Below are 144,179 nucleotides of genomic sequence, written 5' to 3' on the forward strand. Positions count from 1 at the left end.
CACACAACCACAAGGTGGCTTAGGTCCTGCAGCAAACGGGCTTTTGAAACAGTGGGATGGTATTGAGTATTTCTTTCTTAAAGATATACCTGTAAAAAGGTACGCTGCTACAGTCCAGTCAAAATCCTACAACGCTGTTATGAATTCTTTTTTTTTTAAATCTTACTTCATTATTTCAAGTGCAGAACTATTTAATACGATTCACAAATTCCGAACAGATACACAAAACATACTTAAAAGTTAACTTGTTTTTTGAAGGCTTCACTTTTGAGAAAAAAAATAAGAATATTTCTTAAGTTCTTCTTAATGAACTCTTTAAATTTGATAATCTGCTTTTCTTGAACAATTAGTTATTATAGTGGGCAAGTAACCAAAGAACTTAGCGAACTGGAAGAACATGACAAGTGGTAGTTATTGGAGAATGTCCAAAAACATTGCATCGCAGGTTACAGCCTTGTGATGGAAAAGAAGTGCAAACGCATAACTAAAAAGTTTTAGGTTTGTAAACCCCAATGAAAGAGTAAAGAGCAGAAGTTGCAATGACATCTTAAAGGTTGCGAAAATGATATTGCTCGATCTCCATGAGATATTCCATTTCGAAACACACATTAAGAGAGGACAAAGCAACAATGATCGAAAGATTTTCAAACAGTGTTTTAACTGTGAAGGATGCTTTGGGTCCCAATACCCCCGCTGCCTTTCTGTGCCCCTTGACTCACAGTTCGTTAGGTGTGGACAGCAAGCACATGCAAATTATATTGCTTATTAAGAAGAATGTAAAAAGAGACGAAAAATTCAATTGTAAGAAAAGAAAAAAGAAGAACAAAACCAAACCCATCTTGAAGAGATGATTAAGAAGTTGTATAATGTAAAAAGATCAACCGACGGCGGGACAGCTGCTCTGAAAGAAAATAAGAAAGAATACCAGCCATCTAAGGTCGTACGAGAAGGACTTATCTTTGCAGCTTCAGGTAAACTGAAGAAAGCACTGGAACAAAATAATTCAAAGGCAGAAGAAGTGACCCCAAGGTATGCATGAGGCTGAAAAAATCATGAAAGTAGAAGAAAGAGTGAGAGAATGGGAAGTCGAAGCCACTCAGAAAAATCTTGAGAAAAGAAAATGTAGTATGATTATTTCATTGTTTGCTACGGTTCCTAAGAAACAGGAGTCCAAATGTATTTTGTTGGTCTTTTTCCATTATTGATGCATAGAATATAATTAGTTATAAAAATGTGATGTAGATTTTGTTTCTGGATCACGATTACCAAAATCGAATTACCAATACTGAATTACAAATGTACCTGCATATATTAATAAATTTGTACAAAGGAAAAAATGGCCATACCCCCTCCAGGTGGATAATACGGTATTTACTAAGGTCTTAAAATTCCTTTTTGGTAAGAGATTATCAAACATGAAAACAATTCTTTTCTGCCATATCTGTGTATTGAAAAATTTGTCACCTTTAAATTACCTTTTTAATATATTTTATCACCTTTTAATCGCCTTTATTCAATTACTTTGTTAACTTTCCCATCTATTTCAGGGGCCACCATGGCTCCTTGTCCTGTTAAGATAAAAAAGGTTTAAAGCTGACAGAAAAGTTGATCTTAATTACGACACCACAGTGCTTTACTAAGCTTGGGCCTGTTGAAAGTGGTTTGCCTCTGACCTGTGAACTAACTCACCCAGCCAGTTAGAGTGGAGCCTACAGATTAATGTGGACTCCGAACCATGGTGCAATTCAGAATTGGCAGAGGTGAAAGAAGTGGTAAATGACAGATTAAAATGCTGAGACAGAACAGTGATTGAATCCAGACCTCTGGAGGACGTTATATATTTTATTGCCGTTTAACCATGTTAATAGAGGGTTTGGTTCTCCTTTGGTATATATTTGTCCGCAATATTTTCTTTTCCTGATTTGTGATGAGCTTTACTCATCTTCTCATTTTTTGTAGCAGTTCCACATATGATGACGACAAAAGATTTTTGAGTTTGGCTTTGTTAAAAGCAATTTACACCAAAGCATGAAAGCATGAATTTAGTAGTTTAAAGAACAGTCTCATACGTTATGCATAGGTAATCAGTGCCACTAAGATAATATGCGAAAGGGAAAAGTGACTTTCATAAACTCGTCGCTATCCTTCTGTCGAAATATTTTGTTGGCATAGGAAGAACGTCGTCAGCACATCACTGATCATGTCCTATGCTGATGTTTAACCGAACAGTTCTACGAGTGCTTGAAGTCCCTTGTATGTTCTCAAGTCCACTTTTTCCACAGCCAAAGGTTGTGCCTTCTCAAGAGTGACGTATCAGTAGCGCCGGTTTCATAACAGCAGGCCTATGTATCATGAAAAAGGCCGTGCTAATCTGATTCAGCATGCTAATGGCAAGACCCGGAGTTGCTTTCCAGAACGCAACGCAGCTATGGATTTTCGTTGGCCAAGGAAATCTACTGTATCCCAAAGCGTAACTAAGTTATACACGTTCGCAATAAGAAATTATGGCTTTCATAGAACTGGCTTAAATAGCTGCACCAGTGTAAAGGTAGAAACAGCAACATCGTATTCTTAATGATTAAACGCAATTTATGCTTTGTCCGACTCGTCTTGCCTTAATTTATTGAAGCACCTTCAATGGCCAGAAACACATACACAATGTCGATGAATTACAGCGCTTTTAACTTACATGTTGTGCCATTGTACTTAAAGGCTACAAACCATTCTGCCCCTTCCGCTTTCATGTTCAATGCATATGTTTTGTTATTTACAGTTTGTGCCACGGTTGGTAACAAAGATGCGTCAATAAATTAAAACAAAACAGGTCTTGCAAAACGTAAATTCAATTCCACATAGACATAAACTACAAATCATTAATATATCATTATTGCAAAATGAGAATTGAAACATCAGCAATTTTGAATATGTAACAACATCTGCAAGCAAATAGAAGCCAAACAAGTCCTTTATACAAAAGAAGCTCCCTACTGAGAGACTATAACGGAATTCCTCTTCTGTGCTTAAGAAATTATTGAAATTCCGCAAATACGAGGTACGACCGAAAATAACGATCATAAATCCATAAGTTAAGTGATATTCAAGACCCTCGGAAAGTATAGGAATATGCGGCAGTCTGCTGACAAAACTGTGGCGGAGCAACACGAAAACAAATGACGTACACACTAACAAAGAATTACTTGAGTGTGAGGTCGCAAGTTCAATCTTTAGTGAGATTCATTTTAAAATGTTGTGCTAAGAGCTATGGCAGGAAAAATATTAGCTGCTAATGACTCACCATGCGCATCAGGAATGCGACAGAAAATGAGTGTGCTGGAGGTGCAGAGATCAACCTTCTATGGGATGTACGTATTACACTTCACAAAATGGGCGTCTTCGACATTCAAGAAATGTTCAAAACAAACCATCAACTTGCGCGATGAGCTCCGAATAAAATTGGCGTACCACAGCGATCACCAAAGTTCTCATTATCAAGAGCGAAGGCGAACTCCTTAGGAGTTACAAACCAGGTACGACGTTCATCACCCTTGAGGAATGCATATAGCATCATATTGGTGTAACGGCGTGATGAGAACTGATCGAATGTGATGGCATGTAATCGATTGCTTAACTGTCTGTCGTGGAGCTTATCAAGAAAGAAACTAGCTATCCTTTAAGGCGTAGCTACAAATAGTGCGATAATATATTTTATAGGCAGAAAAAAACAACATCCAGAGGCTGAATTTGTCCAGTGGTTCCAGGTGGTCTTAACTGCAATGCCACTCACTTCTTAAGAGGTACAGTTTGCTCTAAAATAGTATGATTCTTATACGCAGACCAGAAATGAAGCAAAAGCAAGCTATTTTGACGAGCTATTCGCCAAAAGCAGTGCTCATACCGTAGTTGTAGCTCTCTTTCGCCCATTTTCTCATTCTTTCTTGCTGTGACGTAAAAGTGCCCTACTGCCCTTCCAAGATCACGCGCAAGAGAAAGAATCGTAGCGGATAGAGCACCTTCAACTTCCCGCAGTACAATAAATAACTTTCCAGCCAATTTACGATCCAGATTAACAGTCGACATATTTGTATACGAATGTGTTAAGGCGATGATGTTAGTTGGTCTTGTTACAACTCTCTTGGTACCTCTAATTTATAGGTGCCCTTTGATATGCATTTCCTTCTCAAAACCCGATTGGTCGGAGTTAAATAAACATGTCCCTTGCCGAACGATGGGATAAGTTCGTTTATCTCATCTACAAATTTTCGGACTGATTCCGCAGATTGCAGGGCATCGACAAGTTGACGCTTTGTTTGAAACTTCGTTATCCCACGTCTTCCTATTCTGTAGCACTGCTTGAAGTTATGCAACTATCCACTGCTTCCCTTGAAATCACTGTACGAGTAATCTATGTCACGCGCAGTTTGATGCGTATAACGCAGTAGATCACTATCATGCACATCCTGTAAATCGTATCGAGCATCCTTGAAACGCGCAAACTCCAGTTTTTGTAACAAGTGCGCCTTGTCCTTCCTTGGATGTTTGTAGTTTTTCCTATTCTTTACACGGTCATATTGCTGCGGACTTATTCGAAATCTATTCATACTTGTTTCTTTTTTAATACGCTGCGGATAATAATCCATGCACGTAATTATGTTTCGTACCCGCTCCTTGGACAACGACTGTCCTTTACTATGTTTCACTAGAGATGGGAATGTGGCTCACAGTCCGACAAGGCTGGTGGACTACATGGCTCGACACCTGTTTCACTATCACTTTCACTTGTTAAGCAGGTCTCATCATCATTGTACCGCTCATGTCCACAGTACATGAGTAGAGCTTATACACCACCCATTCTACAGACTCATCTCGCAGAAACGCCAATATTTCATTTGTAACCTTTGTCTCATTCTGCGAAATTCCTTGGATTCCTTTCTGCCAAACTGTCGACTTCGGCAACTGTTGTTATAGATATAATGCAATGTTCGCTTTGTTTCTCTGCTTTGCATCAACACCTCTAGCACTGTAGTACTGTAGCATTGTTGTGAGTTACACGTCGAGTAAGCGGTTCAGCTACGCTCCGTAGCCTCATGCTGTGATCAACAATGGATAGCTCCAGTCCTGTCCCCTGTTGCCATTAGTAGCCAATATTGTGGCTGCATGGTAGACACTATGTGGGGCATCGAATGCTGTAAACGTCATTGGCCTTCTGCGACGTAGCACTCAAGAGGTCCCTTGTAGGAGCGCAACTTATGGCCCTGCAATGGTTCGTGTGAGCGTAGCTCTTGTGTAATAAGCACTCGACCGCGTGTTGTGTGCACACGATATTCTAGTCGTTGAGAAGCAGGATGACATTGAGTTTATTTCCATGACATTACGAAAATGGTTCAAATGCCTCTGAGGACTCTGGGACTTAACATCTGAGGTCATCAGTCCCCTAGAACTTAGAACTACTAAACCTAACTAACCTAAGGACATCACACACATCCATGCCCGAGGCAGGATTCGAGCCTGCGACCGTAGCAGTCGCGCGGTTCCAGGCTGAAGGGCCTAGAACCGCTCTGCCACAACGGCCGGCTGCATGATATTACGCTAGGCCAGTTAGGTGACGGCAGCAGTCCATGTGAGATGGTTAGCAAGCTCGTTGTCATCCATGACGTCAGTCCAGGGCTGCGGAAAGGAGGAGAGAAGAAATATTCAAAGGCAGTAGACCAATCGAAGGAGTAATAGGACCCAGAGACAGGAAGATCTGTAGCGGATAGGCACTTGGTGCAGGGAGTGGCAACTTACCCTTAACATAGACAAATGTAATCTATTGCGAATACATAGAAAGAAGGATCCTTTATTGTATGATTATATGATAGCGGAACAATCACTGGTAGCAGTTACTTCTGTAAAATATCTGGGAGTATGCGTACGAAACGATCTGAAGTGGAATGATCTTATAAAATTAATTGTTGGTAAGGCGGGTGCCAGGTTGAGATTCATTGGGAGAGTCCTTAGAAAATGTAGTCCATCATCAAAGGAGGTGGCTTATAAAACACTCGTTCGACCTATACTGGAGTATTGCTCATCAGTGTGGGATCCGTACCAGGTCGGGTTGACAGAAGAGATAGAGAAGATCCGAAGAAGAGCTGCGCGTTTCGTCACAGGGTTATTTGGTAAACATGATAGCGTTACGAAGATGTTTAGCAAACTCGAGTGGCAGACTCTGCAATACAGGCGCTCTGCATCGCGGTGGAGCTCGCTGTCCAGGTTTCGAGAGGGTGCGTTTCTGGATGAGGTATCGAATATATTGCTTCCCCCTAGTTATACCTCCCGAGGAGATCACGAATGTAAAATTAGAGAGATTCGAGTTGGCACGGAGGATTTCCGGCAGTCGTTCTTCCCGCGAACCATCCGCGACTGGAACAGGAAAGGGAGGTAATGACAGTGGCACGTAAAGTGCCCTCCGCCACACACCGTTGGGTGGCTTGCAGAGTATAAATGTAGATGTAGATGTAGACTGTTATCTTTCTTTAAGTGTTCGAAGACATCCGACAAGTACATCACCAGCCCTGGCTAGGAGCTCTGTGTAGGCTCCCTGTCACAAATATCCCAGTGGCTTTGAGAGGCTGCCAATGTAGTGTCTCAGCCATCACGAAAGGAGTAGTGGGCAGTGTCCCGTTAACGGATAGGTCACGACTCATCTTGTAAAGCGATTCTTTCCGTCTGCTCATCCGTCTCGTCTCTCTTCAATTTCACAAGCATACAGGATGTAGTTGTTTGATACAGTAATTGATATCGCACATTTCGTAGGAAAGTATAAAAACTTTTACTGTACTGTAATGAAACATTTTTATTTAGAAAAGTAAACTCTAACTTTTATATATTTATATTACCTCAGAGTACCAAGGGTTCTGTGCTAACATGAAATCATGCCCGCAGAACGCAAGTGACCTAAGAGTGAGCTAGCATGAACCAAAGAGAATTCAACCAGAACCATTCTTTTATCACCTTAGTGTTGGAGGATTGACAGTAATCCCCTCCACAGTGTGTTGTTGCCAATAGAACTGCCAAACAGTAGGAGATGCCACCGCTGTTTCTTTCTACAGAACAGCGGGAGTGAGTCTGCTTTCTAAAGTTGTTAGACACATACAATAGGTCGGGCAAATGAGGTGGTGTAGTTTGTAAGAGAGCCTCTCGCTACTTGTTTTTAACAGAAATCGGTCAGCAAAACCCTCCGCGTCGTTGTACACTCCTGGAAATTGAAATAAGAACACCGTGAATTCATTGTCCCAGGAAGGGGAAACTTTATTGACACATTCCTGGGGTCAGATACATCACATGATCACACTGACAGAACCACAGGCACATAGACACAGGCAACAGAGCATGCACACTGTCGGCACTAGTACAGTGTATATCCACCTTTCGCAGCAATGCAGGCTGCTATTCTCCCATGGAGACGATCGTAGAGATGCTGGATGTAGTCCTGTGGAACGGCTTGCCATGCCATTTCCACCTGGCGCCTCAGTTGGACCAGCGTTCGTCCTGGACGTGCAGACCGCGTGAGACGACGCTTCATCCAGTCCCAAACATGCTCAATGGGGGACAGATCCGGAGATCTTGCTGGCCAGGGTAGTTGACTTACACCTTCTAAAGCACGTTGGGTGGCACGGGATACATGCGGACGTGCATTGTCCTGTTGGAACAGCAAGTTCCCTTGCCGGTCTAGGAATGGTAGAACGATGGGTTCGATGACGGTTTGGATGTACCGTGCACTATTCAGTGTCCCCTCGACGATCACCAGTGGTGTACGGCCAGTGTAGGAGATCGCTCCCCACACCATGATGCCGGGTGTTGGCCCTGTGTGCCTCGGTCGTATGCAGTCCTGATTGTGGCGCTCACCTGCACGGCGCCAAACACGCATACGACCATCAATGACACCAAGGCAAAAGCGACTCTCATCGCTGAAGACGACACGTCTCCATTCGTCCCTCCATTCACGCCTGTCGCGACACCACTGGAGGCGGGCTGCACGTTGTTGGGGCGTGAGCGGAAGACGGCCTAACGGTGTGCGGGACCGTAGCCCAGCTTCATGGAGACGGTTGCGAATGGTCCTCGCCGATACCCCAGGAGCAACAGTGTCCCTAATTTGCTGGGAAGTGGCGGTGCGGTCCCCTACGGCACTGCGTAGGATCCTACGGTCTTGGCGTGCATCCGTGCGTCGCTGCAGTCCGGTCCCAGGTCGACGGGCACGTGCACCTTCCGCCGACCACTGGCGACAACATCGATGTACTGTGGAGACCTCACGCCCCACGTGTTGAGCAATTCGGCGGTACGTCCACCCGGCCTCCCGCATGCCCACTATACGCCCTCGCTCAAAGTCCGTCAACTGCACATACGGTTCACGTCCACGCTGTCGCGGCATGCTACCAGTGTTAAAGACTGCGATGGAGCTCCGTATGCCACGGCAAACTGGCTGACACTGACGGCGGCGGTGCACAAATGCTGCGCAGCTAGCGCCATTCGACGGCCAACACCGCGGTTCCTGGTGTGTCCGCTGTGCCGTGCGTGTGATCATTGCTTGTACAGCCCTCTCCCAGTGTCCGGAGCAAGTATGGTGGGTCTGACACACCGGTGTCAATGTGTTCTTTTTTCCATTTCCAGGAGTGTATTTTAGGGAGTCTTCCGATATGGTTAAGAAATATAAGGCTTCTCCTTCTTATCCTACTTTTGCTGCTTCTTCTTCCTCTTCTTTGACTTTCCATGCTAGAGGTTAGTCATTTTCTCCTTCCATTAGTCTCGAGTAATTCAGTCGACAGCTGTTAAGCCCTATACATAATGCTTTAGTTCTTATCGGGACCCACATTAACGCCTTCCTGTGACACTTGTCATTGCTCATTTTTTTAACATGTCCAAACCACTGAAGATTTTTACTCTCCAGTTTGCTTTTGCTCGTTATGGACTGTGTCACTTCCATATTTCCCATATTTTTTTATGTTTTGACCTTATTTTCACGGATGATCTGCAGACATCTTCTCATGAAATCTAATTCCACTGTCTTGATCTTGTCTCATCTTTTATTCATACGTGGCTTCATTTCTGCACCATAACAATCTTTTTTGGTCCACTAATTAATACTATTATTCCAAATCCACGTAGAGACCTGTTCTCTCGTTTACCCATCGCTATTTTGGTCTCAATATCTTTGTCACAGGTGCCACATTGGACTTAATACAACCTAAAACTTAAAATTTTCACATTTCTAGATTTTTTTCATCTTCAGGTACTAACTCTTTTTTCTTGTTGACCAATAAGCATGTGCTCTATCTTGTGAAAATTAATTTTTAGACTCTATCTAGCGCATTAAATCTGCAGTTTATCCAGCTTGTGCTCCATGTTATCTCTTCCGTTTGCGAAAAATAATTGGTCATCTGCACAAAAACATTGAATGCTTTCTGGCCTACCCAACTAACATACCCTTCCTGAGCCTTTTTTGTACCATGCCTCATGCGCTTGGTCCGTGTATATGTTAAAGTAATTAAGATAGTCTGCAATCTTGCTTAAGGGCTTTCTCGGTTTTGAAGATTTCTGTTATTCTGTTGTCGGCCGGAGTGGCCGTGCGGTTCTAGGCGCTGCAGTCTGGAGCCGAGCGACCGCTACGGTCGCAAGTTCGAATCCTGCCTCGGGTATGGATGTGTGTGATGTCCTTAGGTTGGGTAGGTTTAATTAGTTGTACGTTCTGGGCGACTGATGACCTCAGAAGTTAATTAGCATAGTGCTCAGAGCCATTTGAACCATGTTATTCTGTTTCTCATGTTTACTCTTGGTGCTGTCTCTTTGTATATTCTCATAAGAATATTAACTCATTCATCATGTACTTTTAGTCCCTTGATGACAGGCGAAATCTCAGATCTTGGGATGCTGTCATACTCTTTTTCAGCATTCACAAATGTCATGTGTATTTCCTTCTTGCTAGCTCCGTTCTTTTCTACTGCTTGTCTAAGACGGTGGATGCTATCCATGTATTATCTACCGGTCCTAAAGCCGCTGTGCTCCTCTGAGAAATTTCTCATAATCTGCTCGTTCTTTTCCTTAAGAATACTAGAGAAAAGTTTTTCTACTTAAGTTGTTACACTAATTCCCCTGTAATTTGAAAAGCACTGTTTTAGTATAACTCTTAGTACTATATGGTCTCACAGCTCTGTTTTAAACATGGTACCTGCAGTAGAGTTTCATTTATGTGTTCTCTCACAGTAGATCGCATACTTTGAAGGGGTAAATGATATTCTCTGTTACCTTATGATGGCTAACTGCACATTCAAGTTGTCTAAATACCTATAATCTCTCACCGAGAATTTGTTGTTTCTGCGGACTATCATCAAGTCAGTGATAGATCTAATACCTCAAGTTATGTCCTCCCAAACGCACATGTTCATTTCCTTGTGCTGAATTCAGGTATTTGCAAATATGTATTCTTATTCCCAACATATTTGTATCATTCTGTGACCAATGTTATTTACTACTTAATCTCCACAGTGTCCTACCAAATGTGTGTCGTCGCAGCCAATCTTACTGTTTATTGAGTGAGGTGGCACGGTGATTAGCACACTGGACTCGCATTCGGGAGGTCGGCGGTTGAAACCCGCGTCCGGCCATACTGATTTAGGTTATCCGTGCTTTCCCTAAATCGCTTCAGGCAAATGCCGGAATGATTCCTTTGAAAGGGCACGGCCGACTTCCTTCACCATCCTTCCCTAGTCCGATGAGACGGGTGACCTCGCTGTTTGGTCTCATCCCCCGAATCAACCAACAAACCAACCTACTGTTTAAATCTCCAAATAGCATTACCTCGTTATGGGTAGGTATATTTTTCGAGACTTCATTAAATTTGGTAAAAAAATTCTGTCTGTCGCTGCAAACTTCATTCTCATTTACTTCATATATCAATACTGTAGTAGTAGATTGTCCATATAGTATGAGACCCAGTTTTAAAAATCAGTCACTTACATATTTTACTCTTGTCACTTTCTTGGCTCATTTCGATTTCATCACTTATATGGCGTTTCTTCTCTTTTTCCCTTTTCTTCATTTCATTGGATACAACAACATCCAGATCCATCCTTTCAATCTCATTTAGTACTGAACGATTTGGCTGAGTCGCTATCACACTGGACTGTAGTTCGGGAAGGCTATGGTTCAAATCCTTGTCAGGTCATTCAGATTTAGGTTTTCCGTGATTTTTCTAAATCGCTACAGGCAAGTGCCCGGATGTTTCCCTTACAAAACGGCACGAATGGTTTCCTTTCCCGTTCTTTCATAACCGAGCTTGTTGCCGAGCTTGAGGCCGAGCGGTTCTAGGCGCTTCAATCTAGAAGCTACGGTCGCAGGTTCGAATCCTGCCTCGGGGACGGATGTGTGTGATGTCCTTAGGTTAGTTAGGTTGAAGTAGTTCTAAGCTCTAGGGGACTGATGATCTCAGATATTAAGTCCCATAGTGCTGAGAGCCGTTCAAACCATTTAATTCCGTCTCTGTACTCCTCAAAGAAAGGAGCAACCATGTGAGAATCTCAACAATGTTGCCATCGTGTGTCTTACACAAGTTACAAAATATTTATATTAAAAATTTACGGGTGATGGATCACGTCATGAGGAACAACTTTCGTTGGAGACAAAATATTGGCTCTGAGCACTATGGGACTTAACTTCTGTGGTCATCAGTCCCCTAGAACTTAGAACTACTTAAACGTAACTAACCTAAGGCCATCACACACATCCATGCCCGAGGCAGGATTCGAGCCTGCGACCGTAGCAGTCGCTCGGTTCTAGACTGTAGCGGCTAGAACCGCTCGGCCATTCCGGCCGGCTACAAAATATTCGCTGACACTTCCCGACGAAGCTTTTTATCGAATTTGACATATAGGTCTATACTACATACCCCAGTAAAGTGACAGAGCGACTTTCAACAAGGAAAATTTAAGAATTAGTGTCTCTAAGTGGAGGGAGATAGTTTCGAAGCGAATCGGGAACTTTGACCTACGCCCTCCCACGCCGAAAATGTGAGTGGATTACAGGCAACACATACTGCAAATGGAGACTGTTGAGAACCTACGGCAAGCTGCTTCTCAGGCGCATAACCGATAGTGAAAGGCGGCTCGCCTCGCCGGGAAACGTCAGCGAACATGTTGTCTCTAACACAATAAAAGTTGTTCCCCATGACGTGGTCTGTCACGCCAGACGTTTAAGGCAACAGACTGAATATGCAGCAGCTCCCAGCCAGATGCTCGAAGTTTTAGCCTGTCTAGTTTGTATGGAGTTAATACGGTACGTGGCTTGACGAGCGTGGCGCGTGCATGCTGTGTGTGTGTGTGTGCAGGAGAGGCGTGATGCGGGCGTGGCGGCTGTGGCTGGTGGTGGCGGCGGCGCTGCTGCTGGCGGGCGCGTGCGCGGCGCGCTCTGTGCACGGCCACACGGGCGCCCACGGGCTGGCGGTCGGCTACCCGGTGCGCGGCGGGCGCGCCTCCTCCAACAGCTCGCAGCCCAGGGCGCAGCTGGCACACCGCGCGCTGCTCGCGCTGCCGCTCGTGCTCCTCCTCTAGGTGAGTGGCGCGGGCACAAGTCTAAGGCTGCGGGCTGCGTACTTAGGATACTGAGCTGCCACTGTTACAAGAGTGCTGTTTTTCGTTTTATTCTTGCTCATGTATGGAGTGTAGCCATGTATGGAAGTGAAACGTGGACGATAAATAGTTTAGACAAGAAGAGAATAGAAGCTTTCGAAATGTGGTGCTACAGAAGAATGCTGAAGATTACATGGGTAGATCACATAATTAATGAGGAGTTATTGAATAGAATTGGGGAGAAGAGGAGCTTGTGGCACAACTTGACAAGAAGAAGGGATCGCTTGGTGGGCGTATTCTGAGGCATCAAGGGACCACCAGTTCAGCTGGAGAGCAGCGTGGATGGTAAAAATTCTAGAGGGAGACCATGAGATGAATACACTAAGCAGATTCATAAGGATGTAGGCTGCAGCAGGTACTGGGAGATGAAGAAGCTTGCACAGGATAGAGTGGCATGGAGAGCTGCATCAAACCAGTCTCAGGACTGAAGACCACAACAGCAACATATGTCACGTCTGCCGTGACATTAAAAAAAAAAAAAAGAAATTGGTCAAACAAAAACTGGCTACAGGACAACATCGCTCATAGGTCCTGCAATCAAAAGGCAAACTATTTGTCTGTTTGTTTTTTCCTCGCAGCAACTTCTGTTTGTACGCTAACGGAGAATTGTGTTACTGATCATTCATTTCTGTAATGCTTTCGGAGAGTGTTACAAATTTATTTTATTAATTAGTTACCATTTAGAGAACACAGTTCATCGTCATGTATATTTAGTTGTACTGTCCTTACACATTTGGTAAAGGATCAAAGCTGAGAGTACGTTAACATAATTGTTGACATTCTCTGATTAGAGATAATATTAAAACAAATTTACTGCAGACTTAAAAAAAAATGTTGTCCATTTACATACATGTATAGATAGATACACACATATATTATGAATACACACATATACATGAACATACACACATATACACACACACTTAGACACGTATATATACACTATGTGATCAAAGGTATCTGAACACCTGGCTAAAAATGACTTACAAGTTCGTGGCGCCCTCCATCGGTTAATGCTGGAATTCAATATGATGCTGGCCTTGATGAGAGCTTCCACTCTTGCAGGCATACGTTCATCAGGAGCTAGAAGGTTTCTCGGCGAATGGCAGCCCATTCTTTACGAAGTGCTGCTCTGAGGAGAGGTATCGATGTCGGTCGGTGAGGCCTGCCACGAAGTCGGCGTTCCAAAACACCCCAAAGGTGTTCTATAGGTCAGGACAATGTGCATGCCAGTCCATTACAGGGATGTTATTGTCGTGTGACCACTCTGCCACAGGCCGTGCATTATGAACAGGTGCTCGATCGTCTTGAAAGGTGCAATCAACATCCCCGAATTGCTCTTCAACGGTGGGAAGCAAGAAGGTGCTTAAAACATCAATGTAGGCCTGTGCAAAACAATAAGAGGTGCAAACCCCCTCCGTGAAAACACGACCACACCATAACACTATCGCCTCAGAATTTTACTGTTGGCACTACACACGCTGGCAGATGACTTTCACCAGGCATCCGTCATACCCACACCCTGCCATCGGATCGCCACATTGTCTACCGTGATTCGTCACTCCACACTCCTGAGCTCAGCAAACAAAACGAACGGGCGACCAGGGCGGACGAGGCAGTTACACCGACGGCACCACAGACGCCGACGCCAGCCTCTCAGCGACCGCCGACGCGCGGCCGCGGGCGCGGACCGCGGAGAGAACGCCTCGCGGGGGAAGGGGATTTAGGACGGCCGCCCGCCCTCAGGAACTCAGTTCGTCAGCGCACCTGACGATGGTGAAATGTCTGATCGCCGAAATATTGTGCCCGTTGGACGCTATGGGCCGGCAGTACACCCGTGGACTGTTCGAGCAGGTACAATATTAATTTTGCAGTTGAGAGCCTGATCGCCTTTACTAGTCTTTTAAAAAAAAATCTCAATTTTGCCAGCACCTCACCTCGTTGCAAGATTCCGAGATCGTGTGGCGACGATGACGCACAATGTTGGTGGTATCTGACGATTCTGAGTCGAAAATAATGTCACCAGATCCGGTATACAGGTGCTGCAAGAAATCATGGGACTTCTGTACTTCCGCAGATGTCGTCGTGAGCCTGATGTCGTGGAACCGGAGTTCTGAAGTGTGCACAATTTGGAAATACACGATATTGACTTACTTACCGAATACATTCGTCTATTCCAGTGGTCAAACTGCTCCCGCGGGCCACATGTAGCGCGAATTGTGCAGCTCGCGGTTTTCAGCCGTATTTTATAATAACATGCACCTAACAACCAACAGCTTTATCCACAAATGTCAACTAACGTTAAGGCCTTCTTATGAGTGTAGTTTTCCAGCTCAGTATCGAACAAAAGTATTTAGAGACACAGTAATATTTTGAGACGTGTTTAATTTTAATTGAAACTGGTGAATTCTGACGTGAGCCTAGTTGGCCGTTGCCTGAGAGGCAGGTGGTAAGTAGCGTGGCCATTGACGGGTAGAGGATGTAGAAGTGTGAATGCTTTATTGCTTGCCTTCCAGTAATGAGAACTCATCGGCATAAGTGACTCTTGCCTATCAGGTGCTATAGTATAAATTTCGATACGGAATCAACCTGGATTTATGAATGTCATTATAGAAATGCTCATCTTCAAATGCGGTACCTACGGAGTCTTAGGGGCATGAGTGTAGATATTGAGGACAGTGTACTGAACAACATTAAGTATTTACTTAATTTACAGACTAATAATTATAGCTATTACGAGTTGTTTGTTAGGTTGGTTAGCTCCTCCAAGTGCATGTGGCAAAAACAAGCCATTTATGTTTATTTTCCGCTGGGCAGCATATCAGGTACCGAAGTAAAAATGCGTGGACGCAGAACAGATAGTCTATACTACAGGCATTGTATTGTATTGTGTGTTAACCGGGGACCTAGAAATGACGGTGAGGCTCCGTCCCCGCCGCAGCCGCAGTGGTCCACAACCCCACGACGACTACCGCAGTCCACTTCACCCCTCCGCCGCCCCTCACTGAACCACTCTTTCAGGGTTATTGTACGGTTCGGCCCCCGGGAACGTCTCACAACAGACTAGGGTAGCCCCTATGTCTGCGTGGTAGAGTAACGGTGGTGTACGCGTACGTGGAGAACTTGTTTGCGCAGCAATCGCCGTTATAGTGTAGCTGAGGCGGAATAAGGGGAACCAGCCCGCATTCGCCGAGGCAGATGGAAAACTGCCTAAAAACTATACACAGATTGACCGGTTCACCGGCCCTCGACACAAGTCCGCCGGGGACCAGGCGCTCCTTCCAATCTGGAAAGCCGTGCGTTAGGCCGCACGGCTAAATCTACAGGCATAGTCCACTTCATGGCGCAGTTAGGACCGTGCAGAAAACATCAGGTAGTAAATTGTGTGACGTGTTTCCGTGAAGACTATTAGGCGCAGAAAAAAATTTACACACTAAGTGGGTACATATTAAAGCACCATTTATCACAATTTCTGTACCTACATCCCAAACACCCAGTGTCTGTAGCAAGAAATATGAATTTCAACGAAGACTGTTGTAATATAAAGCAATGAATAGAAGAAAATTGACATTCAAAACGTGTAGAAAACGTTTCCCATATTGCATAATACATTTGAAAGTAAGTACATTTGCCATTATTCATAAATTAATCATCTGGTCATACAGACAACACAACCCTTTATCAGGTAATATTGCAGCGTCACACTGTGGGGACGATGAAGGTGGCAGCAAGCTGAAACAGAAAGCAGAGGACATGGAGTGTTCCGAATGGTGACGACTTTTAACGATCAGTGCTAATTGACTTCCTTAGTCGAAAGAGGCGTGTTAGGTTTTTTAAACTACGGCCAGTAGCAAGAACGTACAACACTGCCTATAGTTTACTTTTTGCAGTTATGGCCCCTGTTAGATAAGTATGAGTGTACTGGATTTTACGACACGGTTACTCCAATAGAAAATTGAGGCAACTTCCCACACTCTCGTTATTGTAAAGTATTCTTTTGTGGCTTCAGCTGCAAGTTCTATGAGAAGCGCATTGGACGCTCCACGTAGTTCTATTTTCCTCCAACATTCTCTTTCTCTTACAGTTTCAATCTACCACCTCTTTCAGTACAACCATCGATACAACATTTATAACTTGATTAGCGCTCGCTTTCCGAATCATGTTGCAGTGCACATTCGAAAACAGCCAACACTTGACTGTGAACCAAATCACTAGCGTTCGGGCACTTCCTTACATACCGTTTAGCCTTCAAGTAGATCTACTGAACTACTTGAAACTTGAAACTTCCTGGCAGATTAAAACTGTGTGCCGGACCGAGTCTCGAACTCGGGACCTTTGCCTTTCACGGGCAAGTGCTCTACCAACTGAGCTACCCAAGCACGACTCACGCCCCGTCGTCACAGCTTTACTTCTGCCAGTACCCCGTCCCGAGTTCGAGTCTCGGTCCGGCACAGTTTTAATCTGCCAGGAAGTTTCATATCAGCGCACACTCCGCTGTAGAGTGAAAATTTCATTCTAGATACTTGAAACTTGACTATATTATTGACCAAGTGCGAACCAGCCTAAATGAATGGCAGGCGCCCGGTTCATATTAGGCGACGTTTTGCCCCGCATATTTTCTCGGAAACGTTTACTAGCGAAACCGGACTAATTTCTGCACTGCTAGTCTAGTCTAAATAAGAATCGTTAGCCTAACTCCGACCCGCGGTATACGGTTAAAATAGTCAGTATTTCTATACCACTACTTGAAGCGTTGTAGCAATCCAATTACGTCAAAAAAATTTGCAGATCCAGTCACTAGACCTGACAACGCGTAAGCTGTAGGTGGTTTAAAGCAATTCCTGCCTGCACAATCAAAACAGGATAACAGTTCAAACGCAACAATGGAGCCGGCAAGACTGCTGCTGGACTCGCTGCAGTCAATTTCGTCGCTGTCGCTGTTGTACGTCGCAGACATGGCTGGACATGGCAAAGAGGGCGAACTAAGGGTTAGTCAAGATCTCGCCTTCTCGCCGTCCTACCGGAGTACCTGGCCGACGAAGTGCGAAGCGGAAAGAAGAGCGAGAAGAAGATGAAGATGCAGCAGAGCTACCAATGCCAACAGCTTGGCCACGTAGCAAAGTACTGCAGCAATACGGTCGTGTGCATGAAGTGTGCGAACGCACATGGTACACGCGACTGTAATAAGTGGCAAGATGGTGCTCAGAGCCGGCCTCGGTGGTCGAGCGGTTCTAGGCGCTTCAGTCCGGAACCGCGTGACTGCTACGGTTGCAGGTTCGAATCCTGCCTCGCGCATGGTTGTGTGTGATGTCCTTAGGTTAGCTAGGTTTAAGTAGTTATAAGTCTAGGGGACTGATGACAGATGTTAAGTCCCATACTGCACAGAGCCATTTGAACCATTTTTTGCTGCTGCGAAGTGCGTCAACTGCGGCGGCACACACGCTGCAAACGATCGTCGTTGTACCTTTATAAGGAATTTGGGCAAGCAGAAGCGGAATAAGAAGACTGAGGCTCCTAAACCTGAAGTGGCCCAACAAAACAAGACGGCCGCCCCCCCCCACCCCCCCCCCCCCATCCAAGAAGGGGAGGCGGGCCTCGCCACCGCAAAGAAGACGACTACGACAGTTCCCGCGAATCGCTACAGAAAGCCACGGACGAAGCCGTTGCCGCACTTAAATCCGCTATGGCGGAGGAGAGGGCGGAATTGGAAGAGGCACGCTGACCCTTGCGACTCGCAAAGAAGAGGCGCCGACCCCCATTAGGAAGGGGGTAGACGCAGAAACTCAGACGACTGCCTCTCTGGCCGACGCGGAAACGCAGGTTGCTGGAGAGGTTGTCAAGGAAATGGAGGAGGTGGTACAGCAGCCGGAAGAAGAGGATGGCGAAGAGGCAGCGCGCGACCGCTACGGTCGCAGGTTCGAATCCTGCCTCGGGCATGGATATGTGTAATGTCCTTGGGTTAGTTAGGTTTAAGTGGTTCTAAGTTCTAGGGGACTGATGACCTCAGATGTTAAGTCCCATTGTGCTCAGAGCCATTTTTGAAGAGACAGCACAAGTCACTGCTGTCACTGCTATGGTCCGAGAGGAGGCTGCCAAACACGGCAAACACGACCACCTGCCGCTGCCGGACAACCCGCGAGCAGCTAAGCAGGTGATGAACATGCTGGCGCAGTAGCTGCGAGATGGTACATATCCGTACCGCTACCATCCATACCTTTTTACCCCTCCCGATGTTCCCAAACCCCCTCTTCCCCGTCATGCGGGTCTAGGCGCTACAGTCTGTAGCCGAGCGACCGCTACGTTCGCAGGTTCGAATCCTGCCTCGGGCATGGATGTGTGTGATGTCCTTAGGTTAGTTAGGTTTAATTAGTTCTAAGTTGTAGGCGACTGCTGACCTCAGAAGTTAAGTCGCATAGTGCTCAGAGCCATTTGAACCAACCCCTCTTCCCCACCAACCATATGACTTTGGTTGGGTAGCTGCAAACCTGCACAACGTCATCTCTAAAAAAGACCTAGCACTGATTAATTCCCATCCGATCTTCACGCACCGGGATTGTCAATGCATCACAGATGTGGTGCCAAGAGCCACGACCAAGAAGAAACATCGCTAGATCTCATAGCACATACAACTTATTTTATCCTGCCTTGCTTGGGCAATTCCAGTTTTTCCCTTGTCCCAGTTACAACTACCAACCCATTATTTTGGAGTAAATGTCATAGGACAAAGACTCCTCTTTTTTTAGGCAACCTCTGGGAGGCTGTCATTCACAGTGAGCAAGGAGGAGGACGCAACAGCGTAACATCCGCCTCATACACGGTCCAGTCACATTAACGTGACCAGTGCCTACGTTCGACGTCAAAGTGCAGCATGAGCAGTAGAGGGTCTATACAGTGCGTCAGGGGTACACGGAAAACAGTGCAGTCGTTGCCGTAATCCGAAAACGGAGAGATTTGTCTGCTGGCCAAAAGGGCATGATCTTTGCTTTTCGAGCCAAGATGGACGTATTTCTGAAATGCTAAATTCGTAAATTGTTTCCGTGCCGCCGTAGTTAATGTATAGGATGCATGGTGAAACAGCGTTGTCTAAAAGCGTCACCGACTCAACTGTGGTGCACCACTGACCATAGTTGACAGGGGTCAACGACTGCTACGGGGATGTGTTCGAGGGGGGGACCCAAAAGAAACCGGATTGTTGTCATAAAAAATTTATTGACGAACCTTTTTACAAAATTATTTCAGTCACCTTCAATATACTCTCCATTACACGCAATGCAATTTTCAAGTATCTTTTCCCACTGTTGGAAGCATGTTTGGAACTCTTCAAGTTCGATATTGTCCAGTGCTCTTTGCGAAGATGTTTTCACCGCTTCCCCATCGTCGTAACGCTCCCCTTTTGGCTTTTTTTTCAATCGTGGAAATAGGAAAAAGTCGCACGGAGCTAGGTCCGGCGAATACGGAGCGTGGGGAACGACAGACCACCTCTGAGATGCCGAATAGTGGGTCACTAGTAAGGCCGTGTGTGCTGGTGGGTTGTCACCTGATCGCCAAAGTTCCGGGCGTTTCCTTCTCACATCCTCTCGCAGACGCCTTAAAACTTCCAAGTAAAAGTGCTGGTTAACAGCCTGGCCAGGTGGTACGAATTCCCGATGCACAATTCCACGAACATCGAAAAAGACAATGATCATCGACTTCACATTTTACCTCACTTGCCTTGCTTTTTTTGGTCTGGGAGAGTTGGGAGTCCTCCACTGGCTTCACGCTTGCTTGGTCATACCCGTAACACCAACACTCATCCCCTGTAATGAGTTTGTTCAACAAGTCTGGATCACGTGCAGTCTCTGTTTCCAAATCCTGACACACATTCATGCGGATGGTTTTTTGCTCCTGTGTGAGAAGGCGCGGAACAAATTTAGCAGCAACACGTCTCATGTGCAAATCCTCACTCAAAATCCGCTGGCACGAGCTCCAACTGATTCCTGTCTCTGCTGAAATTTGGTCGATCGTTTGGCGACGATCCTGGCTGATCTTTTGGCGGACCTTTTCAATGTTCTCCTCATTTCGCGATGTTGAAGGGCGTCCAGAACGAGCTTGGTCTTCAACACACATCTCACCACCTTTAAAGCGCTCAAACCACTCGAAAACCTGTGTGCGGCTCATAGCGTCCTCCTGGAAAGCTTCTTGAAGCATTTGGTGTGTCTCCGTGCAGTTTTTTAAAGCAGGAAACAAAATTTCACACACACTCTTTGTTCTTTTAAAGTTGCCATAACTACTTCGCAGAGGTAACCCGCCAACAGTCAGAGAAACACAATACCACACTTGCACGTTCAGCTTTACACTGACGCCGTCTGCACAGCTGTTTCATCATGGTCTCTACAAATACCGTCTAGCGTGAGAACCCTGCACTACGTCTGCGAGTGGAAGCGCCCTCGGAGTCCGGTTTCTTTTGGGTCCCCCCTCGTATGAGCGAATAGACGTTCAACTGCTGAGCAACTGAGAGCACGGATGAACCAAGGGGCTACCAGCAATATTTCCTCAAAGACCAATCAGCGAACTTGGCTGCGTGTGGGTCTCCGCAGCAGATGCCTAGTTCAGCCACCACACTGACTGCTGTTCACCGGCGAAGAAGCCTGGAATTTGCACACCAATAGCGCACGTAGCCCTATCGGGGGATCACGTTTTATGCTCCAACGGACAGATGGCTGTTGGTGTGTATGGCACGAAACGTCTGAAAGCAAACACTCTGCCTGAAACGTTGGTAGGATCGAGGCATTTTACTGATCAATGAAGATCACTCATTCCCGACTTTATACCCCTTCAGTTCCAAAATCTTCGAGAGTGAATTGCAAAAAGGTGTTCTACAAATCTACACCCACTTGAATAAACACCTGAACATTCGTACAACCGTGTGAAACTGTCAGAAAATACCTTCTTTAGGAGCCTGTTCAACTCGCGCGTCACATTGGCTTCTGTATCGGTTATGTCTTCAAATCGTTGACGCTTCACGTGAATTTCTGCACTTTGTCGTTTAGTGGTAGGTCCTGAAAAAACCAAGTCTTCTCAGCCATGATGATTTTTTCCGGAAAAGAAATTACGGCGTTTTGCATACAATCAAGTAGCGAAAGGCGTCCACGCGCCATTGTTTCCCTTCTGGAGTCGAGGTATGTGGCACTTTCTCTTCTTAAAAACATTCTGGAGTATATCTTGAACACTTGCTTCAGAGATGTTCTTCCGTTGCAACTTGTGACACACTACGGCCGTACATCCACTACTTAGGCCTAACACTGCCTGCTCACAACTGACTGGTATAACGCATGCCTGTTTTCCACAGCTGCTACCGTAGTTGCTACGTGACATCTTTTATATGCCAAGAATGAAATCAGTCTCAGAAATTTTTGGATACGTATTGTACACACAAGACTCTCCAAATATCACGACTTCATAGGGCTCACGACTTGCTCCCTACACCTGCGAGGGGTGTCATCCGAGTCCTCTAATGGGAGAGCTCCCAGACTCTCCACTGAATTTTTTTAACATCTATGCAATTCACAGAATCAACTTCAGGAGCAGAATGTAGGCACCTCTTGCAGCAATCAGGTGAGGCTGTGAGCGGCAGTCGGGAACTGAAATAAATCCAATTTAGATAATGGACAGGGGACAATACGTATGTAGTTTGTGACATACAGGAATTTGGGCTGGACGGGAAGCGTGCTCGGATTGCCGAAGTTGTGATGGCAATACCTCGCGATAAGTGGGAAATCTAGATCTAGTCGTCGCCCGGCACAAATTTCCATTTGTCAGCAATGGATTTACTTCAATTTCCGCTATGCAGCTGATGTCGGATTTCCTCTTTCGTCATATTCGTAGTATGTTTTCCATTCACGATTTTCTCCAGCCTTCGTGGAGCTGATGAACGACATAGAGAAGGCTTCTTGCTTAATACTATTTTTGCCGAACCTCTATTGGCTTACAGGCCCGCCGTTACTGGTGGTGTGGTTTATTGTTTAGCCCTAGGAGAATTTTTTACATTTTAACTTTAATTTTTTAGTTGGCATGTAGCCCTATACAGATCCGGCAAAAATAAAAATTAACAAACAACCTTGTCTATATACGCCTGCCTTCGTAGCTCAGGGATCAGCGTGCCTGTCTGCTATGTGGAGTGATGCCAACTGGGCAGCTACTTCACGGGGAAGAAGCGGTTCCAAGGTGAAGAAAGCCGAAAACGGGCGGGAGAGCGGTGTGCGACCCCAAGCCCCTCCATACCGCGTGCGATGACGTCATTGGCAGAGGATGACGTGGCAGTCGGTCCCATGCGATTGACTCATTAGGACCACAACGAGGAGTTTTCCTTTAGTGTGTCACATACAGGGTGTTAAAAAGGTATTTCATATTTTGTGAGGTGGCAGTATGGACCAAAGCAGAACAAAATATCCAGAATACAAGGACTCTAAAAGCAGCAGTTGTGCATCTTCGCTACTATGAAAATCATTTCTTAAGCCAAGTTTGATTCCATCGAAACAGTTGTGCGCAGCGACTGGGGTGTATTTCAAGGAAGGAAATGTGTTCAACAATCAGTCACAAATTCAATATGTATTTTATTGTAGATCTAGATTTCATCTATTGAACAGAGCGTTTAAACCGAGTCCCGTAGAGTCGTCAAGTTTGTGACAACACAGTCGATTTTTAAACTACATTCCAAGGTTCTGACACTCTGTATTTCAGCTATTGAATAGCTATCATCAGTATTAAAAAGACTTACAGTCTGGTTGTGTATGTGTTAAAGTCGTGTACTAACATACTTTGTATGTTGTCACGAAGTCGCCGAATCTGCGTGACTCTGTTTAAATACACTGAGATTAACTATTCAATAGGTGAAATCTACATCTGCAAAGAAATACAGATTGGCTTTGCGACTGATTACTGAAACCCCTGCCCTTTTTTGACGTCTCTTCTACTGAAAACTCGTTATTACGAACGACCTACAGAATCTAGTAAACAAGTGAGAACACATTCCTCTGTTATTGACCACTGATACATAGCACGCAGTAAACATTTGTTAGTGTTGAACAGTGAACCGTATTCACAGTTCTGGATAAATTCAACGCCTAGATTAGTTCGCCTGATAGACTAATAGGACCTTATATAGTTCCCATAAAAAACGTGTAATCAGAATAAAGATAGAATGCTAGATTGCATTGTGCCTCAGAATACTAATTGGTCACAGTTAGGAAGTCCGAGGCTCGTGGTCTTGCGGTTGCGTTCTCGCTTTCCGCGCACGGGGTCCCGGGTTCGATTCCCGGCGGGGTCAGGGATGTTCTCTGCCTCTAGATGACTGGATGTTGTGTGTCTTTCATCCTCATTCACTCGCAAGTCGCCGTAGTGGCGTTAAAGAACCTGTGAAGCGGCGGCCGAACCGCCCCGCGAGGGGTCTCCAGGCCACCGATGCCATACGCTCATTATTACAGGTAGGAAAATCACAAAGGCTGCAATTAAGATATGATTTGAACAAACTCCTCGCTGAAGCTATTCTGCCCATTTTTACCATTGTTTTTCTCCTTTATTATGAAACCAGACGCATAGATCGCAGCAGGAGAGAGGTGAGTGATCAATTTGGAGATCGTGACGGTGTTAAAATGTAGCACAATACGATGAAATAAGACGCAGTGCACAGCAGAAATAATGGGAGTTCGAATAACAAACAATTTAGACTGCAGGGTTTTAAGAGACTTATATATTATAGCACGCTGATGACGCTTAACTGAAATTACAGCGGAATTAAGCTGCTGAAACATGTAACCAACTTGCACAGACAATTAGCGATACTTAAGATACGTACTCAATAAATAGTAAGTCATTTAAATCATTACCAATACTATTATTCATAGTTAAGTTAAAATAAATTATAGCGTTCTGACATGCATCTAGACAGAATAAGGAGTGGGAAGTAAGTAGGACTCTAAGGAACTTCGTTGGTTCTATATAAAAGAAGAACGAAATTAATACATCTACTGTAATTCGTCGAGATGAAGGATATACATATGTCTCTGCACAGTGCTTAACGAAACGATGAAAATTCCTTTATTACAATATTACCAAACAAGGTGACTAGCGCAAGAAACCTTTAGTTCCTACCAAACGTCTTACCCTTCCTGCTAGAGGAAGTACCCTTCCAAAAACGACTGGAGTTGTTCATGCGTAATGGAGCACTAGCACTTTTTCTCCGAAATGTCCGGGAACACTTCACACTGACTTTTAATGGGCAATGGATGAATCAGCGATGTCCAGTACGTTCAATGACTGCCGGCGCATACGTGACCAACTGGCTGTTTTGCAGAGAGCGTGTGATTCCCTAAGACGTCGAACAGAAGTATGCCTTACTATGAATGGACACCGCTCTAAATACCTCCATTAGCGATGGCTCACAAGTGTAAGCTGTATGTAATACCAAGCAGATTACAATAGAAACTCCGCTGTTTCAATAACTGAATAATATTCCCTCGTTGCTGTATAAGAGATGCGTTTCACAGTAGGAAAGATAAATAAATGCTCATAGCTCTTAATGTACACTTTTACAGCCCATGTTTACTGGACATTTTTGTCTTGTATTGGTCCTTAATACCACCTCTCAAGATATGGAATACTTTTTTTAACACCCTTTATATTTAAATAATGTAGTTCATCAACGTAGTATGTTTGCTTTAATATCTTCACTCTACATAAGATGAAATCAGCAAGGAACTTAAAACAGCCCAATAAACTTTTACCGGTTGTTTAGTATTTACAACTTAATCAAAATCACCAGAATTGTATCAAATCCGTGCTGCATCTCACCTGCAATGCAACTTGCATACTCGTGGCACCAATACTTCTACCAGACTGCTTATGACATACCTTGGCTATCTTCCTTTACCAAAACCACTAATTTTGGCACGTAACTTTGTGTCTGTCAGTCGCCTACAGGAAAACACCATTTTCCATTTCTGGTGGTATATAATCTTCTTGCTTGACTCCGCATTTCAGTTCTGAATTTGACACTACCCACACATTGGTTCTGTTTACGCTATTTCAGCTACTAAATCAGTGTAAGAACATAATGCGAGGCTACTGCGGAAAACTGAACGAGTGTATGTCATTATGATAAGGCTCCGGTAAGGTTCCATATGAATAATGTTTTCTGATTTTCTCTTACGACCGAAAAAAAGTTACCCGCACGCGTTAGCAGTACAGTTCTCAAAAGCTTAAGTCCGCCACGAGACGCACGCAAGGTTTCTGGCCCTGGCGCTACGGCAGTTAAGAGAGCGCATCGTAAGGTTAATGTATTCGTGCATTCATTTAGCATCCATTCTGCCTAGATGTTCACCGGACTTCGGCTGTGAACTGTGCCGTCTGCACACTTCACAGACACTCTACACCTAATTTGCCTCACGCCATAATTTCGTTTTAACGTCTGAGGCATGGGCGATAAAAAATACTCATTATGAGCATGCGGTTTAACGTATTTCAACTCTAATGTCTTTTTTCACCCTATACCAACGGAACTGTTCTAGGAGCTCGCACGAAATGTTTCTGTAGATCACTGCAAAGCCGTTCCGCGCAATACGTCGGGACTCGAATTGAGTTTTCCGGAACAATAAGCTTTGTGCCTCATATTGCCTATTACATTCATCTGAGCAACATATAGATCGTCACCTGAGATCGTCGTGAGATGCATTCGTCGTTAAACTTCACGCAGAAAGTTACAGAATACACGAAAATCATTTCCAGCAGCAGTATGCGGACAACTACGATTTAAAAAGTTCGTATAATATCCCTCTAATTTTGAGTGACTTTGGAGATAGGGCAGATTTGTATAGTTCCGATGCGCAAACTTTACTCTGGAACAGATGAGTAGCACACGCTATCTTGATGTCTGCCTCAAACGGTAACGTAGGTCCAAATTTACTGGTTGCCACAGCAGAAGAATTTAAAATAACGATGCACATCGTTTCATATTTAAGATGTGCTGGCAGGACGTGTGCTTAAGGGTTTTATGACGAAAATTCCAACGCTGTTTGTGAAGAATATCACAGAAGGCTTGGTAAGTACTGAGTACAGGATAAGGCCGTGTGTGCTCAAATTATCATTGAAATTTACGGGATTACCACTTTGCACAGTATACTTTTTTCTACTGCATGGGCAACTGAAGAATATGTCGATGAAGTAGAGGGCGTTCTCAGCGCAAGCAATAAAGCCATGTGACAGCCGTACGACAAAATTCAACACAAATTCCTGCTCTTCATACAGAAATATACTTTACAATTTGAGTTTTTTTGACTGACAATAGCTACTCGCTGGTTGGTTTAACTTATACTGTTTCGTTGTAATACTACTTCCGGGTGTGATGGCATCAGTTACAACAGTAACTGACATCGGCGTTTTTATCATTGTTGTGAGATCGACTAACGGGTAACTGGGCTCGTCATGTCATCGAATCGTTTTACGGTGCTCTCGTACTGTGAAGTACTAACAAATTAGTCGACACTACTATTGGACGGCTTTCTTTGACAAAGAAAGAGGTCAAGTGTCCTGATGATGAAGTCGCTACAGTTTCTATCCACAAGATATAACAGATGTGTTGCTCCGTAGTATTAGACCAGTAAGATCACTGTTCTTAAGAACTGAGATTTTTCTTTGTGGAGACAGACAAAAAGCTAATATTATACACCGTTACTGACCAAAATGAATAACGTACATGTGCGCATTGCATCGTAATACACGAAGAGCTATAAACACTCCTGAGAAAAATATAAATACTGAAGCCGATGATTGAATTTCTTAAATCTACAAGAGCCTGCTGAAAAGTAATGCCTCCGAATTTTATATGTGAAAACTCTAAATGCTTTTAAATAAAGCAAACTTTATTAACGTTCTAAATCTTTATCCTTAAAGTCTACATATTTATTTCTCAACATAGTCGGCCTGCCGATGAACGCATTTCTATCAACGAGACACCAGTTTGATGATACCGTCACTGTAAAATGTTTGACTTTGCTGACGGAGCAACAATCTCACCTCTCCTTGTATCACTTCATCACTATCAAAATGAAGCCCACAAAAGTGCTCTTTAAGCATTGCAAACAGATGACAATTGGACGGGGCCAGATCGGGATTGTATGAAGGATGATCTACGACAGTGAACCCATGGAGTCGTACTGTTGCGAATGTCGCAGCGCTCGTGTGTGGTCTGGCGTTGTCATGCTGAAGGAGAGGATGTTCTGCGTGTGGACGAAGTTTTCTGCGGTTAGAAACTCGATTACAGCACGTCGTTTCTCACGCACCGACATCGTTATGTTACACACCGCCATGTTACCTGCTACAGTACTGAACCATCTAGAGGTAGAGGATTGCAACTTCCGTCAGAGAAGCGGAGAGTCGATCGAGCAATATGCATGACGTCTAATACCTCAAGCAATAGTGAGAACAGAATGAAAAGTTCGGAGGCATTACTTTTCAGCACGCACTCGTAAATTGAACTGTTGATTCGTGTTATTTCTGCCTCAACGAATTACTTCGGCAATTTATTTTTGCGCTATTGCTGATGATAGTCAGTCCTCATTTATGCTGTGGGTGCCCTAACATTGCACTGAGACGGCTAAATAGGTCCGGCATTGATTTGCTGAGCGACCAGCGTCGCTTGTTGCGCCTGTCCACCGTTACACCTCCAACATCATAACGGCGATCCTTTCATCGACGCGTTGTTGACCACCTCAGTTCATCAAGGTAGCTTAGTACTCCATGAAAAGAAAACAAACAGAGCCCTGTACATCAGTTCTCCACAAGCTATAAAATGAGCTAATATCTCGGTGTTGTTAATTCCTTTGCGCACTTGTCAATCGGAAGACCCGTGAAAGGATTGTCAAACTTATTATCATGTTTCATGCAGACATAGATCATTTGCGTATTAACGGAGTCACGGTTGTTAATGTGCCCCACGTCTTACCTGTCGATCTGGAAACACTATTTGTTTGTTTAAAGGAACTAATTCCCGTTATGAGGGGGCTTGCTTGTACACAGCGATAACACAGCCTCTTCACAGGGTAAAACAGGTTTATACAGCAATATGGAAAAATACGAACAAGAGGTGACTGGGACGTGTAACCAATGGCACCCCATACCATCACGCCGGGGGATACGCCAGTATGGCGATGACGAATACACGCTTCCAATGTGCGTTCACCGCAATGTCGCCAAACACGGATGCGACCATCATGATGCTGTAAACAGAACCTGGATTCATCCGAAAAAATGACGTTTTACCATTCGTGCACCCAGGTTCGTCGTTGAGTACACCATCGCAGACGCTCCTGTCTGTGATGCAGCGTCAAGGGTAACCGCAGCCATGGTCTCCGAGCTGATAGTCCATGCTGCTTTAAGCGTCATCGAACTGTTCGTGCAGGTGGTTGTTGTCTTGCAAATGTCCCCGTCTGTTGACTTAGGGATCGAGACGTGGCTGCACGATCCGTTACAACCATGCGGATAAGATGCCTGTCATCTCGACTGCTAGTGATTCGAGGCCGTTGGGATCCAGCACGACGTTCCGTATTACTCTCTTGATCCCACCGATTTCATATTCTGCTAACAGTCATTGGATCTCGACCAACGCGAGCAGTAATGTCTCGATACGATAAACCGCAATCGCGATAGCCTGCAATCCGACCTTTATCAAAATCGGAAACGTGATGGTACGCATTCCTCTTCCTTACATGAGGCATCACAACAACGTTTCACCAGGCAACGCCGGTCAACTGCTGTTTGTGTATGAGAAATCGATTGGAACTTTCCTCATGTCAGCACGTTGTAGGTGTCGCCACAGGCACCAATCTTGTGTGAATGCTCTGTAAAGGTAATCATTTGCATATCACAGCATCTTCTTCCTGTCGGTTAAGTTTCGCGTCTGTAGCACGACATATTCGTGGTGTAGCAATTTTAATAGCCAGTAGTGTAACTGTAGTATGGAGGTAGGGAGCGGCTGTAACTCCGTGTTCATTTGCTCTGATACATCTCTATTTCTGGCCTAGTCCTGAAAGCAGTGAACAGTAATCGTAGTCACTTGTAAAATATCTGGTTTGGCTGTTCTTGGCATCGTCTATATATGCATATGATCCTGATGCTCTCTTGAGGTACTGTTGATAGTCTACTGATACTGTGTGGATACTGTTGATATTGACTGAGTGGATCCAGACATCGAATTCTACCACCGTTTGGTGTGTGGATGTCACTTGAGCACTCTACGGCTGAAGCAGAAAATAGGCCTCATTGAGTGGTGCCCTCACTGGATGCTGGTCTTCACTCAATGCACCTCTGTACTGTGCAGCTTGGCGCACTTATCCGTGAGGCTGCGTGCCACATCTTCTGGAGAACATAGCAACTATATTTCCAGAAAGTAGACTTTATCACCACGCTTCCTAAAATAAGTTTCTTCTACAGATGATAAAATCTCTTATTACAGTTCCATACGTCGTCATCATCAACACTTTTTGAGTCACATTTAACGCTTAAACTTTATGTAACAGATTTCCGAGAATCTTTTCAGCGCCTTTGTGCCTGTGGGAACAAGATATACAATTATGTAGCCAGAAACAGGCCTCGGAGTTCTCACTGAAAGAGTAAGGCTGTGCACATCATTTGATTTGGTCAAATAACGGAAATCTCCATCCATCGATTTTTATGCTCTACCAGCTCCCATGTTTACAAGCTACGTTGAGGGAATTGGGTTTCACCTGTTTATTCAAACCATAAAACATCTTATATCCTCCTTTCAAGACACCTTCCACTTCTTTCAACTGCTCTTCCAGGTCCTTTGCTGTCTCTGACAGAATTACAATGTCATCGGCGAACCTCAAAGATTTAATTTCTTCTACATGGATTTTAACTGCTACTCTGAATTTTTCTTTTGTTTCCTTTACTGCTTGCTCAATATACAGATTGAATAACATCGGGGATAGGTTACAAACCTGCCTCACTCTTTTCCCAACCACTGCTTCCCTTTCGTGCCCCTCGACTCTTATAACTGCCCTCAGGTTTCTGTAGATATTGTAAGTAGCCTTTCGCTCCCTGTATTTTAGCCCTGCCACCATCAGAATTTCAAAGAGAGTATTCCAGTTAACACTGTCAAAAGCTTTCTCTAAGTTTACAAATACTAGAAACGAGGGTTTGCCTTTCCTTAATCTTTCTTCTAAGATTAGTGGTAGGGTCAGTATTGCCCCACGTGTTCCAAGATTTCTACGTAATCCCAACTGATCTTCCCCGATGTCGGCTTCTACCAGTTTTTCCATTCGTCTGTAAAGAATTCGCGTTAGTATTTCGCAGGCATGACTTATTAAACTGATAGTTCGTTAATTTTCACGTCTTTCGACACCTGCTTTGTTTGGGATTGGAATTATTATATTCTTCTGAAGTCTGAGGGTATTTCGCTTGTCTCATACATCTTGCTCACCAGATGTTTTGTTAGGCCTGGCCCTCCCAAGGCTGTCAGTTGTTCTAATGGAATTTTGTCTACTCCCGGGGCCTTCTTTCGACTTAGGTCTTTCAGTGATCTGTCAAACTCTTCACGCGGTATCATATCTCCCATTTCATCTTCACCTACATCCTCTTCCGTTTCCATAATATTGTCCTCAAGTACATCGCCCTTTTATAAACCCTCTATATACTCCTTCCACCTTTCTGCTTTCCCTTCTTTGCTTAGAACTTGGTTTCCATCAGAGCTCTTGATATTCGTACAACTGGTTCTCTTTTCTCCAAAGGTCTCTTTAATTTTCCTCTAGGCAGTATCTATCTGAGCCCTAGTGAGATATGCCTCTACATCCTTACATTTGTCCTCCTCTAGTCATCCGTGCTTAGCCATTTTGCACCTCCTGTCGATCTCATTTTTGAGACGTTTGTATTCCTTTTTGCCTGCTTCATTTACTGCATATTTATATTTTCTCGTTTCATCAATTAAATTCAATATATCTTCTGTTACGCAAGGATTTCTACTAGCCCTCGTCTTATTACCCACTTGTTCCTCTGCTGCTATCACTATTTCATCCCTCAAGGCCATCCATTCGTCTTCTACTGTATTTCTTTCCCCCATTCCTGTCAATCGTTCCCTAATGCTCTCTCTGAAACTCTGTACAACCTCTGATTCTTTCAGTTTATCCAGGTCCAATCTCCTTTTGGCAATTTCATCAGTGTTAATCTACAGTTCATAACCAATAGATTGTGGTCAGAGTCCACATCTGCCACTGCAAATGTCTTGCAATTTAAAACCTGGTTCCTCAATCTTTGTCTTACCATTACATATCTGTCTGAAACCTTTCAGTATCTCCAGGCCTCTTCCATGTGTACAACCTTCTTGAACCAAGTGTTAGCTGTGATTAAGTTATGTTCTGTGCACAATTCTATCAGGCGGCTTCCTCTTTCATTTATTATCCCCATTCCTTATTCACCTACTACTTTTCCTTCTCTTCCTTTTCCTACTATCGAATTCCAGTCACACATATCTATTAATTTTCATATCTCTTCACTATCTGAATAATTTCCTTTATCTCATCATACATTTCGTCAATCTCTTCGTTATCTGCGGAGCTAGTTGGCATATAAACTTGTAGTACTGCAGTAGGCGTGGGCTTCGTGTCTATCTTTGCCACAATAATGCGTTCACTATGCTGTTTTGTAGTAACTTACCCGCACTCCTATTTTTTATTCTTTATTAAACCTACTCCTGCGTTACACCTATTTGATTTTGTATTTATAACCCTTTATTCACCTTTATCAGGCGGCTTCCTCTTTCATTTCTTACCCCCATTCCATATTCACCTACTACGTTTCCTTCTCTTCCTTTTTCTACGATCGAATTCCAGTCACACATATCTATTAAATTTTCATCTCCCTTCACTATCTGAATAATTTCTTTTATCTAATCATACATTTCGTCAATCTCTTCGTTATCTGCGGAGCTAGTTGGCATATAAACTTGTAGTACTGTAGTAGGAGTGGGCTTCGTGTCTATCTTGTAGTGATATCGTGTAGTAAAGGGCAAACCTAAGTTTCTAGCATTTGTAGACTTAGAGAAAGCTTTTGAAAATGTTGACTGGAATACTCTCTTTCAAATTCTGAAGGTGTCAGGGGTACAATACAGAGAGCGAAAGGCTATTTACAATTTGTACAGAAACCAGATGGCAGTTATATGAGTCGAGGGATATGAAAGGGAAGCAGTGGTTGGGAAGGGAGTGAGATAGGGTTGTAGTCTCTCCCCGATGTTATTCAATCTGCATATTGAGCAAGCAGTGAAGGAAACAAAAGAAAAATTCGGAGTAGGTATTAAAATCCATGGTGAAGAAATAAAAACTTTGAGGTTCGCCGATGACATTGTAATTCTGTCAGAGACAGCAAAGGACTTGGAAGAGCAGTTGAACGGAATGGATAGTGTCTTGAAAGGAGGATATAAGATGAACATCAACAAAAGCAAAACGAGGATAATGGAATGTAGTCGAATTAAGTCGGGTGATTCTGAGGGAATTAGATTAGGAAATGAGACATTTAAAGTAGTAAAGGAGTTTTGCTATTTGGGGAGCAAAATAACTGATGATGGTCGAAGTAGCGAGGATATCAAATGTAGACTGGCAATGGCAAGGAAAGCGTTTCTGAAGAAGAGAAATTTGTTAACATCGAGTATAAATTTAAGTGTCAGGAAGTCATTTTTGAAAGTATTTGTATGGAGTGTAGCCATGTATGGAAGTGAAACATGGACGGTAAATAGTTTGGACAAGAAGAGAATAGAAGCTTTTGAAATGTGGTGCTACAGAAGAATGCTGAAGATTAGATGGGTAGATCACATAACTAATGAGGAAGTATTGAATAGGATTGGGGAGAAGAGAAGTTTGTGGCACAACTTGACTAGAAGAAGGGATCTGTTGGTAGTACATGTTCTGAGGTATCAAGGGATCATCAATTTAGTATTGGAGGGCAGCGTGGAAGGTAAAAATCGTAGAGGGAGGCCAAGAGATGAATACACTAAGCAGATTCAGAAGGATGTAGGTTGCGGTAGGTACTGGGAGATGAAGAAGCTTGCACGGGATAGAGTAGCATGGAGAGCTGCATCAAACCAGTCTCAGGACTGAAGACCACAACAACAACATTCACCTGACCAGAAGTCTTGTCTCTCCTGCCACCGAACTCCACTAATTCCCACTATATCTAACTTTAACCTATCCATTTCCCTTTTTAAATTTTCTAACCTACCTGCCCGATTAAGGGATCTGACATTCCACGCACCGATCCGTAGAACGCCAGTTTTCTTTCTCCTGATAACGACGAACTCCTGAGTAGTCCCCGCCCAGAGATCCGAATGCGGGACTATTTTACCTCCGGAATATTTTACCCAGGAGGACGCCATCATCATTTAATCATACAGTAAAGGTGCACGCCCTCAGGAAAAATTACGGCTGTAGTCTCCCCTTGCTTTCAGCCGTTCGCAATACAAGCACAGCAAGGCCGTTTTGGTTAATGTTACAAGGTCAGATCAGTCAATCATCCAGACTGCTGCCCTGCAACTACTGAAAAGGCTGCTGCCCCTTTTCAGGAACCACGCGTTTGTCTGGGCTCTCAACAGATACCCCTCTGTTGTGGTTGCATCTACGGTAAGGCTATCTGTATCGCTGAGGCACGCAAGCCTGTCCCTCAACGACACGGTCCATGGTTCACGGGGAGGGGGAGATATAAGATGAACAGCAACAAAAGCAAAACGAGGATAATGGAATGTAGTTGAATTAAGTCGGGTGATTCTGAGGGAATTAGATTAGGAAATGAGCCATTTAAAGTAGTAGATGATTTTTGCTATTAGGAGAGCAAAATAACTCATGACGGTCGAAGTATAGAGGATATAAAATGTAGTCTCACAAAGGCAAGGAAAGCGTTTCTGAAGAAGAGAAATTTGTTAACATCTAGTATAGATTTAAGTGTCAGGAAGTCGTTTCTGTAAGTATTTGTATGGAGTGTAGGAATGTATGGAAGTGAAACATGGACGATAAATAGTTTGTACAAGAAGGGAATAGAAGCTTTTGAAATGTGGTGCTACAGAAGAATGCTGAAGATTATATGGGTAGATCACATAACTAATGAGGAGGTATTGAATAGAATTGGGGAGAAGAGAAGTTTGTGGCACAACTTGACTAAAAGAAGGGATCGGTTGGGAGGACGTGTTCTGAGACATCAAGGGATCACCAATTTAGTATCGGAGGGAAGCGTGGAGGGTAAAAATCGTAGAGGGAGACCAAGAGATGAATACACTAACCAGATTCAGAAGGGTGTAGGTTGCAGTAGATACTGGGAGATGAAGAAGCTTGCAAAGGATAGTATAGCATGGAGAACTGTATCAAACCAGTCTATGGATTGAAGACAACAACAGCAACAAAATATTCTTATTGCTGAAACATGTTTCGGTACACTTGTGCCGTCATCATCATTGGGTTGTATTTATTTGGTTCAAAAAATTAATGTTTTATAGAATAATCCCGACTGAAAAATTAGATCTTAAAACATTTTCATCTATTTTCACTATATCTTGGGTTTAAGTAGGTTACGCTTTGTACCACCTTCATTAAATATTCAAATTGGTCGTCATTTGCAATAATATGATGTTTTTCAAAAGTAGATGGCGAGTTTAGAGAATAACTTTTTCTTTCACTTTAACTTCGTTGTGCAAAAGTTTTCTGTTACAATATTTTGTGACTACGGTACTGACTGTAAACAGATAAATTCAATGTTTAACCCCAGATCACGTAAGAAACAGATTGACCGATCGCTTGGTCTAGCAGGCAACACTTGTCAGGGAACGGCCACCAGGCGGCAACAGCGTCACACTCTTACTTCTGGAATCAACTACTAGATGGCACTCCGTTCTGTGAAATATGTGGCAACATCGGCCGAACGAGTGCAGCTTTCCAGTATTTGGCGTTTGTGAAGTACAGCTGTTTCTGACATACCGGTGGTAGAGGATCGAGTCGTCATAGCGAGGACCTATGACTATATCAACTGTGGAAGGAGTAGACGAACAAATCCTGAGCTAAAAATGTTCAGATTTCCCGTCAAAGATAAAGAAAGGTTACGCGAGTGGATTTTAAATTCAGATAAATCAATAAATTAGTTACGAGTAAGAATTAATAAAGATCCATAAGCATTCGATCCTATTTAAATTTTGTCGATGTTATATTCGATATAACGTGGCAGCCCTTCCTGTACAAGAATCATATCATATAATTTTTAAATGAAATCTTTGCAGCGATTTGGACTTTTTAAAACTGTTTATTCACTTCACTATCGTAATTTTGGGTGTAGAGGCATTTTTGTGTGCAATGTGAAAACTGAAACCAATATAACATATGGATAACAAAATGCAAAGCATAGTGTGGTAACATTTGGTAAACAACTTAAGAAGCATTACCTTACAAGACCTTTCCCTTGGTACATGAAAATGACTCTAGAGCTGAAATCGCAACAGTGAAATAAATGAATAATAGTCGTCATCTAACTGCTAGATCATCGGTCCCTCTAAATCCTGGTATATACTAGAGCGAACGAAGTGAACGAGTGTAAAACCTCGTTTACACCGCTGCAAACGAGTAGCCTATTATAGGTAATTCGCCAATGTTCACTGCCATTCGTTTATACTTGTGAACAAGCGTTTATACTGGAATGAAGGGAGGAGAATAGAAGAGAACGAGCATAACATGCAAACTATAGACGCTGCCTATTTTAATTTTTTTTTATCTGTGCGCTAATAATCCTCACACAGATTTCACTTGAAAACAACACTACTTACAGTAACAGGTCTGCGCGAGTGCGGATATCCCAAGTAAGAACTGTGTTACAGATAAAAGCGTACGTCTGTTGCGAATATTTGCGGGGTATCTTTAAACTGTACAAAGTAAATTTTTAACATAATTATGGTTTGCCGTCTGTGGCTCTTCAAAGTTGACACCGCCAAAATATGCTCGAAAAACACGCATTCACTTGTATATTACCACGTTTGCAGCCCCCTTTCAACAACAATCCAAAATTGATCGTTTTGTGCCACTCTTATATCATTTATGATAAGTTACATGCAAAGTAAAAGAATTTAAATTTGAAATGACTGTCACTGAAATATGTCCAGCCTTATTTCGCATCATAACCGAGTGCGCATTTTGAAACTTTCTAGTGTTAACCTGCACGTGGAGATCTTTTTTACCACCACAATCCGTATCAGAAGAGCTGTATAGCAAAGAGGAAATACACAGCATGGAAGGCGAGTGTAAAACACTTGCCACTGCAATACAGTCTGCATTTAAACAGTAACTCGCGAGAAATGTTTGTGTGTTACTTTTCGTTTCTTTCATTTCGCATGTGATTGTGAGAAATAAACTTGGTTTGTAGAATTACAGGAGCTAATCTACATTCTTAGATTGAAAACTCGGGAAAAACCACAGCCGATCATGAGCTACAGTCAGCAGTGTGACGAATGCATTTCGCGCGGAGCGCTCTAGCCGAACGCAAATCAGCGTCATTCACGTCACCGAAGATACAGCGTTGCCAATTCCGCGACATGGACAGGTTAGTTAGCATTGTAGCGTCGCCTGTGACATCTGTTGACCGACGGGAAAACTATTTTTACGGTTGCCTGTTCCGCCGTAAGGACGGTCAATCTGTTTCTTACGTGATCTGGGGTTTAACTGTAACTAATGTGTTATACAATATTAGTGCCCACAAAGTCTTTAAATGAAGATAATACAACTAGTAGAGATTCACTGTAGTCGCATTCATATAGCAAATCAGTGAACGATCCGCACTGCGTGTGACATCGCTTTTTTCTCTATGTTTTACAACAAATGTGTACCTTGCTGACCAAGACACAGGTGATTAAAGAGATCACAACCAGATTGTTTGTGGTGCATGTGTGTGTGTGTGTGTGTGTGTGTGTGTGTGTGTGTGTGTGTGTAAAGCGATCTTGATGTTGAAGGAATTACTGCATTTGTATTTCATGCTGACTATTACGTTTGCGGTGCAAAACTGTAAACAGGTAAGCTTGGTTAGCTTCAGTAAGGAATGACAAAAACTTGGTACAACTAGATGTAGTTAATTGTTACAGTGGTTATCGTTTAAGCTGTTTCCATAGAGTACTACAGGTGTGCACTGAATATTACAAGATACTTCACATACAGCACACACCCATAGGCACTAAGCTTACATTATTTTTTACTTGGACAGTGCTTTCGCAGCAATAAATATAATATCATAGTTTCAACCAACATTTTCGCCAGCTATTCGTCAGTTATAAGGCAACTTCTGGAACTGAAAATAACTACTATCATCTTGGCATATTCCGGTTTAACAGTCTACCTCTGTCTATGATGCCACACACTGTCGAGATTGATATTTTGTACTGCGAAATTTTGGAATTATATTTTTCAGAAAATTTCACTATAAAGTTTGTTACATCCAATGGTCTCGAAATTGTTCAATGACTGCACTGGTTTCAACTGTCGACTGATTAGCAGTAGCCCATAAATATTGCTTGCGCGATGGCTGCGTCGAAACATTCCATTGCCCTCTAGTAGAGGCCTCATTTTAATGTTGACTGCCAACAGGTTTTGACACAACCATCGTCCAAGAAATATTTATGGGCTGTTGGTAAGCTTTATGAAGAGGTTAAAGTTTCCTGAAGGTGCTCTGTATTTGCTTACGATTGTAATGAAATACTACCTCTGTTGCACAAGCTTCTAAGTGCTGCTCTGAGCATAATTTATTAATATCAGTATTCTCGATATCAAAACAGTTTCTGACAAATGCGTTAAGTCCCCCTTTATCCACATTTTCTCTACAGAAGTGAGAGGGTAACGTGAATCCTATAGCATTTAACTTATCTGTATCAGTGATGACATGATGTTCAGAGAGACAGATTATACCAGCTGGTTTGCTCAACTCCAGATCTACAGCACTAATAAGCAACTCATTAAGTTTCCCCCTTAGTCCTTGGATATTCTGATGCGATAAGATCTTATTTCGTGTACTGTCTGAATTACAACTGGATGAATCTAATTTTTCTGTCGGTTTTTTAATATCTGCAGTTTCAGTCAGGGGCTGTTTGCGTGAACCATGTACGCTACAAATTCTTTTATCGCTGCCTATTTTATCAAGGTGAATGTTATTTTCTGCCTGTCTCTTTTATTTCTGCCCTCCCTACTCTGAAAAAACTGCTGTTCTGTCATTTGTAACCACTTGTACTTTACCATTTGTGTTAGTGCCCATCCTTAATTTATTTGCTATTAGGCGAGACAGTTTTCTCCTCCCTTCCCTGTTGAGGTGAAAAGCATGTCTAGTATAGTTCCACCTACTGACAGAGCCAACAGAAACTACGCCGCCGCGCGGGATTAGCCGAGCGGTCTGGGGCGCTGCGGTCCTGGACTGTGCGGCTGATCCCAGCGGAGGTTCGAGTCCTCCCTCTGGCATGGGTGTGTGTGTTTGTCCTTAGGATAATTTAGGTTAAGTAGTGTGTAAGTTTAGGGACTGATGACCTTAGCAGTTAAGTCCCATAGGATTTCACACACAAGAAACAACGCCGATGTCAGATGCCATACCTGATCCAAGCAGCCGTTCCAGTTCTAAATTAACCCTCCTAATAAAATTGTTTAAATGGGGCCGACCGTGGGGCCTCAGAACAGATACAAGTCCAACACCAGTAGGTCTCGTTGCTGTAGCTATCTTTAGCAGATCACCCTCAAATGACGAAAGACTTGCACTCAATGAACGGTCTACCCGACGGGAGGCCCTAGTCACACCCTCAAATGAATAATTAGGGTCCCTTTCAATGCTGTTGCCTGCCCCACCTACTATTATCACGGTGTCTTATTTTGTGAAGTCTTTGCAAAGTAAATCTACATCCTCTACCACCTGACCCAGACTTGCACTAGGTAAAAAAAAATAAAAAATTGTGACCTTGTTACGTGACCTAAGTTCATCCAGCAGCAGTTGGCCAACATCTCTACCATGTGAAGTACCTAACAACTAAAGTTTATTTCTCTTCATAACTTTTTATGACTTGTTACTTATCAAAAAAGTTTTTAAAGTTTGTTGTGTTCTGTCTACTGAAATGGAAATGTCGTGTGGCTAGGGCCTCCCGTCGGGTAGACCGTTCGCCTGGTGCAGGTCTTTCGATTTGACGCCACTTCGGCGACCTGCGTGTCGATGGGGATGAAATGATGATGATTAGGACAACACAACACCCAGTCCCTGAGCGGAGAAAATTTGCGACCCAGCCGGGAATCGAACCCGGGCCCTTAGGATTGGCAGTCTGTCACGCTGATCACTCAGCAACCGGGGCGGACTTCTGTCTACTCATACGTCCACTTGTGGCTCATCAGTTTGCAACTCTGACAACAGATCAAACCTTTTTCCCACGTTGACAACAAAATTGTCTGAGAAAGTCCTATTCCTATTTCTTCTATGACCACTTGTCACATCCCACGTCTCTTTTCCCTTCTCCCCCCTTAACATTTCCAGATATTGTTTTTTCTTAGCTAGTACCGCTCTGAAGGGCAGCAATCTTTTGTTCCTGTACCACTGTCTTCCTATCACTACAGCAAATTCTACACAACCAATGAGCCTTGTTTATTTCCTCAATTTCGACGCCATTACAGTCACCCACATGAAAGAAACTTCCACAACCCTCACACCACACCGTGAAACGAAAGATCCCACGGCAAGTCATACACGTCTCACTCATGGCAAACAAATTTTAGCTTTAGTATAAATTAAACAAGAAATAACTTCCTAGACTTCTCAGTTAATATATTAAATTACGGACAAAATTTAGGCTGAAGTTCGGATACTAATTCAAACCTTCAGGAGTAATAACAACGATTAAATGTATATTGTGTACGTGACGAAACAAAAGTAAGCAAGGAGCTGAGCCTATACTAGATGAACTTTTCACTTATTTCCGCACTTTTCACTTTGGCTCCTTACTAGAGAATCAAATGCATAACGTGTAATAATAAACTAACATCACAAACTGTACTTTACTGAAATAATCATGTAACTTACAGTATACGATAATATAAACAAAACCTATTCCAAAATTAGCGCCTATAAAATGTTTTCTATTTCTGAAAAATACGCAGCTTAATGTTAAACCTTCCATTGTTAGCTTACAATAGGTATTAATTTACTTATTTATGGCATAAAATTGCCATAAGTAATTGTTATTACACAATTAGAAACTTATTTTTACGAGAGCTCTGAAGGAACAAGACTCATCTACCAAAGATGCTAGTAAGGACTGTAACACAGCGATCGATACTCGAGATGCGAGCAGTCGGGCAGAGCGTGTTTGAGTGGTCCGCGCCGTGTCCCAGTGGTCGATATATGAGAGCTGAGAGCTGAGAGCCCTACTAGCAGATATCGATCGGCGGCTGCGTGCTCGGAGGCTGGGCTGCCGCTGTCCGCCAGTGCTACCGGGACGCTGCCAGGGCTCGCTGTGGCGCCGGTGCTCAGGTAAGCCCGCCCTTACACATAAACATCATACACGGCCGAGGCGACGCCATATGTGAAGCCAAATGGGAACTTAGCAGCGATCTTTTGCAACTTCTCGTTGAGTGAAACTAATCATCTAGTAGCGTGGAATCATGTATAATAACATTTGCAGCTGCTAATGGTGATTTTTCTTTATTTATTGTCCGCATGACGCGTTTCGGCAATCTTTATCCATATATACGCTCCACAAGCCACTGAACGCTGCATGGCAGAGGGTACCCTGTACCACTACTAGTCCAGAGCGAGGGAAAAACGACTTCTGCTGTATATGCCTCCGTATGAGCCTTTAATTTCTCGTATCTTCGTGGTCCTTACGCAAAAGGCAAGTTGATGGCAGTAGAATCGATTTGCAGTCATCAAGAGATCCCGGTTCTCTAAATTTTCTCAATAGCATTCCTCGAAAAGAATGTCGTCTTCCCTCCAAGCGTTCCCGTATGTGTTCCCAAAGTAATCCGTATACTTGCATGCCATTCGAACCTACCAGTAACAAATCTAGCAGCACGCCTTTGCATTGCTTCGATGTCTGCCTTTAATCCGACATGGTGCGGATCCCAATACTGGATCAGTATTCAAGAATAGTCGCACTAATGTCTTACATGCGATCTCCTTTCGAGATGAACCACGCTTTCCTAAAATTCTCCTAATTAACCTAAGTCGACCATTCGCCTTCTCTACTACACTTCGCATATGCTCGTTCCATTTCATATCGCTTTGAAACGTCACGCCCTGATGTTTAATCGACGTGACTCCAGCAGCACACTACTGAAGCTGTGTTCAAACATTACGGATTTGTTTTTCCTACTCATCTGCTCTAACTTACATTTTTCTAAATTAAGAAGTAGCTGAAATTTATCAAACAAACTAGAAATTTTGTCCAAGTCATCTTGTATCCTCCTAGAGTCACACAACTTCGACACCTTCCCGCACACCCCAGCATCATCAGGAAACAGCCGTAGAATGCTATCCACCCCGCTCGCCTGATCATTTGTGTATAGAGAAAATAATAACCGTCCTATTACACTGCCCTGGAGCACTCACGACAATCTTATTTTAAGCATGATATCTGTGACGTGCGACCTGCTGTATTATTCTTTACTACAACATAAACACGTGCGTTTGTGTGATTACTGATGTATCTTACCATGTAGATAATGGCGAAACTCTTTATAACTTTTACTTACAGCTATTACGTTTTTGACTTGAACGACTTTTCGCGTGTTTCACGCTAGGGAGTTCCGTCTGACATATTTATGAAAGAGATGTAATTGTATAGGTCGTTGGCATTTACAGAGAAGGTAAACGATAGTAAGCGCCAATCATTTTAATACGTGATTCGAGGGCTTAATTTTCGTTGCTTTTGTGGGGAATTCCACACGTATGAGCTACAGTTTTATGTTCTAGCTTAATGCTTATGTGTGTGTGTGTGTGTGTGTGTGTGTGTGTGTGTGTGTGTGTGTGTGTGTGTGTGTGTGTGCGTGTGTGTGAGTGTTTGTGTAAGTGTGCGTGTGTGTGCGTGTCAGCATCTCTGATGGAAAATAGGACTGCCATGTTTCAACTCATAATGAGTTACGATTTTTGTTTCTGGGAAAAAGAGTAATCACCAGAACACTGAAGATGGTAAGACCATGTATAAGTGTAATAAGTAGACCGCCACTTCTTCCCGCCTTGTACTGGTTACCCGTCGCTGTCTTAGCATCTTCTTTTTCAAAGGAATTCTATACAAAAAATAAAGACCAGCCTAATTAGAGCTTACATAAACACACATCTCATATTTTATAGTTCAACACGTAATTTTACTCTGAACAACCCTGTGAAAGTGAAAACGCACATAAGGCTCGATATTCTAATTATTTCATCACTACGATAGATACAGTAGTACATTGAACATACAGGGACAGAGGAAAATATAGAAACTTCGAAACACAACACATTTCAATGTCTAATACGGTGTAGGAAAATCGTTGACATTCAAAACTGCTTCCACTCTTCTCAAAATGGATAAATGCATGTCCTGTATGGGTTTCAACGGAATCTTGTACCATCCTTCCTGCAAAACAGTAGCAAATTCAAGTAACGATAAGGGAGGTGAATAGCAATCAGTCACTCATCTCTCGAAAGCAGATCACAAAGGCTCAATATTATTGACGCCTGGTGACTGTTGTGATCAGGAGAGATGTGACAATTCATACCCGAGCTCACAAAACTAGTCCTGCACTATGCGAGCTCTGTGGACAGGGGCTCTGTCATCTCGGCCCACATCATCACCGTTGGGATGGGGCTGACCAGCCAAAAAGGTTATATTATCCTTAGCAGAGCCACCATAGAGCTCACAACAATGTTACAGTGTGCCCAAATCGTCACCTAACCCCCGCCATGTTTCAATCAATAAACATGGGCAGAATTTGGAAACAATGTACAGCAAAACTCATCAGACCGACTGGCTTTCTTTCATTTCTCCATAGTCGGAGTATTATGGTTTCGGCATTTGCATCACTGATGAATCCTTTTGAAATTCCATCTCGCCCTACCATTCCTGGTTATGGAACTTCCTTTGTGTGGTTACGTTGGTGACAGTGTTCGCGGGTGTGACATTCAGTTCCGCAGTGAATTCTGCAGCTGTCATCCTCTTATTTTTCATTACAGTCCTCTTCAGTGACCTTCTGTCACGATCACCAACACACACTATCATCCGCGTTGTGTATTAGCGGATGATGTTTCTCCACTTCCCCTGCTTGCCGTATAATTCTTCGAATCGGTGCCTCTTGAAACTGCAAACGTTTCAGCTACTTGTTTACAGAAGCGCCTACCATACGATCACCAACAGTCTGCCCACGTTCTAATTCACTTAGCTCCAACGTAATGCGCTCTCAACTTCACAGAACACTTTTCTGACCCGTTGATGTTTCCGATACTTGAAGCGTATTGAGGATATTGCACAGGTGCCGTACTTGGTTAAATGCGATGGCGCCACTTGCATGTTTGTCTAGCATCTGTATCTATCTTCAAGCACGCATTTCTCGCGGAGTTTCCATACTTTTGTCCAACCGCCATAAACTGGGCACGATTTATGATCAATAAAATACTTTTCAAAATGTGTTTCGATCAAAAAAGCATATGATTTTCCATAGTCTGTTGCATGTATCCAACTTCAGTGTTTGGTGTGCCCGACATTACACAATATGGCGGCCAGTGCTGTTTGTTGCTGTCACTCAGAGCGCCGTAACGCATAGACAGCCTCTTTATGTTGGTTATGTACCTCTTTGCTCGCCACTGCATTACTCGACAACATGAACCGTAGACCCGGCATTAGCGGCATCGAAGTCACATGACTAGATGCAGCCACGTTCAGCTTCAGAGGTATGCACGTTGTTACCACGTAATGCAAATACGAAAAGTGATCGCTCTTTCATACATATTAAAGTACTCAGTAGTAAAGCCGTTTTATAAAAAGGGAGAAAAAGGATAATGTAGATAATTTTAGACCTATTTCTATGCCATCAGTGTTTGCAAAAGTTATTTAAATCGATTTGCTATCAAATGTACAGTTCGGCTTTAGAAGTCGTTTAACAACTAAAACTGCCATATTCTCTTTTCTCTGTGAGGTACTGGATGGGCTAAACAAAAAGCTTCGAACGCTTGGCGTATTTTTTGATGTAACTAAGACGTTTGATTGTGTTGATGACAAAATATTGCTCCAGAAGTTGGACCATTGCGGAATACGGGGAGTAGCTCACAATTGGTTCACCTCTTACTTTAGCAACAGGTAGCAAAAGGTTATTATTCACAATGTTGATAACGGCTGTGATGTGGGATCTGAGTGTGGTACTGTCAAATGGGGGATCCCCAGGGATCATATAAATGATATGCCCTCTAGTATTACAGGTAACTCTAAAAAAATTCTGTTTGCTGATGACACTAGCATGGTAGTAAAGGATGTTGCGTGCAACATTGGCTCGTTTTCAAATAGTGCTGTACATGACCTCAGTTCACCGCTTGTAGAAAATAAACTAACGTTAAACCACAGTTAAGACTCAGTTTTTACAGTTTCTAGCACACAATTCAACAAAACCTGACGTTTTAATTTCACAGAACGGGGATATGATTAGTAAAACTGAACAGTTGAAATTTCTAGGTGCTCAGATTGATAGTAAGCCCACATTCAGGATCTTGTTCAAAGACTTAATACTGCCATTTTTACTATTCGAACTGTATCAGAAGTGAGTGATACTTCGACACGAAAATTAGTCTACTTTGCTTATTTTCATTCGCTGGATGTAGGTTGCAGTAGGTACTGGGAGATGAAGAAGCTTGCACAGGATAGAGTAGCATGGAGAGCTGCATCAAACCAGTCTCAGGACTGAAGACCACAACAACAACAACAACATGTTGTATGGTATTATATTTTGGGGTAACTCTTCCCATTCTAAAAGGATATTTTTGGCTCAGAAACGGGCGGTTCGGGCAATAAGTGGTGTGATTTCAAGAACCTCTTGACGACCTCTGTTCACGAGTCTGGGTATTTTGACATTGGCCTCTCAATATGTATATTCCTTATTGTCGTTTCTTGTTACCAATATTAGTTTATTCCCAAGAATAAGCAGCTTTCACTCGGTTAATATTCGGCAGAAATCAAACCTGCATTTGGATCGGACTCTACTGCAAAAAGGTGTGCAGTATACTGCTCCATTCATTTTCAATAAGCTGCCACTCGAATTCAAAAATCTTAGCAGTAATCCAAGCGCTTTCAAATGGAAACTGAAGAGTTTCCTCATGGGTCACTTCTTCTACTCTATCGAGGAGATCCTTGAAAAATTAAGCTGATTCTAATTGTATTGCTGATAACGTTTACTTAAACTTATGGACTGACTTTTTTCAGGTTCATGAACATTTATTTTTATCTGTTATTAATTTTATGTTGTAATTTCATGAACTGACGCGTTCCATGACCTAGGACATTTGCTCCTCAATTTGGTCCTACGGAACTTGACGTGTAAGTAAATAAAAAAAATAAATAGACTCAAAAATGTAGGTAAGGAGACAGCGTGCGAGAAGTCTCGCCGAACAAAAGTACTGGGCAACATTTAATTCTTGTGCATGAAGGCGATGACACGGATTTCGTTCCGGATTCATTTGTCATGTACATCTCACGAAACAACACCTTTAATTATCTGTTAGTAATGGACAACAACAAAATTCCAGGGTAACCTTGTACAAGTATGGTCATTTCTAATACACTCTACGTTACAATAAGTATGAGAATAAACCACATTCTTGTATTTCGATAAAAAGAGAAATACAATTACAGTTGACCAAGAATCACATACATTATGAACTAAGTCTGAGGACAATTCAAGGCTCAACAATGAACTGAAACAAACAGAGCCTGTTAACATCCAACAAGTTTCCATTTCATAAAAACTATCACCTTTAAATTTAACGTTTTATATTAGAAGCATTGTTGTCGAATCATTAACGCTCATTGTACTTAGCGTCATTTGTTACCACAACACTATTTTACCTTGCGTATCTAGCCGTTTTCCTCGCAAAGCTACGTGGTAAATAAAGCTTCGGCACTGGCGCGTAATATCAGTGACTTCCTTCCAAGAATTTACAGCTGAGTATGATCTGTAAATCTTAAGACGCATCGAAGACCTGTGTGAAGCGTTTCGTGTAAACCTCTTACACGTGGAAACGGCGTGACGGTCTTTAGTAGTATGTAGTGTCTTCTACGAAACTACGCAGCTCGCGCCTACACAGCCTGACAGTCAAACCCCGGTGCCTAATGGGTTGCGGAATGCCGTGGCTGTAGGCGCAAAGCCTTGTGTTCGTTGTGAAGTAATCAAGTTCCACGATCCGTCCTAGTATGTTTTCTTGACAAAGTTTATCTTCGTGATATATCTTTACAAAATCTAATCTTAAGATAGAGTTCCACAGGCCATTTACATAACTGCATGATCACTAGATATCCAAAACCTTCTACACTATGTGATGAGATTGCCAACATTTACTTCCCGACGTACCCAGACTCTCTCCACTTTCAAGATTCCTTGCACACAACGGGCGCAAATCACATTAGGGGTACAATCATTACGCAGGAATTCACTGTTAATTGCAAAGGGCAGTTGTGGTGCAGGAGGCGCCCTCACACAGTGCCTTCAGAATACTACGTGTTCCGCCCTTATAAGTTTCAGGCTCACCATTCATTTGTCATTTTACCATTTTTCCCCAAAATCAGTATCCTTCATCAGCTTTTGTCATGCAATGTTTTACGATCTGAGAGGTAAAATTGTTATTGCACGCTTCAGTCCGGAATCGCGCTGCTGCTACTGTCGCAGGTTCGAATCCTGCCTCGGACATGGATGTGTGTGATGTCCTTAGATTAGTTGGGTTTAAGTAGTTCTAAGTCTAGGGGGACTGATGACCGCAGATGTTAAGTCCCATAGTGCTCAGAGCCATTTAAACCATTTTTTGCTACTCCACACGGTCCAGTCACGTTGATGTGACCAACTGTCGAACGCCTGAATAACGACCTTTTGCAGCGCGGGCATGTAGGGAGAGAGTCACCGAGGTACTAGAAGGTCCAGACAAGGATATGGAGTCATACCGACTCCAGCGCCGTGCCAAGCTGCCCTAGGTTTCATGGTTGATGATCCATGACACAAACAGCCGAATTGTGATGGTCCCACTGATTCTCGACTGGGTTTTAATAAGGGGGTTTGGGGTCTAAGAGAGTAGGGTAAACTCATCCTGGTGCTTTTCGAACGACGCACGTACATTGAGAGTTGTGTGACACGTTCCATTCTCGTTCTGGTAGATGCCATCGTGCCGAGGAGAAACAAACTGCATGTGGGGATGGACATGATTCTCAAGGATATAATTATACTTGTTTTGATTCATTGTGCCTTCGAGAATGACAAGATCACCCATTATTTCCGCATTATGACAACGACAGCACTGTTTTTGCGTCCCTCCCCCCCTACCTCCCCCCCGCGTCTCCCCCTTCTTCCTCCCTCATCCCAACCGACAAGCTTTGTGTACTATCCACTGCTAGTGCTGCCCCTATGCCGCCCCTGCCGTGTGCACCTTGACGTGGAACGTATGCGATGGTCACACTAATATTGTAACCTCTCAACAGTAAAAAAAAATTTATGTATCATTCACATTCAGCGTAACCTCCCAACCGTTTATAATTCAGTAACCTCACAATAATAAAATGCGACTAATCTCTCAATAAAATTGTGGCTCACTTATAACCTTTCAATAATTGACTGTGAATTTAAACTGGTAAATTTTGGACGTCAGCAGTGTTGCGTCATGGCCCTGAAAATTCATTCTGAATAAACTGAAAAATCTTACCTCAATGAAGTCGCCGGATAACGCATATATGTCTGCTCCTATAAGAAATTTTCTGGCACAGCCCTGTGCAATACTAGCCGATAGATTTCTCATGTATAAAAAGAAACAACTGATTTTTCTTTACAATAATCGGGATTACCGTGGATTGGAGAAATTATTAAATTCTTTAAATTGAGATGAATGATTGTCAAAAGTTAATTTTTATAAGAAATATTATTTTTAAGTGATTTTTTAAAAACATTTACATGGGACTTGATATAACAATAGTACATATGCGCGTGGCTGCTTTTATCTTGTACCACATCGCTCAGGTACCGCCATCGCTCCCCAAGACCGGCCCAGCCAACTCGATACACCAGACTGCTCGCTACTACTTACTCCTACTGTAGTCAACACTGCTCTCTGGTCTGAGATTCTCTCATAGCTTACATATCGCAGGCAGTGTGTGAGTAATCCATCGAAATTACATCTGCTAGAGTGCGCTAGAAAAAAATTCCTTAGTCATGGACCTTTTACAATATGATTGGACCGTATGTATAAGGGGCGATCAAAAAGTTTCCAGTCGAAGACCACACTAACCTGTTGCCTACATGTCGATGCAGATATACCCGCATCGGAGTCGCGCTTGCTTGTATACACACTGCAGCACCGTCCTCAAACGGAATATTTTTGATTGCCCCTTACGTGCTCGAAAACACAGAAGGCTACTTTCCTCCATTTCAATTTCCACAGCCACCGAGTGAGGCCAACTGAAGGATAAACATGATATTGAAAAATATTTCTCTATTTTTCAAGGTAGATGATCACCTCCAAAAATCCTCACATAATATTACCTATGTCTATAACATGTTCTATACTCTGGACTGATAGTACCTTTTTTTGAAAACCGGTTGGAATAACCACCATATTACAACACACTTATTGTTTTGGCCATAACGTCCTTGTTCTGCAGGAAAAGTGGTTAAATTAGAGTTTGGGGTCTTTTTTTTTGCGCCTTAATAACGGAACATAAGCTTTGACACGTCTTACCAGTTCACGTTAACTTAGTAAAATTTCTATTATGAAAAATTTCTTTGCTTTAGTCTTTTTGTACTAAAATTCGTTGATTAGCGTTAAGACCTCTAAAGGGGCAGATCAGCTGCAGTATGCATGTTGTGTAGAGACTTTTTGTAGTTCCTTCTGAGTTCCGTCCACATATTGGAAGGCTGTTCTGGCTCTTCATGCATCCTTAAGAGCAAGCGGATATCTTGGATGTAAAGCTGGAAACTATAGCAAATTTTGTGCCAATAGGCCGTAAGGCATTTCATTTTCAAATTTTCTTATGGTTTATCCTTGTTAATAGAGGACGGTGATAAGAAATGAGGTTTTAGTGAGCTACTTTTTGGAGGAAGTTTATTTCAAAAGGAAAAGTACCTGGAATTTGAAACGGTGTATTGGGCAGCGCAAGGGTCATTAATTTGCGAGCCATATCCAAATAGAATCTTACGCAGGATTTAACAAGCAGTGGTTCGGTGCACATACCGACTCGAGTGTGATATTTAAGCAGTCCTCTGCACCTATGAAGAGGAATCCATAACTACTGGATAAATGTCTTTCCACAGTAGCACGCATTGCTGCGAGGTGCGTAATGCGTGTACGAACGTGGCTAATGTTGGCGACACTGCTGGTGGTGGCGCTGTGGGCACAAGTGGCGGTGCCAGTGGCGTTGTTCGGCACTAAGAAACGCAAGTGGTACAAGCGCAAGAAAGGCTGGCGGCGCCGCGACGAGGAGGAGGAGCAAGAGGAGTACCCGGACCAGGACTACGGCGACGGCGCTAACGCGACCAGTGCTGCGCTCGCCACTGTGCGCCAGTGCGCGCAGGCGCAGCTGCAGGTGCGGGCGCCGCTGATGCTGGCCGGCGCCGGCGCTGCGCTCTTACACGGCGTCGCCTGAAGGCAAGCTTCCTCCGGCCACTCGTCCCCTCCCACTTGAAGGACTCGGTGCATGAGCATGAGATAGATGCATAGCGTTCGGTTGACATTCCCACAAAGAACTGAAGGCGTAGTGTTTGTGGTGATGTTCGACACAACGGAAAAAATTATGTAGTGCCAATGGGTACTGACTGGTAGATTGACTGATTATGTTCTTTTGTTTTTGTATTTTTAAGACAAAATTACATCAGCATATCACAGCGTTTCGACTGGACAATGGTCACATTGTCAATAAAAATGGAAGAGACACAGAATCATTATAGAATCTATTAACCTGCCAATTAACTATCTGCATAAAGATAAAAAAGAATAAAGCGCTTACGATATTGTGAAACGCTCATTTGATTATGTTGCGAAGAATAAAAAATACAAAAGAAAATAATTCGACATAAACAGGAAAATAATGGGAGCTTTCTTTGGATGGAAGCGACGGTAAAACTCATTTTTCTGAAACTTCCGATGCTGCAATTCATGAACCAACAGCTTTAGAAGTCCACAAAACCCTCATTTTAGAAGGAGAATCTACCAGATAAAAGCTTGCCCTTATAATGCGATATTTCATCACCACTATCGTCGTCATCAGCAGCAGAAAACTGAAATCCACCGCTGGACAGAGGCCCCATTTCAGACTGAAGAGCCCGCATCTCGTGGTCGTGCGGTAGCGTTCTCGCTTCCCACGCCCGGGTTCCCGGGTTCGATTCCCGGCGGGGTCAGGGATTTTCTCTGCCTCGTGATGGCTGGGTGTTGTGTGCTGTCCTTAGGTTAGTTAGGTTTAAGTAGTTCTAAGTTCTAGGGGACTGATGAGCATAGATGTTAAGTCCCATAGTGCTCAGAGCCATTTTTTCAGACTGAAGGTTAACACCGACACCTGTTAACGACGAATTCATCCTTTCGATTAAGAATGATCATTTCGTTTTTTCTTTACTGGAAAGTTATTTATTAGGGTCTAGGCGACCTCGAGAGGACAACTGAGAAGACGTTTCAATAAAATAACAAGCGACATTGCTTCACAGGTCCCCAAAGTTGTCAATTCCAAGGCGTCATCACATGTTACTTACTCTTATTCTTCCGAAGCGGGAAGGAGCGCCTGGGCCCCGGCACCAATCCGCCCGGCGGACTTGTGTCGAGGTCCGGTGAACCGGGCAGTCTGTGGATGGTTTTTAGGCGGTTTTCCATCTGCCTCGGCGAATGCGGGCTGGTTCCCCTTATTACGCCTCAGCTACAATATGTCGGCGACTGCTGCGCAAACAAGTTCTCCTCATACGCATACACCACCATTACTCTACCTCGCAAACAGAGGGGTTGCACTCATCTGGTGTGAGACGTTCCCTGGGGGGTCCACCGGGGGCCGAACCGCAGAATAACCCTGGGTTCGGTGTGGGGCGGCGGAGGGGTGAAGTGGACTGCGGCAGTCGTCGTGGGGTTGTGGACCACTGCGGCTGCGGCACGGACGGAGCCTCTCCGTCGTTTCTAGGTCCCCGGTTAACATACAACATACAACATACTCTTACTCTACTCTTGCTCTCCTAGCCCCACGAACCACAGTCGCTTTTGTCCTCGACAAGTTGCCTCTTCCATAGGGTTCCGTCCTTGCCATCTTTCCTCTTGCTCCATGTATCTAAAGATCGTTGGCCACCTGGTCTCTACACCTTATTTTTATTCTTCCTAAAGGTCATCATTCTTCAAGATTCTTTTTCACCCTTCTATCAACACTGATCGATCCCCTCTTCTATTGACATGGCCGCCCCATCTCATATCCTCGTCTTCGCTTTCGAAACAACGTCTGGTTCATTATGTACATCTCTGATCTCCCTGTTATTTCTTCGTCGCCATCCTCCTCTTTCAAAAATTGGTCCAGACACCCTTCGCAGGATTTTTTCTCTTGAAAAGATTTTGGATGACAGTAATCTCTTGAGCGAATATGACGTTCTGGATTCGACGCTGACCATCGCATCTTTTTTTATGCATTATTCACTTTTTGCTTTGGGTACACAATAAACGCGTCATTTTAGCAAAAAACAGCACGTCTTGATCCACGTCTAGACGAGCGGTGTCAGATATTTCTAAAGGAAAGGAGTGAATTGTGCATGGTGGCACTATTGTGTTTCAAACCCAAGTAGGCGTAAAAATATCCTCGAAAGAGTACTGAAAACTATGCTTAAGTTTGTCGTGATAATTTAAAAAAGCTAATATAGTTCAGCTGTAGGGGACTACGTTATTAGTTTCCTGATTACATGTAATTTTATGAACGTGTCCAATAGCCTCAGGAAATAATTTCTTTCCAACGTTTTCTCTCCTACTTCAGGAGTCATTAGTAACTATTTTGATTACAGTTTCCGTCCATAGGCTTGGGTTTCAGGAGGAACTACAATTTATCCACTGCTTTGGTTTCTCGAGGATTTCTAAGTTCAGCCTCTCTAAGAGCACCACTCGTCGAAGTTTCTCGCACTGCCGTCTGGGTTGTTGCAGATGATGGTAAAGACACCGCGGACGTTTCTGAGTTCACGAGACGACCGAACACATAGGTTGTCTACATACCTCTCCCATACAACGCCCTCTTTTTAACTTGGGTCACAGGGGTACACTGCGACTCCCAGACAGTGTGGTGTAACTCACAGCAACTGTAGAGATGCGTGTTTCGACACTCCAACTCTTGGTCTTATTATGTAATGGATGTGTGCAATCTTCTCAGATACACTCTAAGACAAAAAAATGAAGCACCACGAAGGAATTATCTGAATGTGACGGAAATAGGTAGATGTGATGTACATATACAGGTAAACAAAAGATTACGATTTCAGAAAAAAATTGGTTGATTTTTTTCAAGAGAAAGAGCTTCAGATATTGAGCAAGTCAGTAACGCGTTCGTCCACACCTGGTCCTTATTCGATTTTACATTTATTGATAGTCTGTTGGATGTCCTCCTGTGGGATATCGTGCCAAATTCTGTCCAACTGGGACATTAGATCATCGAAATCCCGACATGGTTGGAGAACCCTTCCCATAATCGTATAACGCTCCAAACTCTCTCAGTTGGGGAGCGATCCGGTGGCCCCAATGGCCAAGGTAGGGTTTGGCAAGCACGTAGAAAAGCAGCAGAAACTCTCGGGGCGCGCAGGCTGGCACTATCTCGCTGAATAGGGTGGTTTTCCATGAAGGACCACAAGATGGGACATAGAATATCGTCGACGTGACAACCAAAGAAATGGCAACCCAGGCCATCACTCCTGGTTGTCGGTCCATATGTAGGGCGTCAGTCAGCTTGGTATCCCATCGCTTCCGGGGCACAGCCAGACACGCCTTCGTCTTGGAATCTCATCGAATGAAGTAGTTCTTCATTGATGAGTTACGCTTCGAACTGAGCACTGATGACCAGCGAAGCGGTGTCTGGGCAGCGGTGGGATACTAACCTCACTGTCGCCCGTCTTCCGGTCCGATAATCCCTTCGGTTGTCATCCGCGTCACCCTTGCAGAACAGTGGTACGTCAACGACATTCTACGTTCAGTTTTGTTGTTCTTCATGGCAGGCTATCCTAGGCTTAAATTTCAGCAAGATAACGTACACCCGCACGCGGCGAGAGTTTCTTCTGCTTGTGTTCGAGCCTGCCAAACCCTACCTTGGCCAGCAAGGTCACCGGATCTCTCCCCAACCGAGAAAGTTTGGAGCATTATACCATATATAGGGCTCTGCAGCCAGGTCGGGATTTCGACGATCTAACGCGCCAGTTGGACTGAATTTGGCACGATATTCCACAGGAGTACCTCCAACGAACTCTATCAGTAAATGTCATATCGAATAAGTGCTTGCATAAGGGCCAGACGCGGACTAACGAGTGTAATCCCAAAGGAAATCGAAACACTGGTCACCTTTTAAAAAGTTAGCGTGAATAGTTCTGAGGTGTAACAGGACAATAGGCCAAACATTGATGTCAGTTGTGATGGTGATGTGTAGAGCTCGTACATTTTGTATTGGAAGAACAAGGCGTCCAACTAGGTGGCCACCAAAAGCACAGCCAAACGTTAATGCTCAGTTCCTAATGCTGTATTTTCTTCAACCAATACACAGTGGCTCTTTTGATCGATGATGTCATCACTATGAAATGTCGCTTCAACACTTAACAATTCCTTCAAAACACTTTATCATTCGTTTTCCAGATACAATGTCCGTCTAAAGTCTTTCGAGACTGATTTCATTTCTGGTGTTTATGCGACTTCAGCGCTGTAACTATTGTGGCAGCTTGAACTAACAGATGTAAACAACAGCTGTGCAGGGAGCAGGCAGTGTTAAGTAGTGGACGTGCGGCCGTAGTGTGTCAACGTTGTAGTGACACAAATCGCAATGGAGCAACATCTCTGAACCTGTGTCCAAGATATTATCAAGAATGTTTTGAAAAAAGTTTATGCAAAGTCTGTCTTGCATATCTTGGCTCCGAACAAAAACAACGGCAAGTGGACGCCTCCAACGACGAGATCGAAATGCAAAAGGCGGACGGTTATTTTCTGTGACAAATGATCGCTGATGACGAGACTTGGTGTTATTAATACGAACCTCCGACAAAACGAAAATGCAGAGAAATTCACATGACCGAACAACTCTTTGTCGACATTACCGACATTCAAGTCAATGTGACACTCGAATTGAACAACATCCCAAACAGACTCTTTTGACAGTTTCCCGTGCTTGTATGAACGTTTTGTGTGTTGTACTCAAGTACAGAGGTGGGACTACTAGAACACCTTAAGCATTCAAGTCACCATCTTGACGTTCCGTTATTTTTGTTTGATTGTTAATCTAGTATCTAAACTTTTTGCACTGACGAGGTATGTCTTCGATAACACATCGGATGATGCTGCTTATGTACGACGGAGCCTCTTCTGTATCATTGTCTAGCAATATCTCAGCAACATAAACAAAGTAAACAGAACGAGGAGATTCTGTTTAATACTAAACTATCCTTTACTGAACAATATCGTGCAAGATAAGCGACATGAGCACTATTCAGTGACAATATAGAATATTCTGAAGAATAAGGTAATCCATGATGGTGAAGGTTTATACGGATGCTAGCACTCAGTCGCATGAAGGTCGTTGACATACACCGTTTGGTTCATTCTTTATTCAGGAACAACCTGCAGTAGTCTGACCCTACAGTAACTAGCTACCCTGTCTACAATGAAACTACGAACATATTCGTTAACATTCAGAAGAAAGGAAGAAAATTTATAGTTCAACGTACCATCAACGACAAGATCATTAGAGACAGAAAGTAAGGAAGGATGGGAGAAGAATGGATAAATAAGGCGGCTACAGCCGACATTTGACATTCGCCGTAATCAATTTTGAGATACAAAGAAAACTTAAATCTGGATACCAGTTGGGATTTCAACTCCATTCTCCAGAACGTGAGTCCAGTGACTCCACCTCACTCAGTAAATCACTCCAGGTGTCAGGAAAAATAAACATATCCACAGTTTCTCTCATGCCTTTACAGTAGTTCTTTGTGGGTTACCGAGTTGGTCATTAGATTCAGTCAAAGCGTAATCCCTTCCGTATTACGTATTTTCCGTCATACTAGACGTATGTCTTAATACGTATAGACGCAATACACTCATTGTATTAGATATTATAAAATTTTTCGTAGCTGAATTTTTGTTTCAATATGTACTCCCATTGTGGTCAGTCTAGTGGCTAGTAAGAGTAGAGAGTAGTGTGTGATTAATGCCATTATATTATCTGCGACTGTCATATGTTATGAATAATATTAACAATCTCTATAGTATCGTTGGTCTGTATTCCGTGCCACATTCGCTGTTCAGTGTCCTTCGTAGCACAGCATGCACTAGCGTGTGAGAAGTATTGGTTTGTAACTAATGTTGTAAGCCATATATATGTTTCCTACAGTACTGGAACATGTACACCTTAGAAAGTACGTAATTAGAATATATAACTGATAAAATAACAGTACATTTGCCTTTAATTTGCTTGAACATCTACGTAAAATTTCCTGTATATTTCATTAATCAGTAACATATTTTTCAATGATATTTGCTTCCATTTCATTTAATAAATTCTTAATCAATGAAAATTACTTCATGTCATCTGTCTAAATATCAGAATATAGTTATGAAAATACACTTACTACGAACTTTTACAGAAATATTGAATGTAACGTCTATGCAGTTACACTTAATCATTTGGGACTTTCTCATACGAATTGTTTTGTTTTACTTTCTCTTCAATGAATAATTTGTTGCTTATATTTTTCTTTCATTGTTTCTTTTTGGAGAAGGGAAACACGTATCTCCATTTTTAAAAATGACGAAAGAAGGATTTTTATTAAATTAAGTCAAGGATAAACAATTGCATTAATACAATAAATTTTTCTATTATATTTTTTGTCATTGTTTTCAAATTAGTGCACTTATCTTATCAATTTATTTATTCCATTACGTGTATTTTAATATTTTCTAAAGAAATGATCTAGCTGATTTTATGAAACATTAACATATTTCTGCTTCATTTGTGTCACTGATGAAAAACATTTCGTTTTTTTTTGTTTGTTTTGTTTTCCGTACAAAGGGTAGATTGACATTTGTTGTCTAAATATATAGTTCCCTCCTTATAAATGGATACAGTACAACGTGTATCAAAAAGAGTCATCCGATTTTTAAAAAATCATAACTATTATGTCATTTGAGATATGCACGTGAACAATGAAATGTTGGAAAGAGCAAAATATCGAGTTTTACATGGTTTCCGCTAGGCAGCAGCAGTGTGCGCCCATTTCAGTTCTAGTAAAAATTGTGTCGGGACAACAGACTGCGTTTTATGTTCTACGTTTTGCGCAGTGCGGGTCAGTAACAATGGTTCAGCGTGACTTTCGTACTAGGTGTGACGTGGAACCTCAGTGACAAGGCAACATTCCATTTAAATGGAAGGGTGAACCGTCATAAAGTGAGAATATGGGGTACGGAACAACCACATGAAGTTGTACAACATGAGACGGGCTCTCTAAAGTTTGATGTGTTTTGTGCAGTTTCACGGGAAAAGGTGTATGGTCAATTTTTCTTTGTCGAGAACGCTGTTACAGGAAGCACATATCTCGATATGCTTGAGAACTTTCTTTTCCTACGGTTGGAGACTGACTCGAATGACTTCATTTACCAACAGGATGAAGAACCGCCACACTGGCATCTGGAAGTGCGGGAATTTTTAAATAAAAGGATTACTGAACGATGGATTGGTCGCACTGCACCAAACGTTTCAGCCATACACGACTGGCCGTCAAGGTCACCGGACCTGACTCTATGTGATTATTTCTTGCGTAGGTTTATAACAGGCTCCAATTATGTGTCTCAATTACCAACAACAGTGAAAGAACTAAGATTTGAATACGGCAGTGACATATGCCGTGCATCTCAAGGGGGCCTATTGAACACCTATGAAAAGGTATGAAAAAGAAACTTTTTGAGTTTCCTGTTCATCAAAAAAACAAAATTCATTGCATATATTTATTAGTTTCAGGGATATAGACGTACCAAACCGGATGATTCTTTTTGATATACCCTGTATATTCACAACTTACATCTAAATCTACATATATACTCCGCTAGCCACCAAGCGGAGTGTGGCGGAGGGCACAATTCGCGCCAAAGTCATATTTCCTCCCCCCTCTGTTCCACTCACGGATCGTGCGAGGGAAAAGCGACTGTCTGAACGCCTCAGTACGAGCTCTTATTTCCCTTATCTTTGAATCGTGATCATTGCACGATTTGAAAGTTGGTGGTAATAATATATACTATACATCCTTAAGTAATTTCTCTAATAATGGATGGCATTTCACATTTCAATCTGTACATATCACCTTACTGCATCAAAACTACTCGCTAGGAATAGATAGTTAAACTATAATGTTGACCGTAGTAGATACAGTGCCTACAACGTCTAAACATTTAAGGAGATTCTATTTATTTCTGGAATAGAGTTGAAAAAGAAGGAAAAACAGGGAAAAGAGGATAAATGAAGATGAATTTTAAAAAACTTCAAAGAAATAAACTGGAATGCAGTTGATGAAAGAATGTAACAGTATGAATGATAAAATTGGATTATAATATTTTCTTCATAGATATATATCCCCATATTAATAGAAGAGAATAGAACACATGATGTAAGAGTGTTTGAAGAAAATGTATAAAATTAATCAAGTTCAAGATGCCTAAATTTCTGAAAATAACAGGGTACATGTTAATGATGAAACTTAGGAATAGCTCATGCAAGTAACTAAAACTTCAAAATCTTTCTCATATAAAACTTATTTATCGATTTCTAAACCAAACAATGACTTTATAATATATGAAAATAATGTTTTTATTTGATTATAGATGTACACTGAAACAAATTATGTATTATTATTTTTTTATAAATTTATATCTATAATTCACCAGTTCATGTACCGTTTAAGTCATGATTCCGTTTGTAGGAATACAGTGATGTGTAGGGGAAATGATTTAAATTCATTCTAAATTATTCAGGCAGTTTGTTGGATATGAAGTTGAATTTAACAAATGATCGAAAATATTAATATTTATGTCATACACGTTCCACATTTCACTGCTTTTCTGTTTTGAAAACAAATTCGCATTTCCTTATATGTCAACAATATCAAATAGTTCTATCATGTGCAGCTAATTCCATTTGAAGTGACTGGCTAAAATTTAAGATGGAAACCAAAGCATAATAGGCTAGTATAGTTATCTGATATGGGCAGGAAAACGTTATAGCACAGCAATGTAAATATTATCCTGAATTGTTGAGCATCTTATTCGCGTCAATCTTGTTGATATATCCATTATCAAGCTCATTACATATTTTGTGTATTATTTATTTCATTTATTTATTTAACCTGATCTGATTAGGACCATCATGTCCTCTCTTACCTCAGACCAGGATTTCACGCATACGGTACGCTTTTTACATCATAGTTACCTAATAACAATTTTAGTACGAATAATGTATTGAAGTGATTTGAATGTCTGTATCGACAATGTAAGTAATACTGACTGTGAACTAATATATTTAATACTGGCAATACGTGTACTGCTGCTCCTGCTGATCAATTAATAGTAATAATAATAAAAATACTCATAGTAATGGCAATAATAACAATAATGATAGTGGCAGATTTAAAAAATCATAGACATACAAAATAGATGTTTTCTGATATAGTGATTTCCGGGGAAAAGAAATTTAAGGAGCCTGCACCAGCTAAGAATACTGGGGATAAATAACGTATGTGATAAGTAAACAGCGAAAGAATAATTCAGGAAACTTTCCATGTGGTTTTCTCAACTGATGCTTCAAAATGAATAGAAAAAAACACAAATTTTGATGTTTCCATGATTTGAACACCTTGTCGAAAATATGCGTCCAACATCTTAAGCAATGTACTACATTGTAGGTTGTTGACATCATTCGAAGCTCTTCTTGGAGAATTTGAGAACTGAGAAGTACATACATATATTGCATGCAAGTCAGATTTTCATCTACATCATTACCCTTAACCATGTTACATACTTCACCAACACTTCTGAGTAATTACCGCAGATGAGGTAGAGATTCGACACAATTAGAATCAATTTCGCGACATATTCCTCGTAAAACTAACAGGAATTCCACAGAAACTCCATCAGTCTTCGGCCTTTGAATTCCTCTTCATCATAGAATTGTTTATTTCGATGTCATTTCACTCGAAAACTTCTACATTTCATTCAACCAAAAAAGGGTTACACTTCTGACCAGTTGCAAGTTAGCTTCCGCCTAAAGCTCCTGATTTATCGATGAGTTAATTTTTTTATTGGCGAACCGATCTTCCAGATCGATAATTTTAGACGTATACTCCAAGAAAGGACTGCGACTGATTATTAAATTTGATCTTAAAAGAATCGAAATCTTGAATTATTTGTAATTGATAACAACTCTTTCAGTCACATTTAATATCCACAGCACTACCTGAGTGCCGGTAGCCTAACAAAGTAACACCTTCGAGTTGGTACATGTAGGCCTATTAGTCTGCCAGAAATTGGCTGGTGCCTTCAGGAAGACATTATGTTATCAAAGCTGCCAAAGCTACTGCCTCACAATGGATAAGAAATTGGTCTAAATATGGTTGTCACCAAAAGCGATTTGGGCTGTTTCAAGTTCAGTTTTTTAAGAGCGGCGCACGTGAAATGTGTCGCATTCGAAAGGAGCGGGATGCGGTTCCAGGTCCGACCAGACAGAGTTGCGAGATCTATTATGTCTGTAAATATGCGAGTGGACTTCAGAAAGTGAGTTAGACATTATTATGGAGCGCCATGCCTAAGAAGTAATTATGAATGTGACGTCAAGAAGAGTTACATGAAGTGGAACGTAACAAAAATTACAGCACATACATGTTTGACCAGTCATTTGGTGTACTAGCAACATGTTAGCAAATTCTCGTAGGGTAAATCAAATCGCTTTTAGAGTGGGCTTCCCATATGGTACAATTTCAGTTCGACAGGTTCGCTGCTTCGACAGTAATGTATTTGTGGAACGAGCAGACAGAAGAGGGTCTTACGCGGAGAAGAGAGGGTATTGGCCTATGCACAGGGACCACAGCATGCAAGGAACTCCGTCTTTCCTGTACGGCCGCAGCTGACCCGACAGTTGGTTTCATTCGGCTCTGGGGCACTTCAAAGAATGTTAATTTGTCTACGTCGACTGTCTGTTGTCGCTTATTACTGGTTACACGAACTATACAGGTGACACGGGCACCACTGCATCAAATACCAGTGGGCAGAATCACGAACGCCACATGTCACACTGAGCATGTCAGCTACGAAGTTGGAGTGCTGACCGAGAACAACTAATGATTTACAATAAGTCACTCTTCAAACAAACTGGATGCCTGAGTGATTGACGATGCTGTAGTGACTGCAAGCTTGTAGCTTATATTAGTGAGAGGCAAAGCCGATAAACGTTAAATATTCTGTTAGGCTATCTTTGGATTTCACACGCCATCTCGACTGAAACATATTGATGTTAAACTGAACAATAACATGTTCATGAACAAGATTTTGGATCTCAAGGATCGTTAAAAAATCTCACATGCATATGTCATTGGTAGAATGCTCAGCCGCATACGGCAAGAATTTCATCAGACTTCCCTACCATCCCGCCCTAAAGGTAATTTTATTTCCGCCGCAAAAGGCGACATCGAAGTTCGACTAACCGCAGATAACGCGGCCTGCTCTAGGAGGCGCTCGCAACCCGTCAGAACGACGTTTTACATATTTGGAGACAAGTTCCTCACACAAAGACAACAACAAAAATGTTCAGTAGACGTCAGCTCTATAATGCATATTTAAGAGCCATGAGCACGTGTTCAGTAGAAGAAATGTGTTTCACTGTAGCGAAGATGAATAAGTGCTCGTAACTCTTAAGTTAAACATTTTATAACCTATGTTTACTGGACCTTTTTTGTGTTTTGATTGAAGGAACCTGTACACAATTTTTTTAAAAGACATTCTGAAACGCGCTGCATCGGCGGTGCAAGGGCATTTCGGATTGTCAGGCAATGAGTAACATGAGCCCGAACCGATCGAGGAAACCTGCTGTTGCTGTGAACTCGAATACGTACTGGATTGACATACTGGAAGATTTTGCAGTTGCGTACGGCATCTTGGCTCTGGATATCTAAATATTCTGGTTAAACGATCCTCTTCAGTTTTGGGCTCTACTGAACTTTGACTCGGAATGGATAGCTTACGGCTAGTTCACTTGTTGTAATGTGACTGTTATTTCAGTTTGTGAAAAACGGAGTATTCGTCGAGTGCAGTGTCGAACACCTCAATGGTTCGCTGGCTTCGCTGACCTAGACATTTACCTGACGTGTCGTCCATCGAAGATGTCTGAGATATGGTTGGTCGACAACTTCTAGAGCGAAGTCCTGCGACAACCACTGCTGATGCTTTGAGAGTCTGTGTACGTACGATGCGGAGGGAATTTTCATGGGGTCATACCGAGGCTCTTTTTGAATGTCTACCTTGGTTCTGATTGAAGAGTTCGAGGAATTCACCACATACTGAATTATCAAAGCTGTTGTCAGATCAGTAAATTTATCATTCAGTTATTCTCAAATATGTAATCTGTGGTACTTTAGTGAGGTATACCCTTCTTACTGTTGCTAATTTCACAAAAATTAACGTATATCGAAAGGCTGTTCGTCTGTATCATCAGTGCTAATGTAATGTATATGCCGCGAGGGATTAACCGAGCGGTCTGAGGCGCTGCAGTCATGGACTGTGCGGCTGGTCCCGGCGGAGGTTCGAGTCCTCCCTCGGGCATGGGTATGTGTGTTTGTCCTTAGGATAATTTAGGTTAAGTAGTGTGTAAGCTTAGGGACTGATGACCTTAGCAGTTAAGTCCCATGAGATTTCCCACACATTTGAATTTTTTTTGTGATGTATACACCAGGTAGGATAAAAATCGTTTACCACTTTCTATAGCACCGTACTCTTTAACACTGATATTCCCGTGCTGTTAAGCTTAGGCTGTCTTGAACTAAATATGGAGTTCAGATCGTCCGATTAAAATTAATTCAAACTACTGTGCCAGTTTATTCTTATGCAAAGGAGGTCACAGTCTGATTCAGTTTTGACTCTGCTACACGGTAATTTTTAACTGAGTAATGATTTCTCTGCCTCCTAGAGCAGGGGCGGCCACGATTTCGTCTCGCGGGCGTGGCCGGACGTGAGTGTCGAAGTGCTCGGCCTCGCTTCACCTTTACCCCATCGCCACGCCACGCTGTCTGAGCGCGAGGAGGCGGAGGAAGGGAAAACAGCAAACGTGCCGTATTTAAATGGCAAGTGCAGCCACATTGCATAGTACTTGTTTTTATATTTCACATTTCTTCATAACATAGGTCGCAAACAAAACGAATTTTCGGTATTACTTCGGCGCTCTGGAAACATAATTTTTAACTGATACAAACTGTCGGCATACGGACAGACGCAGGCAGCGTCACAGAGTTCCGCACTCAAGTTGCCACGTAATCGTGACTTGTTTAGTTACATAGCCGAAAAAAGGTTTTTCGCGCAAATATGTCGATCGAAATATTGTAGCACTTTTACAACCCCATTATGAAGGCTTGGAAACTTTACTTTAAGTAAGCAATACGGACGTCGGGGACAGTTTTAACGTAACAAGAGCAGATATTAAAACTAGAATTACCTTGAAGGTCGGTCGGTTACATCTGCACAGGCACAATGGCACTGTCAACTGAAACAGCAAACGGTCTCGAAAACAGCCCAGAGACAGATATAAGATTGACAGTGTCCTCAAAACCATTATCAACTTATCGTTGAAATTCTTTCAAGGCTACAATGAATTCCTCAAAGCTCGCGTTTTCTGTAACTTCGCTGAGCTTATGGAAATGGACTGTAATTGTCAGAATGTGTCCCTCCTACTACGTGATTTTCTTCTTAAATGCATCCCCATCAAACTAGAAAGACGTTACCTTGCAATGTCTTACTGTGGCCAGTGTGCAGCCAATTCTACTTAAAATGGGAAGTCTACACTCCCTTCCGGATGTTCTGATTTTCGTTCTTGCACTCCTTTGTCTTTCACAAATTCGACAATAGCGAGTTTTAAATCGAAAAATCGTTAATCCCCTTCGACTTAACCATCGTACTTTGCAGTAGTATATGAAGTGTCCATACTCTTCGTTCATTTCCACTGGAAACTGTTGCAACTGACAATGGAATAATGCGTGAGACTTCACAAATTTTACTATTCGTACCATGATTGTCTTCATGTGAACCAGGCCTATAAATTTATCACAAAGTGCTTTTTGATGTACAGAACAACGAATTTCATCTGTAGGTATTTGTAATTTTTTGCTCGTTAATTGTCAACCAAATCTTTATAGTCTTTCTGCGTGATATAATAATTTCGTTTCATAGCAAATATGTAGTGTCTGTCAAGCATGCGAATTACGGATTCTCATCCCTCTCTTCTGTCATTCCCATTCATTTTAAAGGACTGCGAAGTGCAAACAGATATTGGAGCAGTGAACGCCCTTCACACCATGAAGAAATAGCGAAGGCTAAATAGCGCTGACAGTACGCTTCTGCCGAATCCAGAGAGTTGCACCGACCGAGAAATGACGCACCGCAATGCTAAGTGAAACATCGTGCTGTTCCGTGTATTTCCGAGAAAAACCGAGCAAAGCCGATTGAGAGGCCGAGCCTTGGCCCGCTTCTGACCCGCACACGCTGCTGCAAACATGATGTCTGGCACGCCATGGCAGGCGCTGTAATAGAAAGTTTCTCCTATGTATGCGTTCCTAGCCCCTTTAAAGATATTATTAAGTTCTAGTATTAGATGGACATCACTGTGTTTTTCCCCTTTCTTTGTAGAAAGGTCAAAAGAATGGTTAAAATGGCTCTGAGTACTATGGGATTTAAATTCTGAGGTCATCAGTCCCCTAGAACTTAGAACTACTTAAAACTAACTAACCTAAGGACATCACACACATCCATGCCCGAGGCAGGATTCGAACCTGCGACCGTAGTTGTCGCGCGGTTCCATACTGTAGCGCCTAGAACCGCTCGGCCACCCCGGCCGGCTAGAAAGCTCTATAATTGGACTTAACGAATATTTGAACAGCTAATTATAAGAATCTTTAACTGTCGATCATTTTCCTGTTTCGTTCACGAGCTGGTACGTATACATCTGCAGCTCTCGCCCAATCTAAAACGCAGTACACGCTAGTCGCCGAAAGCCTCTTCCCTTGTATAACGTATGCCTCAGCAACCAGACAAACCCAATCACAGCAGGCAAATTTACAGTCGAAATTATTACGAAATCAATTACGTTTTTAGTTTCCCTCCATGCATATGCACAACGAAGGACAGATATCTGCTTCGGAGACGACATGAGGCTACGTAAGTCAGGAGGCAGGCAGATATAAAATTCAGCGGACACACCAGTGCCGCCATATTCACCAGTTTGACCCAAGCTACATATCGGAGGGACAGCTACAGAGGCAGCACCATCCTTATAAAAATGGTATAGAATTTTTGCCTATACAACTAAGCCTTCAAAACATTGCAGTAGAGGCTTATGGGTCCACACTGTGCGGACGAGGGATTGCTATGTAAGTCTCTTATCGATTTATGGTGCTCCTAACGAGTACACAATGAGACAACAAATAAGACAATTAATCGACGCTGTCGACCACCCAAAGGTAATAATCGGGGGACATGAATGCCTATTACCCACATGGGACTTAAATGATGAAAACAGAGTTGGAAGGGGAATCCGAGGCGAAATGGAGGCGGACGGGTTAGTTGTACTAAACGACGGGACACCAACGAGAATTAAAAGATCTAGTCAACGACGCAGCGATGTAGTCGTCAGTTTCGCATCGGCTAATTTTAAACTACAAGTTATCGGGGAAGTGCTAAAAGAGCAACTCGAATCTGATCAACTACCAATGTTCATAAAATGTCAGAATAAACTCAGTACAAGGGTACAGATATTTCTGTAATACAAACGGAATATAGGAAAAGTAAAGAGGGAAGAATATGTGGAAGTGCTGACAGAGAATCTGAAAGACTTTAAGCAAAGTGGGGATGTCAGAGTTGGCTATGTCAGTCTAGTATAAACTCAGTCCCACAAAACACTGCTAGGCCACCTCCGCTCTGATGAGACGAAGAATCTGAGGCGACTGCCAAGTAGATGAGAGAGGCGACAAGTCACGGAAGGAAATATTTTCAATTTAAATCGCACCCAGACAAGAACGGAGGGTCTATACAAAAGTAAAAAGATGGAAAGCTGGCGGAACTTGTGTAATAGTCTATAACTTCATAATCTCCCGTGACTATCGTTTGGAATAACATCAAGAGGGTAAGGCGAATTAATACAGCTATGGGAAAAGCGCAGGCAACATCTAAAAACCTTTTGGAAAACGTTTTATTCAGTCTTACCCCAGACGCAAACAGGAAAAAAGAGCACATGTTAAACAGTCAGGTGGAAAACTCACTAAATGTTAATTTCTCCCTGACTCGAGCAGTACCCGTCCAAGGACCGGATAACATTCACTAGCCGGCCGTTGTGGCCGAGCGGTTCTAGGCGCTTCAGTCCAGAACCGCTCTGCTGCTACGATCGCAGATTCGAATCCTGCCTCGGCCATGGATGTGTGTGATGTCCTTAGGTTGGTTAGGTTTAAGTAGTTCTAAGTCTAGGGGACTGATGACCTCAGATGTTAAGTCCCATAGTGCTTAGAGCCATTTCAACCATTTTTTAACATTCACTGTTCAGTGCTCCAATACAAACCGGGAAATGGACGAATTCATCTATTGAACATATTAAACAAAATGTGGACCAAGCAAATTCAATCTCAGAAGCTAGGACTGCTCGGATCGTACCAATGCTTAACACAGGGAATGCGACTGAGTGCGCTTCGTCATACGGGCCCACCTTTCTTCTATCGTGTATGCACAATACGTTGCAACGGATGATTAAGTACAAATTAGAATGGTGGATTGAGAGTCGAAGAACGCCCCCCTTTGGACAAACTGGTTTTAAAAACGGTAAAGGCACAACTGAAACACTGGTATCATTAGCAACTGATATACAACTTACGTTCAGAGACAATACTTGCTAGGAGTGTATAGGGATATCACAAACGCTTATGATAGTGTTCTAATGTGTCTGCTGATGAAGAAGGTGAAGAACCATGACATTCCCGAGTCATTCGTTTAAAAGCTACACCGATTGTTGACTGATAGAATTTTGATTACTACATGAAACAATGAAACAGTAAGGCTAAGGAGAACAAGCAAAGTGTTATCACAAGGCTCGTTGTTGTTGCCATTGCTGTTCAATCTGTCTACATCAATGTTTGACCCAAGACCCAAGTGTACAAGTACTGCAGTATACAGATGATTTATTTATTGATACTCGTGGCGATAGTTTTACTGAGTGTCAGCAGCAGATGGTTAACGCTATGATAGTGTTTAATGAATGGCTGAATGGTTTAATGAATGGCTGAATGAGAACTGGCTCCACATATCGCCTCATTAATCATCTGTATGCGTAGATACGAGACCTAGACTCAACGAAACAAGAAATATAAGATAAGGCCCCGTTATATCTCCTTTAAAAAGAGTGGTCAGGTACTTAGGGCTTTACATCGATCGTAAGTTAACATGGTCACATCACAATAATGTACTTCCCTCTATGGCAGCTGTTTGCTGGGGAAGTAGCCCAAGAATCTGCATTAACATACAGGATGAGTAAAGAGGAAAGATACACGCTCTGAGGGCTGATAGTATTGGTGATTCTGAACAAAAAGCTTCAAATGAACATATGCCCTTCTCTTAACCATATCCGACATAGAAAATCACAGGCGTCAATCGCCTGTCGTTTCTCAGAAGCACTCACTTGCCAGTACAATCAAAGCGACTTTCGGCTGCGTAGTGTTGTCTTCACTGACCACTTCAGCGAGCACTTCACCTGCACTTGACTGAATGTATTCTAGAGTCATTCCTTGGCCATTGAGGTTACCCGACTTTATTCCATTAGCTTGCTTTTTTGTGGTTTTGGCTTAAGAGCGACATTACAAGTGCAAAGTGGGCACGAAGCAGGAAATTCTTGCTCATATTTTATATGCGCGTGCTCAAGTAAAGGGCCGTGCGATTGAACTCAGATCAACACAGCAGCTGTCTAAAACAGCTGCAAAATGCTTTGCAGTCGACGGTGGACGTTTTCAATGTCTTTTGTGAGGAAATGTACAAAATTAAACAAAACATTGGATCACAATGTTACATTTGTCCTGTTCGCCAATATTTTCATTCGTTTCCTCTGAAATGTTAAGAACGGGACAATTGTTTCTATGACGTTTCTCATTCAGAATCACTAATACTATCACCTCTTCAATCATATACCTTTCCTCCTGACTCACCCTGTACATCGCGCACTAATGAGACCTTACATAAACTTTTGATGCATCTGTTATGGTTCAGCAACGCAAAATAGCCTAGAGAAACTAGATAAGTTCCTGTGTGAGGTTATCACAGTCTGTATTAGAGCACTGAAATCGACTCCAACTAACACTTTGCTGGTGACAGTAAATAAAATGCTATTTGAACTATGCAGGATATACATCACTGCCAAATTTCTCTTAAAACGTTTCCACTTTTTGAACGACAGCGTATGAACGAAGATTACAGATCTCACTACAAAGTTCAATGCAGGCAGATACAGGATTCAGAAGACACTACCGCCCTCAGCAGAATTTTACTTCGATGCTTTATCTTTTCGTGAATACGGAACCACTTCCACAAATTTAAGCTGCTTCAGCATGCCCTACAATAACAATAGTGAAACTGAGTATCAAGATGCACCTTCGATTCATCCGAGTTACAGTGAATGAGAAAATTTTATGCGCCTACCTTGCAACGTGGTCATCCTGAAGACAAATCGACACAGATGGATCTAAACAAAAAGATGAGACAGGATGTGCATTCACAGATGACAAAGCCGGCCGCTGTGGCAGAGCTGTTTTAGGCGGTTCAGACCGGAACTGCGCTGTTGCTACGGCCGCAGGTTCGAATCCTGCCTCGGGCATGGAATGTGTGTGATGTCTTTAGGTTAGTTAGGTTTAAGTAGTTCTAAGTCTAGGGGACTGATAACCTCAGATGGGCGATTATGAAGTTATAGACTGTTACATAAGTTCCACCAGCTTTCCCTCTTTTTACTTTCGTATAATGCTTCGTTCTTGCCTGGGTGCGATTTAAAGTGAAAAAATTCCCCTCCGTGACTTGTCGCTTGGGGGTTTTGAGTGCTTTCTCTTATCCCCTTGGCAGTCGCCTCACATTCTTCGTCTTACCAGACCGGAGGTGACCTAGCAGTGTTTTGTGGGACTGAGGTTATACTTGACTGGCATAGCCAACTCTGACACACCCACTTCGCTTAAAATCTTTCAGATTCTCTGTCAGCGCTTCCTCATATTCTACCCTCTTTACTTTTCCTATATTCCATTTATATTGCAGAAAGATCTGTACTCTTCTACTGGGGTTATTCTGACATTTTATGAATATCGGTAGTTTATCAGATTCGAGGTGCTCTTGTAGCACTTCTCAGCTTACTTGTGGTGCAAAATTAGCTACATCGCTGCGTCGTTGACTAGATCTTTTAATACTCGTTGGTGTCCCGTCGTTTAGTATTACTAATCCGTCCGCCTCTATTTCGCCTCGGATTCCCCTTCCAACTCTGTTCCGATAGTGCTTAGAGCCATTTGAACCATTTGAACAGATGGCAAGACTAATCGAGGAGGCAAATTCAAACTCCCTGAACTTGCGTCCTTACTCACTGCAGATCTCATAGCGATTTTTGAGGCACTTAAACACGCAACTTCATCACAATCATCACTGATGCTGTTAAAATGCTACAACGTCAACAATACCAAAAATTATGTAGTGTATCGCATTACACATTAGAGGCAGTGCTGGAGCTTTCACGCCTAAATAAGACGACCATCATCTTATGAGTGAAGGCGGGATAAAGAGATATAACAAAGTAGATGCTCTGGGCAAGGAAGCTGAATACACTGGTTCATTGAAATGTGATAAAGTGCCAACTGACTATTATCTTCGGACTATAATCAGGGCCCAATGAAATGAAAACCACCAACGATCTTAGGACATTAAAGGGAGACACTATGCTGCAGTTGTACCTAATGTCTCATCACCTCCTTGATACCACGACTGCAGAGATAACAGAAACATTATAGTGACAGAGGCACGACTGCGCTTCAGTCTCTGGAGCTTCTGGCAACATGTCTCCCTCCTCTACAAAATGGTTCAAATGGCTCTGAGCACTATGGGACTCAACTTCTGTGGTCATCAGTCCCCTAGAACTTAGAACTACTTAAACCTAACTAACCTAAGGACATCACACACATCCATGCCCGAGGCAGGATTCGAACCTGCGACCGTAGCAGTCCCGCGGTTCCGGACTGCGCGCCTAGAACCACTAGACCACCGCGGCCGGCTCCTCCTCTACATGATCACATCATCTTCATGTGAATGCGGCTGTGAAGAAGATGCTAATCACAGTTTGTTCGATTGCCACAGAAGTCATCAAAAAAATGCGAAACTAATGCCTGAACTGAGGACCTCTGGAAATACTTTACCCACAAACTTTAAACCTCTTTTACCAATGAAGATACAAAAGTGTATAAGCTTCTATACTATTTTGTAACAGAGTCAAATAACAATAAACTAAAATAAAATGTATTTGCATTAAAATAGAGCAAAAATGTCAATTTGCCTAGACTGTTGACTTAGATCAGTTTCAATGGATGTAACAGATGACTGTTTTGTTTATGGTTCTGAGGCTGGCTGTATAGCTGATACTCAGATGCGATTAATAAATTTAAAAAAAAAGACAAATAGTTCCAGCATGAGCAACGATCTGCAGCTGACTACACTCTCTACTTACGTCTTCTCCTGGAATGGACCCATCCACCTTGCAAACAGTGTCTCACAGAAGAATAAGACGGATTTAAGGGAGGGCATTAGAGACAGAATAAGAGATAGGGATAGAAAGTAGCTGCTATCTGTAAAAGAAACTGTCACAGCATTTGCTTTAAAGAAATTGTGCTGGCATAAACTGTCGCCGGCACACCAGTCTGCAAAGATGGAGCAGGAAGATCAATTAGTAGGCGCTGGGTCAAGTGCGCATACCACGAGAGGGATCAAAGACACACCTACAAGCAACACACCGCCAACACCCTCTCACGCAACTTGTATTTAGACCCCCGCCGCTGACTGGACGGTCTCACTCAATTATCCAGTTTGGTGTCTGTCAGTTTACTCCCAGAGCGGGTTTAGTTCGTCACAGACTATGACAGTACGTAGTGACTAGTTTACCTCAACCAGAATTGTACTTTACTAGCAGTGAGAAACTAGTTTGTAGTAGCGCTATTACCGATATTGACACAACATTAGTCTGCAAGAGGACTATTTCTGATGTGCTTGTACCACGAAACATGGACTCTATTCAAATGATTCAAATGGCTCTAAGCACTATGGGACTTAACATGTGAGGTCATCAGTCCCACAGACTTAGAACTACTTAAACCATCTAACTTAAGGACATCACACACATCCATGCCCAAGATAGGATTCGAACTGGACTGTATTCAAGTTAAGTAAATGTTTCCAGTTCATGTAAATAAAGAACTATATTAATCTACGTGTGCATTTGTGTTGTAAAAAGAGGATACCGTCCACCCAAAACGACGTTCTATCCCTTCCTCCCCTGTGGTAAAAGACTCTACATAAAACATTAAATCCCTAAATGAGGATGTTGCTCCCTTAGATTTCAGTGCAGCATCTTTGCGTCTCGTGATACTCCCATGATTTTATTTCTCTAGGCAGTCGTCACTTTATTACATTTTACGTACTCCCTGGTTCAGATAGTGTCGCTAATCCTTAGCTTTCAATAATTTCACTATCATTTTGTCACTAACGAGCAGTGTTTCCTCCAAACATCATAACTGGAAAATGAAGCTGTGAAGTAACAATTAGCAATAAAATAGCAACAATATCAACTTCTTATCAGAATAAGCCGTATCCCTCAAAAAGGAAAATTAAAAGCAAATACATCATCTACCTCTGTCGTTACAGAGACCCGTATGCCTTCAGTCGCTATTTATAAATGGACCCCTGGGTACCCCAGAAGCTGATGGGGCTAGGTTCTGACATTCTTGACCTAAAGTCAGTCGCTATAATGAGTGTGCTATAGGAAAGGAAAGTAAACGCCACTACATCTAAAATAAAACCACTCTAGGAAAGTTCCTCCAGTGCTGAGAAACATACCGAACAACAAGTTTCCTCCAGCGGACTCGATCAACTGCCAGAGTTTGAGTTTCCTTCCACTTCATGTCCATGCATCGAAGATCCTTTGCACAAGTTCATTTCCAAGTATTACGAAGCCTTACTCTACATCAGTATGCATCCGTTGGTATCCACGGCAGTGCTGATATGGGGACGCTTCCATCCTTCATACGCAGAACATACCCCGCAACCTTCAGTATTCCTTCAGCAACAGTTTTGTGCAGTCAGCGGAGACCTCATCTTAGCATTTGATTACTTAAAACGTGGTCACGATAACCGATGTTCAGAATTCAAAAGAAAAACACGAACAAAATTACTGACATACTACTGGCATACTAAACATCCACTGCCAGAGATACATAGGTGTCCACACACTGCTTCTCTTCCATCAACGACTCCTTCACAGGACTCTAGTAGACTGCACACCGGCTTCATTTCTCCACTATACTTCTGTATTCCCCATAACATTAAAGCGTCTTACATCTCAGAATCGCTTTTTATCTCCAGATCCAGATAGGAAGAGGACCGCTGCTAGAATAGGACAGGCACGATCGCAGCAAAAATGCCTCCAGCTATTCGACAGACGGGCAGGGATGGCCTCTCGGCATTCCGCACAAAAGGCTTCTTCCACGGAAGCTTTTATTTGTTTGCAACCAGTCTCCTCTTTTTGAAGCCAGTAACACCATAGGGAGGCTTTCATATCTCTGAATACTATTAAAAGAAAATAGCCTTTAGTTCTGGCATGAACATTGTCAGAACGAGTCGTCTATTTTTGTTCAAAAAGATTATTCTTGAAACAAAGACATTGTAATGGTAAGTTTTATATTTATAGAGGCATACCAGAAAAAACAGTCATGTCTAACTCCCTCTGCAAATTTAAAAATTCGATGCTCTCATTTCCATTTGCAAGAATTCGAATGAGCTGTACCACTGGAAAAAAAGATTGTAAATTGATACAGTAATGGCGCACTTGGCGGTGAATAAATATGTTGATTAGCAAAATTATTTGGTTATATATATATTGTGAAATTTAAATGAGTCACATTTAGTGATTACGTTATAAGTTAGTATTTAAACGGTTACCATCAAAAAATTCAACAAATGCCTAAATATTTAAATGTTCACTACAGGATTATAGGGGAAAGAAATGGCAGGTTTCGCGAAGTCAAGTGGCGCAAAAATAGAGGGCAGGCGTGTAAGAGGTCACGCAAGGCAGACATTAGCGCACTGGACGTACATGGGGCAACTTCCTGCTTTCTGCCAACTTAGGAAACGCGAAAGTTTTCAACTCCAGAGAACGACTGCGGCATGAGCGGCGTTACTGTTTTGCGATCTCCTATGCTTCCGCATCAATACTGTAAGTGTACCAAGAGATGCACTGAACTCACTAGTAGCCAAAATTGAGGGACTCTACAAAGATGTCATTTTTCTATTGAAGCGTATGTGCTCAGATTCACAAGATATAATTCCTGCTCTCATTAGGAACGTTTGATGTGACTCTCAAATCATATTCTAGGATGAAATTCAGTACTGGGCATTGACGACGCAAGAGCAGCTTCTGATTGGTTTCGAAGGGTGATAATCAGCTAGTATACAGGTTCAACTGCTACACGTCCATAGGTTACTCTTTCACGTCCATGCATGCAGTATCCGGTTCATCTTATCAGTATGGTAATTAACTCTATTATGGGAATTTTCTTCAACACAAGGGAAACCTTCAAAGACAAAAATTTTTCAGAAACTGTGAACGATATCAGCACACTGAAAACTAAGTACTCACTACGTAAGTAGTCACACAATACTTGGTTAATCCAAAAGCACTGTTCATTTATTTCGCAAATTCTACTTTATTATCTTCCAGAAAATATATATATATATATACGACGACCAGAATACGAACGACACATCTATCATCAGCCGATGCACAGTAACGAAACGTCATTAGTCATAGTCGAGGTATGATATCTGTTTTGTTTCATAATTTGTGAAAGGCATCTTCAGTTGTCTAAAGGACATCATTTTAATTGAAACACAAATTACGATAACCAGACACAATTTATTATTATCCCCAAAAACCGTTTTAGAGAGTTCAACCTCCACCATCACGTGGGTTTATGTCAAGTAATAAGGTACAGATGTATTGAATGTACGACTTTTCTGGTCCGTTTAAATCACCTAGACTTTGCATCCACTGAACTAATATAATACTAACACAATAATAATAATAGTAATCACAAATGGTATCTGGCTACGTTTTTCGTAGTTTCAACTGATATTCACATCGGTAACGGTCAAGCCAAACCTAAAACATCTGCAGTTAAAGACATAATTTTTGACGCATACTTCCCCACGATTTTCTGCTCTCTTATGTTTTTAGTCGAAAGTAAGGGAAGATTTACAATAGGATTCTGTATTTATATTAAAGCAAACAATAGAAGAGTGAAGAGAATTTATCACAACCACCCACGTTCCATTAATAGACATCGTATAAAAGCTTTCGATTACGCTAGCAGACGAAACATGTGGAACTTAATGGAAATAATAGATATCGACATGAAAAATTACTCCTATGGCTGTTCGGGGAAAAGAACCTTGGGAACAAAAATGTTGTTGGTAATAAGATGTTACAACAATGTGAAACGCTCGTGTTTAGATAGTAAAATTATATTAGGACACGGAGTGGCCGTGCGGTTCTGGGCGCTACAGTCTGGAGCCGAGTGACGGCTACGGTCGCAGGTTCGAATCCTGCCTCGGGCATGGATGTGTGTGATGTCCTTAGGTTAGTTAGGTTTAATTAGTTCTAAGTTCTAGGCGACTGATGACCTCATAAGTTAAGTCGCATAGTGCTCAGAGCCATTTATATTAGGATATGATAAGGTTATTTAGAGGAAAATAGTCACATCAAGAAAAATGTGTAGGTCAGAAAATAGATAACCAAAAACAACACACGGAAAGAGACACCACTGAACTTTTACAAGTCCAATAATGTTCCGAAATCATGTTTTTCGGAAACCACTGGTGTTGTAAGTGAAGACAACTGAGTATATTCAAGCAGAACAAAAGAGCTATCTGAGGGAAGTGGAAAGATCTGGTTGATTACACACAATCAGATTATGAAGGACCATTTCGCCGAATATTTATGCATAAAATCAATAAAAAGAGAATAAAATGAGTGAAGGTGGAAACAGAGTAATAAGATGCATCTTGGCTGTCGTAGGCGGATGTGTAGAAGAAGAGGATGCCAAAAATGCCACAACGCACTCCTTAGTTGAGAAAAATGGTCCCGGTGTCTCCTTTATTCACCACTGAAAAATATTTTAAAACATTCCACTAATCAACGAGATCATTACGACCAGCTACCTAATAGCCGGTATGTCCACCTTTGGCACTGATAACAGCGGCGGCCCGTTGTGAAAGCAATTGGGCCTTGCTTAGTACATCGCTGGAGGAAGCTGTCACCACACCTGCACACGCAAGTCACCTAATTCCCCTAATTTCCGGGGAGGGAGGCGATGGGCTCTGACGCCACTTTCAACCATATCCCGGGTGTGTTCGATCGGGTTCAGATATGCGGAGTTGGAGTGCCAACACATCAATTGGAACTCGGCACTGTGTTCCTCGCCTTGTGACAAGGCGCATTATCTTGTTGAAAAATGACACTGCCATCAGGAAACATGATCATCATGAAGGGGTGTACGTGGTCTGCGACCAGTGTACGATACTCCTTGGCCGTCATGGGGCCTTGCACGAGCTCCATTGGCTGCATGGATGCCCACGTGAATGTTCCCCAGAGCACTGAAGTGTTGGCAGAAGAGCCAACACTGTGTTGCTAGAGGAGGCCGAAATGCACGCGTTTAATTACACGCTGACTGGCGTGAGGTCTGGAACAGTTAAGGGAATTAATAGCAGCAAATAAAGTACGTAGTTGATATAATACTTAACTTTAATCCACAATTGGTGTACATCGCTCTTGACGGTACATGTTATAATCTCAATATCAAATGCTATGGCGCCTTGCTAGGTCGTAGCAAATGACGTACCCGAAGGCTATTCTAACTATCGTCTCGGCAAATGAGAGCGTATTTGTCAGTGTAGCATGGCTAGCAACGTCGGCTGTCCAACTGGGGCGAGTGCTAGGAAGTCTCTTTAGACCTGCCGTGTGGTGGCGCTCGGTCTGCAATCACTGACAGTGGCGACACGCGGGTCCGACGTATACTAATGGACCGCGGCCGATTTAAAGGCTACCACCTAGCAAGTGTGGTGTCTGGCGGTGACACCACAACCACAATGCAGCTTGTCTCCGTCCCGCAGTATAGGTGTTAAGGAGACGATGGATTCGTGTCTTCCCATGGAAATGATGAAGAAAGCATCGAGATTAATCAGACGATGCAACGGTCTACTATTGCGCCATCGTCCAGTGTCGATGGTCACATGCCAATTTCAGTCGTAGTTGCTAATGTCGTGACGTTAACATTTGCACATGCATGGGTCGCCGGCTGCAGAGGCCCATCGTTAGGAATGTCCGGTGAACTGTGTGTTCAGAAGCGCTTGTACTCTGCCCAGGTTTGCCGGCCGCTGTGGCCGAGCGGTTCCAGGAGATTCAGTCCGGCACCGCGCTGCTGCTACGGTCGCAGATTCGAATCCTGCCTCGGGCATGGATATGTGTGATGTCCTTAGGTTAGTTAGGTTTAAGTAGTTCTAAGCCCAGGGGACTGATGACCTCAGCTGCTAAGTACTATAGTGCTTACAGCCATTTGAACCATCTGCCCAGCATTAAAATGTTAGTTCCACCACAGTTCGCCGTCTGTCCTGTTTTACCACTCTCCCCAGCCTACAACGTCCAACATCTGTCGCCATAGGTTGAAGACACTCACCACAGAACTTCCACGAACACCCGACAAGTTGTGCAGTTGCCCTCGGTCAAATTCAGATAGATCGCGCACCTTCCCCATTCTACACACGGACGGCAAGCTCACTGATACTACACGTAGTACCGTGCGTGTGTCTGACTAACAGTCATTTATCGCCAGGTGATGCTGCTACCGCCTGGATGGGTTTATATCGACAGTAGGTCGGTGGTCATAATGATCTGGCTGGTCGATGTATGTTCGTCAAGCTCATGTAGAATGATTCCTGTGTGTCCTTTGCTCACCACCGAAGAATACTATGAAACATTGTGTGTGACAAGCGTATTTACAACATTTAATAAGTTATGTTTTCCAAAAGATGTCTTCAATCGTTCCCAGGAAAGAAAAATTTTATTAGACTGTACCTATGAATCTTTGCATTTGAATTATATCCGAAAATTATAGTCCATGCTTCCGTAAGCAACACTGCACGTAGCTGTTTGCAACCTTACCACGGATTATCAACTTGTGTGTCTAATTTGAAGACATTTGAGAAAATGCTAAACAATTGATCATGCTTCTCGAAATATGTCTTTGGTAAATTTCTGATTAACGTTTGGTTAGTAAGAAATCTTATCAGAAAGTTAATAAAACAGGTTTAATTTTTTAATCTTCGAGCCGGCCGAAGTGGCCGTGCGGTTAAAGGCGCTGCAGTCTGGAACCGCAAGACCGCTACGGTCGCAGGTTCGAATCCTGCCTCGGGCATGGATGTTTGTGATGTCCTTAGGTTAGTTAGGTTTAACTAGTTCTAAGTTCTAGGGGACTAATGACCTCAGCAGTTGAGTCCCACAGTGCTCAGAGCCATTTGAACCATTAATCTTCGACATAAACTGTGTGAAGGACACAGAATAGTATTTTCTTTTTCTTTTCTATACCCTATTCATGTGTTGCAAGCCTTTCTTAAAGGTGCCTTGCTGTGAGGAATGTTGCTGTTACCAATCGTTTCTACACACTGTTCGGTGTTTTACTTCCTTAGGATTGGTGTTCCGCAAAAAGAAGCAGTTATGTGGTGCGTCCTGTGTAGAGAGAGTAGAGAGAGAGAGACAAACGACACTGCACTGGTCGACTATTTTTTCCCCGTTTGTGCCCCACATCGCGTGCTATAGTTGGTGCACTTAGTCACAAATGGTAACGTTGGGCATGCATCACGTAGAAACATTAATACCGCTAATGACTTTGGAAAACTGACGTATGAGAAACACCGCCACTCTCGCTTGTTTCTGTAGTATTTGTTGTCTTTCTTCCTCGTTATCCATAATCAACAGTGACTGTCATAACGGCATGTCCGCAGCTTGTGGTCCAGTTATTAGCGTCGTTACCGCTAGAGCAAGGAGTCGCGGATTCGATTCCCGACCGGGTCAGAGCTTTTCTTCGCTCGACAACTGGGTATTTGTGTTGTCCTGTCCATTTCACCTCATCTTCTTTGTGAAGAAGATGAGATGAAATACTTCGGAGAAAGACGCGCAAGTCGCCGAAGTGACGGCAGGAAAACCCCAGATGGGTTCTTCCGACCACTAAAGCTGTACAATCACTTAATTAATTAACATCATCAACTATTTGTCATCCACTGCGATACAAAGACCTCTTTCACTCTTTCCCATAGTTTGCATTCTTTAGTTATATGCATCCATGTAGCTTCTGCTCATTTTCTAACCTCATCTATTCAGTTTTCTTTAGGTCGTCGCCATGGTTTCTCCTTTCCGTTTGAAATCTTACAGAGTACTTCGCTGCTCCATCGACCATTCTCTCACCTATCTGTATGCCCTACTCACCTACATTTCATTTCGATTACACTCATAACTACGTCTTTGACTCTAGCTTGTTAAATGATACATTTGTCTTCCTGTTCTTCCTACTATTACCAAGACATGGAGCTGCAATGTCCAGTGAGGCATCTGGGTGGTTTACACATTAACTATCTATGCGTCACTATCTGAAGTAAAAATTTATGAGACACACTGACTGTAAACTAACCACTACAATAGTTCTACGTCAGAGGTTCAAAAATGGTTCAAATGGCTCTGAGCACTATGGGACTCAACTGCTGTGGTCATAAGTCCCCTAGAACATAGAACTACTTAAACCTAACTAACCTAAGGACATCACATACATCCATGCCCGAGGCAGGATTCGAACCTGCGACCGTAGCGGTCGTGCGGTTCCCGACTGCACCGCCTTTAACCGCTCGGCCACTCTGGCCGGCGTCAGAGGTTCAATTTGTGAAAATTTTATTTAGTTCGCTGAAAGCATTCAGGCTATTTTTATTCTCTTGACTGTTTCTTCTGTTGTATATCCAGTTATAGTCTGTGTAAATGCACTAAATACAAAAACTGGTTCAATGAGCTTATCGTTAGTTCATCTCTGCCATGTAGATACCCATTCCACTAAAAAACAATGTATTCGTTATTTTCGCCTAGAAGGGCGCAGTCGTATGCCGGAGTTAGCAATAGTATCTATTAGAGATCACGCAAAATAACAGGACACATGCACTGAAAAGCATTCTAGTTGTCAAGAGCCCTGGCGAGTCCACACGTCTGTTCCGAAGGGGCGGCCACTTTAGATTGCTGTCGCCTGGTGAGTTGTGCGCTTCTGCCTTTAGGCGGGGCCACCTCAGCTCTTTGCGAGCTGTTTTTCCTATTTGGTACTCTATTCAGTGGCTACTGACTTGTCGAATTATTGATGCTACTATCATAATCTGGTAATAAGATCGTTTTCAGCCTCGCTAGCTGCTGCTCAGAAGTTCTGCTTGTGAATGACCTTCAGCTTTGAACTGCACCTCCCCTACCGCTGTTGGCCGCACGCAACGTAGCCCTCACCACCACCACTACAACCCCACCCCCTCCCACTCCCCCTACCATGCCGTCTGCACAGGTATGGGAAAGTTATTTCATTTCCACTCTTCCCATGCAGTTTTGTTGCTGTTCTGAAATTTTATCTCTCTCCTTTCTGCTCGTCTTTGTTATACAAATCAAATAAAAGCTGTGATAAGCTGTACGCCTACATGACAACAGAGATGTGTCGTTCGGGAACTAACGGGTCCAAAGGAACGGTTCACCAAGATGAACGGAATGACTGAGGAACGAATTCTAAGGAACGGTCTTTCATATTTCACTCCGGTCGCGACTTTCTGCTTATAGTTCCCGGGAACGGGAAACGCTCGGTCTCGTTCCGGCCTCGGTCCCGTTCTCGTCTGTGCCTCGGTCTCGGCCTCTCTCGGCCGGACTCGTCCCTCTTCGCGTGGCCACTCGTCACAGTTCCACTGCTGACTATTCCTGGTTAGTTCAGTATCGCGTTGTTGTTCGTTTCGTTCGCTGCACACGTCTTTTCTAGATCTGTTTCAAACCTTTTCTATTCAGCGGCCACGAGCGTTGTTTAAAACGTATTTTATAATTATGTAAATTACATAATAATTACGTCGTATGTAATACGTACATCTTTTCACGTAACAAAAGGTCATATCAGCTTATTTCACTATTTCGGAAACAGCTGAAGGCATACTTATAAAAAGGAAAGTTTTTTTTATTACACATGCAAAGGAAGTCGGCACGGCACACAAGAGTGACCATTTTCCGTCTTTTTTTGATCCAGGGTAAAAGAGCATGTTTATTGTTATGGAAGGCAGACCGACTTACAGCCCAATGAAGTTCGCGTTCTATAATCGAGTGACTGGTGTCACATTTTGTAAACAGAATAAGCTAACTTCTACAATATTATTTCAGTGGTACAAGGTGGCGCACGAAAAATCGGCCCCGAGTACTAGAGTGCTCATTGTCGCCCTCCAATCGTCATCTGTTGTTGCGAAGTTGGTGTTTGCGTTAGCTTGTTTGTTATTTCTTTACTGCCTTATTATTACATGTTTTTATACTCCGCTCGTAGCGGTCAACAACTCGTGCGTAATTGGCTCGGGGCCAGTTTTTGTGCGCCACCTCATATTACTCGTATTTCGCTGCGATTAGCCACATAACGCTACAGTTGGCTAAAAGAGAGGTTTTGCAGAATCAAGAAAATTACTTCTACAACTGTATGAGAACTCTGTAATAAATAAAAACTCTGTACTCCAGGGGGAGGCAAGTGCCCCCTCTTGGCGTCTTCCATCTTCAGTCACCTATGCTACTAATTTTAAATTTTTCATAAGAACCATATACCAAGCACAATGAACGGTGAACGAGTAAAAATGAACGGTTCCCAGGAATCTACATCACAACTTTTTACCGCTTCGTTTACTGCGTTTTGTTTCATTCTGAGACAACAACCATTGTAATATCAGTCTCCATTCCTAGATTAAACATAGTGAATAAAGCTCGTTATACAAGAATGTAGCTCATTCTATGTGGAGAACTTTAACGAGAACAGGTACCAGTGTTGTTGTTTGAGGTTTGACACAACGTCTCAACTTCAACATATTCCGTAAATATCAATCTGGAACAAACCAATATCTTCGGCAAGCCATTTGGTAGCTGACTGCATTGCTTGCTTTCTTACTTTTTTTTTGTATAAAAACAGACATTCATAAGAATCCAGAGATGTAGTGCCATTTTATTCTGATACGAGTTGCTCTTGATTTGACTTTTAGGAAGGTCTACAGTATCTAGGTGACTTTTGGTTGTGACATTGTCATGCATAGCAAAACAAGCATTAAACAGTATCAACAAAACATTAGCGCGCTATCAGCTATCAGCTCTCATTATCAGTTCAGCAATGTATAGCTACAACAATGTTTTTCGTATGAACATCATGCATAAAATGACTGAGCAGTAGTGATTCTTTGGATTCCATCGCACCAAGGTAGCGAATATGTAGACCTCCTCACAAGGGGATTTACTTATTCCCGATTTCAATGCGACCGACTGCATCCCCGAAGATAAAGCGAGGACATGTAATGCACGGAAAGAAAAGTAAGAAGAAAGACGGCGACTGACTGTCAATAGCGTAAGGCTTGAGCTGCTCCGCCCCAGAAGAACATGGTTCACGGATAGGACGTACGGCAGACGATACGTAACGTCCGTGACACGGACGCGTTCCCATCACGAGATCTTCCCCAGCCACATCCGCAAGATATGCGTTGCAGACTCACCAATTCGTTCGTGTCACTCGGTGGTTTAAACTACAAAGTCTATTCATGTGAATGGTTGTCACTTCCTTAGCTAAAAGAAAAGTCCTGTGAACAATACTGAAAGTTTGTCAGAGACGGAGCTTTGGATATAGCAGAAGAGTCACGCCGATTTAAGAAACTTATAGAGACAAGTCACGTGCTGGGCTATAGAAGCACACGAGAGCGACTCGGAAGGCCTACAGAGATAATGGATAGGTTATTCGACGGAATTAATGAGATAAAGGCCTTAGATAGTAAAGACAAATTCACAATGTATATAAATGACTTGGGTAACATCGGAAGTTCACTGAGGCTTTTTGCGGATGGTGGTGTAGTATATCGAGAGGTTGTAACAATGGAAAATTGCACTGAAATGCACGAGGATCTGCAACGAATTGACGCATGGTGCAGGGAATGGCAATTGAATCTCAATGTAGACAAGTGTAATGTGCTGCGCATACATAGAAAGAAAGATCCTTTATCATTTAGCTACAATATAGCAGGTCAGCAACTGGAGGCAGTTAATTCCATACATTATCTGGGAGTAGGCATTAGGAGTGATTTAAAATGGAATGACCATATAAAATTAACCGTCGGTAAAGCAGATGCCAGACTGAGATACATTGGAAGAATCCTAAGGCAATGCAGGCTGAAAAGAAAGGCAGTAGGTTACAGTATACTTGTTCGCCCATTGCTTGAATACTGCTCAGCAGTGTGGGATCCGTACCAGATAGGGTTGATAGAAGAGATAGAGAAGATAGAAGAGATAGAGAAGATCCAACAGAGAGCAGTGCGCTTCGTTACAGGATCATTTAGTAATCGCGAAAGCGTTACGGAGATGATAGATAAACTCCAGTGGAAGACTCTGCAAGAGAGACGCTGAGTAGCTCGGTACGGCCGTTTGTTGAAGTTTCGAGAACATACCATCACCGAGGAGTCAAGCAGTATATTGCTCCCTCCTACGTATATCTCGCGAAGAGACCATGAGGATAAAATCAGAGAGGTTAGGGCCCACATAGAGGCATACCGACAATATTTCTTTCCACTAACAATACGACACTGGAGTATAAGGGAGAACAGACAGAGGTACTCAAGGTACCCTCCGCCACACACCGTCAGGTGGCTTGCGGAGTGTGGATGTAGATGTAGACAAATTAAGTGGCAGAATAATTAATCAAGGTCCTTAGGCAATAACTGCGTGACAGAGAACGCAAGCTGTAAGAGAGAAAGAGAGACGGGCTACAATACGCCAATGGAAGGCTGAATTCTGTGGGAAAGGTTTCGTAACCCCTCAACACAGCCTCTGAAAGATAACTGGAGAATAACAAACCAATTTAGCCAGTAAGCGCTGTGAAGTATTAGACGCCAGGTCGTGTCAGGGGATGGTGATGTCTAATGGGAAAGGTGAACAAAATGCTGGAACCAGCGGTCCAGCGGCATACAGGAGAGACAGTAGCGAAGAGAAGCAGACAGATTCAGTGGAAATAGGAGCGAAAAGCTATGCGGACGGAGACAGATACAGTGTTAGGATGACATTGCTGGTCCACAATTGGATGGTTGAAAGGCTCTGTTGATCCTATTTTGAGACTATTGTTTCATTTAACAATCCGAACGGTAATAGAAAGCCACTGTCGCTGTGAAAGGACTTGACTTTAGCGGGGAGGTACCTCAGCTGGGAAGGTCAATTTGTACTAAAGAACAAACGTCAAGATTAATTATTCCTTTTGAGTGCTTATTCTTCTCGTCGTCCTCCCATCTGATACATCCACATCAAGGAATTCACAACAATCAATCAAGTCTCTTTCTCAATTCGGTCAACCGACTGAATTTCCTGAAGCACGAATCCCTGTCGCTCAGTTTTTGGCAAAATTCACACTCGGGTCGCGACTTGGTGTCGTGGTCGCAGATGAACTTTTTAAAGATATTAATGCCCATTGTTGCTCATGTGGAGACGGTGAAGCTAGGAGCCACATCATAAATTACAATTTACCCAAAAATAAAGCCATGACAGTTACAACACTAAAGCAATTGAGTGTTGTGGGGTATAAAGGCGCACAGGGTATTACCACTGTGTTGGAGACATAAAATATTAGAGTTTGTAAGCCTCTGTGTAAGAAAGTCGGAGAGTCCATATAACCAGCCACTAGAAAAATTAGATCGTGAAAGTAAGATATGTTTTTTTGCCCTAGACATCAAAAGAAAGGTATATTTGAAGATAAGTGAAACCGGAGAAGACCTGCTTTACGCGACCACATCCGTGTACGGCCACTAAGAGGTGTCAACAGCAGTATTTAGAACTACAAAACCAAAGAAGACATCACCAGTAAGAGTGATTCCAATCAACCAAAACGACAGAAGGAAAAATGGACACACACTCTGTAAAGGATACATACAGTGAATTAATTTAATTTTTTCTTCTGTAATTGCAATAATATTATTCTTTGTGCTATTAATGCTGTACATAGATAACGCTCACAGATGCCCATTGTTAATTTATAAATTATGGATGGCTATATTGTTATGAAATCAAAAGCGAATCAAAAAGAGATAAAACACTAAGTGGCTTGAAGCCCCAGTATTAGAAGACTCAGCAGTTTAGACTGACTAAGTGACTTAGTGTATTCCCACGTAGAAGTTCTGTACCGCACCAAGGACTGTTCATCAGTGCCGCTTCTAGTATTTCTTAATCCTTACCTTCAGGAAGCTGTTCTATTGCCAGAGGATACTAACGCATCAGAACAAAATTGTGTATTTATACTGTTCTTTATCCTTTTTCTATCAACAACCTAAGTAGTTTTGTTTGTCTCGCTTTAAATTATGATTTGCATTTCTGAACTGTTATCAGATTCTATATGCTCTGTAGGCAGTTACGTACATGTCTTGTAAACTTAAGATGTACGATTTTAAGGTGCATCCGCGGGAGGAGCGTAATTTTCAAACGGAATATTTAAAACGTAATAAATAAAGTAATAATTAAAAGTTATGTACTATAAACGATTGTATCGACTGTAGGACACACCCGCAGAAGCAGATGTAGAATTACGTTCCTCAATTATTTTTGTGAGGGGGACAGCACCTTTTTGTTTTAGCAGCGAGCCATACGGACGCTTTTCGGCGATTACGGCTGATTTATACGACACCGCCAGTATCATTTATATTTTGTAGAGGCGCAATCACACTAGGCGCACTCGAATATTATTGCATACGGCAACTGATTTAATGTAAATCTCATTGTAAATTTATTGTTTATGTGTGATTATTGAATATAGTGATATTACTTAATATTTGTTTCACTTGATGTTAAAAGTCATCCTCAGCTGTACTGTGTCTTGACATGGCGAAAGGTTCCGTGTTCATGCACATTAATAACAGTACGAACCATTTGATCGGTGAGTAAAGGTTTTCTAATTCCGATGAAAGAAATTTTTATTTGAAGAGATATCCACAGTCGAATAAAAGAATCAGATCGGACCACACACAGAAAGCCGCTGTCAAGCGTGCCTAACAACAGTAAACCATTTACAAGCATGATTTATTTAAGAAATTACTTAATTATTCTAATAATATATTTAAATAACACTCATCCGTGCGCGATCCCGTCAGAATTAATAATAAAAGAAAATCTGAAATCATTTACGTAATATCGCTCTGGCTGCATAGTATGCACATGAGACGCCAGCAAAATAAAAAAAGACATAGGTCTACAGTGAGAGTGACATGACACTATAAGCACTGAGTAGCCCAGTACACATTAGATGTTGTCTAGACCTCAGATTATGCTCGCAAAATTGCACGGTATATGGTGATTCATCATGGTACAAAAAAGTCTTTCCATTGTTCCATGGTCATAGCACCGCTTCAGATGTCATACGAGGTCGCCATTAACCTGTGACAGAATGATGCATGGCATACGGTTTCGTCCCCCGTTGGGGAAGTCACAGTGTAGCAGCGGCCAGCAATTGCGTAACGCTGCCGTGGAACTCGTGTCAAACACTCAACACTCGACGGCATCTAGTGTTGTAAAGGTGTGCTCAATTTGGTAAATTTCACCTGTAGGTGTTGCATCACTTCAAGCTTCAGAAGTTTACTAGTAATCTCGTAGTCGGATAACAACGGGGTCTTCCTTTTGTTTACGGACATTTAACCGCACTTATAAAAGACTGACTTTCAGTACAACGAGGGAAAGTACTGCATTTCGTTACAGTTTCCCAGTGACAGTCAGCTCCTGAACATTTACGAACGAAGAGAGGCAAAAACTTGATAATTGCGCCCCCCTGCCCCTCGAGCGTTTGGGATGGGATGTCAAAAACTTTAAAAAAAAACGATTTTCCAAAAATATGTTCATTTTCTAGCGCACATGTATCTGAAGAGTTTGATACAAAGGACATACATGTTCGAGAAAATGTAAGACACGTTATTTGGTTTTAAATATACCAAAGTGCAGTGCCATGCGTCTTCACCCAGCATTGTTTTATCGCAAATCACTGTATTTCGCTCTGTGGACATTTTGTAATGGAAGCCATCAAACATACATTCAGGACAATGGAAATTAAAAGTCCTGTGATGCCTCTCCTGCTCCCAGTCTACCGATTTCCAAAAAAAAAAAAAAAAAAAAAAAAAAAAAAAAAAAAAAAAAAAAAAAAAAAAAAAAAAAAATTGTTCAAATGCTCTGAGCACTATGCGACTTAACTTCTGAGGTCATCAGTCCCCTAGAAATTAGAACCACTTAAACCCAACTAACCTAAGGACAGCACACATTTGCATGCACGAGGCAGGATTCGAACCTGCGACCGTGGCGGTCGCACGGTTCCAGACTGTAGTGCCTATAACCGCTCGGCCACCCCGGCCGGCCTACCGATTTCACATTCTATCCCCCCATCCCCTTAAAAAATACAATTAATACTGGATGTGACTATTTGTGTTGTGGACTGGCAAGACAGCCAATCCACAGTGACGGGTAACCGAGTCGCCAAAATATGTAGTGTTGGCACTTAGCCAACACTACGCACACTAATTGAGAGAGGAGGCTGAAATGCATGCGTTAAACTCACGCAGGCTGGCGTGAGGTCTGAAACAGGATACGGAATGAATGCTATAAAGTAAAGTACGTAGCTGCTGGAATACTTAACTTTAATCCATCATTTGTATACATCGTTCTTGACGGTACTTATAAAGAATATAACTGTTAATGGCGCCTTGCTAGGTCGTAGCCATTGACTTAGCTGAAGGCTATCCTATCTTCTCTGCAAATAAGCGAGGCTTCGTGAGTGTTGCATCGCTAGCTAAGTCGTCCGTACAACTGGGGCGAGTGCTAGTACGTATCTCGAGACCTGCCGTGTGGTGGCGCTCGGTCTGCGATCACTGACAGTGGCGACACGCGGGTCCGACGTGTACTAATGGGCCGCGGCCGATTTAAAGCTACCACCTAGCAAGTGTGGTATCTGGCGGTGACACCACATTCCTCCCCCGCAAATCGGCGAACGGTCGTGTTATAAGGCTTCCGCCCGCCGTGGGGAGGACCCCACATTGGCGTATGCGATGAGGTGGGGAGTCTAACAACAGGCGAGGCAATGCCACCCGCACCCGGCCATTCGGTCCGAGGGGAGCTAGGAAACGCCTGAAAACCTAGTCCAGGGTGCACGCCAACATGCGGTGTATGCGCCCGTAAAGAGACAGGATGGGCCGAAGGGTCGACCTCCATCGCGTCAGGGTACCCGACGCGCGAAGACGCCAAGTGGTCCGGAGCGGGCAAGAGGTCCATGGCGGAGGACTTCTGGTCACGGGAAGCGATCGGCGGCGCGTGACCCAGGGAGGCGCCAGGCGGTTGCAGTGACGCGTCCACTGCGGGCGGCGCCGGCGGGAGAACAGGCAGTGTCGGTAACACCTGGGGTTGAGGCGAGCCAGTAGATGGGTCCCCAGGGCGCTGACCGGACGGCACCGTCGCTGAAAGCAGACGGGGATTGGCAGAACCCGTGCGACGACAGAGGCGCAGCTGATTGAGATGTCGACGCACCTCACCAGAGGCCCCCAAAACCAAATACATCGCGCGGCCGAGGCAGCGAAGAATGCGCCCTGCGAGCCAACGCCGTGAACATCCATAGTTGCGATAGAATACAACGTCGCCTGGAGCAAAAACAGGAGCCTTCCGCTGCACAGGAACCTGATGCGGTGGATGCAGCAAAGACATCAAGGTTCGATGAGGGCGACCGTGGAGCAACTCAGCCGGCGAGCGACCATCTCGAGGCTGAGAGCGATACGAAGACAAAAAGAGCAACAACGCGTCCTCCCGAGAATGCGACTCTTTCAACTTCAACATCAGGGACTTGAAAGTCCGGACCAATCGTTCAGCGGCACCGTTTGACTGAGGCGAAAACGGCGCGGATGTCAGATGTTGAATACCACTGGCCTTGCAGAATGACTGAAATTCTGCGGACATGAATTGTGGTCCATTGTCAGAAACAATAGTCTGTGGAAGACCTTCACTGCAAAAGATAGCAGACAATGCTTGGATGGTGGCAGATGACGTCGTGGAAGACATCCGGACAACAAAAGGAAAATTACTGAATGAAACTACCACAACCAACCATCGAGCATTCCAGAATGGACCAGCAAAATCTATGTGCAAGCATTGCCAAGGGAAAGTGGCTTTTGGCCATGCAAAGAATTTCCGCGGGGGTGCGGATTGTTGGTCGCCACACACCATGCAAGAAGAGCACATTTTCGTAATCGCAGCATCGATTCCGAACCAAGTACAGTGCTGACGAGCAAGTGGTTTCGTTTGCACTATACCTCAATGTCCTTGGTGGAGAAGCTGTAAGACAGAGGACTGTAACGAACGTGGGACCACGACCCTGGACTGATCATTATCAGAACGCAACAGCAAAACACCACGTCATACAAAAAGTCTCTCCCTGTGAGCAAAAAATCGGCGAACCAACGGATCCTCGATCCATGACTTGGACAAGGGCCATTGCGTAGCAACAAAACGCAAAGCGGTAGCAAGGACAGGGTCAGCAGCTGTGGCTGTAGCTACACGACGAAAATCAATCGGAAACGATTCGACCACGTCATCGGTTTCCGCATCAATGAACATGCAAGCAAGTTCGGAGAAATCGAATGCTCTATCCTCAGCAACAGGCAAACGGGACAACGCATCGGCGTTTCCGTGCTTAGCAGTGAACCGATACAAGATATCGTAGCGGTACTGCGAATGGAAAATAGACCATACAAGAAATCATGGAACTTAGTAACACCAAAGACGAGAGCCAAAGCTTCTTTCTCGATCTGTGAGTAATTTCGTTGTGCAGACGAGAGCAATTTGGACGCAAAGGCAATAGGGCGATCATGCAATCCATCTTTGTGCGCAAGCACAGCACCGATCCCAAAATCCGATGCATCTACCATCAACAAAAGGGGTTTCTGGGGATCGAATGGCGTAAGGCAAGTATGAGAAAGCAACGCCGATTTCAACTAGCGAAAGGCGCGTTCGCATTCCGTCGACCAGACGAACGGAACACCCTTACGGCGTAAGCGATGAAGCGGATCTGAAATGGAAGAGGCATGTGGGATATAGCGATGATAGTAATTTACTTTACCCAGCACACTCTGTAGCTGCTTCAAATTCTGCAGCGAAGGCAAGTCTTGTATGGCACGGAGGTGCTCTGGACTGGGATGTGTGCCTTGGGCATTGATTACATGTCCCAAATATGGTAAGTCACGAGCAAAAAATACACATTTGTCCTTCCGCAAGCGAAGACTATTTTGACGCAAGACCTGAAATAACGTTCGGAGGTTGGCTAAATGTTCTTCTTCTGTCTTTCCGGAGATCACAATATCGTCCAGATAGTTTGCTGCAGTAGGTACCGACGCACAAACAGTTTGTAAATATTGCTGAAACAATGCAGGGGCGGATGCACACCCGAATGGCAGTCTTTTGAATCGGTACAAACCAAGATGCGTGTTAACCACCAAGACGCGCTGGGATTCGTCGTCCACTGGTATTTGCAAGTACGCATCTGCGAGGTCCAACTTCGAAAAGTATTTACCCGGGCACAGTTTATCAAAAAGATGTTCCGGGCGAGGTAAAGGAAAAGTTGCTATCACTAGTTGTGGCTTCACTGTTGCCTTGAAGTCCACACAAAGTCTCAATTTTCCGGAAGGTTTTGGCAAAATTACGAAGGGTGAGGCCCAGAGAGAAGCCTGCACACGTTCAATTACACCTTGTGATTCTAAATCGTGTAATGTTCTTGCGACCTCATCACGCAATGCGTGGGGAACATTGCGCGCTCTGAAAAATTTCGGTTGCGCGTTTACTTTCAGTTCCAAATGTGCTTTATAGTTCTTAGCGCTACCAAGGCCCGGTGCAAAAATGTCTGCAAATTCTTCACATAGACGAGAAACACTTGAAGAAGGCACAGTCTGATTCACTGGTAGGACCTGATTGGCTACAGACAAGTTAAACAACTGAAATAAATCTAAACCAAACAAGTTCACTGCAGAAGAAGAACGAAGAACGTAAAATAACACAAGTTTTGTTTGTCCCTTGTATGTTGCAAGAAGACTGCACTGTCCTAACACAGGGATATTCTGACCTGAATAACTATGTAACGTAACATTTGCGGCACGCAACGGAGGTTTGCCCAGTTGTTTGTACGTGTCGTGATTGATCAACGAAACTGTAGCTCCAGTATCGAGCTGGAATGGTATCACGTGGCCATGAAAGTCCAAGTTTACAAAAAGTTTATTGTCCTGTTGACGACAAGAGCGACTTTCTTGTGCAACGCGAACTGATACTGGTACAGAAGCACTTGCGACTTGACGGAGTTTCCGGCGACGTCGTCGCACACTATTTGTGGGACGAACACAGTCACTGTTAGAGAAAGTTGCACTGTGCGAAGTGGAATTAACTACATGAATGTCCATGGGCGAAGGTTCACGAGCGAGAGTATTCTTGGTTCGATTCCGGCGCGAAGCAAAGGGCCTGGAATGGTTGTGAGTGTCCTTTCGGAGCTTTTTCTGGCAAACACTTTGAACATGTCCTTTTTTATTACAGTAAAAGCAAATAGCTTGGCGTGACGGGCAATTTTCACGCGAATGTCTAGTTGCACACCGCGGACATGATTTTAGCACTGCATTTGCCTGCTGGCGCGGCACACCAGGTTTAGAGCGTGGCGGTAGCTGCGCGGACGGGCGCGAGGGCTGTTTATCGTTCCGTGCAGCGCGCCCGGCGGGCCGGTTAATGTGACACACGGCTGGCAAAGTTTCAAATGATGCCTGATCAAAGTCAAGTGTGTCTTGCCTATCCAATATGTCTATCACTTGTTGAAGGGAGGGATTGACTAGTTTCAAAATTTGCTCCCATATACGAATATCAGAAACGTTCTGTACAATCGCATCACATACCATTGTATCTGAATAAGGGAGTCCACATTCACACTCAAAAGCACGATCCCTTGTAAGGCCTTGCAAAGTTGCAACCCACTCCCGATTAGTTTGACCGACTGTACGTTTTGTATGAAAGAACGTATACCTTTTTGCAACTACATTGACTGATTCCTTGAAGTAGGCATCTAAAGCAGACAAAACTTCTTCGTAGGACAGAGTCGCTACGTCGCGTCGGGGAAAAAATTTCACTATCACATGGTACGTCTTCACCCCTACACACGACAATAAGTGAGGCTGCCGCTCGTTACCTTGAATTCTGTAGGCGGCGAGATGAAATCCAAATTGGCGTGACCACTCCGTCCAGCTTTCCATCGCCTCATTGAACTGTCGAAAAGGTGGTGCAACTGCGTGTTGTGGCTGCGGTAGCGGTGGAGCGGCGGCTGCTACTTGAAAAATCAAAATTTCGTTGTCTAATACTGAAAAAGCTGTTAATACGAATAGTATTCAAGACTGGTATGGTTTCTCGGTTTTGTCTATTTTGTCACTGCCTGCTATATAAAACGAAATGGGCCTTTCTGATATTGCAACACTTGTAACAGACGCTAAATAGCGAGACTGTTTTGGCACGAATGGACATTTTTGTCTACCTCATTTACATAAATAACACGACAGAATATAATTCACAAAGTGTCAATAACAAATGCCTAATACACCTACTACAAGCAAAAAATTTTATGTTAGGAAATAGTTTTACATTTCATCAGCTCTCGATTCTCAAGCCTGATATCGAAAAGTAGTAGCACGAATTTTTATATAAGTGTAGCACGAATTTTTATATAAGTTTGGAATCGTCATATTCTTCCACATAAGTTGTGTGATGTCCCCGTTCCTTCTTTTTCTTTGTTCTAACAGAAAATCTTGTCTTCACTAATTACATAACTATTCCTGCCATTGTCCAAACTTATTGTCCAGTTAACTTCACTAACCCTGCCAGAATCACCAGTTTACCTATCCCGAGATTATTCTCCATTTAGGCATTATTAAGTGTTCGTACAACACGTTTCCCACGCTATTCCGAGAATAGAACTTAAGCGCTAACCGGTGACTGTACAACTGGCCCTTAGTAGGACAGCGACATGGCAAAAATTTTTAGTCAAAATTTCGTTTTCTTGGAAAATTTGTGGTAAGATATTACGGCACCAAACCACTGAGGTCATCGGTCCCTAAGCCTACACACTACTTAATCTAACTTAAACTAACTTACTCTAAGGACGACGCACACACCCATGCCCGAGGGAGGATTCGAACCTCCCACGGGGGAAGCCGTGCGGACCGTGACAAGACGCCCTAGACCGGTCAGCTACCCCGCACGGCTTCATTTTCTTGGACGTCCGCAGAAGATTTATATGTAATCTTTCTTACGTGTTATTCTAGTTAGTCGTTTATTTCCACTCTATTAGTCTGAATCTATGGATCTCGCTAGTAATTATAACAACGCTTATCTTTCACACACTCAGTTAACCATGTAAATAAACAGCAATTGGCACTCAACCTTTCGGGTTTATTAGGTTCAGCTCATATAGCCCGGACCCCTTTTGTCTGAGGGAAAGCTTTTTATCTCTAGATGCAATGGCGATTTCCTTGCTGAGACATCACGTGCACTATGCACGCATTCAAAAATCAACTTATGACTCGTTCAGAAATCAACTTAGAATTTGTTCAAAAATATTCGAAAACCAATAGGGCTGCGTTCCAAAGTCATAGGAATAATCGATAGGACAACGTGCACTCGATGCTAGACGCTTTGAGAGACAAAGTTTCTTTCTTCAAGAATATGAATTTGGCGCTCCCTGAAACTGCCGCCCGGGGCAGATGCGCCGGTTTGCCATCGCCCCCCCCCCCCCCCCCCCCCCACACACACACCCTTTAGATCCGGGCCTGGTGAGAGTTTGTTCCTGTAGCTAATAGATTCATCAGCGACATATTTGATAAATTTGTGCATACGTTAAGACCATTAGCGTCCCTTTTACGTTCATCAGTGATTACCCAATAATTTTCGTATCACTTTTCTGTCCAGTACAACTTCCTGAGCCGGGCGCTGTGGTCGAGCGGTTCAAGGCACTTCAGTTCGGAACCACGCGGCTGCTACGGTAGCAGGTTCGAATGCTGCCTCGGGCATGGATGTGTGTGATGTCCTTAGGTTAGTTAGGTTTAAGTAGTTCTAAGTCTAGGGGACTGGTCACCTCAGATGTGAAGTCCCATAGTGCTTGGAGCCATTTTGAACAACTTACTGAGTCAAAATCTGAAAAGATGTGATAATGATCTACCTTCGTTATCAGTCGATGACCTGAGATAGAATGAAAAAGAACGGAAACTACCGTATTAGATATGTCTGCTAGTAGCAAGACATCTTGTGCAAACAAAACGAACAGTATGACACATAAATGATGTTTCCTGAAGCCACGCTGATTATTTGAAATAAGTCATTTTCACCAGGACTTCATAACATTCTAATTTAAAATAACCTATATTACAGCGTCCTACAAGAGATTATGATTAAGTACGTTCGTCTGTTATTCTGTACATCTGCTCTTTTATCCTTCTTATTAGCAGGTGCGAAATACGCCCTGTTCTACTCACTTGGGACAGTTTTTTCTCAGAAAATATATACCAGCTGTGTACTTAACAACGAATTGAAATTTCTTCACTGCCTGGCATCCTGTTCGATTTACACAGTTCTAATTGATTTACAGTACCGAGACTGATAGTGTCAATATCGCCCATTTCAGAGTTAGTGCTAGGGTCAAACTGTGGTCGGCAGTAGGATCGTCTTGCATGAAAGCATTTACAGAGTGGGATAAGCTTTCAGCTTTCTGTCTCTTGCCTACAGTTTCGACACCAGAGAGATTTGTGAGTGACTAAATGGAATGCTGACGTCCGTTTACTGACGTAACTTGTCTTCAGGAAAGGTAAAGGCACCAGAGAAGCAGCTATAACATTGCGCTTCGTAATGGAGGAAATAAAAGAAAGGTTCAGGACTAGGATTAAAATTCAGCTGAAATGATATCAGTGATAATATTCGGTGATAATATTGCTATCATTAGGAAAACGAGGAAGAATTGCAACACCTGTTTAGTCGAACGAACAGTCTAATGAGCACAGAATGTGGACAGAAAATAAACAGAAGAAGAACGGAAGCAATGAGGAGTAGCAGAAATGAGGTAGACGATAAACGTAACCTCAAAGTTGGGGATCACGAAGTAAGTGAAGAGAAGGAATTCTGCTGCCTTGGAAGCAAAATAAAATATCTGGGACGAAGCAAGGAGGACATTAAAAAGCAAACTAGCAAAAACAAAGAGGGCATTAGTGACTTATAAGATTTGCCTTAATTTGAGGCAGAAATTTCTGAGAATTTACTTTGGAGCACAGTATTGTATGCAAGTGATTAATATATTGTGGGGAAAGCTCAAACAAGACAATCGAAGTGTTTAAAATGCGTTATTGTAGAAAGATGTTGAAAAGTATGTGGACTGATGTGATAAGAAATCAAGAGGTTCTGCGCAGAATCGCCCAGGAGAGGAACATGTGGAAATGGTTGATGTAAGAAGCGATGGGATGGTAGAATATTTACTAAGACGTGAAGGAACAACTACCGTGATACTTGAGAGGCTGTACACGGTAAAAGTTGTTCAAAAAATGTTTCAAAGGGCTCTGAGCACTATGGGACTTAACATCTGATGTCACCGGTCCCCTAGACTTAGAACTACTAACCTAAGGACATCACACACAGCCATGCTCGAGGCAGGATTCGAACCTGCTAGTGTAGCAGCAGCGCCGTTCTGGACTGAAGCGCCTAAATCCGCTCGGCCACAATGGCTGGCTGGTAAAAGTTGTATATGGATACCAAGATTATGGTAAACTATTTTATAAAAGGTATCCGTACAACTGTTAGGGTGCATTAGCATCGGGTGCGTACAACTTTCGCAGTTATCATGGACTGAACTATGCTGGGGGCACTTACAGAGAAGTATCTGAATATCTTTGGAGGAATGGCAACCCATTGTTCAACAAGAGACGAAACCAGAGAAGGTAGTGGTGTTGTTGCACCGGTGGTGTCTGGGGCGAAATGTCGAAGGTCCATTGGGTTCAGGTCGGTACTGTGGGCAGGCCCGCCCATTTCAGGGATTTTATTGTTCACAAACCATTGCCTCACAGATCCTGCAGGGTGCTTTACTTATACAAACAACCATTGTCTCCGAACTGTTCCTCTGATGTGCACAGTACACACAGCTGTAAAAGGTGTCCTTTCACATTAAACGTTCGCTTAAAAATAATTGGACACAAGCCTAACCACGAAAGTACCGGAACACCATGTCTTCCGTACTTCATTGTTGGCACTGGACAAGCAACTTTCTTCAATCTTCACCTCCTATGGGACTGCCACAGGAGATAGCGTGAGTCATCAACTGCAAATCGCTCGTTCCCAGTCTTCCACTCTCCAGTGACGTAGCTCATTACACCGCCTCGTTTAGCGCTTACTACAGAATTGTGTGTCTTATGCGGAGCTGCTCGATCATTGTACACTACTCTTTTTGACTCGCTATGCGCAATCATTGAACTGTCTGAGCACTGTGGAACTCACGAATGATTCCTTCCACAGATTTCACGCGATTTTTTCCAGTCACCCTCCGCAATGTTCGACGGTCCCTGTCCGTCAGTTCATGACGAAGGGTAGAAGGACGAATCCTCAAAATTACAGACCAATATGCTTAACATCGGTTTCTTGCAGGATTCTCGAACATATTCTCAGTTCGAATATAATGAATTTCCTTGCGACAGAAAAGTTGCTGTCCATGCATCAGCACGGCTTTAGAAAGGATCGCTCCTGCGAAACGCAACTCGCCCTTTTTTCACATGATATTTTGCGAACCATAGATGAAGGGTATCAGGCGGATGCCATATTCCTTGACTTCCGGAAAGCGTTTGACTCGGTGCCCGACTGCAGACTCCTAACCAAGGTACGAGCATATGGGATTGGTTCCCAAATATGTGAGTGGCTCGAAGACTTCTTAAGTAATAGGACCTAGTACGTTGTCCTCGATGGTGAGTGTTCATCAGAGGTGAGGGTATCAGGAAAGTGTGGTAGGTCCGCTGTTGTTTTCTATCTACATAAATGATCTTTTGGATAGGGTGAATAGCAATGTGTGGCTGTTTGCTGATGATGCTGTGGTGTACGGGAAGGTGTCGTCGTTGAGTGACTGTAGGAGGATACAAGATGACTTGGACAGTATTTGTGATTGGTGCAAAGAATGGCAGCTAATTCTAAATGTAGATAAACGTAAATTAATGCAGATGAATAGGAAAAAGAACAAAAATGTTCAAATGTGTGTGTAATCTTATGGGACTTAACTGATAAGGTCATCAGTCCCTAAGCTTACACACTACTTAAGCTAAATTATCCTAAGGACAAACACACACACCCATGCCCGAGGGAGGACTCGAACCTCCGCCGGGACCAGCCGCACAGTCCATGACTGCAGCGCCTCAGAGCGCTCGGCTAATCCCGCGCGGCCAATAGGAAAAAGAATCCCGTAATGTTTGAATACTCCATTAGTAGTGTAGCGCTTGACACAGTCACGTCGATTAAATATTTGGGCGTAACATTGCAGAGCGATATGAAGTGGGACAAGCATGTAATGGCAGTTGTGGGGAAGACGGATAGTCGTCTTCGGCTCATTGGTAGAATTTTGGGAAGATGTGGTTCATCTGTAAAGGAGACCGCTTATAAAACACTAATAAGACCTATTCTTGGGTACTGCTCGAGCGTTTGGGATCCCTATCAGGTCGGGTTGAGGGAGGACACAGAAGCAATTCAGAGGCGGGCTGCTAGATTTGTTACTGGTAGGTTTGATCATCACGCGAGTGTTACGGAAATGCTTCAGGAACTCGGGTGGGAGTCTCTGGAGGAAAGGAAGCTTTCTTTTCCTGAATCGCTACTGAGGAAATTTAGAGAACCAGCATTTGAGGCTGACTGCAGTACAATTTTACTGCCACCAACTTATATTTCGCGGAAAGACCACAAAGATAAGATAAGAGAGATTAGGGCTCCTACAGAGGCATATAGGCAGTCATTTTTCTCTCGTTCTGTTTGGGAGTGGAACAGGGAGAGAAGATGCTAGTTGTGGTACGAGCTACCCTTCGCCACGCACCGTATGGTGGATTGCGGAGTATGTATGTAGATGTAGATGTAGATGTAGATGACGACTGGCTGGTCTTGATTTAGCTGTGATTGTTCCTTCTCGTTTCCACTCTACAATTAGATCACTCATTTTTTCTGTTCCTGCTTCTCTATTGGCAACACAGTACTTTCTATCTCGTTTTATACTGGTGGGCCCGTCCTCGTGACATCTAGTGGTCAGTTCCGCGTCAAATAGGAATGTCCGGATGTTTTTGGTCACGTAGTAGATATCCAACGAACAATTGCGGACGTTGGGTGCATATACCACTTTGAGATGAAGAGGGTGGTGGCGGGCCTCATCAAACCATTCAGAAGACTGATAACCCAAAGAAAAGGAACATCATAGCTCGCTAGCATTTTCTGAAACATTTGCTGCCAAGAATTGATTGTGAAAATTATTGTAGGCTTGACGGATAGTCATTTTCACGAATGCACGAGTCACTGTTATGTATTCCGCATCGGTTTCCCTAGCTTCGCTCTTGATGTGACACTGTAACAGCCTTTGTTTCCCCACTCTGAAAACTTCTGAAAACGGTGCTGTTAAACCCTGCTGCATCTTTACCGGCTTCTGTTCCTTCATCTACATCTACATTTATACTCCGTAAGCCACCCAACGGTGTGTGGTGCCGGGCACTTTAAGTGCCACTGTCATTGCCTCCCTTTCCTGTTCAAGTCGCGTATTGTTCGCGGGAAGAACGACTGCCGGAAAGCCTCCGTGCGCGCTCGAATCTCTCTAATTTTTCATTCGTGATCTCCTCGGGAGGTATAAGTAGGGGGAAGCTATGTATTCGATACCTCATCTAGAAACGCACCCTCTCGAACCTGGACAGCAAGCTACACCGCGATGTAGAGCGCCTTTCTTGCAGAGTCTGCCACTTGAGTTTGCTAAACATCTCCGTAACGCTATCAAGCTTACCAAATACGCCTGTGACGAAACGCGCCGCTCTTCTTTGGATCTTCTCTATCTCCTCTGTCAATCCGACCTGGTTCGGATCCCAAACTGATGAGCAATACTCAAGTATAGGTCGAACGAGTGTTTTGTAAGCCACCTCCTTTGTTGATGGACTACATTTTCTAACGACTCTCCCAATGAATCTCAACCTGGCACCCGCCTTACCAACAATTAATTTTATATGATCATTCCACTTCAAATCGTTCCGCACGCATACTCCCAGATATTTTACAGAAGTAACTGCTACCAGTGTTTCTTCCGCTATCATATAATCATACAAAAAAGGATCCTTCTTTCTATGTACTCGCAATACATTAGATTTGTCTATGTTAAGGGTCAGTTGCCACTCCCTGCACCAGGTGCCCATCCGCTGCAGATCTTACTGCATTTCGCTGCAATTTTCTAATGCCGCAACTTCTCTGTATACTACAGCATCATCCGCGAAAAGCCACATCGAACTTCCGACACTATCTACTCTGTCATTTATGTATACTGTGAAAAGCAATGGTCCCATAACACTCCCCTGTGGCACGCCAGAGGTTACTTTAACGTCTGTAGACGTCTCTCCATTGAGAACAACAGGCTGTGTTCTGTTTGCTAAAAACTCTTCAATCCAGCGACGCAGCTGGTCTGATATTCCGTAGGCTTTTACATTGTTTATCAGGCGACAGTGCGGAACTGTATAGAACGCCTTCCGGAAGTCAATGAAAATAGCATCTACCTGGGTGCCTGTATCTAACATTTTCTGGGTCTCATGAACAAATAAAGCGAGTAGGGTCTCACACGATCGCTGTTTCCGGAATCCATGTTGATTCCTACAGAGTAGATTCTGGGTTTCCAGAAATGACATGATACGCGAGCAAAAAATATGTTCTAAAATTCTACAACAGATCGATGTCAGAGATATACGTCTATAGTTTTGCGCATCTTGAAGACTGGGACTACCTGTGCTCTTTTCCAATCATTTGGAACCTTCCGTTCCTCTAGAGACTTGCGGTACACGACTGTTAGAAGGGGGGCAAGTTCTTTGGGTGCTCTGTGTAGAATAGAATTGGTATCCCGTCAGGTCCAGTGGACTTTTCTCTGTTGAGTGATTTCAGTTGCTTTTCTATTCCTTGGACACTTATTTCGATGTAGATGTAGATGTGGAATGTGTTTATCTGGAACGTGGGGTTTTTATATAGAACGTGTTTTACAGTCACGACTCTTCTGCGTTTGTGAAATTCGAACTGAATGTTCTCTGTTCGTTACTGAAATGATGCGAACGGACTGGGATTTGGACCTCTCTACTCCACAAAACAGGTGGAGTGCTTTAACGTCACCGCGGCCTCGCTCGGCAGAGCTGCCTAGAGCTCGGCTATTAAGCACGCGGCCGGGCAAAGAGCGAGCACGGGAAACTGTCCGTCGCAATAGCATTCGAGAGTCCCGCGGCCGGAAGCTCGTAACGGCTCACATGCGGCATATATGGACGCGCGCAGGTGACAGAGCGGGTGTGCAGTGTTGACATGGCGGCCGGCAGTGCAACGTTGCTGCTGCCGCTGGTGCTCGCATTTGCGCTGTCCGCCTGCGGGACTGCTGAGGGTAATGAGCTAAGTCATCGGTATGTCTTTCCAATCTACAACTACAAGAATACTCCGCAAGCCACCTGACGGTGTGTGGTGGAGCCTGCTTCAGCTACCACTAACTGATCCCCCCCTTCCTTGTTCCCCTCTCGAGAGTCGCATGAGAAGTATAACAATCGGTAACCCTGTGTATTAGCTCTAATTTCTCGATTTTCCCGTCGTGGTCATCTCGCGAGATGAATATGGGAGGAAGCAATGTGTTGGCCGACTCCTCACGAATACTGTATTCTCTAGAAATTTCAAGAACGAATCACTCCGTGCCGGCCGCTGTGGCCGAGCCGTTCTAGGCGCCTCAGTCCGGAACCGCACTGCTGCTACGGTCACAGGTTCGAATCCTGCCTCCGGCATGGGTGTGTGTGATGTCCTTAGGTTAGTTAGGTTTAAGTAGTTCTAAGTCTAGGGGACTGATGACCTCAAATGTCATGTCCCATAGTGCTTAGAGCCATTTGAACCATTTTGAATCACTCTGTGATACACAATGCCTCTTCTGTGGCGTGTGCAACTGGAGTTTGTTGTACATCTCTGTAACGCTTTCGCGCTGACTAAGCGATCCCATGACGAAACGCGCCTCTCTTCTTTGGATCTTCTCTATATCTTCTCTCAGTCCTACCTGGGGTCCCCAGTTGATAAACAAGTATTCGTTGAACAAGCGCGTTGTAAGACAGGTGTCTTGCACCTGCTTTACCTGCTATCTGTTTCATATGGTCGTTGCAGTTTGTCGCTCTGTATTGTTATTTCCAGATATTTTATGGTAAGTACTGTTTCCAGCAATTTGTCATCAACAGTGTAGTTGTACAGTAGAGGATTTCGTTTCATGTGTACACACTTTATATTATATTTATTGGAAGCAGAGTCAGTGCAGAATAATGTGACAGGTGGAGGTGCAGAAGGCGGGGCAAGCTTGGGGAGAGCGGTTGTGGTGGGGGTTGTGGGCATGTGGTCAGCATGCTGCAGGGGAAATGCCGAGCAGTGGAGAGGAAGTGGCGTTCTGAACTGAAGCCTATGTTCACATTTTCTGTAAACATTAAGTGGAGCCCCTCCACACCCACAGTGTCATGATAACCATCAAAAAAGATCTGCTCTCATCTCTGCTTTGGTTTGAATCTAAAAAGAATTCCACTGGAAAAGCAGCGAATTATTTTCGCCTTACTTGTCAACCAATTTTAATTTTCATAAAAACATCTCTGCTTTGGTTAGAATCTAAAAAGAATTCCACTGGAAAAGCACCGAATTATTTTCGCCTTACTTGTCAACCAATTTTAATTTTCATAAAAACATCTCTGCTTTGGTTAGAATCTAAAAAGGAATTCCACTGGAAAAGCAGCGAATTATTTTTACCTTAGTTGTCAACCAATTTTAATTTTCATAAAAAATTATGGGTGGTAGCTTTTGAGTAAAACTAGCATTTCTCTTGTTGCCACGTTAGAATTTGTACCTTTTGCCAAATCACAGTCAAGTTTCCACAATGTCACCTCACTAAGATGATGTGTAGGCACAACTAAGAGAGAAGTCTGAAACAGTGGTTACTTAAGTGAGGAACTGAGAACAAGTAAGGTCAGTAGCTGTTGTTCCAGCCCCCACAGCATTTTTTGTTTCACCAGCTATCGATGGCCCTCACAAATTACATTCTTTAATCGAAAAAGTCTGTAATTTTTGGAATAAGATAGTAGATAATGATGTTTTGCATACTAATCTTATTGAAAAATAGTCTCTTCCTTGTGTGCTGTCATTTACCAAATTCTCACTTCGATATCTCAAAATCCGTTTATGAGATATGAGGAATGTTACAGATATTTCAATATGATATTGCTGGTGTGCATTAATTTGGTCAAGATTGGTGACAGATAGAGACCTCTGTCCAAGTGTAAAGACAAATTCAGTATGTTAGCTAGATTTCATATGCAGCAACATATTTCGTAAGTGTATTAACACAGAATCATAGCGACCCCTATTTCTCATTGCAAACTTTTTCGAATTTCACGCAGTGTTTTACTTAAGTGCAAATGCCACAAATATGACCATTAACAAAATGATCGGCAAGTCATCACTAAGATGATGTATAAAACTACAAGAAATGCAAAAATGAAATTTTTTTGCCGAATAGTTTCTGTAAAATAGTTTGAGAAAGATTGCAGGGCAAACGCCTCCATTCTGCCATCGCAGCACGTCGCTAAGCGGCCGGATGCGGCAAACAATGTCGACTCTACACTGCGCATAGAATAAGTTGGCTCGTATTTGCGCAGACAGCACAGTAGGAGAGAGGATACTGGTAGTGGTGGGGGCTCTGACCAGAGGTAGCGGAGGTGAAATTCGATGGCTGAAGCCTATGCACAAAGGAAAATCCCGAGCAACTTATAAGTTCCAGCAGTTGTGCCTGAAAACGATTGACTTAACAGTTTATGTCAGTATGACCAATAATTCAATGTTCAAAGTTAACACACTTGCTATAGTGAATTTGGACTTCTAATCTGAATTTCCATGGATCCTATTGTCCTCCATATGCATTTGATTACACACTGGTTCAATATATTGTCAATTTTTAGGAGACAAAGAAGAAATATCTTAAAACTTTCATGCTGTTGGAGGGTAAGGCAATTAAAAACAGTGGTCAGGCCTATGGAGCATGCAGAAATGAAAGAAAGGTGGAATTTGAGGCAGCAGTTAAGGTTCTCGTGGATGGGGCTGCAATGGGGACTTTTGATTCGATTTTATTAGAGACAGAATTTGTGAAAATGTTGCTGATATTTGAGATGCGGGAACTTTATGACCTACTACAGGAGACGGCTGGCAGAGTGTAAATGGATATGGAAAGTGAGAAGAAGTGCATTGCATTCTTGGAGTGGTAGAGATTACTACTACATTTAAGGAGATGAAGCTGGAGTAGAGAAGGGTCTTTTAGGTAAGTGGAAAGATCTAGTCACATGGTTTTCTGGTTAATCATTTTAGCAGGTTTTGTGTATTGTGGCCCTTCTTTCGGGTAGGAGTCAAAAGATAGCTTTTGATAGAGTTTTAGTCGAAGATATTTTAGTTAGGTCACCTGAGCAGTTGTGTAACGTGAGATAGATCTCAAGGGTGAAAAGCTCGCGTGGTTTACCCTATAACTGTTTCATGTGTTTTGCAGAATTGTTGGAGAGATATGAGATGAAATTATTGGAGATCGAAGGATTCTTGGGACTAATGGGCGGTGGCTTACATAACAAGGAAAATAATGTCATCATGATACCGAAGTGGGATGCGGAAGAGAATTGCTTAGGAATATCGATTGTGTATAGGAGATGAAGGAATGGTGATAGGACGGGGCCTTGGGGAATGCCAAAGTTGAGAGGAAAATAGACTGATGGAAAAAATTGCAACACAAATTTTAATTAATGTAGAGTAATGAAATTTTGTGAATACATTGGTCTAGGTAATATTTGTAAGTCATTAACACTATACAATCACATGTAAGCACGACATAAGCAATTGCAAATGTGAAGTTCTGGTACATTAATAACCGTTGTAACCGCCAGAATGTTGAATGCAAGCACGCAAAGGAGTATGCATTGTACGCGGGCCGGATGTTAGTTTGTGGGATGGAGTTTCATGCCTGTTGCATTTAGTGGGACAATCCAGGGACGGTTAATGATGTTTGTGGATGACGCTGGAGTTGTCGCCCGATGGTGTCCCATATGTGCTCGATTGAAAACAAATCTGATAATAGAGTGGGCCAAGGCAACATGTCGACATTCTGTAGAGCATGTTGGGTTACAACAGCGGTATGTGGGTGAGCTTTGTCCTCTTGGAATGCTTTTCACGAATATAAGTATATAACACGTTAGGCTCAGTTGCAAATAGAAACCAATCTTTACCTAGGTTTCAGCCAAAATAATTTGGCCTTCTTCAGAAGCTATTGACACTAAACTATTACATGCCAAAGTTTGGCCATGGCAAGTATAAAACTTAGCACCGTAGTACCCAGTCATAAAGCTAGATTACTTAGCTGCAGAGAAACAGCAGGTCGCACTGCGCGGACGAGATCGGTAGGCCGCGAGAGCTGAGCCGGAACTAATTGCAGCGAGCAGCTATGTTCGAGCGCCGCTGATGGTCATGCGCATGCGCACATGGAAATATATATCCATAAACAGTAGCTTCCTTTACATTAGGAATTGGATTAATATAAGTATTAAAACTGTTAATGGCGTAATCTGTAACCGAACTTACTTCTAAGGAGAACGAGAACCCTATAAACGGATTCGGAGCCCGTAAGAAAGACTAGCTATTACTCGGCAAAATTATTCCTCAATTTTGAATACATTACTATTCGACTAAAGAAAGTGGAGTCAGGCGTCGGCGACTACAAAGGCAACGTAACGTCAGGGCAGGTGAAGCAAAGGTTGAAAACCTTCGAAAAAGTTCTTATTTCTCAGTTGCAACTGGTCATTAAGTAGGTTTTCTCTATCAAGAAATAGGTGTTTAAAGATCTGCAACTCCTCAAGGATGTCAAGCCTAGTGTTTTTAACCTCGCAGTTTAATAGCTCTGTGTTATTTGATGGATTGGGAACGTGGGCCAAGTGAACAAGGTGCTCGGCAAAAGTCGAGCCACGCGTGCCATCACCACTTTTCGTTGTTATATTTTCTTTATATCTAGCTGAGAGGGCTCTCCCTGTCCGACCGGAGTGGCCTGTAGTGATTGCCCGAGTTATTACATCGGCGCAGCTGTCGCAGCCTACCAACCTCGTCCGCGCAGTGGGGCCTGCTATTTCTCTTCAGCTAAGTTCAAAAAATGGTTCAAATGGCTCTGAACACTATGGGACTCCACTGCTGTGGTCATCAGTCCCCTAGAACTTAGAACTACTTAAACCTAACTAACCTAAGGACATCACACACATCCATGCCCAAGGCAGGATTCGAACCTGCGATCGTAGCAGCAGCACGGCTCCGGACTGGAGCGCCGAGGACCGCACGGCCACCGCGGCCGGCCTTCAACTAAGTAATGTAGATTTATGACTGGGTACTACGGTGCTATAGTTTTATACCTGACATGGCCAAACTTTGACATGCAATAGTTTAGTGTCAATAGCTTCTGAAGAAGGCCAAATTATTTTGGCTGAAACCTAGGTAAAGATTAGTTTCTATTTGCAACTGAAGCTTGAGTGTTATATGTTTAATTACCACAGTTGCTGACGGGGCTGCACGATGTTAAAAATCCTTTTCACGAATGACAGCACAAGAGGTCGAATCACCGGAGCTACGTACAATTTTTCAGTCACGGTTCGTAGAATAACCACTAGAGTGCATCTTCCCACAACTGGCCTCCCTCTACCCAACACTCAGCCATCACTGGCACCGAGGCAGAACCGGCTTTCATCCGAAAACACAACATGCCTCCATCCTGCCCTCCAACGAGATTTCTGCTAACACCACAGAAGTCGCAAATGACGGTGCTTCGGTGACAATGGACGCTACAGGGTGTCTGGTTCGGAGCTGTCCTTGAAGTAACAGATTTGTAAGAGTTTGTTGTCACTGTGGTGCCAACTGCTGCTCAAACTGCTGCTGCAGATGCAATACGATGCGCCAGAGCCATATGCCGACCACGATGGTCTACCCTCTCGAGAGTGTCACGTGGCCTTAGGAGTCCTGTCTTCTCATGACAACCGCCGCCAGCTATAATTTACAGCAAACCATGACTACATGAGGCAGCTACTGGCATTACATTAATCCACTCAGCACAATGTGGGGTTGGTCTACATAAGGGTTCTAATGAATTGTCCACGATAACCAGGTGTTTGATGATTTTAAAGTACGATCGCATTGGTTTACTTCGGGAATGCAATTGGGTTTTAAGACAAACTCTTTTATGCTTTTTATCGTTAATATTGCGGCAGCTGTTTGTCGTACCACACATAACACGACCTAGACCACACGTAAGTAACTATGTATTCTGACATGGTTGTCACATTTTCTTGTATTTTAATTTATTTTATTGTTATTTACATTGCCGGCCGCGGTGGTCTAGCGGTTCTAGGCGCTCAGTCCGGAACCGCGAGACTGCTACGGTCGCAGGTTCTAATCCTGCCTCGGGCATGGATGTGTGTGATGTCCGTAGGTTAGTTAGGTTTAATTAGTTCTAAGTTCTAGGCGACTGATGACCTCAGAAGTTAAGTCGCATAGTGCTCGCAGCCATTTGAACCAATGATATACAGTATATCTCTTTGAGCCACTTACATAGTTAACATGATACCTCTAAATTGTTAACGTATGTTCTATATTTTTTTATAATTTTTTATAATAGTACATTTCTTCTACTCATTGTACAGGGGCCTGAAGATGGCATCAATGTAATGCCGAAACTGGTAGCACATAGAAGTTCATAAAATGAAATAAATTTGTACAATACATACGACTGCTGGTAAATTATTGCATCAAGAAAAAAATAATTTACAGTGGCTGCATTCCTGCCAAGTCTTTCTGCAGTACCGCAGAAGCAACATCCAGCTTCTCGTAGACCTATTACACGACATCGTTCAAACTCAGTGCGGTGGCGATAAAGACGTCTTTGTCATCTTAAAGCATTTTTGATTTAACATCAAGCCCCCACTTCCAATCGCAAAGGTAACTAACGCGCACGACCGTTAAAGGACACCTGAGTTGCATCGTCATAGTGGTGCTACTAGCGCCACTCTACAGAGAATGGGGCGTAATTTGAATAGAGATCGTCTTTCGGATGTAGAAACATGCCTGCCAACTTTCGTTTATGCCGCACAACGCCTTTTTGGGGATGCGATTTTTTTTCCATCAGCGTATTAATGATGGTGTTGTTCATTGTTATACAGAATGAAATGTGTATTCTTATAGAACAACTATCGAAGAAGTTCCACCCAATAATATTCAAACAGCAGACTCTGTACACAATTTATTAAAATGCCAATACTAAAGTCTTTTGAATAACAACAAAGTCTATAACTTACAAAACTTAACAAATGGTGATAGAGAGAGCTTTAAAAACAATAACGGCGACTTGCCACCATAAAATCAAGAACCCTTTACAATAGTGCTTTTAGAGTTTACCCAAAAGATTGGTTGGTTGGTTGTTTGGGGGAAGAGACCAAACAGCGAGGTCATCGGTCTCATCGGATTAGGGGAGGACGGGGAACGAAGTCGGCCGTGCCCTTTCAGAGGAACCATCCCGGCATTTGCCTAGAGCGATTTAGGGAAATCACGGAAAACCTAAATCAGGATGGCCGGACGTTACCCAAAAGACAAAATCCAATAATAAGTTAACTTGGCATTACAATTTAAAATGATTTATATAAAAAACTTTGAGAAAGATAATGGCGCTTGACACCATAAAATGAAAGAAGCGCAACACACAACCAATAAATATAATAACAAAATAATAATTTGATACAACCAAAGGGCGAGGGCAACTCCCAACGGAATCACAACCGAGCAGGCTCTCAACACTTCGGAGCCTTCCCACTAGAAACGGTCCCCCGAAATAAACCGCTGAGCGCTCCCCGACATGCCTCCCACAACTGCCCATCACTTACGCCCCTTGGTTATGTTCTGTAACACACGACAGATCATATCAACACAAGATATAATTCAAAAATACAGTACAACATCCCGACAGCACATGATAACCACGGCGAAGTTAACTCGGGCGCTCTTAATAAGTGTCGGAAGCCAACACATGCAAATCTCAAGCAATTCTCGCTTCTTAAAACGAAACAATAAAAGCCAAGCGCATACGAATAGGCAAACCACAGTCTTAGAAGTGCCTTAACGACACCAAACGCGACTATTCCACCAAGTTAATAATAACACAGTGAAAAAAAATACAGAACATACCACCAAATGCTGTTACACAACCAAACTGACGAGATAGTGTTGTTCAGGACCCAGAAGACCACATATACCAAGCAGCAGTAATTCACTATGTATATACTGTACAAAACCGCCCTTCTTAGGCAGCCGGCCAGAGTGGCCGAGCGGTTCTAGGCGCTACAGTCTGGAACCGCGTGACCGCTACGGTCGCAGGTTCGAATCCTGCCTCGGGCATGGATGTGTGTGATGTCCTTAGGTTAGTTAGGTTTAAGTAGTTCTAAGTTCTAGGGGACTGATGACCTCAGAAGTTAAGTCCCATAGTGCTCAGAACCATCTGAACCTTCTTAAGCAGACTTTACCTAACACATCGACTGCCAAATGTACCATACATGAACGCAACTCCGGGCAGGACTCCAGTTGAGCAAATAAATTAGAACCAACAAATATCGTAACGAGCCACATACACAGCAAAAAGTTCTAACAACACCGTCCCACTTGAGAAAAGTTCAGAAATCGCTTCTGGAGCTTCCAGGGGAAAATCTGAAGAGCCAACCAACCCCACACCCTAACCTGGCAGACGACTCCAAAATTCAGCAACTAGTTGTCTCCGGGCCAGAGTATCACAGGACCCCACCGGACCTCCATATCAGACAGGCAGGAAGAACAAGTACACCAACTCCAATTAATCACCACCGCATGGCCAGCACAGCGGCGAGTTGCATCCGCCCCAGACTACTCTGCTCATATTGCGAGGCACAACAACCTTAGCGCTAGTCACTAGCAGGCCAGGCAGAGCGAACTTCACGTTCCGTGCAATACCCGGAAAACCAACTACCCTCTCGCTTTCCGCCGGTCACCGCACACACACGCCAGCGACGTCTAGCAAATCGCCACCGGAGCGCCACCCGCACCAGGACAGCGAACTATAATCGATTACAGTGCGTGCTCTGAACAAGATCACAGGATAGCGGCGGGCGCCATATCACAAAAAATGGTTCAAATGGCTCTCAGCACTATGGGACTTAACATCTATGGTCATCAGTCCCCTAGAACTTAGAACTACTTAAACCTAACCAACCTAAGGACATCACACAACACCCAGTCATCACGAGGCACAGAAAATCCCTGACCCCGCCGGGAATCGAACCCGGGAACCCGGGCGTGGGAAGCGAGAACGCTACCGCACGACCACGCGCTGCGGACGCCATATCACAGAACACTGCCCCTTTGTTATACAGGGTGTTACGAAAAGGTACGGCCAAACTTTCAGGAAACATTCCTCACACACAAAGAAAGAAAATATGTTATGTGAACATGTGTCCGGAAACGCTTACTTTCTATGTTAGAGCTCATTTTATTTCTTCTCTTCAAATCACTTTAATCATGGAATGGAAACACACAGCAGCAGAACGTACCAGCGTGACTTCAAACACTTTGTTACAGGAAATGTTCAAAATGTCCTCCGTTAGCGAGGATACATGCATCCACCCTCCGTCGCATGGAATTCCCGATGCGCTGATGCAGCCCTGGAGAATGGCCTATTGTATCACAGCCGTCCACTATACGAGCACGAAGAGTCTCTACATTTGGTACCGGGGTTGCGTAGACAAGAGCTTTCAAATGCCCCCATAAATGAAAGTCAAGAGGGTTGAGGTCAGGAGAGCGTGGAGGCCACGGAATTGGTCCGCCTCTGCCAATCCATCGGTCACCGAATCTGTTGTTGAGAAGCGTACGAACACTTCGACTGAGATGTGCAGGAGCTCCATCGTGCATGGACCACATGTTGTGTCGTACTTGTAAAGGCACATGTTCTAGCAGCACAGGTAGAGTATCCCGTATGAAATCATGATAACGTGCTCCATTGAGCGTAGGTGGAAGAACAAACTAAAATGAGCTCTAACATGGAAATTAAGCGTTTCCGGACACATGTCCACATAACATGTTTTCTTTATTTGTGTGTGAGGAATGTTTCCTGAAAGTTTGGCCGTACCTTTTTGTAACACCCTGTGTTCATAACATATTGTTGTTAGACTGTTCTACACAAACGGAGAATTAACATTTATTCAGGTCATTTTATATTGTTGTTGCAATGTCACAAATTTTAGGGGTAAAAAAGCATGTCGATTGTAATGTGTTGCAGGGAAGTATCGGCATGGCTGACCTCGGGGCCACGGCCGGGGCGAATCGCGAGAGGCACAAGGGCGGGCAGCAGCTCTGGGGGCGGCGGAACGTCCAAGAGCGGCTCGACGAGCACCGGCGGCCGGCGGGCGTCAGACGCGGGGCAGAGTTCCGCAGGCGGCAGCGCGACCGGGCAGAAGGTGAAGGCCACCACGAGCAAGGCCCTGCCTGCCAGGGACACGACCGCGCCGTCGTCCACTGGCCGCCGGCGGACGACAACGACGAGAAAGACGACGACGACGACGTCGACGACGACCACCACCACCACTGCCAGAGCGCCGTCTTCCACTGCAGCAACCAGCGCCAGCTCACCGCCGCTTGCCCCGTCGACGACACTGCAGCTACCCGTCTACAACTCGACGAGCACCCCCACGTCTGCTGCAGACAGCAGCGAGTCTGCCTAACAAATGTGGCGAGCTTGAGACGTAAATATTATTGTGGCAGTGTATAACGACTGTTCGTTTCTGTGACCTATAATGGAGAAAGAACCAGTAACAGTGATGAAGATGTGCACGTGTGTTTGCCTGTCCTTGAAGCTTATACTTCCGCTTTGCTACTAAATATTGAATAACTATTTCAAGTTTTTTTCTACAATATGTATTCTACTTTCAATAAATCCTCATACTATAACGTTGGTTTTGTCGTTACAATATACACTACTGGCCATTAAAATTGCTACACCAAGAAGAAATGCAGATGATAAACGGGTATTCATTGGAAAAATATATTATACTAGAACTAACATGTGATTACATTTTCACGCAGTTTGGGTGCATAGATCCTGAGAAATCAGTACCCAGAACAACCATCTCTGCCCGTAATAACGGCCTTGATACGCCTGGACATTGAGTCAAACAGAGCATGGATGGCGTGTACAGGTACAACTGCCCATGCAGCTTCAACACGATACCACAGTTCATCAAGAGTAGTGACTGGCGTATTGTGACGAGCCAGTTGCTCGACCACCACTGACCAGACGCTTTCAGTTGGTGAGAGATCTGGAGAATGTGCTGGACATGGCAGCAGTCGAACATTTTCTGTATCCAGAAAGGCCTGTACAGGGCATGCAACATGCGGTCGTGCATTATCCTGCTGAAATGTAGGGTTTCGCAGGGATCGAATGAAGGGTAGAACCACGGGTCGTAACACATCTGAAACGTAACGTCCACTGTTCAAAGTGCTGTCAATGCGAACAAGACGTAACCGAGACGTGTAACCAATGGCACCCCATACCATCACGCCGGGTGATACGCCAGTATAGGGATGACGAATACACGCTTCCAATGTGCGTTCACCGCGATGTCGCCAAACACGGATGCGACCATCATGATGCTGTAAACAGAATCCGGATTCATCCGAAAAAATGACGTTTCTCCATTCGTGCACCCAGGTTCGTCGTTGAGTACACCATCGCAGTCACTCCTGTCTGTGATGCAGCGTCAAGGGTAACCGCAGCAATGGTCTCCGAGCTGATAGTCCATGCTGCTGCAAACGTCGTCGAACTGTTCGTGCAGATGGTTGTTTTGCAAACGTTCAACCATCTGTTGGCTCAGGGATCGAGACGTGGCTGCACGATCCGTTACAGCCATGCGGATAAGATGCCTGTCATCTCGACTGCTAGTGATACGAGGCCGTTGCCATCCAGCACAGAGTTCCGTATTACCCTCCTCAACCCACCGATTCCATATTCGGCTAACAGTCATTGGATATCGGCCAAAGCGAGCAGCAATGTCGCGATACGATAAACAGCAATCGCGATAGGGTACAATCCGACCTTTATCTAAGACGGAAACGTGATGGTACGCATTTCTCCTCCTTAAACAACATTTCACCAGGCAACGCCGGTCAACTACTTTTTATGTATGAGAAATCTGTTGGAAACTTTCCTCATGTCAACACGTTGTAGGTGTCGCCACCGGCGCCAACGTTGTGTGAATGCTCTGAAAAGCTAATCATTTGCATATCACAGCGTCTTCTTCCTGTAGGTTAAATTTCGCGTCTGTACCACGTCATGTTCGTGGTGTAGCAATTTTAATGGCCAGTAGTACACATTATGTGTAAACTCCCTTCACACCTGCAGTGTCGACTGAGGTGGCAGAAGTCAAGGGATATCTCCTAATATTGCGTCAGATCATCTTTTGGTCGGCGTAGTGCAACAATTCGTCAGGACCTAGTCTATTCCATGCGAGCACAGCCCACACTATAATGGAGCCAACTTGCACCCTGCCTTGTTAACAACTTCGTTCCAGGGCTTCGTGGGATCATCGTCACATTAGAAACCTACCATCAGCTCATACCAACGCGTATGGTCACGAGCACAGGAGAGGCGCTGGAAGCGATGTCGCGCTGTTAGCAAAGTCACTCGAGTCGGCCCTCTGCTGCCATCGCCCATTACCAACAAATTTCGTCGCACTGACCTAAAGGATACCTCCATCGTACCCCCCATGTTCATTTTTGTGGTTATTTCACGCAGTGTTGGTTGTCTGTTAGTACTGACAACTTCACGCAAATGCCCCTGCTCTCGGTCGCTAAGCGAAGGCCGTCGACCGATGTTTTCTCCTTGCTGAGAGGTAACGCCAGAAATTTGGCATTCTCGGCAGCTTCTCGACACTGTGTTTCTCGTTGTATTGAATTCTCTAACGATTTCTGAAATGCAAAGTCCAATGCGTCTAACTCCAGGACGCGTTCAAAGTCTGTTAATTCCACGCCGTGCGGCCATAATCACTTCGGAAATCTTTTCACGTGACTCACCAGAATACAAATGACAGCTGCGCCAACTCACTGCTCTTTTATACCTCGTGTACACGATTCTACCTCCATCTGTGTATGTGCATGTCGCTATCCTATGACTATTGTCATCTCAGAGTATTGTGATCTCGACACAGATACACATTGCTCGAATCCTGATATTGTAAGAAATCTTCGTTAGTAGAATCTGGTCGCACAGTGGAAGAGAGGCGAATGAGCGCAGTTTATCATCATCATCATCACATTATCCACAATTCTCCTGGGTTAATTTTCAAACGACTCTCCATCCTGTTACATGATGAACCTACTGTTGTTGTGGTGGTTGTTGCGGCCTTCATTTCGATGTTGCAGCTCTCCATGCTTGTCTATCCTGCGTGAGTCTCATCTTCCAATAACTACTGCGTCATTTCTATATCCATCGCTAGGCCTCCCTCTATAATTTTTAATCCCCACACTTCACTCCATTTCCAAACTAACGGTTACTTGATGCTTTAATATCTGCTCAGTTAATGGAACCCATCTTGCAGTTAAGTTGTCCTAAAATCTCTTTTTTCCTCAATTCGATTCAGTACGGCTTCATTAATTACTCGATTTCCCTACTTAACCTTTAGAATTCTATGGTAGCACCAAATTTTCAAAGCTTCTGTTTTCTTATTCCTGGAAATGTATTCGGATCTGCGAATATGAACCACCATAGGCTGTACAATGAAATGACCACAATGAAAATTTTAGGTTTCGAACCCGGATTTCACACTTTACGCGAGAGGTCGCCTTAGCCGCTTCGGCTATCCGTGCACACTTCCATATGTCCTCGTCCATGTGTTACAATCTGCACTCGTACCCTACGTATATTCCCGTCCAAGAATGCCATATTTGTTGAAAATCGAGGGTTTGATGTGGGCGAGTAAATATGAAATAGCATTGCCTGTATTATTAAGATATGCATACATGTTCGAAGGAACATTGCAGCGTACTTCTTAATAACACAGACACGGCTACTTCCTATTTTCTTCTTATCTGTACTGCTTGTCGTCTATGTTCCACTTCTGGTCAAGATTACACACCAGAGAAATACTTTCGGAAAAAAAAATGGTTCAAATGCCTCTGAGCGCTATGGGACTTAACTATTGTGGTCATCAGTCCCCTATAACTTAGAACTACTTAAACCTAACCAACCTAAGGACATCACACACATCCATGCCCAAGGCAGGTTCGAACCTGCGATCGTAGCGGTCACGCGGTTCCGGACTGTAGCGCCTAGAACCGCTCGGCCACTCTGGCCGGCCCTTCGGAAAAAGCTTCCCACCGCTTGAATTAATATTACATGTTAAAAATTTAAATTTTTATTATGTGTTAAAAAATTCCTCTTTTTCTTGCCATACCCAGTCTGTCTTTTATCTCTTCTCTACTTCGGCCATCATCAGTTTTCCTGCTCAAACCCATCTACTACTTCTACTATCTCTTTTCCTAATCTAATTCCTTCAGTATAACCTATGTAATTCATCAGCATTACCCTTGTTTTACTTTTGTTGATGTTCTTCTTATAACCTCTTTTCAAGCCAATAACCATTCCTTTCAATTGCTGTTCCTGTTGCTTTGCCACGATGTTAGAATTACAATGTCATCCGCAAACTTCAAAGCTTTTATTTCGCCTCCCTGAACTTTAATCCCCTTCCCAAATTGCACCTTGGTTTCCTTCACACTTGGTTAATGCACATATTGAATAAAATTATAGACAAGCTACAACCCTGTCTCACTCCATCCCCAATAATTGCTTACCTTTCAAGCCCTTCGATTCTTATAACTGCATTTTGATTTCAGTACAAATTGTAAATAACTTTTCGTTCCCAGTATTCTATCCCTGCTACCTGCTTAATTTCAAAGATTGTTATTCCAGTATACGTTGTCAAACACTGTCAAAAGATTTCTCTAAATCTAAAAATGCAATTAACGCAGGCCTGCCTCTCTGTAATCCATCTTCTTAGATAATCAGTGATACTAAATATCTCCGGAACGCAAAATGATCTTCCCGGAACGCGGCTTGTAACGGTTTTTTTTTTATTCTTCCGCAAATAATTCGTGCCAGCTTTGTGCAACCGTGACTTTTTAACATGACTGGTTTCGAAGACTCTGTCTTACTATTATATATACAACCTGAAACCTTCCACTATCGCCATGTCTCTTCCACGTAAACTTCTCATGTGATTCTTAAACCGAGTGTTACCAATGCTTAAACCATGCTCTCCGCAAAATTCTACTAGGCACCTTTCTCTTTCATTTCTTTCTTCGAGTCAGTGGTCATCTACTATTTATCCTTCTCTTCTTTTTCCTACAACCGAATTACAGGGCCCATCAAAAGTTTTTTTTTTTCTCCTTTAAGTACTTCATCATACATTCTTTCAGTTTCATCATCTGTGAGGATAGTTGTAATATAAAGTTTTACTTGTGTGGTAAGTGTTGTCTTCGGGTCTATCTTGGCTGTGACGATAAGTTCACTCTATTTTACATAATAGCTTGCGCACATTCCATTTCGTTATTCATTGTTAAATCTACTCCTGCACTACCACTGTTTGATTTCGTATTTATAATCCTATACTTACACGACCAGAAGCCCTCTTTTCCTGCCATTCCACTTTTTTAATTTCCTCTGTATCTAACTTCAAGTTACATATTTTCCTTTTTAAATTCACTAACCTACTCACCTGACTAAAGAATGCTGTGACCCGTAAAATGACAGTTTTTTTGTTCCCGATGACAACATCCTCCTTACTAATCCTCTCTAGGAGATCCGTATGGTTAAAAATTTTACCTCAGAAATATTTTAACCGAGACGATGATGTCATCATTTAACCATACAGTAGAGCTGCATGCCCTCGGTAAAAATAACGAATGTAATTTTTCCTTGCTTTCAACCGTTAGAAGGCCAGATCTGTCAATCATATAAACATGGACTACTGGAGAGGCTGCTGTCCCTGATTATTAACCATAAATCTGTCTGCCCTCTTCACATACTCCTTTGTGTTGCACTTACCGTATGGTAATCTGCATCGCTGAGGCACGTATCCCCCCACATCGGCAAGATCCATGATTCTTGGGAATGGGGCGGGTGCGACGAACCTATTGCTTTCAGAGAATCATTACTGGTTGCAATACAGTTTTGCATCATTTATAAAGTCTCTGAAAACAACCACTTCTTTAACAGTCGTTGTATCATAAATTGAGAACACATCCTCCACTTGCCAAAATTTCTGTGAAATAAAACGAAAGGAATTCGCGATTTATCAGTGAACGACGTTGCTACATTTGATGACTAGCAAACTTTATTGACCTGACCTCATGTAATCACGTATAGTGGAACATACTTCATTGTGTGACTACACCATTAAGTAAAATTTTACTGCAACCTACTCCAGGAGGGAAAGACTTCTGTACATCTCGATGAACTGTTCTTAGTGGCCATACAGTCAAGGAGTAGTTTTTTTTTTTTCATCGAGGCTAATGCACCGTTCTCTGTCACATCCTGGACGTCCCACACGCTTAGTTATCTTGCGTTTTAAAGTAGTTAAATGTATCCCAACAGTGGTGCCGTCGTTCGAAGTCCAACAATCACATGTAATGTACTTTCTATATGAGACGATGCGAAGGTTCACTACAAAAGCAGTCCTGTAGCCTGAGAATTCGCACTTCACATTTTGTAACTTCTCATAGTAGGCCCTATTCATACCAAAAATCCGTTGCGCTACCATGTGAATCATTATATTATTAGTGTAATCACATGGAAAATTCTATGTCACCCATCTACCTTTAAAATTTCAGATCGAAAATCTTACTCACGCCAGATCAAAAAATGATATATCGTTGCTGATTATTGGGATATCCCACAGGGTGGTTTCAACCGCCTGTCGGGAAAGGGTGTTCTAACCCCGCAGATACTGGCCCTTCCCTTGCTGATATGTGGGAGTTGTGTAAGCTACTACTGTCGAATAACAGCAAAGGAACCGCCGAGCTTAACGTCCACATTCGATGGACTGATGACCATTGTCAATGCCAGACGTCCTCAGTCCATGAAACACTACTGGGAGGTTTGGAATTTAGTCCAGGACAATGACGCAAAGACTGATGATCAAGAACTTTACATCACCATCTCTTCGCCTCTTTCCGGCGAAATACCAGCAGCGACAATTTGATTCCCCACCATGGTTCAAACAGTCTTGTCTCCGAGTCGAGTGCCACCGCAAAAGTGTGCATTGCTTAGTCTTCATTTCAGATGTTACAGCTCTACAATCAAAAGTATGTATTGAACCGTACTGATCAGTTGCTACACTTGTAGATTCGTCGCATAAAAAAGCTAAGAATATCACACACAAACACACACACACACACACACACACACACACACACACACACACACACACACACACTCACGTACACGAATGAAACGCTGTCTACAATTTGTACAGAAACCAGACTGCAGCTCTCGCCCTCGAAGGAGAAGAAAGGGGTTCAAGCATCAAGGGATTGAGACAGGTACGATATTCAGTCTATTCATTGAACAACCAGATAATGTACTCAAGGAAAAATTTGGATAATGAACTGCCGTTCTGGGAGGAAAATGCAACTAATTGTTTGATGATGAGTATTTAATTCCATAAATAGACGGCAAGGTTTTCGGGGGTCATATAAAAGGAGTGAGTACTGTTTTGAAAGCAGACTATCAGATGAACATAAACAATAATAAAACAAGAGCAATGTTGTCTCATCAAATTAAATCAGGTGATACTGAGGGAGTTCGATTAGAAGATGAAATGCTGAACTTAGTAGAAAAGTTTCGGTATTTGAGTAGCAAAATAATGGACTGTTGCTCAGATAAAGAGGATATGAAGAAACAAACACAATAGGGAGAGAACCTTTTATGGGAAAGAGAATTGTGTTACTATTTAACATAAATGTTAGTGTTAGGATGTATTTTCTGAACTTTCTGTCTAGGGCAATGCTTCCATACCTGGGGGGCAATCTCCCTCGGGGGGCGGGAGGGAGGGGAGTTAGCAGACAGATCAGAAGAAAGCTGAAACATGCGGACAGACAAGTCAAACATTATTATAGTTAGCGAGTGCATTTTTCATAGAGTTGGCAGCATCAGCTTCGCCTTTTTTTTCGTCAGAAAGTTATTGGTGACAGCACATTCGTCGGTCTACGCTCTGCATTCTTAATTCACTATTACGCCAATTGTACTCTGTAGAGGTAAATAACATTCTTGTTGGTTTTGTTCGTTGAGTGGAAATGTATGGTAAAAGAAGGTTGTGTAATGAAGAATACAGTAAGTATGGATTCAGGTTTATTGAAACAGACAATGTGAAAAGGCCACAGTGTGTTGTGTGCCATAACGACCTTAGTAAAGACTCTCTGCGGCTTTTGCGTCTGGAACGTCATCTAAAAACAGCTCATCCACCGTTGAAAACTAAACCAAAAGAGGATTTTGTTCGAAAAAAAAATTATTTAAATCGCATGAATCTAGACTATCCATTATGAAAGCAAAACACCACAGTTGCCTGAAACTGCGGAGTGACCTTAGATATGATTTAACTACTTCAAACCGAATATTCATGAAATACTTAAAGAAAAACAGTTTCAACCGCCTAACTGCTACTCTGAATTTTTCTTGTCAAGTGAAATCAATGACATTAGATATTAAAGTAAGACATAAGAACATTTATGTTTTGGTAATCAAGTCCTTTGAAACGCTATGGTTCTGTATACCCTACATTTGATAAGCCTCTTTTACTTAATTATGGATTGCAAATTACGGTCAAATAATGTTTTTCAAAGGAAGCAAAATCATCATCGTTATTTATTGCCTTAACGACCTACAGCAGAAAGCAAAAGAAATAACCACATTACAAAAGGAAAAAAAACTATCAAATATTATAAACGAACACGTTACAAAAGGCATAGTAAAAAGGTCAATCAGTCACAACAGAGAAGACATCTACGGCAGATGATGGTCCACCGTTGCCGGTCTGCAGCTTCACATTCCACCGCTGTAGGCTCCACTTCTTTAACCATTGTTAATGCCCGATCCATCCATCGAGTCGTTGGACGTCACCTTGAGCGTTTTCCAGCAGTTTTAGAATGGAGGACTCGGTATGGGAGAGATCTATCAGCTAGAAGGATGTGTCCAAGCCACTGTAGCCTCTTGTACCCTAATATTCGGCCGATGTGTGGTTTTCCAAACCGCTGGTACAGATCTTCTTTCGTTCGTCTTTCCCATTTACCTTCCATGATATTGTAGACGGGTCCACTGATATTTCGAAGTACCTTCTTCACGAAGGCACAGATTGCTTCTTCAATTGTTGCTGACATCGGCAGGCTTCACAACCATATAAAAGTACCGGCCGTACCAGACTCATGCACGGAAAGATCTTATGCTTCTGTGATATCCGTCGTGACTTAATTAAATTGCTCAGACTACAGAACATGCGATGGGTGTTCATTACTCGTTGGCGCACTTCCTTCGTCATTTTACTTTTATTAGTCAGTAGGGAACCCACGTACCTGAATTCTTGAACACGTTCAAAGGTATACCCCGTGAACAATGGGAGGAAGGAGAACTCGAAGGCATGATGCAACGAGATCTAGATCAGCTCAATTTTCTTCGCATTGTGGGGAAATAAGGAGGTATCAGCGCATACTTGCTCCAGGATGTCGCCAAGAATCACATCGTCAGCAAATGCCAGGATTGTGTCTGCTCCCACCATCTCCATTTTTTTGATACGACCTGCGTCACAGATTACTTTTTCCAATGTCAGGTTGAATAGTATTAGCGCCAATGGATCTCCTTGTCTCAGTCCATTTCGAATACTGAATGGTGGCGATAGTTGTTTGTATTGCACATATCTTGAAAATAATTGTTTCCCCTGGTAGCCTTTACTGTTGTTTTTAACTTTTTAATATGGTCGTTTTAATTATAGTTATTTGATAAAATAAAAATTTGTAAAAGATTGTACATATTTATTGCGTCTGGCTCCTTCCACTGCATGTGGTAATTTTGAGATAGCTCAGTATCGACCTATCTCTTCGTTTAGTCAAGTTGTCCCACAAAAATTCTTCTCATCTTCATCAGTTGTCGCATTTATCTATCTAATTTTCAACATTCTTCTGTAGGGCACCGAGCGAGGTGGCGCAGTGGTTCGCACACTGGACTCGCATTCGGGAGGACGACGGTTCAATCCCGCGTCCGGCCATCCTGATTTAGGTTCTCCGTGAGTTCCCTAAATCGCTTCAGACAAATTCCGGGATGGTTCCTTTCACAGGACACGGCCGACTTCCTTCCCCATACATCAAAAGTTGATTGAGATTAGCAAGCTACAATTAGTCGCATGTAGTTCGATGGGATGTGAAATTCCTCTAATGTTTTCCATAACATGTAGCGACCAGTTTGTCTATAATCAATGAAGGTAAGCTGTAATTCGCGAACGAACTCGTAAGATTTCTCTACGAGCTGCTTCAAGGTAAATATGTGGTCAACAAACGACCATCCATGGACGAAGGCACATTGATAGTGTCTCACAGTTCCTCCAGCCAACGATTTCGTGCGGTTTAGCAGCAGCGTTGTAAAGATGTTATAACCAATTTCAAATAATGAAACCCCTAGGTAGTTGAATACTAGTGTAACATCAGTCTTATTGAAGATGGGACATATAATTGCTCCTTTTCATTCTTCAGGAATTATTTCTCCTATCTACATGGTAGATATTGACAGATTCAAAGCATCAAAACAGGAAGCAAAATAAGTAAATAAATAAAATAAACATAAGAGGGGGGGGGAGGAGGGCGATGCACAGGGGTTGCAAAGGTGGGAACCAGACAGGATAGGTCGGGGACCACACTGGACTAGGTGAAGTCTCACATGGAAGTGAAACAAGGACAATAAACAATACAGACATCACGGGAACAGCTTTTAAAACGTGTTGCTACAGAAGATTGGGTTGGATTGATTTGGAAGGAAGAGACCGAACAGCGAGTTTATCTGTCTCATCGGATTGGGGAAGGATGTCGGCCGCGTTCTGTTAAAGAAACCATCCCGGCATTTGCCTGAAGCGATTTAGTGAAATCATGGAAAACCTAAATCAGGATGGCCGGACGCGGGATTGAACCATCGTCCTACCGAATGCGAGTCCAGTGTGCGAACCACTGCGCCACCTCGCTCGGTGCCCTACAGATGAATGTTGAAAATTAGATAGATAAATGTGACAACTGATGAAGATGTGCTAAGTGGAATCACGGAGAGAAGAATTTTTGTGGGACAACTTCACTAAACGAAGGGAGAGGTCGGTACGGAGCTACCTCAAAATTACCACATGATAGAACATTCAATTCGGAAGCGGAAGGATCCAGACGCCAGCTTAAAAAAATTGTAAACAACAATTAAGGCTACCAGGGGAAACAATTATTTTCCTTTAAGATACGTGCAATGCAAACTCTAAATTAGATGTAATTCCTTTGTGGGATCCAGCTGCTCATAACAGCTTCAAAATAGCCAACTGATCGGGCTTCCGATAATGCAACATGTTAGTTATGACACATTGGTTATCAAACTCTTGAGTAATCTATAACACACGTAAGAAACGATTACAAAACTTGTTTTAAAATGAAACAAGCCACTATGCGCTTTACACTCTAAAGGAAGGAGAACGCTTTCGTTCTTAATGTGATCCGACAACCAAGTAAAGGAACTAAAAGAAATCTTAAATCAGGAGCCCTAACGAGTAAAACGCTACTCTTAACAATGACTTTAACGACAAGATTTTATCAATTCTTGGACAAATACAGGTATTAAAAGAGATAAAAAAACTTTGCCACAAGATGATTTCATAAGAAAATTACTTGACATGAATCAGTATTTAGCCAAAATCTCTCTAAGGGTAGCAGATCACAAATCGTAACCAAGAGCAAGTTATAAAATATATTTACTTTTAAAACTATTTAAAAGAGAAGTACTGCTCATACGTGTATATTTTTTTACAAATATCAGATCAATAAAAATGAACATTACCACACAAAACTTAACGGCACTCAACCGAAACCAGAATGCGAAAAATATGGGAATCGTCTGGACATAGAGTGAACCACTCACAATACAGACTTGAACATAATGCTCTGAAACACCGCGAGACTCTTAAACAAGACTAATCGGTGGCGTACATTAATACCAAAGCTGACAAATGTTTGCGTATTGAACTGTGAAGCTCATTGCTTATTCGTTTGTGCAGTCTTCCTTTGCGATGAAGAAACTGCACAGGCAATACGATGACAAATTATCACATGACACGGGCTGAGCTCGTTATGCCTGTTGTGCTGTAACTAAAACAGGCTGCCCTCTCAAACGCGCATTCACCCTCGTAATCTCGACATTGACTTAATCGTTCCGACAAGCATAACACCTCCCTATCAGCGTTCAGATGAAACTCCAAGTATAACTCGAATTCCATTTCACATGAAGATGACCTTGGGAACATCTGCTACAAATGCTGCCGCCGAACTTGTGTCCAACGCAGCAACGCCTTCACTCCACATGCGAACAAGACCCTCGTCGTCCCACAAGACTCACTAGGGCTTGCATTCGTTGGAGGTGTCAAGACCATTAGTCGATGCGTGTGCAGAGCTTTAAACCCTGAGATACCAAAAGGGGAGGAGGTACGTTATGCCCCTCTTTTCAAAATATTTTTAATCTAGTCAGTTCCTTTATATTTCAGAATTTTGAAGAAAAAATATTTATTGTTATTAATGAATTCTTCTACCAGTTTCCATACCTGATTTAAATTTTTCAGCTAAGCTTAACCTAAAAATTTAAGTCTCAGTAATACATGTCTCTCACCCCAATGAAGGTCATATTCAAGCCAGCCGAGGTGGCCGAGCGGTTCTAGGGGCTACAGTCTGGAACCGCTACGGTCGCAGGTTCGAACCCTGCCTCGGGCAAGGATGTGTGTGATGTCCTTAGGTTAGTTAGGTTTAAGCAGTTCTAAGTTCTAGGGGACTGATGACCTTAGAAGTTAAGTCCCATAGTGCTCAAAGCCATTTTTTGTCATATTCACTATTTCCTTGTTCAGGGCCTTAGTCATGCATCAGTATCTCTTTAAACAGTGTGTTGAGAGTAAAAGTCAACAACAATGAATGGAATTTGTATTTTCTTTCATTTTTCATGGCGGCCATAAAGTCGGTAATACACACTACTTGAAAGTGCGCTGTTATTGCTAAGAGTGCATTGAAAAGCATTTTCAAGTTCTGGACCCTGTACACATCTGTACCTCTTTGAAAAGTATGTTGTTAATGTAATTCAACAACAATTAATGAATTTTGTTTCTTTCTAATTTTTTTTAGGATGGGCTCAAAATCCCCCCCCCCCCACGTTATGTAAAATGACTTGGTATTACTAGTGTTAAAGCCTCATTGGACGATGACGCCGGGGAAGGCATTATCAACAGACGCGACCTCGATGTGTCTGAATATCGATAGCGGACCAGCTGAGATACGATAGACCCTGAAGTCTCAATAAATAAGTAATATGGTTATGGAAGAAGGGAGGTAAGTTTTGAGTTAGTTAGTTAGCGGGAGCTCCTATGTCAGTTGCCTTATGGAGCCCCTGTGCTCTCGGTATGTCTACCGGGGGGCCTCATCCGAGATGTGGAGACAACCTTCCGTGCGACTATCGACCGTGCGGGGTGCAGTCGTCTGTAAGTCGTGGCTCACGCCGGCACCAACGACGCTGGCTTATGGGTTAGGAGGCCATCCTCAGTTCGTACAGGCGGCTCGCGCGGGTGGTGAAGGCTGCTGGTCTCATGCGCGGCGTACAAGCAGAGATACAATTTGCAGCATTGTTCTTGATGAACACTCGTCGGTCGTTACGCTGAAAGGGAAGTCAGATGGCGTTCGGAGTAAAGACACTTCTACTGTCTAAATTTTACAGTAAATTGTCGAAGTATTCGTAACGAAGTTCCCGAGTTGACTGCCATCTATAATGGTTCTCGCACTGAAATTTTTCCTGTGACCGACAGCTGGCTAAAACATGAAGTAGAAAACTCTGATATATTTAGCGACTCGTGGGATGCATATGGGAAAGACAGATTAGAACCATAGGATGGGGAGTGTTCATTGCAATTGACAAGATTATTGCCTCTATTGAGGCTGAAAATGAGTGTGACAGTGAAGTTATCTGGCTGCGTATTACAGGCCTACGTGGAATGAAATTAATTGTTGAATGTTTTTACCATCCACTTCATTCGGCTGTGACAGTTCCAGAATCATTCAAAGAAAGTCTACAGTCAGTAACGCGTAAAAACCCAGATCATGTCATACTAGCTTCAGACGCCATTAACCTGCCGAGGTGGATTGGGACGTCTATCGATTCACTGCGGAGGTACAGACAGACAATCTTGCGAAGTCCTTTTGAACACGTTTCCTGAAAACTGTATTGAGCAGACAGTTCGGCAGCCCACATGAAATGGATATATCTTAGACCTTGTACTTACAGAGATGCTGAACCTTACATGACAGAATCAGTATAGAGACGGGCATTAGTGATCGTGATATAATTGCAGCAACTATGGCTGCGAAAGTTAAAAAATCAGTCAAGAAGTCTACTAGAATGTTTATGCTAGAAAGAGCAGATAAGCAGCTGTTTAGCATCTCACTTAGACAGCTGATTGACACCACTTAGTTCCAGAAGATGAGCGTAGAGGAATTATCGGTAAAGTTTGAATAGACTGTAAACTGTAGACTCAAGAAGTAAGTGCCTAGTAAGTGGATTAAGGCTGGAAATGACCCACCATGGTTTAACAACGAAATACTGAGGAACACGCTCAGGGAGCAAAGGCTGTTCAAGAAAGGACGCGCAAAAGACGACAGGCAAAGATTAGTAGAGATTCGGAAGTAGTGATGGGGAGCTCGTGAATGAGTCGTTCAGATGAACGCTTCACTCCAGTGAAGTGTGAACTAACCACTCAATTTCAATGAACTGGTACTTCAAACTCTTCACAGATAGCACACTCCTCACTTTTTTCTAGTTCACTCGCTCGCTTCCCCTCTTCCTCTCCCACTACACCGGCGGCCAACATGAAAATAAAAGGTTTGTTAATAACACTGAAAGAGGGATTTTACCTGAAATTGTACCAATGACTACAGGTGACAGTTTACGTTTTGAGGGAGGGTTATTATTTTCAACAAAAATAAAATCTACAGGAAAACTTATGAATAATTACTTAACGTAGGTATATAGACTTTGTGACGGTGGTAAACATACTCATTCTATTTTGTATTAAATTTTAAAAGGAACATAAAATTGGACTGCATTTCGTTGGTAGACCTAGTTTTCAGTCCATGAATACAACAAATAATGTTTCATTTGGTAGATAAAGACTTTTTTGAGCGCTTCATGAGAATATGTCGAGCAAGATTAAATGTAATACCATCTTTATATGTGACAGGCTTCTCTGTTTATCTTTCCTTTGTCCCCTTCGACCATGCTCTATTTAACTCAGACGCTGTAAGAGCATAAAACGCTGCGTGCACATTAGTGCATAGTTCGGCCATCTGTTGGTAAAATTATGAAGTAATACGAAGCTTTATTGTACGAGCGAGACGAAGCGAGCGTAGCCGCGGCTGAGCGGCGAACTGGGCAACTTCGCCAGGCTTCCGTACTTCATGAATGAACTACTTCATTTGAACGCTTCACGGCAAAGAGTGAAATGAATGAAGTAGTTCACGGGAATGAACAAGTTCGATCCATCTCTATTCGGGAGTCTGTGAAAAGATATGTACGCGAAGGATACAATAAGTGCCACCGTCATACGACGGTTAGCTCGTACAAAATAGACTCGTACCTTAGCAAATGACCTGCGAGAGAACTCAAGAATAGTTGTTTTTCCCTCGCTCATTTGCGAGTGGAACAGGAAACGAAATTAATAGTAGTAGTACAGAGTACACTCCGCCATGCAATCTGCGGTGTCTTGCGTAGTATGTGTGTAGATGTGGTTGTACATGTAGACTTTAAGTTCCCGTCGACCGCCTGGTTGCTGGAGACGGAGCAGAAGATCAGATTGCGGGAGGCTGGAGGAAGGAAATCGAAAAGAACCATCCTGGAGTTTACCTGAAGCGACATAGGGAAATTACAGAAAACCTAAATCTTGATGACTGGATGGGGATTTGAACCGCCATCCTCCCAAATGTGAGTCCAGCGTGCTAACACTGCGCCACCTCGCTCGGTGGGAAGTGCGGGGAGCAAAATTTGTAGAGGGAGACGAAATCTTAGCTACAGTAACCAGATCCAAGTCAATGATGAGTACACTAGTTACACAGGAATGCTAGTACTTACTAGCACAGACTGGAGTAACATGGAGAGCCGCATCAAATCTGACTTCGGAGTGTAGACGACAAAACCACAACCAACACATTTGACTGTTCACAGCGAGTGCCTTTTTGTTTCTAAGAGATACGAAAAAATAATACCTAGTAACTGCTAGTGTTAGCCTGTGTACTGTGCTATTTTTCGGTGATGTTTGCAGGTCGATAAATCTGCCATGGTTTTTCTTGTCTCAAGTCATAAGTACCCTTTAGTGCTCTTACCTTCCCCAAAGCCGAACAGATCATCATCTAATAGTTCCTGAATTATCTTGTCCATTGTTGAATATATTATTCTTGTGAGAAACTTGGATAAATGAGCTGTCAGGCATAGTGTATGACAGTTCTCGCATTTGTCTATGAGGATTCTGTGGATGATAATCTTCTGCAAGTTCCATGCAATGTGTCTAGTCTCATGGTTTCTACACAATAACTTGAAAATTCCTCCAATTATCTTGGGCGTTCGGAAGTAATGTAGTCTAACGGTTTTTCTTTGTTTGATTACAACTACTGTCAATAATATTGTATCTCCTGTGACTTCCATACGTTGACATATTTCTTTGTATTAAAACTGGCCTTCCAAGTACGATTTCTTTTTCAATTTCACATTTTTCCTTCAACCATTTCACACTACATTTTTAGAACCACTGTGATATTTGTGATCATTCCTTGCCTTGAACTTTTTTTTTATATAACCTCCTTTGTTCGGTGTTTTGACTCTTTTTGTGCAGTTATATCTCCTAAAATGAATTACCTGCTGTAGTATTCCTTATCACAGTATCTGCGCCGGCTGAAGTGACCGAGCGGTTCTAGGCGTTACAATCTGGAACCGCGCGACCGCTACGGTCGCAGGTTCGAATCCTGCCTCGGGCATGGATGTGTGTGATGTCCTTAGGTTAGTTAGGTTTAAGTAGTTCTAAGTTCTAGGGCACTGATGACCTCAGAAGTCAAGTCCCATAGTGCTCAGAGCCATTTGAACCATTTGAACAGTATCTGCACTGTCAATAAGCTCAGGACGTACATCATCCCTCAATACTAAAGTATCCCACTTTCTTATACGTAAATCCTTCTATAGCTAAATATACACGACTACTCTGCAGTTCACATTTATGTGCATGGCAGAGGGTTCATCGAACCATTTTCACACCATTCCTGTGCCGTTACACTACCGAAAAACTAACAATTATACCTTTCCGCAAGATCGCTGATTTCTCTTACTTTGCTAAGGTGATCATCCCTCCCCACGTAGATGGACCCCAACAAAATATACTCTCATTCGGGGGAGAAAGTTGGTGATTGAAATTTCATGAGAACGTCACGCCTTTTTTTTTAATGACTGATACGTATCATATCTGTATCTGTGACACTCTCTTCCATATTTGGCGATAATACAAAACGACCTGACCTTCTCTGGACCTTTTCGATTTCCTCCACCAATTTCATCCGGTAAGGATTCCATACTGCACAGCATTACTTTAGCAGAGAACGAAGAAGCGTTGAGTAGACAGACTCTTTAGTGGCTCTGTTGCATCTTCTAAGTATTCTGCCAGTGAAACGCAGTCTTTACTTCACCTTCTCCACAACATTACCTATGTGATCGTTCCAGTTTAAGTTGTTCGTTATTGTTATCCCTAGGTATTTAGTTGAATTCACAACCCTTAAATCTGTGTGTTTTTTCGCATTTTTCCTAATGATTCTCTTAAGTTTGAGACTGGATGCGCCTTATAATTCAATATTTTACTTCTGTACATCTATCTCACCATGGCGTAATTCGCCTGATATCACCCTCTGTCTCCTGCCTCGTTCTCTTGCAATTTTATAACGATGTAATTGCTTTTACTAGCTGAAAGCTATTGCAGGACTCAAGTTCTTTCAAGTCTCTCGCTACTGGTACTGGCCTCGAATCATCCACTGTCTCTGTCTATATTCGTTCCCCCATGGTTACTAGATTTTCACCTCCCTTTATATACTGAACTAGCTGAGTACCGGCGTTGCCAGGGTACGTATTTATTCCAGTCCTCTACTAATTCATCTCCTCCCTCTACCTCTCTCTGTCCATCTCCATCTTACTCCCCTCCCTGTCATCTCTTCTTCCCTTTCTCTCCATCCATCTCTTCCTCTTTCATTTCTCTTTCCAACCCCACCCACCATCATCCCCACCCCATTAAGAGGACGCTGGTTCTTATCCCTACAGTATTCCTTTCCAGATGGTAAGTGATATGACACCTTAGTTTCTCCCGGAATATACGATGTTCGATTAACTTACGGGAACGCAGCCGGATGACGCGTCGACAACCTCCGATATTTCAATAGGATCACATCCTGCCTTTTCAAGGCACAACTACAGCAAAGTAAGAGCTGTGCAAGTGAATTTAAAACATCGGTTTTCAGAGAAACTCTGTAAAGATAACGCACACACAGATACATACACACACACACAGATACACACACACCACACACACACACACACACACACACACACAATCACACACACACACACACACACTGTAAACACTAGCGCAATCACAAACTCAAAATGACCGTCGTCAGAATTTATCGATAGTGAAATTAATAATCAACGGGTGAGGTCGCATAAACACTGTCCCTCTGTTTTTCAACAAGTGGGAGAGCCGGATTCGAATCAGGAATTTAAACAAAAACCACCATCTCTGTTCATAAGGTTATTTTCTAATTTAATTTCGACAGCTTCCTTAATAACACCGTCCTAATAGCTGGAAGTGATGCCAGAATCGTTACATTCCACAGGATGACCAGTGCCAAGATAATTTTTTCAGACGGCGGATTTGATCGGCTGTTGTAAGCGTCTATGCCGCTTTCACTAAGTACACTGGTCCTCCACAGTCCTGATAATCTGACGAAAAGACCTGTATGACAAGCGATACCTGCAAGGAATATGGCGAACAGCCGCCTTAACACAACCTAAAAGGACGCTGATAATAGGTGGTGTATGAAACACCACATTTCCAAGTCAATGTGAGGTGGCTTCCTATAAACGGAATGTCCCAACGCACCATCCACCTCCTTCCTGACCAATACATCAAGGAAAGGAAGACAGCTATCCCTTTTCATCTCCGTTGTGAAACGAATTTCAGCTGCATTGAATTCAGATGTTCTAAAAAGTCGCTCAAATTCTCATTGCCATGAGGCCAAACAACTAACGTATCTTCTATATATCTGAAGAAACACGCAGGGTCCGATGCCGCCTACTCCTAGATGCGTTCCTTGAAATCTTCCATAAATAAATTGGCAATAATAATTTACGACGGTCTTCCCATCGCAACTCCATCTGTCAGCTCGTAATACTGGTCATTGAATAAAAAGAAGTGGAAGTCAGCACATGTCGAAATAGGTTCGTTAATTCAGCACCAAACCTGACCTCAGTCAACCGTAACGAAAAAAGGATAGACCAAGAAGGAAAGATACTTATCGTAAAGAGCCTCGACTCTTATTGTGCTGTTCTCCTAGGTTGTATGGCCTCCGTAAGGTCTATAAGGAAAGCCTTCGTTTGTCAGTAACATTGGTACACCGACATAACTTGTAGCAAAAGATCTTGCTACTCTATAAAGCTCTGTAGTAGGTCGGTGTGCGCACCAAATTAAGAACTCGGCGGGTTTCTTACGTCGATTAAAGGGAATGCGATTGAATGACTCTGATATTCTAGTAGGTTTTGATGTGATTTTTCTCTTCACTCGTATCCCTCTATTCAGCCACATCAATGTTATCAATGTTTATGACGTCATATCTCCTGCACTGTAGGTTGTATAATGATATAATTCCTCAGGTAGATCTATTGGTATGCGTGGATACTGTCTCGGAACTGTGTTTCGAATAGAGTTGGTACTAAAAGGGTAATAAATTAAAACATCATGGATTGTGCGGCTGTTTTTCTCACAGCTCGGTGTTTATGACGTCATATCTCCTAAATTACATATCGTACAATGCTATACTTTTGCAAGTAAGCTGTATTGAGTGGTCTATGAGTATAATGTCTGCAAAATGTGCTGCAAACGGAGTTAATAGTAAAGAAGTAATTAATTAAAAGTTCATGCCTGATGAAGCACTTTTACAACATGAACAGCGAAGATGTAGTGAACGACAAAAATATTTCCGTTCATCGTCTCAGGGAGGGGGGGAGGGGGGAGAAAAAAGCCTCTTAGAGGTTCGAAATTATGATATTTGCTTATACAACTTTACACATCGGTGCCATATTTCTCTAACAAAAAATTAGACAGCTATCTGATCATTTAACTGAGAGAGACAAACGTTTTTTTTACTATGTTAGGGACACATGTTTATGCAATTACACAGTTGGATAACTTCACACTTATGAAATTGTATTTTGTCTGTACTTTGTGAACTATTCATATTTTTTCGGAACCATTGTGATACTATATGAGCTTTGAATGATGTATTTGGTATGGGATCATGATTTTTAAAGTACGTCTGAGGTAGATGACACTATTGAAACGACCAGAGAATTTTCTTTAGGTTTTGAAATTGTTGGAGGAAGCTACGACGGTTTTGAGATTTGACTGAGGTGTTATTATGTTATTATTACGACGACGATGTGTATTATGCTGTTGAGGTATGTTTATGATCAATAAGCTGATGCTGTATGAATAATCTGATTATGCTACATATTTATTATGATGAAATATTGAAGTGTCGACGCAAGATTGACGTGTCGACGAATATGTATATGTGTAATTAGGTAAGGACTAATGAGTAGTGGTTAGGGACTCTGATTTGTGAAAAAGGATGTTGGAAACCAAGAATCGTACTTTAAGGGTTATGAAATGTGTATATATGTGTGAATGTATCACAATGCCGACGAAAATTTTTTGGACATTATTATATTTATAGGATTTTGTTTCTACACATTTGTAACGCAAATTCTCGACCTGTGAAATTTTTATATGAGACTGTCACTGTAGCGGAAACTGCTGTCATAAATTTTTGGGTAAGAAAGCTAAGGGACCTTGATGTAATGCATTGTGGCACCCAGCTGCGCCAGCTGCCTGGAGAAAAAGCCATTAGGTGGAGAAAAAAAGAGGCCATCATTCTCTCTATTGACATTTCTTTGTAGGAAGTATCGCAAATACGCTCGAAGTTGAAAACAAATGATTACACTGTGGAGCTCTTAATTTATGATATTTACTAAAATGCCTAATGAAATGATGAGAAACATTTTACATCTATTGTCTTTCTAGTTGAGAGATTGCTCATTTTGTTTAATATCTAGTTTCCAGCTGCACTGCAGCATTGGTTAAAATAAAATTTAATACATGTACTAATATAGATATTTTATTCCTACAGATCCAGTAAATAATAATTTTATGATCTACTTCCAAAAAAACGAGGGAGCACAAAAAGACATTTCCTTTCACAGGAATTGCATACATAATTTTTGTCAATGACTGGGTAACTTGTTTTGTAGAGTAAGTCAAGGTGATGCATCACTATAGTGTTAAGATGTGACACAGTTATTAGACATTTCCTATCTTTACTGTAATATTTTTTCTGCTTGAGCTTTGTCATGTTTCGGTATAAGTTACTGCATTTGCTGCTGCTATTTGTCAGGCGTTGTCCTACTGAATTTTACCTTGTGTTAAGCCAGTTTTACTACTGATTAATTTTGCTTGTTTGCTGCACATTGCCTTATATTAGTTGTAATATTGCATTTGCTTTGCTAATTTAAATATACTGCTGCATGCTTTGCCAATTTTAATTTTTTTGTCATTGCTGTTTGTGTTAACTGTTTTGCGCTGTTGCATTGCCTCGTACCTTAGTATATATATATATCTGACCTCAGTAGATTTAAGTTAGCTTAAGAGAGGGTAGACTATGTAAGAAACTAACTATGAAGAATAGGGAAAGAATGCATTGAGAAGTTATATGAAAAATATTTGGGCAAAAATGAGTATTTTACAATGAGAAAAATTTATTTAGAAAGAAGATATGAACAAAACAGTAGGGTTTAGGGACAACAGGTATAGATAGGATTTTTTGGGAATAATGATGAATGAAGGGAGATATCCAAGGAGTAAAGAAAGTTTTGTTTGCAAAATACTGCAGTAAAACAAACCCTGTCCTTTCCTTTTGTGTTATTCTGCTGGGTGTTTGTGTACCCTTGGGTATTTGTGTTCTTCCTGTCTTTATGAGTTTACCTCATACGAGTTATGTTGTAAAATTTTTCTAATAATATGTTATTTTCTTTGTAAAGATGTTTAGACATTATTTATTCTGTTCTGTTTTAATGCTCATGTGTCAAATTAATGTTTCGAAAACTATTCTCATTATTTTATATATTTACTTATGTCATAATTCCTGTAACACTGATGTATATGTCTATTTCTATTCTTTTGTAAAGCCTGTATTACTACAAATGTTATCTGTATTATTATGTTTTAATGATGTTTTCTCTATCTTTGTAGTTGTATTCTCATGTTACAAAATTGTAATGGACACCAATTCATCAAATTAAATAACTTGTAAGCATACATTTCACTGCATACGTTTCTGTTGGTCATAGTATATGCACAATGTGTGAGAAGTTGGGACTGTTAGTGTTTGCACGTGTGTTAATAATTCAGCAAGGGACTGGACAACAGCATTGCTGGTTCTAAGGACATTTCAAAAAAAATTTATGTGAATGCACAAGTGGTGGTTCATGGACTTGCTATATTGTCCGCAAGACTCTTCGATGGTGATAGTGCACCTGCACAGTCGCAACAGATGGCTGCTGGCCGTCTCTACAAGGACTGCAGTGGGTCTGCTCCTCTGATGGCCCACCAATACAGTAATCTCTACCAGGACTACAGTGGGTCTGCTCTGTGATGACCTAACTACCAATATTCTTCAGAACTTCGACTGACTCTGCAGTGGGTTTGCTCGGTTGTGGCCCATTACCTGTCTGCATGTCAAGAGTTAGCACTGTCTTTCCATTGGAATGACAACACCACTTCTTCAAGACTGCATGGAAATCCACTACTTCCATGTGCATTTTCTTTTACTGCTCAGACTTTGAGAAAAAAAAAACACTGCAATTTTACTGTGATGAATGGTCAGGACTGTCTTTATGGACTGTGAGAAAATTTTAGCTTTTGACGGACATTGCATCAATAAGTGTGTGCATTTGATTTCTTTGTTCTTGTAATTATGAAAATGTTTTTCAAATCTGTATTGGCCACTGACCAAAACAATTTGTAAAATTTTTTGTGGGGAGCATGGGGGCTATGTAAGTAGACTGTTCAGGTTTTTATGTTGGTAACGCCACGTAGCGCTCTGTATGAAAATCACTGACTGTGCTGTGTGCAGTCTGTGGCTGGTTTGCATTGTTGTAATTTGCTATTGTAGTGTTGGGCAGTTGGCTGTTAACAGCGCGTAGCATTTCGCAGTTGGAGGTGAGCCGCCAGCAGTGGTTGATGTGTGGAGAGAGATGGCGGAGTTTTAAGAGCGGATGATCTGGACGTGTGTCCATCAGAGACAGTAAATTCGTAAGACTGGATGTCATTTGCTAGCTACGCCTATCAGTAGTTAGTCCCTTCAGTAGTTAGAATCTTTTATTTAGCTGGCAGTAGTGGCGCTCGCTGTATTGCAGTAGTTCGAGTAACGAAGATTTTTGTGAGGTAAGTGATTCATGAAAGGTATAGGTTATTGTTAGTCAGGGCCATTCTCTTGTAGGGATTTTTGAAAGTCAGATTGAGTTGCGCTAAAAATATTGTGTGTCAGTTTAGTGTTGATCAGAATAAGTAAAGAGCGAAATGTCTGAGTACATTCAGTTCTGCTCAGCTGTTTGAAAATCAAATAATGTAAGAGATTTATCAGCACAATCATTTACAAATTTTTCTAAGGGGACATACATACATACATATACATACATACACTTTTATAATATACACTCCTGGAAATTGAAATAAGAACACCGTGAATTCATTGTCCCAGGAAGGGGAAACTTTTTTGACACATTCCTGGCGTCAGATACATCACATGATCACACTGACAGAACCACAGGCACATAGACACAGGCAACAGAGCATGCACAATGTCGGCACTAGTACAGTGTATATCCACCTTTCGCAGCAATGCAGGCTGCTATTCTCCCATGGAGACGATCGTAGAGATGCTGGATGTAGTCCTGTGGAACGGCTTGCCATGCCATTTCCACCTGGCGCCTCGGTTGGACCAGCGTTCGTGCTGGACGTGCAGACCGCGTGAGACGACGCTTCATCCAGTCCCAAACATGCTCAATGGGGGACAGATCCGGAGATCTTGCTGGCCAGGGTAGTTGACTTACACCTTCTAGAGCACGTTGGGTGGCACGGGATACATGCGGACGTGCATTGTCCTGTTGGAACAGCAAGTTCCCTTGCCGGTCTAGGAATGGTAGAACGATGGGTTCGATGACGGTTTGGATGTACCGTGCACTATTCAGTGTCCCCTCGACGATCACCAGTGGTGTACGGCCAGTGTAGGAGATCGCTCCCCACACCATGATGCCGGGTGTTGGCCCTGTGTGCCTCGGTCGTATGCAGTCCTGATTGTGGCGCTCACCTGCACGGCGCCAAACACGCATACGACCATCATTGGCACCAAGGCAGAAGTGACTCTCATCGCTGAAGACGACACGTCTCCATTCGTCCCTCCATTCACGCCTGTCGCGACACCACTGGAGGCGGGCTGCACGATGTTGGGGCGTGAGCGGAAGACGGCCTAACGGTGTGCGGGACCGTAGCCCAGCTTCATGGAGACGGTTGCGAATGGTCCTCGCCGATACCCCAGGAGCAACAGTGTCCCTAATTTGCTGGGAAGTGGCGGTGCGGTCCCCTACGGCACTGCGTAGGATCCTACGGTCTTGGCGTGCATCCGTGCGTCGCTGCGGTCCGGTCCCAGGTCGACGGGCACGTGCACCTTCCGCCGACCACTGGCGACAACATCGATGTACTGTGGAGACCTCACGCCCCACGTGTTGAGCAATTCGGCGGTACGTCCACCCGGCCTCCCGCATGCCCACTATACGCCCTCGCTCAAAGTCCGTCAACTGCACATACGGTTCACGTCCACGCTGTCGCGGCATGCTACCAGTGTTAAAGACTGCGATGGAGCTCCGTATGCCACGGCAAACTGGCTGACACTGACGGCGGCGGTGCACAAACGCTGCGCAGCTAGCGCCATTCGACGGCCAACACCGCGGTTCCTGGTGTGTCCGCTGTGCCGTGCGTGTGATCATTGCTTGTACAGCCCTCTCGCAGTGTCCGGAGCAAGTATGGTGGGTCTGACACACCGGTGTCAATGTGTTCTTTTTTCCATTTCCAGGAGTGTAGATGGATTACCCCATGTGTACTCTCTTTGTCCCATCATTTGCTGCTTGTAACGCCGGCCTGTGTACCTGAAATGTTGTCGTTGCGGTTTTTTTAGTTCCCATTCCGATGTGAACAGTCCCAACGCTGAATAAGTTACGGCTAATAACTCTTTGCCCTATTTTCCTGTTGACAATCATAGTCCTATTTCCTTCCCTAACTCATTCAGGTATCGGACTGGTAGAATGTCATCCATTCGATGATTTTAGAGGTTTTTTTTTTTTCTCGTGGTCATCCTCGCTCCGCTTCCGAGCAGTTCCCGTCCACAAATTCTGTTATGGGACTGTAACGCGAATAAAATTAAATAAATTTTTTTTTTAAATTGTGATTAAGAGATTGCAGTTTGGAGTGTCAGTGTTCCCGGCGTGCAAGCACCCACGATCGACAAGGCTTGGCACGTACATGCAGCGCCAGCAGTTTATCTGCGATTGGCATTCGAGATCGAATTACGAGTAGCTGGCGACTGTCCGCTCCCACTCGACTTGCCGAAACGCCAGTCACACACTTACGGCAATCTAATTATAATCCCATATCTTTCTAGTGGAGAGATCAACACGATGCCATTTTAACAATTAAAGGTCACATTTCCTGTTGCTATACCTGTCTTTAACGAAGTAACTTCCTCAGCTGTATTCTGCATTACCATTTCGTTGATTCTCCTTAACGGAAGGTTCTCATCCCAAATGCTGGACGATGTACTGCTTCATTGCAGCTACTCTTCCGTCCTCTTTTTAGACGACCATTGGAAACTTCAGGTTCTCGTCTTGTACCGGGAATCATTGCTCACAAGCCTCCATCATGATTGAAATATGCTATTTAAAAGAAACGCTTTGGAATCGAACCCAGGCCCGCAAATTATTAATCAAGCATGATAACTAGATGAGAGTTCTGCTACAGGAATAATTTACATTTTATCACGTGTTTAGCTCTAACGTACCATATTTCTTGTGCAACTAGATTAGGATCACATTTCGTAATTTTCCTGATTTTGAAAGTAGAAAAGCTGTGGAATAACTGAGTTGTGTTGCACAAATACGTCTGTATATTTTGTATGCTACTGTGCAGTGAATCTCTATGACCATTTTCATTGGTAAGATGACGTGCACAATTTGGTGATCACACAGAAGTGGTTCTTGTTTGCTGAGTCAGCGGACTGAAATCCACCGGATGAGCTAAATGTAAAGTCTGAGCGTTTGGTCCAGGTAAAATCGTTCCCTCGTTTCCACACGCGGAAGCTTGAATCAGTAAGAAGTATAGGCTACTTCTACGAGAGTCAGAATATTGAAATTCGGGTTGTGTGTTCGTTCTGGGCTGTATGTTCGTTCTGAGCATAATAAAAGACAAAATTTAGAAGCCATTTTATTTCCAGTTGCCAACTTTTACTGTTGTGACGTAGGGCATTCATGGCAGCATACACCTGATCCAGCTGGAAGTCGCAAATATTGCTGTCTGCTTGGCATTTGGAACAAATTTCGAGTAATGGTACATTGCATTCATGTTCTTAAGGCTCTGATATTTTTGCAAAGTTTTCAGCATATGGTCAAAGTATACTGTAATAATAAGCTATACTACTGACTGCTGCGTAAAACCAAATACTGCGAAATATTTCAAATCTCACCGTTAGAAGATTAGGTGAAATGAATGCTCAATATAGAATGTTTCCCAGACAGACCAAAACTTTAGCACTTCCATATAATTATTCAATCTGTTGCCAATACTCATCCCCGTAAGACTCCAGTTTTGGTAGGACAGAGGATAATTTTATAGCGCTACCTAAACATAAGCCACAACATTATCATTCATGATTACTTAGAAATCTTCATATACAACTGGAAAAAGGAGCAAAGCCTCCTCGTGACAAATTGTACATACTGGCAGGAATTTTTCAAAACCTTTAAAGGTATAGTCGACGACATGTACCAAACTGTCACCACCGCCTCCGTCGCAACAAGAGAAAACTAGTCAAATATTCACATACTACTCCTTCCTATGTGTAAAATTAAGAATAGCGCTCTTCAGGCGTAAGACTGTGTTATATAAAAATTAAAAAGATAAAAGTACGAGGGACGTTCAATAAGTTATACGACACATTTCTTTTCTCGGCCGATTTCGGTTAAAAGTGAGGAATTTGTTGTGAGACCTCACGGATTATTCCGTTTCAGGCCCTGTAACTCTGTATATTGAGCAAGCAGTGAAGGAAACAAAAGAAAAATTCGGAGTAGGTATTAAAATCCATGGAGAAGAAATAAAAACTTTGAGGTTCGCCGATGACATTGTATTTCTGTCAGAGACAGCAAAGGACTTGGAAGAGCAGTTGAACGGAATGGACAGTGTCATGAAAGGAGGGTATAAGATGAACATCAACAAAAGCAATACGTGGATAATGGAATGTAGTCGAATTAATTCGGGTGATGCTGAGGGAATTAGATTAGGAAATGAAACACTTAAAGTAGTAAAGGAGTTTTGCTATTTGGGGAGCAAAATAACTGATGATGGTCGAAGTAGAGAGGATATAAAATGTAGACTGGCAATGGCAAGGAAAGCGTTTCTGAAGAAGAGAAATTTGTTAACATCGATTATAGATTTAAGTGTCAGGAAGTCATTTCTGAAAGTATTCGTATGGAGTGTAGCCATGTATGGAAGTGAAACATGGACGATAAATAGTTTGGACAAGAAGAGAATAGAAGCTTTCGAAATGTGGTGCTACAGAAGAATGCTGAAGGTTAGATGGGTAGGTCATATAACTAATGAGGAGGAATTGAATAGGATTGGGGAGAAGAGAAGTTTGTGGCACAACTTGACAAGAAGAAGGGATTGGTTGGTAGGACATGTTCTGAGGCACCAAGGGATCACCAATTTAGTATTGGAGGGCAGCGTGGAGGGTAAAAATCGTAGAGGGAGACCAAGAGATGAATACACTAAACAGATTCAGAAGGATGTAGGTTGCAGTAGGTACTGGGAGATGAAGAAGCTTGCACAGGATAGAGTAGCATGTAGAGCTGCATCAAACCAGTCTCAGGACTGAAGATCACAACGACAACTACTCTACGAAATTCTGATTGGCGGTGGCGCTAAACGTAGCCTTCAAAATGGGGTCCACAACAGAAGTGCGTTCCAAGCAGGGAGCTGTCATTGAGTTGCTTTTCGCGGAAAACCAGAACATCTCACATATTCATAGGCGTTTGCAGAATGTCTACGAAGACCTGGCAGTGAGGGAAAGCATGGTGAGTCGTTGGAAGACGAGTTGTCATGGCAACAAGGTCGCGGCAACGTGTCCGGCCTCCCTCGTGCCGGCCCGCCGTAGTCAACTGCGACACCAGCAATGTTGGAACGTGCAAACACTCTCATTCGAGGTGATCGACAGATCACGATCGCAGATCTCGTTACTCGAGCAGACGTTTCTGGTGGAACTGCTGACCACTCGTCCATCAGTTGTGGTACTCATGGATGTGTGCCCACTGGGTTCATCACCGCCTAACAGAAAACAATAAGAGCAAAGAAGGACCACCTTTTGGGAATTGCTTGCGCGTTACGAGGCTGATTGTGATAATTTTTTGTAGAACATCGTCACAAGGGATGGAACATAGGATGTTCACTTCTAACAGAAAACAAATCGGCAATCCATGGTGTGGCGAGACACCACCCCTCCTCCGAAGAAAACTTCAGAGCCGCACCCACAGCCGTAAAAGTCGTGGTGACGGTCTTCTGGAACTCTGAAGAGGTTATTCTGTTTTTCCTCATGGTTCATCGATCAGTTCTGAAGTGTATTGTGCTACCCTCAGAAAACTGAAGAAACAACTTCAGAGTGTTCATTGCCACAAAAACGCAAACGAACCTTCTTCTCCATTATAACGAAAGGCCTCACGTACGTCTGTGCTCTCGAGAGGAGCTCACAAAGCTTCATTGGACTGTTCTTTTCGTCGAACTTACAGGTGTTCGTTAGCTTGCAGACTTTACTGTCTCTTATAATATATGAATTGCTGAATAAAATGTTTTCATGAAGAAAGGGGAAACAAAATACAATGCGAAGAGTAGTACGTCTTCACAATAAGTGAGACTTGAGGTCCGGTATTTATAAATATAATTCTTATTATTTTTACAGTGAAAATGTAATGTTTTATTCCTTAGTGAATCAGGAAAAAATATTTCATTTGCGTTTGCGTCATGCTTATATCTGGAGAACATGAAAATAAAAATTTCCTCATAATTTGTGTATTTCGAGACAGAAGAACAAATTATTAAACATTTAGGAATAGCAAGAAAATAATAAAACTGTAGTAAGAAAATGTATAATGTTTGGTAGTAATCAGCTACTTTCTTTTCTACACTAACTTCACAATACTGACAAGTAAAATATACAGGGTGTTACAAAAAGGTACGACCAAACTTTCAGGAAACATTCCTCACACACAAATAAAGAAAAGATGTTATGTGGTCATGTGTCCGGAATCGCTTAATTTCCATGTTAGAGCTCATTTTAGTTTCGTCAGTATGTACTGTACTTCCTCGATTCACCGCCAGATGGCCCAATTGAAGGAAGGTAATGTTGACTTCGGTGCTTGTGTTGACATGCGACTCATTGCTCTATAGTACTAGCATCAAGCACATCAGTACATAGCATCAACAGGTTAGTGTTAATCACGAACGTGGTTTTGCAGTCAGTGCAATGTTTACAAATGAGGAGTTGGCAGATGCCCATTCGATGTATGGATTAGCACGGGGCAATAGCCGTGGCGCGGTACGTTTGTATCGAGACAGATTTCCAGAACGAAGGTTTCCCAACAGGAAGACGTTCGAAGCAATTGATCGGCGTCTTAGGGAGCACGGAACATTCTAGCCTATGACTCGCGACCGGGAAAGACCTAGAACGACGAGGACACCTGCAATGGACGAGAAAATTCTTCGTGCAGTTGACGATATCTCTAATGTCAGCATCAGAGAAGCTGCTGCTGTACAATGTAATGTTGACCACGTCACTGTATGGAGAGTGCTACGGGAGAACCAGTTGTTTCCGTACCATGTACAGCGTGTGCAGGCACTATCAGCAGCTGATTGGCCTCCACGGGTACACTTCTGCGAATGGTTCATCCAACAATGTGTCAATCCTCATTTCAGTCCAAATGTTCTCTTTACGTATGAGGCTTCATTCCAACGTGATCAAATTGTAAATTTTCACAATCAACATGTGTGGGCTGACGAGAATCTGCACGCAATTGTGCAATCACGTCATTAACACAGATTTTCTGTGAACTTTTGGGCAGCATTGTTGGTGATGTCTTGATTGGGCCCCATGTTCTTCCACCTACGCTCAATGGAGCACGCTATCATGATTACTTACGGGATACTCTACCTGTGCTGCTAGAACATGTGCCTTTACAAGTAAGACACAACATGTGGTTCATGCACGATGGAGCTCCTGCACATTTTAGTTGAAGTGTTCGTACGCTTCTCAACAACAGATTCGGTGGCCGATGGATTGGTAGAGGCGGACAAATTCCATGGCCTCCACTCTCTCCTGACCTCAACCCTCTTGACTTTCATTTATGGGGGCATTTGAAAGCTCTTGTCTACGCAACCCCGGTACCAAATGTAGAGATTCTTCGTGCTCGTATTGTGGACGGCTGTGATACAATACGCCATTCTCCAGGGCAGCATCAGCGCATCAGGGATTCCATGCGACGGAGGGTGGACGCATGTATCCTCGCTAACGGAGGACATTTTGAACATTTCCTGTAACAAAGTGTTTGAAGTCACGCTGGTACGTTCTGTTGCTGTGTGTTTCCATTCCATGATTAATGTGATTTGAAGAGAAGTAATAAAATGGGTTCTAACATGGAAAGTAAGCGCTTCCGGACAAGTGTCCACATAACATATTCTCTTTCTTTGTATGTGAGGAATGTTTCCTGAAAGTTTGGCCGTACCTTTTTGTAACACCCTGTATAATACATTAGCCCTATAAACTGCTGTGAATCTCTTTCTTTCTTATGAATTTTTGCAGTATAACCATCTTAATGCCTTTAAGGGAGGATGTAACGGAAAATGTAAACATTTATTTAAAAAATTATTACAGCTATATTATTTAAGCACAACTCTAAAATTTTGCATGTATAAAGCAAAAGAGTTATGTTTTAATAGAAAAATATAATAAAATAGGCAGGATTAATATTTTGACACAAATCTGAATTTTTAATTTTTTATTGTCTTTTTATAAATAGCCATAACTCAGATTATAATTATGCAATTAATCTGAACATTTTATTGTAGTGTCCTGAGAAGGTTATAAGACCACTGAACTTGCAGTTATTAGTTTATGGTAGAAATTTTATCATTAACAGAGTTTTTTATTTTGCACATCAAAAATTAACTTTTTTCTACGTACAATCATCTAAACATCATATATGAATTGCAGGATCTCATATTTTTAGTTCCACGGAGACAGCAACACGTTTCGAACAGTTCCTGAAAATTTAATAGCATTAGCGCATATACTTGTTGAGAAAAGGCTTCTAATAACGTAAAACATGTAAAACAGAGAAAATTAGGTTCAAAGATTTTCTTCTCATACTTTTACAGGTATTAAGCTTACCTCAGTTTCCAAATCCTCCATATTGATACTCCTCATCCTCTACGTTTCTCTTCTCTCCTCTTCGAATCTGCCTGGCCTGTATTTGCAGGTAAGACACCGATCTCTTGGCTTTCTTGACCCTTCTCTCGTCGATGGTGTAAAGTGCTTTTTTGTAAACACACCAGCACCTTTACCAACTCACTTCAGCATTATGCCATTATTTCCGTTATTGTAACATAAAACTGCATCATAGACACCTATTTTGAGTACTTCAAGTCCACAGAATGTCCCTTTTGAGCATCTAATTCAAATTACATTATTGAGGCTTACATTTGCGTTTAGTGTTTTTCCATGAAGACACGTCCTCAATAAATTAGGCTTTGTAAGAAACCTGAATGTGGACTTCATTGCATTCGTAACAGGTTCTGGTAATGTGAATGTGAAAACGTGTCATTTCTACTGTTGAACAAAATGGTTCAAATGGCTCTGAGCACTATGGGACTCAACTGCTGAGGTCATTAGTCCCCTAGAACTTAGAACTAGTTAAACCTAACTAACCTAAGGACATCACACACATCTATGCCCGAGGCAGGATTCGAACCTGCGACCGTAGCGGTCTTGCGGTTCCAGACTGCAGCGCCTTTAACCGCACGGCCACTTCGGCCGGCTCCTGTTGAACACCAATCGTCTTTCGAACACAGATTGTGCATTGGTGTTTGGTCAGTGGATAGTTCGTGGAAAAAAATTGCCTACACATCACGCCTCATTGCTTCTAAATCATGTGTGTTTTTCCTGATAGCTCTCCCATAAAATAACTGAAGAGAATCAGTTTCTTTCAGAGTAGGCCTGCCCTTTTCCTCCTAATGGTTTTCCATCCTCAAGTACTTCACCTTTCTTCTCTTTCAACAAGCGACGAAGCCTACCACCAAGCCTCATTTCGATGTGGCCAACACATTTCAACTTTTCCAATGTTGTACTGTGTGGATTTTTATCTGTTACAGCTTTGAACGAAGAGGAATCCCCATCACCTATGTATTTAGTATATCTAACACCATACTGGTCCACAGATCTGGAGAACATCCTCACAACTGCAGCAGCCTCCATGCCCCCACTTAAGCCACTATAGTTTTTAGGGCATGCTACTGCATTCTTTTCTTGCCACAGGTTTTCACTCTCTTCAATTATGGACATTTTCGATGTTGCACACTGGTGGCAGTATTTAGACACAATTTCTACATCTAAAACTTTACCTGAGTCAATACCAATAACAGATGCAACTCCATACAGAGATATGCGATCCCTTTTCGTCCAGGTCCCATCTACAGACACACACATATTTGTAGGAGATACACTGCCGTGAACGTCTACCTCATGGTCAATTTCTTTTTGGTTTATTTCCACCACTTCCTCCATTGCTT

At 42.9% G+C, this 144,179-nt stretch overlaps 2 protein-coding genes across 3 annotated transcripts; both read left to right on the forward strand.

Annotated features, from left to right (window-relative positions):
- The first annotated feature begins 12,446 nt into the window (after positions 1-12,446).
- Positions 12,447-111,306, forward strand: LOC126470281 (uncharacterized). Of its 2 annotated transcripts, none has more exons than XM_050098042.1 (2): positions 12,447-12,578; positions 110,639-111,306. In XM_050098042.1, the coding sequence occupies exon 2, from the start codon at positions 110,651-110,653 to the stop codon at positions 111,125-111,127; it is 477 nt and encodes a 158-aa protein (XP_049953999.1). In that variant the 5' UTR covers positions 12,447-12,578; positions 110,639-110,650; the 3' UTR covers positions 111,128-111,306. The 2 variants fall into 2 exon arrangements, with proteins under 2 accessions (XP_049953999.1, XP_049953992.1); XM_050098035.1 differs by lacking the exon at positions 12,447-12,578 and adding an exon at positions 100,575-100,670.
- LOC126473624 (uncharacterized) lies at positions 41,177-50,529 on the forward strand. Its single transcript, XM_050100841.1, has 2 exons — positions 41,177-41,201; positions 50,198-50,529. The coding sequence occupies exon 2, from the start codon at positions 50,224-50,226 to the stop codon at positions 50,527-50,529; it is 306 nt and encodes a 101-aa protein (XP_049956798.1). The 5' UTR covers positions 41,177-41,201; positions 50,198-50,223.
- Positions 111,307-144,179: the final 32,873 nt, after the last annotated feature.

This window comes from Schistocerca serialis, chromosome 1 (assembly GCF_023864345.2).
Source record: "Schistocerca serialis cubense isolate TAMUIC-IGC-003099 chromosome 1, iqSchSeri2.2, whole genome shotgun sequence".
In the NCBI taxonomy this organism is placed as follows: domain Eukaryota; kingdom Metazoa; phylum Arthropoda; class Insecta; order Orthoptera; family Acrididae; genus Schistocerca; species Schistocerca serialis.

Bases quoted from the DNA above. Each gene is read 5' to 3' on its own strand.
- LOC126473624 (XM_050100841.1), top strand. From the start codon at position 50,224: ATGCGTGTACGAACGTGGCTAATGTTGGCGACACTGCTGGTGGTGGCG.
- LOC126470281 (XM_050098035.1), top strand. From the start codon at position 100,576: ATGGCGGCCGGCAGTGCAACGTTGCTGCTGCCGCTGGTGCTCGCATTT. The intron at 100,671-110,638 runs GTATGTCTTTCC...AATGTGTTGCAG, and splicing joins GGTAATGAGCTAAGTCATCG to GGAAGTATCGGCATGGCTGA.